This window comes from Symphalangus syndactylus, chromosome X (assembly GCF_028878055.3).
Source record: "Symphalangus syndactylus isolate Jambi chromosome X, NHGRI_mSymSyn1-v2.1_pri, whole genome shotgun sequence".
NCBI classification, from domain to species: Eukaryota; Metazoa; Chordata; class Mammalia; order Primates; family Hylobatidae; genus Symphalangus; species Symphalangus syndactylus.
In genome coordinates, this window is record NC_072447.2 from 62939479 (window position 1) to 63075824 (window position 136346).

Consider the following 136346-nt stretch of genomic DNA (forward strand, 5'->3'; position numbering starts at 1 on the left):
TTCTTGCTCAGGCCACTTCTCCCTCGTGTGCTCTGGGTCCCAGTTTCTGCTACTTGCTCTAGAATCTGACATCATCAGTCACCTCTTCTCTCCTGGCAGGTTTTCTGCTGCCCTCCTTGCTTGATCCTCTGTTCACTTTTACCTGTGCCAGCATCCCTTCTGTCTCCACTGACCCCACCTTCTCTCCCTCCTGCTTCTGGCCAGCACCTCATCACCCTCCCCTTCACTGCCGACCCCTGCAAAGAGTTGCCTGCACTTGCCTTCTGCACTTGCTCACCTCACGTAAGTGTTAGCCCCTGGTATCCGCCAGATTCTGCAGGTGGTTTTTTAGTTTTCCTCTTGAAGTGGTTGACCACTCCTACTTAAAACACTTTGTCTTCCCTTGCTTTGAGACCACACTGCTGATTTTCCTCTTAACTCTCTGGCCCTTCTCTTTCTCCTGGCTCTTCCCTTAGCTTCATGTATCCAAACTCAGCGTCTCTACTTGACTGATGGCCCAAATAATTCCTCAAACTCACCTTGTTGGGGACTGCATTCATCACCTCTCCCACAGTGTTCCCAAGCAGCCTCTCACTCCCCTACCTCCCCACTTGCTCATTTTGCTTTTCAGCATCCTTAAGCCCTGCCTGACCCTGCAGTTTGGGCCAGGGACCCTTATTCTAGGGCATTCTTTCCTTTTCTAAAGGCACTGACCACAGTTTGTAGTTATACCTTTATTAGGGGGTTGCTGGATGACTCTCTCTGCCCTGCTAGACTGTAAGCTCCGTGAGGGGTAGGGACATGGTCTGCTTTCATTCACCACTGTATTCCTGCAGGCCTGCCACAGTGCCTGGCACTTAGCAGGTGCTCAATAAATGTTTGTTGAAATAATGAGTTTGAGTATTTTTTTAATGTCTTCCTCCATACTGAACTGTAAGCTTCCTAGTTGGGTTTGCTCACCATGGTGTCTCCAGGGTCCTTCACTGGGGCTGATGCACAGGAAGGCCCACTGTCTTTCAGTGCACCTATAACTGAAGGGATGGGGATCCAACATGCTATCCGAGTTGGCAGCCTCAGGGGAAACCAGAATAACAAGAGTTGAACGGGACAAGTCAGGGGGCATCTTAGTTGTCTGTAGAGTGAGGAATTAATGTGAACGTGATCCTCTTTTATGCCACAGAAAACTTGGTAGGGCATTATGGTTAAGGACATAGGCCTGAGGCCATGTGCTGAGAAAGTGGCAGAGCTGGGATCTGAGCCTGTGTGGTCCTGCTCTAGTGCTCCAGCTCTTAGCTACTGTACCAGGCTGGGTGATGCATTTTACCAGCAGGGCAACACTGGGCAAGTTGCTTTCCTTTCAGAGCTTCAGTTTCCCTCAATGGAAATTTGGAGGGGGTTACTGTTAAGCGCTTTATAGGTACTTTTCAAATATTTCTTTGATCTGCTGAACAACTCACCGATGTAGGTATTATTATCCCCTCCTTAGAGATGAGGTAACTGAGGCACAGAGAGGTTGAGTATCTTGCCCCAGGTCACACAGCTGATAGGTGGCAGAGCCGGAATTGTTCAAAATTGCATATCCTAACCCTTTATTGAGTTGTGAAGTCAATTTACTGGGTTTCAACAAGCATTATAAAGAAAAAGGAAATAGCATAAGAAACGCCAGTGTATCACCACATGCAGTAAAGGTAAGTATTGTTTCACTCAAAGAACAACCGTTTTTCAGTTATTTATATGTCTATTTACACATGTGTGGGTGTGCTGGGTTATAATGTAGAATGGATTTCTTACTATGGGTCGTGGCCAAAGAATGAAGTCATGGCTGTTGAAGAAGCTCATGGCACGAGAAACTGCTCTTCTCCCTCTACCCCACTGGATCACCGGCAAGTCCCAGAGTTGAGGCTGACACACTTGTTGGGGAAGGCAAAGCAGTGCCCCACATAACTTGGTGGCTTTCACAGCCACCTTCAAACCCTATTCTTTTCAGAAAGCAGATGGCTCAGGGTAACTGCAATTCTGAGTATCGTGGGGCAGGTTTCTGAAGCCACTCATCCCCCCGGAAAGTCAGCGTTATCTTCAGGTTGACTACATGGGAGCCGGGGTCTGCTGAGTTTCCCTTTGGGTTTCAGTGCCTGACCCACTTTGGGCTGGCAAAATTCTTTGAAAACATGAATGCTGGGGGTGCTCCAGAGGACTTGGGTGGTGGTGGCAATGGCAGTCTGTGACTGCTCTGAAAGTCTGCTTTGCGTTTCTCCACAGGGCTTGTCAGCCCTCACCCGCGCGCTCACTCTGTGACTGGCGAATCACCTTTCTGTTCTTCCTCGGCTGGCCTAGGCCGGGGCCAACACCACCTCTTTCCAAATCCTCCCCCTCTGGTCTCCTTGGGGACTATCAGCTTGGCAGCCATTGTGTTTCCTGATGGCTGGAGGAATTTGCACGCCCAGGAGACTGGCGTGCAGGCCTGAGATGGCCCCTTTTAGGCGACACCAGCTTGACTAGTGCTCACTAGCACCCAAATGATGCATGTCCAAGATTTTCCAGATCTGTGTGCCCTGGCCCCTACGGCTCACTGCCCTTGAGGGGATGCCACGTGGTACTTGTGGGGCTGGTGCCAAAAGAACAGGTTTCCTTCTTGAAAACGAGCAGGCATACTGCAGGTACAGTTTTGTTCTTAATCTTCTCCCTCTCCATTTTTCTAAGAACCCCTCTTCTCTGTTACCGATCAGTGAGTCAGTATACATTTGTACTTGATTTCTCTTACTATCCTCATGTTGATTGAAGTCATAGCTGCCCTTGAGTTTTTACTGTGAAAGACGGTTCAAAGATACTTTTTTCTTTTTAAGTCCACAATTTCAAACTCTTCAAAGTGGAGCCCTCCTGGGATGTTTGTTGCCAGCGTGGTTGTGTAGTCAGTGAGTGCGGAGACGCAGTTCCTTGAGTTTTAGTTTTTGCATTTGTGAAAAGGAAGGGTGTTGTTTTGAAGGATAGATGTGAAGGTTTTCAAATGCCTTGGTGTGTCAATGAGAGGGGCCCATGGTGGAGGAGGTGAACAATACATGCTTGTGCTTTCTGCTTTCATATCTGACTTTGGAGAACGACTTGTTTGCTTCTGCCGATGTTGTGGATCTTGGGATTGGCTCAATGGCGTGACCTGCTTTTTTGGATGTTCTCGCCCTCCTCAGCCATGGAAAGGGTGCTCTGGGGGCTGAAGGATTGATTGTGTATTTGTTTTTCTTTCTCCTTTCTCCAACTGAATTGTGGAGTCCTTTTCCTGCTGGCTGGCTGCTTCCTGAGTGTTCTCCTTTTTCTCTCTCACATCTATGACTCTGTAGTGGCTTTTAGAAGCCTGTTTGTAATATATGTCCGGACTAGGCCAGATGGAGAAGGCTTGCCTGCTACTGCGCACAGGTGGGAGGGCTGGCTTTCTGTCTGTCTGTGGGCCTTCTTGAAGAGGCTTGGTTTAGAAGATCCTAGGAGGAGGATGTTTTCTGTCATGAAGGACTATGGTAGCAAAAAGAAGTAAGTCAGTGCAGCCTGGCAGAAATCGTGTTGAGACAAAAGTCCAAAGACCTGTATTTTAGGACCACGGAGGGGATTGGTGTGGGACCAAGCTGGTTTGCTCTAAATATCTGTTTCTCATCTGTGATGTGTGGGAGGTGGCAGCTGGGCTCCCAGAGTCACCCACCCTAGGCCCTGTAGTACTCTGATTCAAGTACCTCTGGTGGGATTTGTGAGTCCTAGACAGTAGAGAAAGATAGACGGTCCCTTCTAGACTCTAGATCCATATATATGGTTCAAGGGTTCTCCCCGAGGGTGTTTATAGAAAGCAGTTCTTGCAGCCACTCTGTGTCTAGTGGCCTAGCCACACATGTCCCAGGCCCATGGAGGTAGGGAAATGGGGAATGAATATGTGGGCAAAGGCAGGTCCAAAGAAAAGCCTGCATGAAGGAGGAGGGAGGGATCTTGTCTAGTATTGATGCCTCCCTCTACCTACTTCTAGAAAGGATGGAGATGGGTTGGGTAAGACCCCAGTCTCCCTCATCCAAGAAGCAGCAGCTGACTGGGTAAGAGCCAAAAGGCCTGGGTTGTGATGTGAAGTGTATGACCTTGAGCCATTTACTCAGCCTCTGTTTTATCTTCTGTAAAATGGAGACAATAGTACTGCCTGCTTCAGAGGATTACAAGTACCTGTCTCATAGGGTGATTGTGAGGATTGAATTAACACATGTTGCCCAGGCACTGTGGCTCATGCCTGTAGTCCTAGGACTTTGGGAGGCTGAGATGGGAGGATCGCTTGAGTCCAGGAGTTCAGGACCAGCCTGGTCAACATAGCAAGATCCCATCTCTAAAAAAACAAAAAACAAAAAAACAAAAACAAAAACCAAAAAACCCCAAAAACTTCTTTAAAAAAATGTGAAGCACTTAGAACAGTGTGTAATGCCATAGTAGGTACTATGTATGGGTCAGATGGTGATACTCTGTTTCTGTGAAGGTAATTGGTTATGGATTTTCAAAAAGTTTCAACCAGGCCGGGCACAGTGGCTCATGCCTGTAATCCCAGCACATTGGGAGGCCGAGGAGGGCGGATCACCTGAGGTCAGGAGTTCGAGACCAGCCTGGCCAACATGGCAAAACCCTGTCTCTATTAAAAATACAAAAATCAGCTGGCTGTGATGGTGGGTACCTGTAATCCCTGCTACTTGAGAGGCTGAGGCAGGAGAATCACTTGAACCTGGGAGGCGGAGGTTGCAGTGAGCCGAGATCATGCCATTGCACTCCAGCCTGGCGACAGAACAAGACTCCATCTCAAAAAAAAAAAAAAAAAAAAAAAAAAAAATTCAACCATTGCCAGAAGTATCAAGAATGTCACATTGCCTCTTAGGAAGAAAAAAGGTGTTGGGCAGTCGCCCTAGCTCCTCTCAGGTTTTAGTCAATGCTTCCCTCATTTGCCTTAATCTGTAGACGCTTGATACTCATTTTCAGAATAAGAACAGTGACTTCTCCATGATGAGATCCCACCCCTGGGAGTACCCACCTGAAATGCACTTGGCTTATGCCACTCAGGGATCTGACTGGCCTGGTGAAGGAGGAGCAAGACCCATAAATATCTACAGTTGATTCAATCCCAGCTGTGTGTCAGGCCCTGATTTCTGGCTGTCCATCCTCATTCCTCTTGACTGCCCTGTGCTTAGTGCACATCCTGACTCCCTGCGGCTTAGTTTTATGAGTGAGGAGGTGAAGCGACCTGCCAGGCTGATATGGGGACGAGAGGGCTAGCATAGGGACCCAGGCCTCTGTGACCTCCCTCCCAGTCTCCATTTGCGTTCCTTCCTCTGCCTCACAGTCTTGTCTGCCTGTCCTTTCTTAGAAAAGGTGTTTTTTTTGTTTGTTTGTTTGTTGTTTGTTTTTGTGAGACAATCTCTCACTCTGTCGCCCAGGCTGGAGTGCAGTGGTGTGATCTCGGCTCACTGCAATCTCTACCTCTCGGGTTCAAGCTATTCTCCTGCCTCAGCCTCCCAGGTAGTTGGGATTACAGGTGCCCACCACTACACCCAGCTAATTTTTATATTTTTAGTAGAGACGGAGTTTCACCATGTTGGCCAAGCTGGTCTTGAATTCCTGACCTCAGGTGATCCACCTGCCTCGGCCTCCCAAAGTGTTGGGATTACAAATGTGAGCCACCGCATCTGGCCTTGTTTTTTTTTTTTTTTTTTTTTTGAGACTGAGTTTCACTCTTGTTCCCCAGGCTGGAGTGCAATGGCGTGATCTTGACTCACTGCAACCTCCGCCTCCCGGGTTCAAATGATTCTCCTGCCTCGGCCTCCCAAGTAGTTGGGACTATGGGCATGCACCGCCATGCCTGGATAATTTTTTGTATTTTTAGTAGAGACAGGGTTTCATCATGTTGCCCAGGCTGGTCTTGAACTCCTAACCTCAAGTGGTCTCCCTGCCTCGGCCTCCCAAAGTGCTGGAATTACAGGTGTAAGCTACCACGCCCAGCCAAAAAGATGGGTTCTTCTATCTCTTCTCTTTCCACAGCCAGGAATATATTGTAAAGAAATGATACAAGTGTCGATAAAACTATGCCCCATGCTGTTTGCTGGTTTGATTTGCAACCTCTAAATTAAAGAACCTAGCTGCTCAGTAGGAAGGGAATGGTATGATATGAGTATTAAGCAGCTATTTGAAATGTTTGCAAAAGTATATAATGATGTTTCTTACTGTTAAATGGACAAAGCTAGCTGTGAAATTATGTCTGTAGAATCTAGATGATTTCATAGAATATCTGGAAGGAAATTTTCCAGAATGGTAACAGTAGTTGTCTCTGGCTGATGTGTGATTGTTTTTCTTGCTTCTTTAGACTTTCCTGTATTTTGTGAATTTTCTATAATGAGGCTGTAGGACTTCTAGGATGAGGGGATAAACAAAGGCAGCAGAAGAGAAAACAGCAGCTGTCAGGTGAAGGTGGGCTAGCACAGAGGCTCAGAAGGTGCCAGTGGGTGGCAGAAGTGACCTCTCAGGGTATTAGATCCATGTACTCTCTCCTCTGCCCTGCAGGCCTGCCGAGGAGGAACTGAAGACGAAGAACATGGATGATAACACCCCTGCCGTGGGTAAGCAATTGGCAAGCTTCGCAAGTTTTAGCTTGTATTTCCCATGTCTTTCTTCCTACTGTTTTTCTTTCTATAAAAATGGAAAAGGCTGGGCTCAGTGGCTCATGCCTATAATCCCAGCACTTTGGGAGGCTGAGGCAGGAGGATTGCTTGAGGCCAGGAGTTCGAGATGAGCCTGGGCAACATAGTGAGACCTCATCTCTTTAAAAAAAAAAAAAAAAGACGGGCATGCTGGCATGCACCCGTAGTCCCTGCTACTCAGGAGGCTGAGGTGGGAGGATCATTTGAGCCCGGGAGGTCGACGCTGCAGTGAGTCATGATTGTGCCACTGCACCCCAGCCTTGGTGACACATCGAGACCCTATCTCAAAAAAAAAAAAAATGAAGGGGCACCCTCTGCTTTAGATTGTCACAGAAAGCTTCAGAGGCAAAACTGCCGGTTGGCTAGGATGGCAGATTTTCTTAACAAAACCATACCTACTTGTATGCCTGTCTTGCCCAATGCTGCCTTTCTCTTCCCTCTAGCAGAGCATCCTGATGTCCAGGAGTCAGTGGGTCCACTGGTAGCCCCCACCCCTCTCCGTCCGTGGCCCCAGATGACACTTCAGGTAAGTGGGTCTTTGCAGCCTTGGAGTAGACAGCCCAATAGGAGGCTCACAGTGTGACTATTGCTGGGCTGGGTGGTGGGGCCCTCTAGCTCTGGGTCCTCCCTGGGTTGGAGGGAGGGCACAAAACTCAGAATCTGATGGGGGATGGGGAGAATGCAGTTACTCACCTGGGCTTGTAGAAATGTCATTTGTTAATTTAGCAAAAATTTATGGAGTGCTTGTTCTGTGCCAAGCACTGTTACAAACATGAAAAAACGCTCTTTGAGGGGGCTTATGTGTTAGTAGGGTGAGACATGATAAAATAATAGAATATATGGTACTTTAGGTGATGATGAGTGATAAGGAAAAATATAAAGGAGTAGGGAGTGGGTGAGAGACTCTGTGTGTGAGTGTGTGTGTGTGTGTGTTGTGGGCGGGGGGCGGTTGCAACTTTAGATTGGATGGCCTGGGAAGGCTTTAGTGATTAGTGAGATCTGAGGGAAGATCTGAGGAAGGTGAGAGAGTGAGCCACGTGGATAACTAAGGGAAGAACATCCCAGGCGAGTGAGAAGTTCCTAAGGTGAGGCCATGACTAATGTGTGTGAGGGACAGTGTAGAAGCCAGCGCAGCAGGGGCAGAACGAGGGAGGGGGAGAGTGGTGCGGGGTGAGGGCAGAGAGGTGGCTGAGGACAGATTGGGTGGTGCCTCACAGGCCATGGTGAAGACTGTGGCCTTTACTCCGAGTGAGGGGGAGCCGCAAGAGCACTGTGGACGGAGGAGGGATGTGATCTGATTTAGGATTTAACAGGCTCCCTCTGGCTGCTGCTTGGAAAATAGACTGTCAGAGCAAGGGTGGAAACAGGTGACCCATGAAGGGGAGGCCACTGCAGTGGTCCAGGCGAGTGTGATGGTAGTTAGGGGAGGTAGAGACATTTTGGAGGGCTGTGTGTGTGTGTGTGTGTGTGAACTTTTTAATTACAAAAAGTTTCAAACATATATAAAAGTAAAATAGTATAACAAACCTACATAAACCATCCCCCAGCTTCAGTAAATATCAACACATGCCCATTCTTATTTTATCTGTACCTCGTCTCCTCCCTCCCATTCCCTCTGGAATTATTTTGGAAGACATCCAGACATCATCCCATCCATACATACTTCTGTTTGTATCAGAAAATTAAGAACTCTTTTTTTTTTTGTTTTTGTTTTGAGACAGAGTCTCACTCTGTCACCTAGGCTGGAGTGCAGTGGTGTGATCTCGGCTTACTGCAACCTCTGCCTCCTGGGTTCAAGCGAGCACATCCAGCTAATTTTTGTATTTTTAGTAGAGACAGGATCTGTTGCCTTGGCCTCCCAAAGTGCTGGGATTACAGGTGTGAGCCATCACGTCTGGCCAGAAAATTAAGAGTTCTTAACCCCACAATACTATCATCACACCTTAGAAAATAAACGGTAATTCCTTAGTATCATCAAGTATTTGGTCGGTGTTCAAGTTTCCTTCTCTCATAAGTGTTTAGGATCCAAACAAGGTTGACATGTTGCATTTGATTGATGTGTCTCTTTAGATTTTTAAAATCTCCCCCACTTTGTTTCTTTGCAATTTGTTGGTTGAAGAAACTTTGCTTGTCCTGTAGAATTTTCCAGTCTGGGTCTGGCTGATTACATCCAGGTGGAAATACATTTCTTACCCCATTTTAATTAATTTATTAATTCTATTAATTAATGTAATCTTATTAAATGTAATTTAATTTATCAAATTGTATTAAACTAATGTATTTAATCTTTTATTATTAAATTAACTAGAATTAACTCTATTTAATTCTATTATTCCCACTTCCTTTATTAGCTAGAATTCTTCTCTAAAGAAAAACTGTCCCACACCAGCTATTTGGCTTCTTTGAGATATAGTTTGTGCAGAAAAAGCAGTGTAAATATTTAATTTTTTCCATTTTATTTACCAGTTTTCAGAGAAGTACTACTACAAAGGTGACCAATAAAAGGATTTTTGGTTTTGTGTCATTATGAACTCATGAATTCTAAACATATTTGATGAGTTTTAATCCATTGCACTTATTTGTTTGTTTTTTTGATGCTTAAATTGAACTATCCCTGGCTAATAGGAGCTTATTGAGATGGGCTCCTCTGTCCTTTTGACACGCCCTCATCATTCTGTGAGCCTTTCTCACATCTTCCATGACAATATGTGCTAGGCTTATGCTGTACTCTCCCTGCCCCAAGCCTGGAAATAGCCATTTCTTTCTTGCTTTTCTTTTCTTCATTTTCTTTTTCTTTCTTTTCTTTCCTTTCCTTTATTTCCTTACCTTTCCTTTCTTTCTTTTCCTTTCTCTCTCTTTCTTTCTTTTTCTTTTACTTTATGTTTTTTCTTTTACTTTATTTTTCTTTCCTTTCTTTCCTCTCTCTCTCTCTCTTTCTTTCTTTTTTTTTTTTTTTTGAGTCAGAGTCTTTCTCTGTCACCCAGGCTGGAGTGCAATGGCACAATCTCGGCTCACTGCAACCTCTGCCTTCTGGGTTCAAGTGATTCTCCTGTCTCAGCCTCTTGAATAGCTGGGATTGCAGGCATGTGCCACCACACCTGGCTGATTTTTGTATTTTTGCAGAGATGGGGTTTCACCATGTTGGCCAGGCTGGTCTCGAACTCCTGACCTGCCTGGTGATCCACCTGCCTTGGCCTCCCAAAGTGCTAGGATTACAGGCGTGAGCCACCGAACCTGGCCAGAAACAGCTATTTCTTTAAGGAGCACTGATTCCTTTCAGTAGAGAGTGGCATTCAAAGGCCAAGATTTAGGGGCTCAGCATGCTTGCTGCTACTAGATTGGTCATTGTTTCTAGGCCCTTTCAAAAGATGGAGCTAGGAAATAATTTTTTTTTAAAGAGAAGATGATACATCATGGGTTCATATGGACATCCTGGCTATGTTTTGGGATTTTTTTTTGCATTTTATTTTTATTTTTTTTAAATTTTTTTATTTTTAATTTTTGAGGGGGCGTAGTAAGTGTATATATTTATGGAGATGTTTTGATATAGGCATGCATTGCGTAATAATCACATTATGGAGAATGAGGTATGCGTCTCCTCAAGCATTTATCCTTTGTGTTACAAACAATCCACTTACACTCTTTTTTTTTTTGAGACAGAGTCTCTCTCTGTCACCCAGGCTGCAGTGCAGTGGCACCGTCTCGGCTCATTGCAATCTCTGCCCTCTGGGTTCAAGTGATTCTCTTGCCTCAGCCTCTTGAGATTACAGGCGCGCAACACCACGCCCAGCTAATTTTTGTATTTTTGGTAGAGACGGGGTTTCACCATGTTGGCCAGGCTGGTCTCGAACTCCTAGCTTCATGTGATCCACCGCCTTGGCTTCCTAAAGTGCTTGGATTACAGGTGAGAGCCACTGTGCCTGGCTACTTACACTTTTAGTTATTTTAACTGGCTCTGTTTTGAAGGTAAGCCAGCAGTATTTAGTGACGATCATTCACCAAATATTCACACCCACCGAATTCCTCAGCTTTATAATCTGCAAGAAGCCCCGTTTTACTGCATCCAATTGTGTTATTTTACCATAGATGACAGTCTTTGGAGTCTAGACAGTGACAGAGGGCGCTTTAAGGCGGTTTTATATAGAAACCCCTGTGGGGCTGGCTGTGGGCTGTCACACTTCTTATTGTCTCTGCTTGTTCCATCCCCTCCTCTGCTTCATTCCCTTGCTTTTTCTCTGCCCCCTCGCCCCGGCCATGGCTCTAGGTTTCTGACGTTCCGATGACTGGCAACCCCGCAGAAGAAGGTGATGTCCCCAGAAGCAGTCCACCTGTGGCTTTTACAGAGGTCCTCCAGGCACCGGCCATCAGGATTCCCCCCTCCTCCCCTCTCTGTGGCCTGGGTGGCTCCCCCAGAGACCAGGCCTCAGGGCCCGATGCGAGTGAGGGGGCCACCGGGCCTTTCCTGGAGCCCAGCCAGCAGCAGGCAGAGGCCACATGGGGAGTATCGAGCGAGAATGGAGGGGGGCTGGAGGCTGTGAGTGGGTCAGAGGAGCTGCTCGGTGAGGACACCATCGACCAGGAGCTGGAGCAGCTCTACCTGTCTCACCTGAGCCGCCTACGGGCTGCTGTGGCTGCGGGTGGGGCAGGGGGTGGTGGAGAGGGCTCCACAGATGGAGGGATGTACCCCAGCCATCCCCTGGGCATACTGACGGACCGCGACCTGATCTTGAAGTGGCCTGGCCCTGAGCGGGCCCTGAACAGCGCCCTGGCTGAGGAGATCACGCTGCACTATGCCCGACTGGGGCGTGGCGTGGAGCTCATCAAGGACACCGAAGACCCTGATGATGAAGGGGAGGGTGAAGAGGGGCTCTCTGTTACACCCTCCAGCCCGGAAGGGGACAGCCCCAAGGAATCGCCTCCGGAAATCCTCTCCGGGGCCCGTTCTGTGGTAGCCACTATGGGAGATGTGTGGCTCCCATGGGCAGAGGGCTCAGGATGTGACGGCCCTGTGGTTCTGGGTGCAGAGGGTCAGTTCACTGGGGATCCTGAGAAAGGGATGGGCAAGGACATCAGCTCTTTGCACATGAATAGGGTGATAGCTGGGGTGACTGAGTCCCTGGGGGAGGCTGGGACAGAAGCCCAGATAGAGGTCACCAGTGAGTGGGCAGGTAGCTTGGATTCCATATCTGGCAAGGAGCCAGCCTCTCCTGTCCTTTTGCAGGGGCAAAATCCCACCCTCCTCAGTCCCTTGGGGGCCGAAGTCTGTCTCTCTAGTGTAGCCAGGCCTCATGTGAGTTCCCAGGATGAAAAGGATGCAGGCCCAAGCCTTGAACCCCCAAAGAGGTCTCCCACCCTAGCAGTCCCTGCAGAATGTGTGTGTGCACTGCCTCCTCAGCTCCGGGGGCCCTTGACCCAGACTCTGGGGGTCCTGGCCGGGCTAGTGGTGGTCCCTGTGGCTCTGAACAGTGGTGTGTCCCTCCTGGTGCTTGCGCTGTGCCTCTCTCTGGCTTGGTTCTCGTAGGCTCTGCTTGTGGGATCAGCAGAGGCTTAAGATGGGATACATGGTCTGTGCAGTGAGGGGACCTGGGTCCTTTGCTTCTGAGAATGCTCAACTGAAAGGCCTTCCCATCCCCAAGCTCTCCAGTCAACACAGGGCTCCCTGTAGTGACACCAGTGGAGACGAGGGAATGGGTAGATGGTGTGAGTGAGGGGAACTTTTAGAGTGGAACTGGGCATGTCCTCCCCCTATCCCCCGAGCCTGTATTTATTTTTGTATAATTCTCTGGATGAGGGAGAGTGGTCGTGAGCTGGTCTTGGGGCACAATTACCCAGAGATATATTTATTAACAGCCAACCTGTGCAACCTGCTGGAGCTTTATTTTTAATTTAATTTATATAGAGTACCTATTATTATATGCCACAATAGAGCTCTATGAGAAACAGTGTCTTGCGGTGTAGTGTTCTCCTGTTTGGGCATGAGTGTGCAGGGTGGTCACTTTCTGTGGGAGGATCACAGTGGGGAGTTAGGGGTGGGACGTGGTCGCCTGCTGCTGCTTCAACATGTCTGTCCTTGAAGATCTGTGTCTCCTCACCTCGTGGTCCTAATCCATATGGTTCTTTGTCTTTTCCACATTCTGCCTGTGAGACCCTACAGGTGTGTATTTGGATGGTGGTGGTGGGAGCCAGGGAGGAAGAGTGGCAGCCACATGAGGGTTTGGTGTCAGTCACATGGTTGCAGTGGTAGCTGTGGTCTCCTGTGGATGTGGGGACATCAGTTGTGAATCAGCCACAAGGTTTTGAGGTTACTGAAAAAACAGCCTTTGACACCAGCAGGGAGACCCCTTAGTCCCCTAGATAAGGAAAGCCTCAGAAAGGAAAGAGGAGTTAATGTACTGCAGTACTTTGTAGCACAGTTGCTGTCCACAGACATCACATTTCTACTAAAAACAGGAAGCCCAGAAGCTTTGAAAGAAAGATATATATTTATTGCATGCAAATAAAAAACTGCTCAACAAAATAAAACACCACATATTTATTTACTTCCCTTTACAGCAAAACCTATTGGAAGAAATATTTATACGAGCTTTCTTCAGTTCTTCTATGATGCCTTTCTGAAATAGCCCCAATCAGATCTTTTTTGCCCAACCGTTTCAGCAAAACTGCTGAAGATATTCACATTGTTATAGCCGTGGTTAAGTCTCAGACGTCATCTTACTTGGGATATTGGCAGCATTTGACATAGTTGATCATCTCTACCTTGCAACTCTTTCTTCATTTGGTTTCCAAGACACCACACTCGCCTCATTTCCCTTCCTCACTGGCCACTGTGCAAAGCTGTCAGTTCTCTTGAAACTGCTTTGTGGGTTCAATGCAAATCCAACCACAATTCCAATAGAGTTTTGCCTTTGTGTAGATCATGACACATTAATTCTTAAATTTATGTAGAAGTGCCAAGACTAGCTAGGACACTGATACTTATTGTAATGGTATATTCAGATGGCACGATATTTTTGCAAGAGTAGACAAATAGACCAATAAAAGAGTAGTGATCTCAGAAACAGTGTAGACACACTCATGTGTAGACACAGAACTGGTGACCAAGGAAGTGTGTTAGACCAGTGGGGAAATGATTGGATTTTGAATAAATAGAACAATTGGTTGCCCGCATTGAAAAATATGAACTTGGATCCCTACTTTACAACACAAATAAAAATAAATTCTAGGTGGGTTTAAAGCCTAAATGCGAAGGGCAAAACCAAAGCGCTTTAAGAATACAATGAGGCAGGGCCGGGTGCCGTGGCTCACTCTTGTAATCCCAGCACTTTGGGAGGTCGAGATGGGCGGATCAGGAGTTTGAGACCACCAGCCTGGCCAACATGGTGAAACCCCGTCTCTACTAAAAATACAAAAATTAGCTGGGCATCCACCTGTAGTCCCAGCTGCTTGGGAGGCTGAGGTGGGACAATCGCTTGAACTCGGGAGGCAGAGGTTGCAGTGAGCCGAGATGGCACCACTGCACTCCAGCCTGGGCCACAGTTTGAGACTCCATCTCAAAAACAAAGCAAAACAAAACAAACAAAAAACAATAAGGCAAAATACCTTCATATACTCATGGTAGCAAAGTTTTTCTTCATCATGACACAGAAACATTAACCCTAAATGAAAATTACGAAACATTCAGTGACCTTAAAATTAGGAATGTCCATTGATCAAAAGACACCATAAAGAGAGTGAAAACCTTATGTAGTAGGTTGCTATGAATAAAAGCAGAACAAACAAAAAGGAGTGAAAACACAAGTGAAAAATTGGGAGGAGATAATGGAATCACATATAACTGATGAAGGGCTCAAACCTTAGATGCCAATAAGCATCTAAATAAATTGTGGTATATTCGCAGAATAGAATATTATATAATGAGAATGGAAGATCCATAACTGCATGAAAGCATACAGATGAATCACAAAAAGCCAAACAAAAGCTTCCACACTGACCCATTTATGCAAAGTTCACAAGCAGGCAAAACTCATGAATTACCACCTAAGTGGTGACATTGTAAAGAAAAGCGAGGGGCTGATTACCAGAGTCAGGATAGTGTTCACCTCTGGCAGAGGGAGGGATGTGGCTGAGAAGGGGCCCGGAGGACTTCTGGGATGTCAATAGTGGTTCACTGCTTGACCTGGGAGACTGTTCATGGATGTGCGATTTATTCATCGTCATTAAAACAGACTTATGGGCCGGGCGTGGTGGCTCACACCTGTAATCCCAGCACATTGGGAGGCTGAGGCAGGCATATCACTTGAGGTCAGGAGTTCGAGACCAGACTGGCCAACGTGGGGAAACCCCGTCTGTACTAAAAGTATAAAAATTAGCCGGGCGTGGTGGTGGGCGCCTGTAATCCCAGCTACTTGGGAGGCTGAGATGGGAGAATCACTAGAACCCAGGAGGTGGAGGTTGCAGTGGGCCGAGATCACACTACTTCACTCCAGTCTGGGCAACAGAGCGAGACTCTTGTGTCAAAAAAACAAAACAACCCCCTCTATACATTTAGGTTTTATACACTCTTATGCACAGACTTCACAAGTGAAGCAGAGTGCAGTGGGAAGTGGGAGTAGCGTGAGTGTCCGAGACTCCTGCACACAGGCTTGCAGAGACTCCAGCCTCCTGGTGTGAACCACACAGTGTAGGCGGCCTCCTTCCTGCAGAACAATCCCTGGGCTCTGGGTCTTGCCTTCTGTTTGTGGAGATCACCTGGTGGGGAATCCTCTATCGTGTGCCCCCGACACCAGCCATAGAGCAGGGCCTCTCGGGATGGACAGGACCTGCCCATTTTGTCCTCAGATGTTGTGGTCCATCTCCCTTCAGGCCTCATTCACACCCACAGTAGCCCAGGACACATGGGCTTTGGGGCCTGGTGGGCCTCATAAAAGCCTGGAACCCCGAGCCCTGGTGGTGTGACCTTGGGCAAGTCACCTGTCCTAGATCAGCCTCAGTTCCCCATTCATAAAGGGGGCTAATGCCCATCAAGCAGGGTAGGTGCAGGCTTTGGGGAAAACGTGTGTACTGCCCTCCTCCTGAGCCCACGTTAGACAGGTCTTATAGTCAAGGCAGGGTAGGAGGGTGGACAGGAGCAGGGGCTGGAGCAACACAGGTTGGGACTAAATTGCCCAGGGTCACAACAGTGGGCAAGTGGCTTCAGCCCTCTGTGCCTCCCTTTGCTCGTCTGTCATCAGGGTAATAACTTTTCCTCCTCACAGGATTAAGTGAGGAAGAGGTGAGATGACTCTTCAGTCACTGAGCAGTGCCAGGCACAGGGCAAGACTGAGTACATGCCTGTTGTCATCCTCCCTGGCTGGAGCTCTTGCAATCACTGTTACGCCCCCACCCTGCCCTCTCCCATTAATCTGTTAATGTGGTGAATTACATTGATAAGTTTGTACATCTATCTTTTAAAATTGAGATGCAATCTTGTTCTGTCACCCAAGCTGGAGTGCAGTGGCACAATCACGGCTCACTGTAGCCTCAACCTCCTGGGTTCAAGTGATCCTCTGACCTCAGCCTCCCAAGTAGCTGGGACTATAGGCGCATGCCACCATGCCCAGCTAATTTTTATATTTTTACTAGAGACAGGGTTTTGCCATGTTGCCCAGGCTGGTCTCGAGCTCCTGAGCTCAAGCAATCCATCTGCCTCAGCCTCCCAAAGCTTTGGAATTACAGGCATGAGCACATCCAGCCTACTTTTCTCTCTCTCTCTCTCTCTCTCTCTCTCATCTGTCTCTCTCCTTTCTTTCTTGACGGAGTCTCGCTCTTTCTCCCAGGCTGGAGTGAAGTGGCGCATTCTCAGCTCACTATAACCTCTGAAGTGGCTCATTCTCAGCTCACTGTAACCTCTGCCCCCTGGGTTCAAGAGATTCTCTTGCCTCAGCCTTCCGAGTAGCTAGGATTACAGGCATGGGCCACCATGCCCGGCTAATTTTTGTGTTTTTAGTAGAGACAGGGTTTCGCCACGTTGGCCAGGCTGGTCTCGAACTCCTGACCTCAGGTGATCCACCCACCTCAGCCTCCCAAAGTGCTAGGATTACAGGTATGAGCCACCGCGCCTGGTCCTACTTTTCTTTTTTAAAATTTTAGTGGCCAGTTACTAGATAAACTCTTTCTATCACCCATTTACAGGTGAGGGCCTTCCATGTTCTTAACGGCCCTGAGCTCAGCCCTTTGCCGAGGCCTTCCTGGTCTGCCTCTCCCTCCTCCTTGTGACTGGGGCCAGCATCTTAGTCTCACAGTGGCCCCTTCTCTCTCTGTCCTCAGCCTTCAGCCCTGCTATCACCCACCCGCATCCTACAACCCCTCTGCTTCCCCTCTTCAGTGTTTTTTTGTCCAGGGTGAGACCAAGTCCAAACCCGAGCTTCCTGCTAAGTCAAAGTGACTTTTTCCTTTCAGTCAGGGAAGCCTGACTGAAGCCTCTGGTCCCAGGGTGAGGTCTTGGTGTCTCCAGGAACAGCGCAGCCATGGACGGCCACCCTACAGCGATACCTTCCTTTGGCAGCAGGGGGCATCTTATCTCCAAGACAGGGAAAGCCTCAGAGAAGACAGGAACAGTCTTAAACATTAACTGCTTGTAGGGTCACAGGCTTCAGGGTGCATGAGCTCCAGGCTGGGTGTCCCTTGGAGCCTCCCTCTCTGCATGTGGACAGGTAGGGGCAGCCAAAGGCCTGGCTTTTACTGTTGTTCGGGGTCTTCTACAGATGACTCTCCTCCTCCTCCTCTTCCTCTTTTTCCTTCTACCAGGAACTCATTTCCATCACTAAAAAGAGGTTCTCATATTTTTAATCCTCTTTATCTCACTTAAAGGGTCCATTATAGGATTTTTCCACAAGATGCACTAGCTCTGAGGCCTGTGCTCAGGGCAGGTCAGGCTATAGGTTGGCCAGGTTGGCCAGGTTGGCTGAGGGCACCAGCCTGGATCCTGAAGACACTGGAGACAGCCCCAACAGAGCCTGGGGCTCAGGAAAAGGCCACCAACCCCCCAGCCAGATCCTGGCCAGCTTCCAGCTCCGCCTCCACCCAGTCCTCTCCCAGGGCCTGAACACCGGGTCTAGAAGCTCCAGGCCTGGTGGTCTGGGGCAGACACGGGCTGGGAGGATCCCTCGAAAGAGGAGGCAGGAGACAATCTCTGTACGGCTTGAGGGGGTGCACAGCTGTGGGGTGAGGCACGCCCCACCTAGAACAGGCCCACTGACCTGCTGTGCAGCTGCAGGCCCAGTTGCTTCCCTCTACAGGGCTCAGTCTCCTCACCTGTGCAATGGGCATCAGTACACCCCTAACGTGCAGGGGATGCTCGTGAATGGAGGGGAGCCGAGGCGTTGAGAAAGTAGATTTTGGCTCGAGAGGAGGAGGAGCAGGTCAGGATTGGTGGGGAAGGACGGATGCGGCCACCTCAGGCATGGCCAGGGGCTGCCTTCCTCAAAGTGCTCAGGACAGTCAGGCGGGGGAAGTTCTGAGTCTGTGAGCAGAACCGTGGGCTGGGGACCAGGTGAGGTTGTCTCTGTAGTGTTCTGGGGTGGCCAGCCACTGTGCCACTGTTCCTTCCTGTTTGTCCTCATCTCTGCCCACGGGGAGCCCCAAGATGCTCCAAGAGCTCACAGTGAGCTCATGTGAGTTACTGCGACCCACATGCAGTCATTAGAGCCATGTGTCATCATCACAACAGCCACCAGGTTAACACTTGGATAATTTATCCAAATAACAACTCACCTGTTCTGATGTGATTTGCATGATATGCCATCATTTATTATTATACTCCTATTGGATGTTTAGGTAGTGTTCGATTTACTTTTTTGCCACTATAAACTATCTGTGGTGAGCATTGTTTCCCATACATGTAAACTTGGGAGAGACACAGGAATGTTTATATAGTAAAACTATTTGTAATAGCAAAATACTGGAAACAACCCAATTATACATCATCAGGAAATGCATAAGTAAATGCATAAGACGTCATGGAATACTACACAGCTATGAGATGGAGTGAACTAAGGTACACAAAGACACAATGTTAAGTGAAAGAAGGCAGATGCAAAAGAGGAGACGATATATGCTTTTCATATATGGCTCAAAACCAAACAAAACTAGTATTTAGGCATACATACACCTGTGTTAAAACAGTTTTACAGAAAACAAGGATTCTGGCCAGTCGTGGTGACTCACGTCTGAAACCCCAGCACTTTGGGAGGCCGAGGTGGGAGGATCACTTGAGTCCAGGAGTTTGAGACCAGCCTGAGCAACATGGCGAACCCCATCTCTACAAAAAATACAAAAATTAGCTGGGCATGGTGGCATGCGCCCATAGTCCCAGCTACTCAGAGGCAGAGGAGGGAGGATCACTTGAGCCTGGGAGGCAGAGGTTGCAGTGAGCCAAGATCGGGCCACTGCACTCCAGCCTGGGTGAAAGTACGAGACCCTGTCTCAAAACAACAACAACAAACAACCAAACAAGCAAAATCCCACACAAGGATTTTCAACTGCTTGATTGATACCATTTAAAAAATTTATTTAAAAAATTGTCACAGTAGAATTGACTTTGGGGGAGTTTCTATGAATTTTAATATGTGTAGATTCATGTAACCACCACTTTAATTAGTATTCAGAACAGTTCTATCACCCTAAGGAACTCCATTGTGCCTCCCCTTATAGTCACTCCCTCTCCTTACCCCCTCACCCACGCAACACTCCATCACTACATTTTTTTTTTTTTTTTTTTTTTTTGACATAGCGGCTCACTGCAGCCTTGACCTCCTGGGCTCAAGTGATTCTCCCACCTCAGCCTCCCGAGTAGATGGGCCTACAGACACATGTGCCACCACACCCAGCTAAATTTTGTATTTTTTGTAGAGATGGGGTTTCGCCTTGTTGCCCAGGGGTCTCGAACTCCTGAGCTCAAGTGATCCGCCAACTTCGGCCTCTCAAAGTGTCGAGAGTACAGGCGTGAGCCACTGCAGCTGGTCAGGCCTTTCAATTTCAATGTTGAATAGCAGGAGTGAGAGTGGACATTCTTGCCTCATTTCTGATCTTAGGGAGAAAGCATTTAGTTTTTCTCTATTAAGTATGATCTAAGCCAGGCAGGGTGGCTCACGCCTGTAATCCCAGCACTTTGGGAGGGGGTGGGTGGATCACGAGGTCAGGAGATCGAGACCATCCTGGCTAACACAGTGAAACCCCATCTCTACTAAAAATACAAAAAAATTAGCCGGGCGTGATGGCAGCCACCTGTAGTCCCAGCTACTCGAGAGGCTGAGGCTGAGAATGGCATGAACCCGGGAGGTGGAGCTTGCAGTGAGCTGAGATCACGCCACTGCACTCCAGCCTGGGCAACAGAGCGAGAATATGTCTCAAAAAAAAAAAAAATATATGATCTAAGCTTGCAGTGAGCTGAGATCGCGCCACTGCACTCCAGCCTGGGCAACAGAGCGAGAATACGTCTCAAAAAAAAAAAAAAAATATGATCTAAGCTGTAGGCTTTTTTTTTTTTTTGGTGGAGGCTTTATATCAGGTTAAGAAAGTTATTTTCTTGTTTGCTAAGAGTGTTTTTCAGGATCATGAATCAACGCTGAATTTTGTCAGAAGCTTTTTCTGCATGACATGATATGATTATGTGGTTCAGTTACTTTCGATTATCAATATGGTAGATTGCATTTATTGATTTTTATTTTATTTTATTTTAATTTGTTTTATTTTTTTGAGACAGAGTCTCTCTGTCACCCAGGCCGGAGTGTAGTCGTGCTATATCAGCTCATTGCAACTGCCTCCCGGGTTCAAGCAATTCTCGTGTCTCAGCCTCCCAAGTAGCTGGGACTACAGGTGGGTGTCACCACACCTGACTAATTTTTGTATTTTTAGTAGAGATGGGGTTTCCCCATGTTGGCTAGCCTCATCTCAAACTCCTGGGCTCAAGCGATCCCCCTACCTCAGCCTCCCAAAGTGCTGGGATTACAGGTATGAGCCACTGCACCCGGTCACATTGATTGATTTTTGAATATTGTGTCAGTTTTGCATCGCCAGGATAAGCCTCACTTGGTCATGGTGTCTTATTTTTGTACATTGGATTTGAATTGGTAATATTATGTTGAGGATTTTTTTTTGCATCTATGTTCATGAAGGAAGTTGGGCTGTACTTTTCCAATACTTTCTTTTTTTCTGGTTTTGGTATCAGGGTAATGCTATTTGAGAAGTGTTCCTGTCTTTTATTTTTTGAAGAGAGTTTGTAGAATTGGTATTATTTCTTCTTAGATGTTTGACACAATTTGCCAGTGAAACCATCTGGACCTGGCAACTTTATCTTCTTCTTCTTTTTAAAAAAGACTTTTTTTTTTTTTTTTTTAAAGAGCAGTTTTAGGTTTACAGTAAATCTGAGAGGAAGGTACAGACATATCCCATATACCCCTCACCTCCACACATGTACAGCCTCCCCATTATCAGCAACCCTCACCAGCGTGGTGCATTCGTTACAATTGATTGTTATCACCCCAAGTCCACGGTTTACATGAGGGTTCACTCTTAGTGTTGTACATTTTATGGATTGGCTTAACTGTATAATGACATGTTTTCACCATTATAGTATAATACAGAGTAATTTCACGGCCCTGAAATCCTCTGTGTTCTGCCTATTCATCCCTCCCTCCCCTCTAACTCCCAGCGACCGCTGATCTTTTGACTGTCTCCATAGTTTTGCCTTTTCCAGAATGTCATATATAGTTGGAATGATATAGTATGTATCTTTCACTTAGTAATATGCATTTCAGTTTCCTCTATGTCTTTTCATGGCTTGATAGCTCATTTTTACTTAGTGCTGAATAATATTCCATTCTCTGGATGTACCATATCTTACTTATCCATTCCCCTACTGAAGGTCATCTTGATTGCTTCCCAGTTTTGGCAATTATGAATAAAGTTACTTCAAACATCTGTATGTTTGCAAAGGTATAGACTAGAAGATGAAACATAAATAAACAAACATCCATGTGCAGGCTTTTGTGTGGAAGTAAGTTTTCAGCTCTCTCAGTAGATACCAAGGAGCATGATTCCTGTATGGTATGGTAAGACTATGTTTAGTTTTTAAAGAAAACACCGAACTGTCTCCCAAAGTGACTGTACTATTTTGCATTTTGCCAACAGTGAATGAGTGTTCCTGTTGCTCCACATCCTCGCCAGCATTTGGTGTTGTCAGTGTTCTGGATTTTGGCTATTCTACTAGGTGTATAGTGGTATCTCATTGCTGCAAATTCTTTTTTTTTTTCTTTTTCTGTTTAAACTTTTCTTTCTGGGGCCAGCAACATTCAGCAACTTCTCTCTTTTTAAAAAAAGGTTTCCAAGTATGAATTCAGTTTTTACTAGATACAAATCTATTCAGACTATCTGTTTCTTCTGCTTTCTTGCTTTCCTTTGGGTTATTTGAACATTTTTTTCTTTTCTTTTTAAAAATTTTAATAAAAATATCTACAATTGCGCACTTTTTTTTTTTGAGAGAAGGTCTAGTTCTGTTGCCCAGGTTGGAGTGCAGTGGCATGATCAGGGCTCACTGCAACCTCAACTTCCCAGGCTCAAGCAATCCTCCGCCTCAGCCTCCCAAAGTGCTGGGATTAGAGGTGTGAGCCACCACACCTGGCCTGAACATTTTGAAGTATTTCTTTTTATTTTATCTATTGTGTTTTGATGCTATCTTTTTGTATACTTTTTAATGTGATTCATCATCTAGGAATTAAAATATACATACTTAACTCTTTATTGACTACTTAGAATAAATCTTTTACTATTTCACATGGAAGGTAGAAACCTTACCATCATATAGGTCCCTTTAGTCTTCCTGCCTTTATATTTTTATATATATATATATAAAATTATATTATAATTATCTTATACATTATACCCACATACCTTGAAATCCCATCACACAGTGCTTTAATGAATGAATACACACACACACACACACACACACACACACACACACACACACATATATATATATATTTTTGAGATGGAGTCTCACTCTGTCACCCAGGCTGGAGTGCAGTGGCACAATCTCTGTTCACTGCAACCTCCACCTCCCTGGTTCAGGCAATTCCCCTGCCTCAGCCTCCCGCCTGAGTAGCTGGGATTATAGGCATGAGCCACTGCACCTGGCCAATTTTTATATTCTTGTAAAGATGGGGGTCTCATTGTATTCCTCAGGCTGGTCGTGAACTCCTGGCCTCAAGCAATCCATCCAACTCGGCGTCCCAAAGCACTGGGATTACAAGTATGAGCCACTGTGCCTGGTCTGTGTTTTAATTTTTAATTTTTCCTTTCAAACCTTAAGTATGTTTTAATTAATTCGAAAGCAGAATAATAGTCTATTACATTTAGCCAAATATTTACCATTTCTGTTGCTCTTTCTTCATTCATGAAGTTCCAAGTTTCCTTCTCATATCATTTTCCTTCTGTCTGAAGAACTTCCATTGCAATTCTTTTAGGTCTGCTAACAACACATTCTGTTTGTTTGCCTTTATCTGTGACTATCTTATTTATACCTTCATTCCTGAAGGATACTTTGCTGGATCTAGGCTGACAGTTCTTTTCTTTCAGCACTTAAACAGTGTTGAGATAGGGTGGACATGGTGGCTTAGGCCTGTAATCCCAGCACTTTGGGAGGCCAAGGCGGGAGCATCGCTTGAACCCAGGAGTTTGAGACCAGCCTGGGCAACATAGTGAGACCTCAGCTCTACAAAAAAAAAAAAAAAAAAAAAAAAAAAAAAAAAAAAAAAAAATTAGCCTGGCATGCTGGCACGCACTTATAGTCCCAGCTACTTGGGTGGCTCAGGTGGGAGGATCGCTTGAACCCAGTTTGAGGCTGCAGTGAGCTAAGATTACACCCACTGCACTCCAGACTGGACAACAGAATAAGACCATATCTCAGAAAAAAAAATGCCAAGACACTTCCTACTCACGTCCATGGTTCCTGATGAAAATTCTACAGCGATTTCACTCATGGTTTTCCCAAAAGTAAGGCATCCTTTTTCTCTGGATGCTTTCAAGATTTGTTTTCTTTGTCTTTAGTTTTCAGCAGTTTGATCATGGTATGTCTGGGCATGGATTTCTTTGGGTCTACTCTAGCTGGGGTTTGCTGAGCCTGTTGAATCTGTAGGTTTATGTTCTTATCAACTTTATGGTATTTCTACCAATTATTACATCAAATATACATATGTGTATACATGTGTATATATATGTATATATGTGCATATGTGTGTGTGTGTATATATTGTGATCTTGGCTCACTGCAACCTCTGCCTCCCGGGTTCAAGCGATTCTCCTGCCTCAATCTCCTGAGTAGCTGGGACTACAGGTGCACACCACCATGCCCGGCTAATTTTTGTATTTTTAGTAGAGATGGGGTTTCACCATGTTGGCCAGGATGGTCTCGATCTCCTGACCTCGTGATCTGCCCGCTTCAACCTCCCGAAGTGCTGGGTTTACAGGCGTGAGCCACTGCGCCCGGTCAATTTTTTCTTTTATAGAAATGGGATCTCATTTTATTGTCAAGTCTGATCTTGAACTCCTGGGCTCAAGTAACCATCCTGCCTCAGCCTCCCAAAGTGCTTGGATTAAAAGTGTGAGCCACATGCCTGGCCAAATATATGTATGTTTAACCAAATACTTGCATTACCGGAAAAAGTGGTCCTGGTCCAGACCCCAAGAGAGAATTCTTGGAGTTTGAACAGGAAGGGATTCGAGGAGAGTCACAGACTACAGTGAAGGAAGAGATAGTTGGCCAGGCGTGGCGGCTCACGCCTGTAATCCCAGCACTTTGGGAGGACGAGGGGAGTGGATCACCTGAGGTCAGGAGTTTGAGACAAGCCTGGCCAACATGGTGAAATTCCATCTCTACTAAAAATACAAAAACATTAGCTGGGCGTGGTGGCAGGTGCCTGTAATCCCAGCTACTTGGGAGGCTGAGGCAGGAGAATCGCTTGAACCCGGGAGGTGGAGGTTGCAGTGAGCCGAGATCGTGCCATTGTTTTCCAGCCTGGGCAACAAAAGCCAAATTCCTTTAAAAAAAAAAAAAAAAAAAAGAAGAGATAACTTATTGAAAGCTAGTCCATTACAGAGGAGGGTGTCCCCAGGAAGGAAGCAGAGGAATGCACTATCTTTGCTTTAAGTTTTTATTTTCTTTTTGAGACAGGGTCTTGCTTTGTCCCCAAGGCTGAAGTTCAGTGTGCGATCTTGGCTCACTGCAGCCTTGACCTCCTGGGCTCCAGTGATCCCCCCACCTCAGCCTCCTGAGTAGCTGGGACTATAGGTGCATGCCACCATGCCCAGCTAATTTTTCTATTTTTTTTGTAGAGATGAGATTTTGTCATGTTGCCCAGGCTGGTCTTGAACTCCTGAGCTCAGGCGATCTGCCCACCTCAGCCTCCCAAAGTGCTAGGATTACAGGCGTGAGCCTTGGCCTAGTGTGTTTCTTATATAGGGGTCTTGTCTATGTAAAGACTAAAATTATCTGTACCTTTGTGCAGTGGGCTAACAGCATTTATCATTCTATTGATTTAAAGAAAACCATCCTTGACTTTCTAGTGTGTAAGTACATCAAAGCATAACTATAATTATTTTGAAAGTGTATATTGTTATGGATGTTGGGAACCCTGGACTTTCCGCTGCTGTGGGAGTATGTCTTTGTAGATATCTTTAGTCTGTTTTCTCAACTACAAACATCTTAGGACCATGTGTTGTGACTGGCCAGGAATGTGCCTTGCTAGTTTCATGATGGAGTTGATTTTAAATTGGTGTCACTCTGGCTGTCCTAGGCTCCTGGTTACGTAACACTTTCACTTCTCCTGCGATTCTGATGCTACAAATGATAGATGTTTTAGTATTTTCTTACAGGTCCTTGAGGTTGTATTCATTTTTCTGTCAGTCTCTTTCTCTGACTTGTTTATATTGAACAATTTCTTTTTGTTTTGTTTTAGAGACAGAGTTTCACTCTGTTGCCCACATTGGAGTGTAGTGGTGTAATCATAGCTCACTGCAGCCTTGAACTCCTGGGCTCAAGGGATCCTCCATTCTCAGCATTCACAATAGCTAGGACTACAGGCATGTATCATCACACTCAGCTATTTTTAAGGTTTTTTTTTTTTTTTTTTTTTTTTGACAGAGTCTTGCTCCTTTCGCCCAGGCTGGAGTATAGTGGCATGATCTCAGCTCACTGCAACCTCCGCCTCCCTGGTTCAAGCAATTCTCCTGCCTCATTCACCCAAGTAGCTGGGATTACAGGTGCCCACCACCATGCCTGGCTAAATTTTTGTAATTTTTGTTGAGATGGGGTTTCACCATGTTGGCCAGGCTGGTTTCGAACTCCTGACCTCAGGTGATATATCCGCTTTGGCCTCCCAAAGTGTTGGGATTACAGCCGTGAGCCACTGGGCCTGGGCTGTTGTTATTTTTCTAGTTTTATTTTTTTTGTAGAGACGAGTCTCACTATGTTGCCCAGGCTGGTCTCAGATGCCTAGCCTCAAGCCATCTATCTTCTTACTTCAGCCTGCAAAAGTACTAAGATTACTGGTATAAGTCACTGCCCTTGGCCAGATAGAACAATTTCTATTTATCTCTTTGAGTTCACAAACTCTTTTCTTGCCTCCATTCTGCTATTGAATCCATTCAGTGAGAATTTATTTCCTTGGTTATTATATTTTCCACTTCTAAAATTTCCATTTGTTTCTTCTTTAAATATTCTTTTTTTGTGCCAGGACTTTCTGTTTTTACTTGTTTCAAAAGTGTTCATAATTGCTTGTTTAAGCATTTTTAAAATAGCATCTTTAAAGGCTTTGCCAGATAATCCCAACATTTCTGTCTTAGCATTGGTGTCGGTGGATTGTCTTTCCCCATTTGAGTTCCCCTATCTTCCTGGTTTTTCATATTCTGAGTAATTTCAATTTACATGCTGGACATTTTGAATATCAGGTTATGAGACTCTTGATCTTGTGTAAATGCTATGGGGTAAGTTGGTATTTCTGTTTTAGCAGCCACTATGGTCCTTATCACCATGGTGGGGCCGGGGCAAGAGAGAGCCCTGGAGGGGAAGGGGATTCAGTTGAAGATGGAGTGAGTTTTGAGGGGAGCACTATCTGAGGTATTTGAGTCCCAGAGGCATAGGAAACAGCAGGGGGAGGTCAGATTCCATTATCCTCAATGGGGATGGGAATTGGGGGTTTCGGGTGTGGGGTTGGGAACTGCTGCCCGCTTCACCCCCGTAGCCACGCATGCTCCTTGGGCACCTGTCTCAGTGCCCATGTTCACTGGGCGTCTTTCCATCTGCCCCTTAGCCCACGTGGAGAACGCCAGGGAGCTGTGAGGGTGTGCCATCATGTTTCTGACTTCTGGACACTTTTTCCTCTACTGAGATTCATCTGGTAGGTCCACAGGCCAGTCCTCCCAAGAGTTGAGGTGTGAGTGAGGGAGAGGAGGAGCCAGTGAGCTTTGGGCAGGTCCAGTGGGTCCTGCGGCGTGATGGTCCGTGGCTTTTGAGGGAGAAGGGCCTCATGGCCTCTGAGGGAGAAGGGCCTCAAGGTCATCCTCCTCCTCCTCCTCACAGGCTGCGACCAGACCATCAGCTTTGTGGTCGTGAAGGGGCCAGGTCAGGGAGTAACGTAGGCCACGGAGGGGGGGTTGTCAGGGGCTCAGGTGAAGATGGGGTGAGTACTGGGGGTGCTGTTGGAGGGATGGAAGTCCCGAGGTGCCGGGAACCCCCGACACAGGGGAGATCCCTGAATGAGGTCCCGGACAGGTGCGAGGTGGGCCGCAAAGAAGGGTCCTAGAACCTGGGAACGCTGCAGGCTGGTGAGTGCCCCCGAGCTTTGTGGAGTGAGGAGTGCCCAAGTGAGAAGCATTGCAAGGTCTCACTTCCGCCATGGATGGTCCAGAAACAATGGGAAGGACTGGGCGAGGCTGTGTGGTTCAACCAAACTTGATTTAAGGGGGCGAATGGCTCTAGTAAGTGGGAGTGTGCCAAAAGCAGCAGTCACAGGAGTTGTGATTCACTAGTGTTTTCTTTTTTTTTTTTTTTTTCTTTCTTCACCAATGTCTTTTTTTTTTTTTTAAATGTTCCACCGTCTTCTGACCATCATGGTTTGTTTATTTATTTATTTATTTATTTATTTTAATTAATTTTTGCATACAAAAACAATAAACATTTTCTAAAAATACATACAAACAAAAAGATGCGTATCAAGCATATTAGGAAGGTTGCACATGGGAAGTCGGGGAATAGAAATGGGGGGTGGGAGTTAAAATAAATGAGAGAGGGACTTTATATGGATCAGTGATAATAACTCAATCCTCTATTTGACAAAGAAGAGGGAGAAGGAGGAGGAAGAAAAAGAAAGTGGGATAAAGGATCAGAAAGGGAAGAAAATAGAAAAAATTAGAGTATGACTCCAGGGTAGACCTGTTTTGTTGTCACTGAGTTGGTTGGTTGGTTTGTCTGTTGTATTCTTCATGTTTCGCCAAGTTGGCCAGACTGGTCTCGAACTCCTAGCCCGAAGTGATCAACCCGCCTCGTCCCCCAGAGTGCCGGGACCACAGGCGTGAGCCACCACGTCCAGCCCCCACATTGCTTCTGGCCTCCGTGGTAGACCTCCCAGACGGAGCGGCCAGGCAGAGGAGCTCCTCACTTCCCAGACGGAGCGGCCAGGCAGAGACGCTCCTCACTTCTTCCCAGACGACAGGTGGCCGGGCAGAGGCGCTCCTCACTTCCCAGACGATGGGTGGCCGGGCAGAGGCGCTCCTCACCTCCCAGACGATGGGTGGCCGGGCAGAGGCACTCCTCACTTCCCAGATGGGGCAGCCGGGCAGAGGCGCTCCTCACCTCCCAGACGATGGGTGGCCGGGCAGAGGCGCTCCTCAATTCTTCCCGGACGGGGCGGCCGGGCAGAGGCGCTCCTCACTTCTTCCCGGACGGGGCGGCCGGGCAGAGGCGCTCCTCACTTCTTCCCGGACGGGGCGGCCGGGCAGGGGCGCTCCTCACTTCTTCCCGGACGGGGCGGCCGGGCAGGGGCGCTCCTCACTTCTTCCCGGACGGGGCGGCCGGGCAGGGGCGCTCCTCACTTCTTCCCGGACGGGGCGGCCGGGCAGGGGCGCTCCTCACTTCTTCCCGGACGGGGCGCCCGGGCAGGGGCGCTCCTCACTTCTTCCCGGACGGGGCGCCCGGGCAGAGGCGCTCCTCACTTCTTCCCGGACGGGGCGGCCGGGCAGAGGCGCTCCTCACCTCCCAGACGATGGGTGGCCGGGCAGAGGCGCTGCTCACCTCCCAGACGATGGGTGGCCGGGCAGAGGCACTCCTCACTTCCCAGACGGGGCGGCCGGGCAGAGACGCTCCTCACTTCCCAGACGGGGCAGCCGGGCAGAGGCGCTCCTCACTTCCCAGACGGTGGGCGGCCGGGCAGAGGCGCTCCTCACTTCCCAGACGATTCACTAGTGTTTTCATGTGGAGTCCACTTGTGAAACTAAACCTTATCAGAAATGTCCTCTGTCAGCGGGGCACCGTGGCCTGCGCCTGTAGTCCCAGTTACTCAGGACGCTGAGGTGGGAGGATCCCTTGAGCGGGAGGTCGAGGCTGCAGTGAGCTGTGATCGCGCCGCCGCGCTGCCAGAGCAACACAGGGAGACTGCCGGACCAAAAGAAATTTAGAAAAAAAATGTCCTCTGCGTTTTGTCACACGCCTTAAGATGATTGCTCTGCCAGCTTGGCCAGCATAAGTGGCTTTGTAGGCACTCAGAAAACGTACACACATATGCTTAACTCTGGGACTTATTTTGAAAGTATTTTCAAAATTAAAACGGCAAGTTAACATTTATCCATGGAGGTGATCGAATATAGCAGCCCTTTCGAGGGCATGTTCCCAATCACGGTTGTCTGTTTTCAGTGTGAAATATGAGTTGGCAAGGAAGATCGACCTATCGGCCTAGACCAAGACGCTATGTAGAGCCTCCTGAAATGAATGGGCCTATGCTGGTGAGTGCTTAAACGTTAATTCGATGTTTTCTATTAGCAGAAATTAATTTTTGTGATAGCGTTGTTGCATTAGTATGGAAATGCTGATAAAGGTGTTTCCTGCTCATAAAAAATGATAATGGCATCTCATGAAGGAAACATTGATTCTGGAGGATATTTTTTCCCTCTCGTGTTCTTCAGCTTTTGCCCATGACTTCTTTCTCATGCTTTGTTTGTTAATGACAGATTGTACACATCTATTCCAACACAGAGTATAATAGCTTCCAAAGTCCTCGTGCGTCACTTTTCTCACAGTAACCTCCCTGTGGGTGGAGTAACCTTATTGGGCATAGAAAATAGAGTTGGAGAAATGTCTTTAGACTTAGTTATGATCAGAAATAGCTATGTATTCTGTGCATATATATATATAAAACCATGTATTAGTAACAAAACTTTTTTTTATTTGCGCACCCACACATATTCCCCAGCCTGAGCAGTTCAGTGATGAAGTGGAACGACCAAAACCTGAAGAAGGGGAACCAGCAACTCAAAGTCAGGATCCTGCACCTGCTCAGCAGGGAGAGGATGACGGAGCATCTGCAGGTCAAGGTGAGGGAAAGGGAAGAAGAATGTCTGCTGGTGTGCGTGTGTGTGTGTGTGTGTGTGCATGTGTGTGTGTGTGTTATGCATTGTTACATAGCAGGAACAGGAGGAAAGAAAACAATGGAAAAAATGCCTGAAATTGACTGGAAAAGCGAGGAGGCTATGTAGTTTGCGGCTTAGCTTAGGCAAATCCCTCACTATGATAAAATTTCTCATTTTTATGAATGAAAGAATGGAGGCGCGGGGATTGTGTTTTATCCAAGAACTCTTGACTGTTGATTACAAAATTTGTATTTTGTTCCAAGGTTTGTGTCTTCCTACCATCTATGTTGCTGTAAAAAAGGAAATGATTTTGCTGAAAATGCTTAAAACTCAAAGGCTTTACTGTGGGGTAGCTTAGTACTGACCCAAGAATAGACCCAGTTCAGAGGAGCAGGAGCAGCTCCAAAAACCGAGTTGCTGAATGTTGGCCCCCGTTTCCTTTGATTGATATTTTTATATGGTACATTTGATAAAAGCTGGATAAATGAGGATACTGCCATACAGGTAGCTGGTTTAGTGATTTTTCTAAGTGGCTTTTAGGAGGTGATTAAATCCTTTTATGGTTAGAAAAAGCAAAAAAGGAATTATCCTGAGATTAACATTGAGATAGAAATAATTTCTCCGAGCTAAAATATTTTCAAACAAAACATTTATGTAACTGAGGTCCTGGATTTTTCCAGGGATGTACTTTGAAAAGTTTCTAGAATCTGACTGACAACAATGCCCATTAACTGCTGTCCGCCCACTCCCTTATTCTCAGTGCGGGACAGTATATTTTCTGTGATTCACAAACAACGTTATATTTGGTGCTTTGTTCTTCATGTGGTTCATTTATGGAATATTACATTTAGGACCTTTGGACCTAAATATAACTTTATTTGAACAAAATGAAGTTTCTCTTTACCCCAATAGGTAATGGGTGTCGTGACTGTAAGATTTTCCATAGTCCTCAAATCCATTCAGCTAATCAGTCCTTCAGAAATTGACATTGTAATTGTAACTGAAATCCTATCCATGTTGTAGACTTCAGGTTTCTCAGCTGACGCACACTGCTCTTGGTACTCTATGGCTGAATATAAGCATTATACATGTCCTGTGGTTTATCCTTAGATTGTCATTTAGGAGAAAGGTCTCAAGCTGGGCTGAATGCTGTGCACTCATAGTCCCAGCTACTTGGGAGGCTGAGGTGAGAGGATTGCTTGAGCCCTGGAGTTCAAGCCCAGCCTGGGAAACACAGCAAGAACTCATCACTAATAAATAAACAAACAAACAAACAGATAACTAAAGGTCTCATGGTATAGGAAAACACAGATGCAAAGTTTGTGCCCAGTTGCTAGTAATGTTGCAATCGTAACTCCTTAGTGAACTGTACCACTTAAAAATAGTTAAGATGGTAAATTTTAGGATATGTGTATTTTTTACCAAAATTAAAAAAAACCTCCTGTCTTCCTAAAGTTCAGTGTAATTGTCATATATTCTTTTAAATTTTTACTGTATCTATTTTCAAGGCATAACATTATGGAAAATTTGCAAGAATAGTACAATGAACTCATATACTTTTCACCTAGATTCACCAATTGTTAATAGCTTTCACTCCATAGGTTTCATATCTCTTCCCTCCCTCTTACCCTGCTGCCCACACACTCACACACACACACATACGGATATATGTTTACTGTTATTAATGCTGAATTGTTTTGATAAAGTTTCAGGTATTATGACCCTTTACACCAAGTACTTGAGGGTGTATATATCATCAGAACAAAAAGTAATTCCTTGGATCATCACTGCAGAAAAATCAAAATCAGGAAATGTAACAATGAGAAAATGCAGTCATTTATTACACAGTGTATACTCAAATTTTGCCAGTTCTCCAGACAATTTCTTTTTTCCTTTGTTGAGACGGAGTCTCTCTCTGTTGCCCAGGTTGGAGTGCAATAGTGCAATCTTGGCTCACTGCAACCTACACCTCCCAGGTTGAAAGGATTCTCATGCCTCAGCCTCCCATGTAGCTGGGACTACGGGGCCCGGCCACCATGCCTGAGTAATGTTTCCTTTTTTTTGTTTGTAGTTTTAGTAGAGATAGGGTTCGCCCTGTTGTCCAGGCTGGTCTTGAACTTCTGACCTCACCTGATCTGCCCACCTTGGCATCCCAAAATATTTGGATTACAGGTGTGATGGAACAGGAATTAAAAGAAATTAAAGAATGTGTAAGCAAAAACTCAGTTGTATGTAAGAAAACCCAATTTCCCCTGAGGAAGAGAAAGAGCTGAAGTCCTTAAAATTAACTGCCTGTTTTTCCTTCTGTGGCTAGTGAGTCTTATCTCTCCCTTTCCCAGGCATTGTGAAGAACCTGTTTCTCTAGTTGTGCGGCTGTAAGGTCACTAGACAGATAATCTCGAGTCGTAAAACATGTTGTTCCTTGAAAAGTAAGAAATCATGTAATGCATGTTTTAATTGAGTAACTGTATTTGTTTCTCACTTCTGTAATATGCTTCCCCTGCACAGATCTCCCCCTGCCCCACGAAATGCTTAAAAGATAGCTTGACTCTTTGTTTGGTGCTCAGTCCTTTGGATGTTAATCCGACTAGGTCGGTGCATCTAAATAATTAAATAATTCCTCCTCAACCCCTCGGTCTCTCTGATTCCTTAATTATCCTGCAGCATTTCTGGTGACCCGGATGGGGATTGGAGATGACAGATTTACTGTCTCCTTTGCCTGTGGGACTAGAGCCCCAGGGCCGGGGGAGACCTAATATCTAAGGCGTGCTGTAGGGGAGCTTCACCTGGATGGAGACTGGCTCTCCCCGCATCCCAGTGGCCTAGCTGGCTGCACAACGGAACTGGAGACAGGGCTGCAGCATGATACCAGCACTTCAGGAACCACATTAAGGAGAAAGGGCCCAAGGCAGGAAAGCCAGTCCCATAGGGATGAAGGAGAGCTTGATCACCTACCAGGGACTGACCACTAATCCAACCCAGAGTGACTGGGGGCAGCAGGAGTGGCCTGCCAATTTGGATGAACCTCATGTCCCCCTAACAAAGTGAAAGTGGTTCAGTGGTGGAGAAAATGGGCTGATAAAGTGGCAAGTGCAGCAAGGAAGAGCTTGCTGGCAGGGTGCAAGAGTGGCTTGCCACCCCAACTGGGAGTGTGTGGGTGTGTGTGTGAACCTACCCAGGACATGAGAGAGGCTCGTTTCGTCTGATGAGGAGTCCTGGGGTAGGAGTGGTGTGTATGTGTGTGAATGTGGGAGCCTAACTAGGCTCACCCAGGACACGGGAGAGGCCCGTTTCATCCGATGAGGAGTCCTGGGGCAGGGGACATGTGTGAAAGTGTGTGAAAGAGACGATCTCGGGAGAGGCCAATGCGGGGAGTGACGTGGGGAAGCACAGATCCCTTAGCGTGGGCTGTGTGCTCTGAGGCAAGTGCGGGGGAAATCAGACCTAGGACGTTGTGTACAGCTGATAGGACCAGCTCCATGGCCACAGCAGGCTGTGAGAGGGGAAGGCACGTTCCTGGCTAAGCAGCCTCTGAAACCCCCATAATAGGACCCAGTCTGGTGGACCCGAGAGTGAAAGTGTGCCACAAGGGAGGAAATGGGAGGAAAAGTGTTGAAACCAACTCCTTTGGAGTGCATGATGAAAAAATTTAAAAAAGGATTTAGAGGTGATTATGGGATGAAACTGGATGCTCAAAAGTTAAGGACATACTGTGAATTAGAATAGCCCTCTTTTAGTGTCGGATGGCTGGCTGAAGGCACTACAGAGAAATTGGCCATGTGTTTTAAGGTGGTGACTAGGGTCAGAGGACAGCCAGGGCATTTAGACCTAGTCTTTGAATTGATTTATGACTAAATGAATGCAGCCCTGCCTAGCAGTTTATTGTAGAATGCTCGCAGCTCACGCCAAGAGAAACCAGCTGCTCTGGTGGCTACAGAGTTAAAGGGAAAGTCACAGAGGCTTGTAACTCCAAAAGTAAAAAGTGAAAAGTAAAAGCCAAAAGTGAAAGTAAAAATCAGCTGCCCTGGCAGCTATGGAAACAAAAGAAAAGTCTGAGGAAGGAGAAAACCGGTTTTGCAAGAACCACAGAAGGGAATAGAGACCCCTCCTCCCTACATTCCAATCTACCCCCCTTTACCAGGGCTAACTGCCCCTAAGGAGTTAAGTTCAAAGAGATACAGGCTCCCAGTCTCACGGGAGAAGGAGAAATCAGAGCTCCAGGAAGTTAAAGTGAAAAGCTAGAAAAGTCAGGCAGGCCGTCTCAGGTCTGGCCGTGCCCAAGTTATGCTTATGCCTCTTAGGAGGACAAAAGGACCCCCACTAGGACCCAGATGATGCAGTCTGGCTTCAACACCTATGAAGGTGCCGAGAAACACTTCTGCAAAGGCTAAAGGATGGTAAAAGAAAAAGACAACCAATATAAAAAATCTCAGAGGTGCTCCAGGGTGCAGATAAAAGCACCAGCCAGTTTTAAGAAAGACTTTGTGAGGCATTTTGGGTGTACACTCCGTTTAACCCCGAGGCTGCTGAAAATCAGCGCATGGTGAATACAACATTTCTAAGTCAGGGCCAAGGAGATATTAGGCATAAATTGCAGAAGTTAGAAGCTCCGTAGGTGTGAATGCTACTCAGCTTATTAAAGTGGCTACCAAGATGTACATTAACTGAGATCGGGAGGCAAAGAAGAAAGCTGGTTGGAGGCTTAAGAAAGGCTAATTTACTAGCAGCAGCCCTTACAGGAAGAGAAGCTGGCTCTTTGCAAGGAGACATGGACGCGGGCGTGAACGCAGTCACGGAAAAGGCTAGTCTGGACAGGAGTTTGAAAGCCGGCCGAGGCTAGAGAGAGATTAATGTGCATGGTGCAAAAGGAAAGGACACTAGAAGGATAAATGTCAAAAGAATAAGGAGAATGGTCAATGGTCTAACACCCAAGAGCGGCGTTTGGTTGCTAGTTGTGGTGCTTCCAAGGCAGATCCTGATCTGATTGGCTTAGCAGGGGCTGAGAATTTAGCAGACGGAGACAGACGGGTCTCCATCCTTTTAGGCCCCGGGGAGCCTATGGTCTCTATGGAAGCAGGGGGCCGATTAATGGATTTTTTTGGTCGATATTGGTGCTGATTTCTTTGTGGTAACCCACCCAATTAGCCCCCCCACAAAGAACTGTGCTACTATCGTAGGGGGTACAGGGGCCAAAGAAAAGAGGCCTTTTTGCAAATCCAGATGTGTTATTAGGGGACAAGAAGTGCAGCATGAGTTTCTATATATGCCAAATTGTCGAGTGCCCTTGTTAGGAAGAGACTTACTCCAGAAACTGCAGGCACAAATTTCCTTTACACCTAAAGGGAATATGACACTGGAGTTTGGAAAGCCTAAGGTAATGGTATTGACTCTGTCACAAAGGCTGAGGAATGGCGGCTGTATGAACTGTGCCAGAAGGCTACCGGAGCCGGACCTACACAATAAGTGGGAAATGCTTTTCAAGGAACCAGGTGTATAGGCTGAGGACAACCCCCCCTGGACTTGCTGCAAACAGACCCCTGGTGGTAGTAGAGCTTAACCCTCATGCTGCCCTGGTACGAGTCCGTCAATACCCCTACCCAGAGAGGCAATTGATGGCATAACAAAACATTTAAACATTTAAATCGGCTCTATGAACATAGGATTATAGTGAAATGCAAGTCCTCCTGGAATACTCCTCTGCTGCCTGTGTGCAAGCCAAATGGTGAATACAGGCCAGTTTACAAAGTGTCCAGGGAAAAGGCAAAAGTCTGTTTTCGGGAGGTTGGATATCTAGGATTCATGGTATCCCAAGGCTAGCGCAGGCTTGGAAGTGCATGCAAGGAGGCTGTATGTGCATTGCCCACCCCAGTTTCAAGGAAGCAGGTCAAGAAATTTCTGGGTGCAGTGGGATTCTGCCGAATCTGGATTCCAAACTTCTCCCTTACAGCAAGGCCCTTATATGAGGCTACCAAAGGAAAAGAAAGAGAGCCCCTCGTATAGGAAAAGGAACAGCAAAAGGCCTTCAAAGATATAAAGGAAGCTCTCACCCAAGCCCCGGCGTTAGGGTTGCCAGATGTAAAAAAAAAACCCTTCTTTTTGTATGTGGATGAACGGAAGGGAATGGCAGTTGGAGTCTTCACTCAGTTGTTAGGCTCTTGACATCGGCCGGTAGCATACTTATCCAAGAGACTGGACTTGGTGGCCTTAGATTGGCCCCACTGCCTCAGGGCGCTGGCAGCTACTGCAATCCTTATAGAAGATGCCAACAAGCTAGCCCTAGGTCAGAAGATAATAGTCCGGGTGCCACATGCTGTAGTCACCTTAATGGAGCAAAGAGGACATCGTTGGCTGTCCAACTCTAGAATGCTAAAGTATCAAGGGCCTCTGTGTGAAAATCCCCAGATAACACTGGAAACTGTAAATACTGCCTGTGGAGAAACCCGACTGGAAGGATGGTGGGTTGCCTCACTGCTGGCAGGAACTTCCCCACTGTTGCATAAATACGGTGAACAAAGTGTTCTCGAGCCGGGAAGACCTCAGAGATACCCCCTTGAAGAGCCCAGATGTTGAATACTTCACTGATGGTAGCAGTTTCATAACAGATGAGGTGTGATATGCAGGGTATGCAGTAGTGACCCAATACTCGGTGGTTGAGGCTCAAGCCTTACCTTCTAGGACTTCTGCTCAGAAGGCTGAATTAATAGCATTAACCAGAGCACTGTTATTGGCCAAGGGGAAGAAAGTAAACATATATAATGATTCCAGATATGCTTTTGCAACCCTGCATGCCCATGGGGCAATATACAAAGAGAGAGGACTATTGGCTACTGAAGGAAAAGAAATAAAAAATAAAGAGGAAATTTTGCAATTATTAGAAGCCATATGGGCTGCAGAGAAGGTGGCTGTTATTCATTGCAAAGGACACCAAATCGGGAAAAGCTATGAGGTGCAGAGCAACAGAAAGGCAGACCAAGAGGTTAGGCAGGCAGCAATGAGCAAGGCTTTACCTGAAGAAAGAACTCTAGCAATGCCTCTCCTTATAGAGCCCTGTTTACTGGAGGTAACCAATTACTCTTCAAGGGAAAAAGCTTGGTTTGGTCAGGAAACAGGAAAATATATTAAAAATGGATGGTGGCTGTTCTCTGATGGGAGGCTAGCTGTCCCAGAAACAAAAGCCCCAAGGTTTGTGAAGCAGATCCATCAAGGAATACACATTGGAAGGACAACTAGAAACTTTGATAGGTCGGCATTTCTATGTGCCATGGCTCTCTGCCATCACCCGTGCTGTTTGTGAACAATGTCTATCCTGTGCCCGGAATAATCCAAAACAGGGACCTACTCAACCTCCCGGAATTCAGGAAGCAGGAACTGTTCCTTGTGAGAACCTGCTTGTAGACTTTACTGAGTTACCTCGAGCAGGAGGTTACCGGTATATGCTAATGTTTGTTTACACCTTCTCAGGGTAGGCTGAGGCCTTCCCCACCAGAACTGAAAAGGCACGAGAAGTGACAAAGGTGCTACTAAAAGACATCATACCAAGATTTGGGTTGCCTTTAACCCTAGGATCAGACAGTGGTCCTGCATTTGTGGCAGAAGTAGTACAACAGCCGACTCAACTTTTAAAGATCAAATGGAAACTGCACACAGCCTACTGACCACAGAGTTCAGGGAAGGTGGAACAGATGAACCAGACACTCAAACAGCTACTGAAAAATTTAGCCAGGAAACTCACTTACGATGGGATCAGATCTTGCCCATGGTCCTCCTCCAGGTCAGTTGTATACCTACAAAACAAACTGGGTATTCGCCCTATGAAATATTGTTCGGAAGGCCACCCCCAATCATTAATCAAATTAGAGGGGATTTAAAAGAGTTAGGAGAGTTAACCCTTAGGAGACAGATGCAGGCTTTAGGAGTGGCAATGTAGGAGGTGCAAAGCTGGGTAAGGGAAAGGATACCTATAAGTCTAACAGACCCAGTGCATCCACATAAGCCAGGGGACTGCCTGGGTTAAAAGGTGGAATCCAACAACCTTGGGGCCCTTATGGGATGGGCCCCATATTGTGATCATGTCTGCTTCCATTGCTGTTAAAGTTGCAGGTGTCACACCTTGGATTCACCATAGCCAGCTGAAACCAGTGGCAGCAGTGACTCCCGACAATGACCAGTGGATTAGCCAACAAGACCCAGATTGCCCCACCCAAATGGTCCTGCGGCGAAACCCAACCACTGCTAAGAAGGACGACTGCCCTGCTCTGACCACACCAGAGGCTGATCAGTCTACACACGGCTGAAGCTTGAGGATCCTACAAGCTCTGCTCTAGTCGCATCCTGGAAGCTGACTAGTCTATACACAGCCGAAGCTAAGAGGACCATCTCTGGATAATTAAATGTAAATACAATTTATAAGCCTAGTTATAATTCTGTCAATACTGATTGTTCTGTTGTTATTACTGCAAATGCTGCAAATGTCTATGCTCAGAAGAAGGTTTGCCATGCCCATGTGTAGTGTAAGCATGTTTCTATTACGTACACTGATGTTGTTACCATTTCTGCCTATACTAAAAGGGGAGAAATCTTGAGAAGGATGCCCACATTGTGTACACACTACCTGGGTAAAAAATACCATAGTTAAAATTCTACTGTACCATACCTACTATAAATGTACAGGAACCAAGTTAAGAACCTACACATACAACCAGAAACAGTCTGCAATGGTTTAACACAAGAGAGGCTTAGCAGGAGCAGCCCTAAACATCTGTACGGAGAACCACAAATCAGATGCCCTGACTGTAACATTCAGTGGTCTACACTAACACAGCTCCAACACTTACATTCAGGAAGGACTGCTCTGCTAAGGAGTATGTCAACCAAACCAAATTGTAAGACAAGGACACGCAATCCTTTAAATTTTACTATCTTAAAGCCAGAGCTACCTTTCTGGTCTACAGGACAGACAGCACTATTACAGGTAAACAGACAAGGAGCAGGCCTTGGAGTTCCACTACTAATTGTCAAAAAGACTAGAAGGACTCAAATGCGTCCAACCCCGCAATTTCGGGTCCATAAGTCATTGTATAAGCATTTTTATCAGTCAGTGCCTGAGCTTCCCCCATCAACCAAAAACTTATTTGCCCAACCGGCTGCAAACATAGCTGGCAGCTTAGGAATTTCCTCATGCTATGTATGTGGAGAAAATAATATTGGGGACCAATGGCCATGGGAGGCAAAGGAATTAATGCCACAAGATAACTTCACTTCGCCTAACCCTGCCAGTGAACCAACAGCCTCAGCCAGTGTTTGGTTGTTAAAAACCTCCATAATTGGAAAATACTGTATTGCCCGTTGGGGAAAGGCTTTCACAGAGGGAGTAGGAGAAACAGCCTGCCTAGGGCAACAGTATTATGATAAGACTAAAAACAAAACTCTATGGAGAAATGCCCAGAATGACTCCTACTTACCAGATCCAAACCCTTTCTCTCGGTTCTCTACTTTAGAGTAGAGTAGCCACTCTTGGCATCTCTAGAGGCTCCAAATGCTTGGAAAGCACCGTCTGGCCTATATTGGATCTGTGGAGCATGGGCATATCGGCAACTGCTGGCTAAATGGACAGGGGCGTGTGTGTTAGGAACAATCAAGCCATCCTTCTTTCTAATTCCTCTAAAGCAAAGGGAACTCTTAGGGTATCCAGTTTATGATGAAAATAAAAGAAGAACTAGAAGAAGCATAATCACAAAAATAGACACAAATGTCAAAAAGGATGTAGACATAGGAGACTGGAAGGATAATGAATGGCCTCGTGAAAGAATCACTAAATATTATGGGCCAGCTACCTGGGCACAAGATGGGTCATGGGGATATCATACCTCAATCTATATGCTCAACTGCATCATAAGGTTGCAGGCAGTCCTTGAAGTTATAACCAATGAAGCGTCAAGGGCACTAGATTTATTGGCAATACAAGCAACACAAATAAGAAATGCTATACATCAAAATAGATTGGCTTTAGATTACCTCTTAGCCTCAGAAGGAGTATGTGGAAAATTTAATTTAACCAACTGTTGCCTAGAAATCGATGATAATGGCTGAGCTGTCATGGAAATCACAGCTAGAATGTGCAAGTTGGCCCATGTTCCAGTTCAGACTTGGTCCGAATGGTCCTCGGATTCATTGTTTGGAGGACGGTTCTCAACCTCTGGAGGATTGAAAACTCTCATTGGTGGGTTTTTGTTTACTCTTGGCATCTGCCTCATCCTCCCTTTTATTTTACCCCTGTTTATTGGGAGTATTCAGTCAACTATAAAGGCAATAGTAACCCGACACACTACCGCACAGTTGATGGCATTAACCAAACATCAGCTGCTGCCAGTAGAAGAAGAAGCTCAGCTCTGCGAAGAGGTGGCAAATAGTGGTGCTTTCTATGAATACCTTTGTTATAAAAAGCACCAATGGGGGGAAATGAAACAGGAATTAGAAGAAATTAAAGAATGTGTAAGCAAAAACTCAGTTGTTTGTAAGAAAACCCAACTCCCCCTGAGGAAGAGAAAGAGCTGGAGTCCTTTAAAATTAACTGCCTGTTTTTCCTTCTGTGGCTAGTGAGCCTTATCTCTCCTAGTCCCAGGCATTGTGAAGACTCTGTTTCTCTAGCTGTGCAGCAGTAAGGTCACTAGACAGATAATCTCAGGTCGCAAAACGTGTTGTTCCTTGAAAAGTAAGAAATGATGTAATGCATGTCTTAATTGAATAACTGTCTTTGTTTCTCACTTCTGTAATACGCTTCCCCCTGCACAGATCTCCCCCCGCCCCATGAAACGCTTAAAAGGTAGATTGACTCTTTGTTTGGGGCTCACTCCTTTGGATGTTAATCTGACTAGGTCGGTGTACCTAAATAATTAAATAATTCCTCCTCAACCCCTCGGTCTCTCTGATTCCTTAATTATCCCGCAGAAGTGAGACCCCAGGCCCAACAGAGATAATTTTATTGATAGAATTTCTTTTTCTGATCCAGAGCCCAGTTCAGGATCACGTCTTGCATGTGATTTTCAGGTGTTTTTAGTTTCCTTTAATCTGGAATGTTTCCTTAATTTGTCTTTGTCATTCATGATACGGACATTTTTGAAGAGGATAGACCAGTTGGTTTGCAGAAGGTTCTGCAGTTTGGGCTTTTTCATGTATTTTTTAAAGAGTTTTTTCAACTCAGCATTTATTGGTGGCTACTCATGCCATATAAGAGTCTAAGTGCTAGGAGTGTTAGTGCTGTGAGAGACAGGCTTCCAGCCTTGAGTAATTTAATACGAGAAGGACAATCAGAAGTAGAATAACAGAGAAGTGCAAAGGAGGCAGCAAAGTTGTCTGAGGGCAGTCTTCGGAAAGGAAGACGGTAATATTTGGAACACATTGTTTTCCTGTTTTCTGCTAACAGATTCCTGAAATAATGTTCCTGGAATTCTTATCAACACATTTATTATTACACTAGCTAAAGCTTTTATATAATAACAGCGAGAGCAAGAATATGATTTTCTTATTCATATTTCATGTTTAACTGCTTAAATTGAGATGCATTTTTTATTTTTAAGGGCCGGAGCCTGAAGCTGATAGCCAGGAAGAGGTTCACCCAAAGACTGGGTGTGAGTGTGGACATGGTCCTGATGGCCAGGAGATGGGCCCGCCAAATCCAGAGGAGGTGAAAACGCCTGAAAAAGGTAGGCAATCCATTAGGCATGCACATTGTAGGGTGTCTGTTTCCACAGTATCGTATTATAATTCTTACTATTTTTTTTGAGATGGAGTCTCGCTCTGAAGACCAGGCTGGAGTGCAGTGGTGCCATCTGGGCTCACTGGAAATTCTGTCTCCAGGGTTCAGGTGATTCTCCTGCCTGAGCCTCTGGCGGAGCCGGGCTTACAGACATGCTCCACCACGCCCAGCTAACTTTTGTATTTTTAGTAGAGACAGGGTTTCATTACGTTGCACAGGTTCTTCCCGAACTCCTGACCTCAGGTGATCCACCTGCCTCGAGCATTGAAATTGCCGGGATTGCAGGCGAGAGCCACCGTGCCCGACCCAGCATTGTATTTTTAATAACAGAGAGGTAACAATACTGCCTCTTTAGTAAGAGAGTTCTTACATAAAGGTCATTTGAAACGTAGTTCAGGCCCCAGCACCCGACTGATAGACTGTCAGACACAGAAACAAACTGACTCCAAGCTATGTTGAATTAAATGTTTTGAGTATACGTCCTTAAACCAGTAGCTCATACTTTTTAGATGCTTTTGTAAAGGTCTGCTTTTAATCAATACATAACACATTTGTAACACCCATCACTTGGTGTGAAAAATGCTGAAGCACTCATGCGGGTTCTAATACCAGCTCTTACAGCCTTGGCGAGATTCTGAGTGCGTCCTTTCACTTCTAAACCTATCTTTGGTTCTTATGAAAATAGTGAGTTTAAGTCAGAGATTTTAAAACCATTTTCCATTCTGGTTCTTTCATACTCTGATCCTGCTGCATAGAATGCATGGGATACAGAGATCACCTGCTTCGCATGATTTGTTAATCACAAATCATGAAACCCTGGCCTGAGTCATCTGAAAATCTCTGAATTGAGATTTCATTGTCAGTAAGAAAGTGAGCGGGCACTCTGCTTCATCCTAGTTTTTCCGTGTGGAGAGCGGAATACGTAGTGTAAGATCTTGTGAAATTGTGAATTCTCCCTCTTCTTGGTTTGTTTGTTTGTTTGTTTGAGACACAGTCTCAGTCTGTCACCCAGGCTGGAGTGCAGTGGTGCAATTCCAGCTCACTGCAACCTCTGGCTCCCAGGCTAAAGCAGTCCTCCCACCTCAGCCTCCTGAGTGGCTGGAACTACATGCAGAAGCCACCGTGCCTGACTACATTTTTTTTTTTTCATTTTTGTAGAGATGAGGTGTCACTATGTTGCCCAGGCTGGGATTCTCTGGCTTTTAATGAACAATTGCTTCTTAAATCTTTCCCCACGGCAACCTTGAGTGACTGAAATATCAAATGGCGAGAGACCGTTTAGTTCCCATCACCTGTGGCATGTAGGTCAGTGATGCTCAGCATGGGTGTGAGTAAGATGCCTGTGCTATGCGTGCTCCCTGCCCCACCGTCAGTCTTCATGAGGCACTATTTCTAATAAGACTGTAGACACACATATGATAGAATCATCTCTAATCATATCAAATGTTACATGTAAGTTTCAGCTTTAGAGAGATGAATTGATAAGATTTAAAGTTGAAAGACCATGACTCTAGTACTTCCTGAGTAATCAACTGAAGTATGTTTTACACATGTGTTTTCCAAATTGCTGACTGTTAATTGTAAGTGCTTCTGCCTCTGCCCGGCCGCCCCGTCCGGGAAGAAGTGAGGAGCGCCTCTGCCCCCGCCGCCCCGTCCGGGAAGAAGTGAGGAGCGCCTCTGCCCGGGCGCCCCGTCCGGGAAGAAGTGAGGAGCGCCTCTGCCCGGCCGCCCCGTCCGGGAAGAAGTGAGGAGCGCCTGTGCCCGGGCGCCCCGTCCGGGAAGAAGTGAGGAGCGCCTCTGCCCGGCCACCCATCGTCTGGGAAGTGAGGAGCGCCTCTGCCCGGCACCCATCGTCTGGGAAGTGAGGAGCGCCTCTGCCCCGCCACCCATCTTCTGGGAGGTGAGGAGCGCCTCTGCCCGGCCACCCATCGTCTGGGAAGTGAGGAGTGCCTCTGCCCGGCCGCCCCGTCTGGGAAGTGAGGAGTGCCTCTGCCCATCCACCCATCGTCTGGGAGGTGAGGAGCGCCTCTGCCCGGCCACCCATTGTCTGGGAAGTGAGGAGCGCCTCTGCCCGGCCGCCCCGTCTGGGAAGTGAGGAGCGCCTCTGCCCGGCCGCCTCGTCTGGGAAGTGAGGAGCGCCTCTGCCCAGCCACCCATCGTCTGGGAAGTGAGGAGCGCCTCTGCCCAGCCACCTATCGTCTGGGAAGAAGTGAGGAGCGTCTCTGCTTGGCCGCCCCGTCTGGGAAGTGAGGAGCACCTCTGCCCGGCCGCCCTGTGTCTGGGTAGAAGTGAGGAGCGCCTCTGCCCGGCCGCTCCATCTGGGAGGTCTACCACGGAGGCCAGAAGCAATGTGGGAGCTGGATGTGGAGGCTCACACCTGTGGTCCCGCACTCTGGGGGGCGAGGCAGGTTGATCACTTCGGGCTAGGAGTTCGAGACCAGTCTGGCCAACTTGGCGAAACATGAAGATTACAACAGACAAACCAACCAACCAACTCAGTGACAACAAAACAGGTCTACCCTGGAGTCATACTCTAATTTTTTCTATTTTCCTCCCTTTCTGATCCTTTATCCCACTTTCTTTTTCTTCCTCTTCCTTCTCCCTCTCCTTTGTCAAATAGAGGATTGAGTTATTATCACTGATCCATATAAAGTCCCTCTCTCATTTATTTTAACTCCCACCCCCCATTTCTATTCCCCGACTTCCCATGTGCAACCTTCCTAATATGTTTGATACGCACCTTTTTGTTTGTATGTATTTTTAGAAAATGTTTATTGTTTTTGTATGCAAAAAAAATTAATAAAAAAATAAAAATAAAATAAAAGAAAAATAATTGTAAGTGCTTCTGAATTGAAAGGAGGCAGTTGATGTTCAGGGAGGAAATTACTTTTAAATTCTGCAGGTCTACGCTCAAAGTTTACGCAGAGGTTCAATTGTGTGTAAGACACAGGATCACCCATAGGGTTCCGTTTTTAGTCCATTTAATAAAACCCAAACTGTAGTGTGCTTTGTATGCCTTTAGGGTCATCTGAATAATCTGTTGCTAAGTCATGTTCCCAATTATTACGTTTTCTGTTACAGGTGAAAAGCAATCACAGTGTGAAAAGAAGACACGCTGAAATGATGCAGGCTGCTCCTATGTTGGAAATTTGTTCATTAAAATTCTCCCAATAAAGCTTTACAGCCTTCTGCAAAGAAGTCTTGTGCATCTTTTGTGAATTTTATTTCTAGCTTTTTGATGCCGCGAAATATGTATCATTCTCTGAAATCGTATATTGTAACTCTTTGAGCTGGTATGTAGAGACATCATTCTTTCTTTTTTCTTTCTTTCTGTTTTCTCTTTTGAGACGGAGTCTTGCTCTGTCGCTCAGGCTGGAGTGCAGTGGCGCGATCTCTGCTCACTGCAACCTCGCCTCCCGGATTCAAGCAGTTCTCTGCCTCAGCCTCCCGAGTAGCTGGGATTATAGGCACCCACCAGCACGCCTGGCTGAGTTTTGTGTTTTTAGGAGAGATGGGCTTTCGCCATCTTGGCCAGGGTGCTCTTGAACTCCTGACCTCATGATTGACCCGCCTCGGCCTCCCAGAGTGCTGGGATTACAGGCCTGAGCCACCATGCCTGGCGGAGACATAATTCTTACTTATTGGTTTTCTATCCAGCAGCCTTGTGAAATATGCTTATGAATTCTAAAGATTACTTCTAGATCGTTTTGAGTCTTCAACATACAGAAACGTATCATCCTTGAATAAGAACAATTTTGTTTCTGCCATTTTTTTTCTTTTTCCTTCTGTAATTTTTGTAGAGATGGGGTTTTGCCATGTTTCCCAGGCTGTTCTTGAACTTTTGAGTGCAAGTGATGCACCCGCCTCCCCTCCCACAATGCTGGGAATAACTGGCGTGGGCCACCATGCCAGGCTTGTTGTTGCCATTGTAAAGAGTTTTATTTCCTTTTCTGATTTTATGGCATTGCTTAGACCCACCTGTTACAAGGGTGACAGTGGACGTCCTTGTCTTATCCCTGATGAGAAACCGAAAAATTTCAACATTTCCCCATCCTATTTGCTGTCCTTTTTCTGCAGACGGACTTTAGCAGAGTAAGTCATTCCATTCTGTTGTAAATTTGCTGAGAATATTCATTTGAATATATGTTGATTTTCATCAAACGGTGCATCTATTTCGATTACCACAGCATTTTTTCCCGTTCATGTTTTAATATAGTGAATTCGATTGATAAATTTGTACGTTTTTAGGTTCAATTATTAAGACTTGAGACAGGGTCTCACTCTGTCACCCAGGCTGGAGTTCGGTGGTGTTATCAGAGCTCGCTGCAGCCTTGACCTCCTGGGCTCAAGCGGTCCTCCCCCCTCAGCCTCCTGAGTAGCTGTCACTATAGGTACATGCCACCATGCCCAGCTAATTTTTTGATATTTTTTTGTTTTTTTGTAGTGATGAGATTTTTCTGATGTTGCTTAGGCTGGTCTCGAAGTCCTGAGCTCAGGTGATCTGGCCAGCTCAGCCGCCCAAAATACTAGGATTACAGGCGTGAGCCTTGGCCTGGTCTGGTTTTTCTTATATAGGGGTCTTATCTGTATAAAGACTAAACTTAATCTGTGCCTTTGTGCGGGTGGGCTAAGAGCATGATGACTTTTATCATTCTATTGATTTAAAGAAAACTCTCCTTGACTTACCAGTGTGTAAGTCCATGAAAGCATAATTCTGTTGAAAGCATATATTGTTAATGGGTGTTGGGAACCCTGCACTTTCCGCTGCTGTGGGAGCATGTCCTTGGAGGTACCTTTCATCTGTTTTCTCAACTCGAAACATCTTAGGACCTTGGGTTGTGACTGGTGGGACTATGTATCTTGCTATTTTCAAGACGGAGTTTATTTTCACATGGTGTCACTCTGGCTGTCCTGTTTCCCTGATACTGTCACTTCTCCTTCTGTGATTCTGATGCTACAAACGATAGATATCGTTTTAGTATTTTCTCACGGGTCCTAGCGATTGTATTCATTTTTCTTTCAGTCTGTTTCTCTGACTTGTTCACATTGAACAATTTCCTTTTGGGGTAGGTTGCTAGTTCTGTTTTCGCAGGTGGTTTACCTGTCTTCCCAGCCAGTCACAGTGGTCCTTGTCCCCATGGTGGGGCCAGGGCAAGAAAGGGCCCTGGGTTGGGGGTGGGGTTCAGTTAAAGATGGGGTGAGTTTTGAGGGGAGAACTACTTGAGTCCCAGAGGCATAGGAAACAGCAGAGGGAGGTGGGATTCTCTCATCCTCAGTGAGGACGGGAATCTCGGGTTTGGGGCGTGGCACTGGGAACAGCAGCCCTCCCCAGCCCACAGCCGCGCATGCTCCCTGGGCTCCCGCCTCAGTGCGCATGTTCACTGGGCATCTTCTGCCCCGCCCCTTCGCCCACGTGAAGAACGCCAGGGAGCTGTGAGGCAGTGCGGTCTGGTTCCTGACGTGGGGACTCTTTTTCCTCTACTGAGATTCATCTGGTAGGTGTGCGGGCCAGTCATCCCGGGGGCTGAAGTGTGAGTGAGGGTGGAGAGGGCCTCGGGTGGGTCAGGCGGGTCCCGCTTCCTGGTCTGTGGCCTCTGAGGGAGAAGGGCCACGAGGTCGTCCTCCTTCCCTTCACAGGGTGTGAGGCCACCAGCGGCTTCGTGGTCGTGAAGGGGCCTGGACAGGGAGGAAGGAGGAAGGTGGGCCGCGGAGGGGAGGCGGTCAGGGGCTCAGGTGAAGATGGGGTGAGTGCTGTTGGGGGGATGGAAGTCCCGAGGTGCCGGGAACCCCCGACGCCACAGGGCAGATTTCCTGAATGGGGCCCCCGGCGGGGGCGAGGCGGGCGGTAAAGAAGGGACCTGGCACCTGGGAAGGCTGCGGCCTGGTGAGCGCCCCCCAGCTGTGTGGAGTGCGGAGCCACCGAGCGAGAAGCACTGCAAGGTCTCACCTCCGCCATGGAAGGTCCGAAAACAGTGGGAAGGAGTGGGCGAGGCAGTGCGGTCCAACCAAACTTGTTGTGAGGAGGGGTGAATGGCCCTAGGAAGTGGGAGTGTGCCCAAAGCAGCAATCACGAGAATTGTGATTCACTAGTGTTTTCGTGGGGAGTCCACTTGTGAAACTAAACCTCATCAGAAATGACCTCTGTCTGCGGGGCGGAGTGGCGCTCGCCTGTAGTCCCGGTTACTCAGGACGCGGAGGTCGGAGGATCCCTTGAGCGGGAGGTCGAGGCTGCAGTGAGCTGTGATCACGCCGCTGCACTCCAGCCTGAGCAACACAGCGAGGAGACCGCGTGTCCAAAAGAAATTTAGAAAAAAATGTCCTCTGCCTTTTGCCACACGCCTTAAGATGATTGCTCTGCCAGCTTGGCCAGCAGAAATGGCTTTGTAGGCACTCAGACAGCGTACACACGTATGCTGAACTCTGGAGCTTATTTTGAGAGTATTTTCAAAATTAAAACGGCAAGTTAACATTTATCCATGGAAGTGATCGAATATAGCAGCCCTCTCGAGCGCATGTTCCCAATCACGGTTGTCTGTTTTCAGTGTGAAATATGAGTTGGCGAGGAAGATCGACCTATCGGCCTAGACCAAGACGCTATGTAGAGCCTCCTGAAGTGACTGGGCCTATGCTGGTGAGTGCTTAAACGTTAATTCGATGTTTTCTATGAGCAGAAATTAATTTTTGTGACAGTGTTGTTGCATTCGTGTGGAAATGCTGATAAAGGTGTTTCCTGCTCATAAAAAATGATGATGGCATCTCATGAAGGAAACGTGGATTCTGGAGGATTGTTTTTTCCCTCGTGTTCTTCAGCTTTTGCCCATGACTTCTCTCTCATGCTTTGTTTGTTAATGACAGATTGTACACATCTATTCCAACACAGAGTATAATAGCTTCCAAAGTCCTCGTGCGTCACTTTTCTCACAGTAACCTCCCTGTGGGTGGAGTAACCTTATTGGGCATAGAGCATAGAGGTGGAGAAATGTCTTTAGGCTTCGTTATGACCAGAAATAGCTATGTATTCTGTGTATAGATGTAAAATTTTGCATCAATAACAAAACTTTTTTTTTTATCTGCGCACCCACACATATTCCCCAGCCCGAGCAGTTCAGTGATGAAGTGGAATCACCAGAACCTGAAGAAGGGGAACCAGCAACTCAATGTGAGGATCCTGCAGCTGCTCAGGAGGGAGAGGATGAGGGAGCAGCTGCTCAGGAGGGAGAGGATGAGGGAGCATCTGCAGGTCAAGGTGAGGGAAAGGGAAGAAGAACATCTGCTGGTGTGTGCGTGTGTGTGTGTTTGTGTGTGTGTGTGTGTGCATGTGTGTGTGTGTTAGGCATTGTCACATAGCAGGAACAGGAGGAAAGAAAACAATGGAAAGAATGCCTGAAATGGACTGGAAAAGCGAGGAGGCTATGTAGTTTGCAGCTTAGCTTAGGCAAATCCCTCACTATGATAAAATTTCTCGACTTTATGAATGAGAGAATGGAGGTGCCAGGATTGTGTGTTATCCAAGAACCCTTGACTGGTGAATACAAAATTTGTACTGTGTTCCAAGGTTTGTGTCTTCCTATCATCTATGTTGCTGTAAAGAAGGAAGTGATTTTGCTGAAAATGCTTAAAACTCAAAGGCTTTACTGTGGGGTAGCTTAGTACTGACCCAAGAATAGACCCAGTTCAGAGGAGCAGGAGCAGCTCCAAAAACCGAGTCGCTGAATGTTGGCCCCCGTTTCCTTTGATTGATATCTTCATATGGTACGTTTGATAAAAGCTGGATAAATGAGGATACTGCCATACAGGTAGCTGGTTTAGTGATTTTTCTAAGTGGCTTTTAGGAGGTGATTAAATCCTTTTATGGTTAGAAAAGGAATTATCCTGAGATTAATATGAGATGGAAATAATTTCTCCGAGCTAAAATATTTGAAAGGAAACATTTATGTAACTGAGGTCATGGATTATTCCAGGGATGTACTTTGAAAAGTTTCTAGAATCTGACTGACAACAATGCCCATTAACTGCTGTCCGCCCACTCCCTTATTCTCAGTGCGGGACAGTATATTTTCTGTGATTCACAAACAACTTTATATTTGGTGCTTTGTTCTGCGTGGGGTTCATTTATGGAATATTACATTTAGGACCTTCGGACCTAAATATAACTTTATTGGAACAAAGTGAAGTTTCTCTTTACCCCAATAGGTAATGGGTGTCGTGACTGTAAGATTTTCCATAGTCCTCAAATCCATCCAGCGAATCAGTCCTTCAGAAACTGACATTGTAATTGTAACCGAAATCCTATCCATGTTGTAGACTTCAGATTTCTCAGCTGACGCACACTGCTGTTGGTACTCTATGGCTGAATATAAGCATTATACATGTCCTGTGGTTTATCCTTAGATTGTCATTTAGGAGAAAGGTCTCAAGCTGGGCTGATTGCCATGCACTCATAGTCCCAGCTACTTGGGAGGCTGAGGTGAGAGGATTGCTTGAGCCCTGGAGTTCAAGCTCAGCCTGGGAAACACAGCGAGACCTCATCGCTAATAAATAAATAAATGAACAAATAAATAAATAAATGAATAAATAAATAAGTAAATAAGTAAATAAAGGTCTCATGGTATAGGAAAACACAGATGCAAAGTTTGTGCCTAGCAGCTGGTAATGTTGCAAACATAACTCCTTAGTGAACTGTACCATTTCAAAATAGTTAAGATGGTAAATTTTAGGATATGTGTATTTTTTACCACAATTAAAAATTCCTTTCTTCCTAAAGTTCAGTGTAATTGTCATATATTCTTTTAAATTTTTACTGTATGTATTTTCAAGACACAACATTTATAGAAAATTTGCAAGAATAGTACAATGAACTCATATACTTTTCACCTAGATTCACCAATTGTTAATAGCTTTCGCTCCATAGGTTTCGTATCTCTTCCCTCCCTCTCTTACCCTGCTGCCCACACACTCACACACATACACATACGGATATATGTTTGCTGTTATTAATGCTGAATTGTTTCGATAAAGTTTCAGGTATTATGGTCCTTTACCCTATGTACTTGAGGGTGTGTATATCGTCGGAAGAAAGAGAAAGTTATTTCTTGGATCATCACTGCAAAAAGATCAAAATCAGGAAATTTAACAATGAGAAAATGGAGTCAGTTAATACACAGTGCATACTCAAATTTTGCCAGTTCCCCAGAAAATTTCTTTTTTTTTTTTTTTTTTTTTTTTGAGACGGAGTCTCGCTCTGTCGCCCAGGCTGGAGTGCAGTGGTGCAATCTCGGCTCACTGCAAGCTCCGCCTCCCGGGTTCATGCCATTCTCCTGCCTCAGCCTCTCCGAGTAGCTGGGACTACAGGCGCCCGCCACCACGCCCTGCTAATTTTTTTGTATTTTTTAGTAGAGACGGGGTTTCACTGTGTTAGCCAGGATGGCCTCGATCTCCTAACCTTGTGATCCGCCCACCTCGGCCTCCCAAAGTGCTGGGATTACAAGCGTGAGCCACCACGCCCGGCCTGAAAATTTCTTTTTTCCTTTTTTTTTTTCTTCTTTCTTGAGACGGAGTCTCTCTCTGTGGGCCAGGTTGGAGTGCAGTAGTGCGATCTCGGCTCACTGCAACCTACGCCTCGCAGGTTCTAGGGATTCTCATGCCTCAGCCTCCCGTGTAGCTGGGACTACAAGCGCCGGCCACTGCGGTCTTGAACTTCTGACCTCACCTGCTCTGCCCACCATGGCATCCCAAAATGTTTGGATCGCAGGCGTGAGACCCCACGCCCGGCCCAGATAATTTTATTGATAGGATTTCTTTTTCTGATCCAGAGTCCAGTTCAGAATCGCGCCTTGCATGTGCTTTTCAGGTGTTTTTAGTTTCCTTTAATCTGGAAGGTTTCCTTAATTTTTCTTGTCATTCATGATACGGACATTTTTGAAGAGGACAGACCAGTTGGCTTGCAGAATATTCTGCAGTTTGGGCTTTTTCATGTATTTTTTAAAGAGTTTTTTTCACTCAGCGTTTATTGGTGGCTGCTCATGCCATATAAGAGTCTAAGCGCTAGGAGTGTAAGTGCTGTGAGAGACAGGCTTTCAGCCTTGAGTCATTTAATACGAGAAGGACAATCAGAAGTAGAATAACAGAGAAGTGCAAAGGAGGCAGCAAAGTTGTGTGAGGGCAGTCTTTGGAAAGGAAGACGGTAATATTTGGAACACCTTGTTTTCCTGTTTTCTGCTAACAGACTCCTGAAATAATGTTCCTGGAATTCTTATCAACACATTTATTATTACACTAGCTAAAGCTTTTATATAATAACAGCGAGAGCAAGAATATGATTTTCTTATTCATATTTCATGTTTTACTGCTGAAATTGAGATGCATTTTTTATTTTTAAGGGCCGGAGCCTGAAGCTGATAGCCAGGAAGAGGTTCACCCAACGACTGGGTGTGAGTGTGGAGATGGTCCTGATGGCCAGGAGATGGGCCCGCCAAATCCAGAGGAGGTGAAAACGCCTGAAGAAGGTAGGCAGTCCATTAGGCATTCATATTGTAGGGTGTCTGTTTCCACAGTATCGTATTATAATTCTTACTATTTTTTTTGAGATGGAGTCTCGCTCTGAAGACCAGGCTGGAGTGCAGTGGTGCCATCTGGGCTCACTGGAAATTCTGTCTCCAGGGTTCAGGTGATTCTCCTGCCTGAGCCTCTGGCGGAGCCGGGCTTACAGACATGCTCCACCACGCCCAGCTAACTTTTGTATTTTTAGTAGAGACAGGGTTTCATTACGTTGCACAGGTTCTTCCCGAACTCCTGACCTCAGGTGATCCACCTGCCTCGAGCACTGAAATTGCCGGGATTGCAGGCGAGAGCCACCGTGCCCGACCCAGCATTGTATTTTTAATAACAGAGAGGTAACAATACTGCCTCTTTAGTAAGAGAGTTCTTATATAAAGGTCATTTGAAACGTAGTTCAGGCCCCAGCACCCGACTGATAGACTGTCAGACACAGAAACAAACTGACTCCAAGCTATGTTGAATTAAATGTTTTGAGTATACGTCCTTAAACCAGTAGCTCATACTTTTTAGATGCTTTTGTAAAGGTCTGCTTTTAATCAATACATAACACATTTGTAACACCCATCACTTGGTGTGAAAAATGCTGAAGCACTCATGCGGGTTCTAATACCAGCTCTTACAGCCTTGGCGAGATTCTGAGTGCGTCCTTTCACTTCTAAACCTATCTTTGGTTCTTATGAAAATAGTGAGTTTAAGTCAGAGATTTTAAAACCATTTTCCATTCTGGTTCTTTCATACTCTGATCCTGCTGCATAGAATGCATGGGATACAGAGATCACCTGCTTCGCATGAGTTGTTAATCACAAATCATGAAACCCTGGCCTGAGTCATCTGAAAATCTCTGAATTGAGATTTCATTGTCAGTAAGGAGGTGAGCGGGCACTCTGCGTCATCCTAGTTTTTCCGTGTGGAGAGGGGAATACGTAGTGTAAGAGCTTGTGAAATTGTGAATTCTCCCTCTTCTTGGTTTGTTTGTTTGTTTGAGACACAGTCTCAGTCTGTCACCCAGGCTGGAGTGCAGTGGTGCAATTCCAGCTCACTGCAACCTCTGGCTCCTAGGCTGAAGCAGTCCTCCCACCTCAGCCTCCTGAGTGGCTGGAACTACATGCACAAGCCACCGTGCCTGACTACATTTTTTTTCTTCATTTTTGTAGAGATGAGGTCTCACTATGTTGCCCAGGCTGGGATTCTCTGGCTTTTAATGAACAATTGCTTCTTAAATCTTTCCCCACAGAAACCTTGAGTGACTGTAATATCAAATGGCGAGAGACCGTTTAGTTCCCATCACCTGTGGCATGTAGGTCAGTGATGCTCAGCATGGGTGTGAGTAAGATGCCTGTGCTATGCGTGCTCCCTGCCCCACCGTCAGTCTTCATGAGGCACTATTTCTAGTAAGACTGTAGACACACATATGATAGAATCATCTCTAATCATATCAAATGTTACATGTAAGTTTCAGCTTTAGAGAGATGAATTGATAAGATTTAAAGTTGAAAGACCATGACTCTAGTACTTCCTGAGTAATCAACTGAAGTATGTTTTACACATGTGTTTTCCAAACTGCTGACTGTTAATTGTAAGTGCTTCTGAATTGAAAGGAGGCAGTTGATGTTCAGGGAGGAAATTGCTTTTAAATTCTGCAGGTCTACGCTCAAAGTTTACGCAGAGGTTCAATTGCGTGTAAGACACAGGATCACCCATAGGGTTCTGTTTTTAGTCCATTTAATAAAACCCAAACTGTAGTGTGCTTTGTATGCCTTTAGGGTCATCTGAATAATCTGTTGCTAAGTCATGTTCCCAATTGTTACGTTTTCTGTTACAGGTGAGAAGCAATCACAGTGTTAAAAGAAGACACGCTGCAATGATGCAGGCTGCTCCTATGTTGGAAATTTGTTCATTAAAATTCTCCCAATAAAGCTTTACAGCGTTCTGCAAAGAAGTCTTGCGCATCTTTTGTGAATTTTATTTCTAGCTTTTTGATGCCGCGAAATATGTATCATTCTCTGAAGTCGTATATTGTAACTCTTTGAGCTGGTATGTAGAGACATCATTCTTTTTTTTTTTTCTTTCTTTCTGTTTTCTCTTTTGAGACAGAGTTTTGCTCTGTCACCCAGGCTGGAGTGCAGTGGCGCGATCTCTGCTCACTGTAACTCCGCCTCCCGGATTCAAGCAGTTCTCTGCCTCAGAGTCCCGAGTAGCTGGGATTATAGGCACCCACCAGCACGCCTGGCTGAGTTTTGTGTTTTTAGGAGAGATGGGCTTTCGCCATCTTGGCCAGGGTGCTCTTGAACTCCTGACCTCATGATTGACCCGCCTCGGCCTCCCAGAGTGCCGGGATTACAGGCGTGAGTCACCGCGCCCAGCGGAGACATAATTCTTACATATTGGTTTTCTATCCAGCAGCCTTGTGAAATATGCTTATGAATTCTAAAGTTTACTTCTAGATCGTTTTGAGTCTTCAACATACAGAAACGTATCATCCTTGAATAAGAACAATTTTGTTTCTGCCATTTTTTTTCTTTTTCCTTCTGTAATTTTGTAGAGACGCGCTTTTGCCGTTTCCCAGGCTGTTCTTGAACTTTGAGTGCAAGTGATGCACCCGCCTCCCCTCCCACAATGCTGGGATTAACTGGTGTGGGCCACCGTGCCCGGCCTGTTGTTGCCATTGTAAAGAGTTTTATTTCCTTTTCTGATTTTATGGCATTGCTTAGACCCACCTGTTACAAGGGTGACAGTGGACGTCCTTGTCTTATCCCTGATGAGAAACCGAAAAATTTCAACATTTCCCCATCCTATTTGCTGTCCTTTTTCTGCAGACGGACTTTAGCAGAGTAAGTCATTCCATTCTGTTGTAAATTTGCTGTGAGTATTCATTTGAATATATGTTGATTTTCATCAAACAGTGCATGTATTTCGATTACCACAGCATTTTTTCCCGTTCATGTGTTAATATAGTGAATTTGATCGATAAATTTGTACGTTTTTAGGTTCAATTATTAAAACTTGATACGGGGTCTCACTCTGTCACCCAGGCTGTAGTTCGGTGGTGTTATCAGAGCTCGCTGCAGCCTTGACCTCCTGGGCTCAAGCGGTCCTCCCCCCTCAGCCTCCTGAGTAGCTGTGACTATAGGTACATGCCACCATGCCCAGCTAATTTTTCGATGTTTTTTTGTTTTTTTGTAGTGATGAGATTTTTCTGATGTTGCTTAGGCTGGTCTCGAAGTCCTGAGCTCAGGTGATCTGGCCAGCTCAGCCTCCCAAAATACTAGGATTACAGGCGTGAGCCTTGGCCTGGTCTGGTTTTTCTTATATAGGGGTTTTATCTGTATAAAGACTAAACTTAATCTGTGCCTTTGTGCGGGTGGGCTAAGAGCATGATGACTTTTATCATACTATTGATTTAAAGAAAACTCTCCTTGACTTAGCAGTGTGTAAGTCCATGAAAGCATAATTCTGTTGAAAGCATATACTGTTAATGGGTGTTGGGAACCCTGCACTTTCCGCTGCTGTGGGAGCATGTCCTTGGAGGTACCTTTCATCTGTTTTCTCAACTCGAAACATCTTAGGACCATGGGTTGTTACTGGTGGGACTATGTATCTTGCTATTTTCAAGACGGAGTTTATTTTCACATGGTGTCACTCTGGCTGTCCTGTTTCCCTGATACTGTCACTTCTCCTTCTGTGATTCTGATGCTACAAACGATAGATATCGTTTTAGTATTTTCTCACGGGTCCTAGCGATTGTATTCATTTTTCTTTCAGTCTGTTTCTCTGACTTGTTCACATTGAACAATTTCCTTTTGGGGTAGGTTGCTAGTTCTGTTTTCGCAGGTGGTTTACCTGTCTTCCCAGCCAGTCACAGTGGTCCTTGTCCCCATGGTGGGGCCAGGGCAAGAGAGGGCCCTGGGTTGGGGGTGGGGTTCAGTTAAAGATGGGGTGAGTTTTGAGGGGAGCACTACTTGAGTCCCAGAGGCATAGGAAACAGCAGAGGGAGGTGGGATTCCCTCATCCTCAGTGAGGACAGGAATCGAGGGTTTGGGGCGTGGCACTGGGAACGGCAGCCCTCCCCAGCCCACAGCCGCGCATGCTCCCTGGGCTCCCGTCTCAGTGCGCATGTTCACTGGGCATCTTCTGCCCCGCCCCTTCGCCCACGTGAAGAACGCCAGGGAGCTGTGAGGCAGTGCGGTCTGGTTCCTGACGTGGGGACTCTTTTTCCTCTACTGAGATTCATCTGGTAGGTGTGCGGGCCAGTCATCCCGGGGGCTGAAGTGTGAGTGAGGGTGGAGAGGGCCTCGGGTGGGTCAGGCGGGTCCCGCTTCCTGGTCTGTGGCCTCTGAGGGAGAAGGGCCACGAGGTCGTCCTCCTTCCCTTCACAGGCTGCGAGGCCACCAGCGGCTTCGTGGTCGTGAAGGGGCCTGGACAGGGAGGAAGGAGGAAGGTGGGCCGCGGAGGGGAGGCGGTCAGGGGCTCAGGTGAAGATGGGGTGAGTGCTGTTGGGGGGATGGAAGTCCCGAGGTGCCGGGAACCCCCGACGCCACAGGGCAGATTTCCTGAATGGGGCCCCCGGCGGGGGCGAGGCGGGCGGTAAAGAAGGGACCTGGCACCTGGGAAGGCTGCGGCCTGGTGAGCGCCCCCCAGCTGTGTGGAGTGCGGAGCCACCGAGTGAGAAGCACTGCAAGGTCTCACCTCCGCCATGGAAGGTCCGAAAACAGTGGGAAGGAGTGGGCGAGGCAGTGCGGTCCAACCAAACTTGTTGTGAGGAGGGGTGAATGGCCCTAGGAAGTGGGAGTGTGCCCAAAGCAGCAATCACGAGAATTGTGATTCACTAGTGTTTTCGTGGGGAGTCCACTTGTGAAACTAAACCTCATCAGAAATGACCTCTGTCTGCGGGGCGCAGTGGTGCTCGCCTGTAGTCCCGGTTACTCAGGACGCGGAGGTCGGAGGATCCCTTGAGCGGGAGGTCGAGGCTGCAGTGAGCTGTGATCACGCCGCTGCACTCCAGCCTGAGCAACACAGCGAGGAGACCGCGTGTCCAAAAGAAATTTAGAAAAAAATGTCCTCTGCCTTTTGCCACACGCCTTAAGATGATTGCTCTGCCAGCTTGGCCAGCAGAAATGGCTTTGTAGGCACTCAGACAGCGTACACACGTATGCTTAACTCTGGAGCTTATTTTGAGAGTATTTTCAAAATTAAAACGGCAAGTTAACATTTATCCATGGAAGTGATCGAATATAGCAGCCCTCTCGAGCGCATGTTCCCAATCACGGTTGTCTGTTTTCAGTGTGAAATATGAGTTGGCGAGGAAGATCGACCTATCGGCCTAGACCAAGACGCTATGTAGAGCCTCCTGAAGTGATTGGGCCTATGCTGGTGAGTGCTTAAACGTTAATTCGATGTTTTCTATGAGCAGAAATTAATTTTTGTGACAGTGTTGTTGCATTCGTGTGGAAATGCTGATAAAGGTGTTTCCTGCTCATAAAAAATGATGATGGCATCTCATGAAGGAAACATGGATTCTGGAGGATTGTTTTTTCCCTCGTGTTCTTCAGCTTTTGCCCATGACTTCTCTCTCATGCTTTGTTTGTTAATGACAGATTGTACACATCTATTCCAACACAGAGTATAATAGCTTCCAAAGTCCTCGTGCGTCACTTTTCTCACAGTAACCTCCCTGTGGGTGGAGTAACCTTATTGGGCATAGAGCATAGAGGTGGAGAAATGTCTTTAGGCTTCGTTATGACCAGAAATAGCTATGTATTCTGTGTATAGATGTAAAATTTTGCATCAATAACAAAACTTTTTTTTTATCTGCGCACCCACACATATTCCCCAGCCCGAGCAGTTCAGTGATGAAGTGGAATCACCAGAACCTGAAGAAGGGGAACCAGCAACTCAATGTGAGGATCCTGCAGCTGCTCAGGAGGGAGAGGATGAGGGAGCAGCTGCTCAGGAGGGAGAGGATGAGGGAGCATCTGCAGGTCAAGGTGAGGGAAAGGGAAGAAGAACATCTGCTGGTGTGTGCGTGTGTGTGTGTTTGTGTGTGTGTGTGTGTGCATGTGTGTGTGTGTTAGGCATTGTCACATAGCAGGAACAGGAGGAAAGAAAACAATGGAAAGAATGCCTGAAATGGACTGGAAAAGCGAGGAGGCTATGTAGTTTGCAGCTTAGCTTAGGCAAATCCCTCACTATGATAAAATTTCTCGACTTTATGAATGAGAGAATGGAGGTGCCAGGATTGTGTGTTATCCAAGAACCCTTGACTGGTGAATACAAAATTTGTACTGTGTTCCAAGGTTTGTGTCTTCCTATCATCTATGTTGCTGTAAAGAAGGAAGTGATTTTGCTGAAAATGCTTAAAACTCAAAGGCTTTACTGTGGGGTAGCTTAGTACTGACCCAAGAATAGACCCAGTTCAGAGGAGCAGGAGCAGCTCCAAAAACCGAGTCGCTGAATGTTGGCCCCCGTTTCCTTTGATTGATATCTTCATATGGTACGTTTGATAAAAGCTGGATAAATGAGGATACTGCCATACAGGTAGCTGGTTTAGTGATTTTTCTAAGTGGCTTTTAGGAGGTGATTAAATCCTTTTATGGTTAGAAAAGGAATTATCCTGAGATTAATATGAGATGGAAATAATTTCTCCGAGCTAAAATATTTGAAAGGAAACATTTATGTAACTGAGGTCATGGATTATTCCAGGGATGTACTTTGAAAAGTTTCTAGAATCTGACTGACAACAATGCCCATTAACTGCTGTCCGCCCACTCCCTTATTCTCAGTGCGGGACAGTATATTTTCTGTGATTCACAAACAACTTTATATTTGGTGCTTTGTTCTGCGTGGGGTTCATTTATGGAATATTACATTTAGGACCTTCGGACCTAAATATAACTTTGTTGGAACAAAGTGAAGTTTCTCTTTACCCCAATAGGTAATGGGTGTCGTGACTGTAAGATTTTCCATAGTCCTCAAATCCATCCAGCTAATCAGTCCTTCAGAAACTGACATTGTAATTGTAACCGAAATCCTATCCATGTTGTAGACTTCAGATTTCTCAGCTGATGCACACTGCTGTTGGTACTCTATGGCTGAATATAAGCATTATACGTGTCCTGTGGTTTATCCTTAGATTGTCATTTAGGAGAAAGGTCTAAAGCTGGGCTGATTGCCATGCACTCATAGTCCCAGCTACTTGGGAGGCTGAGGTGAGAGGATTGCTTGAGCCCTGGAGTTCAAGCTCAGCCTGGGAAACACAGCGAGACCTCATCGCTAATAAATAAATAAATGAACAAATAAATAAATAAATAAATAAATAAGTAAATAAGTAAATAAAGGTCTCATGGTATAGGAAAACACAGATGCAAAGTTTGTGCCTAGCGGCTGGTAATGTTGCAAACATAACTCCTTAGTGAACTGTACCATTTCAAAATAGTTAAGATGGTAAATTTTAGGATATGTGTATTTTTTACCACAATTAAAAATTCCTTTCTTCCTAAAGTTCAGTGTAATTGTCATATATTCTTTTAAATTTTTACTGTATGTATTTTCAAGACACAACATTTATAGAAAATTTGCAAGAATAGTACAATGAACTCATATACTTTTCACCTAGATTCACCAATTGTTAATAGCTTTCGCTCCATAGGTTTCATATCTCTTCCCTCCCTCTCTTACCCTGCTGCCCACACACTCACACACATACACATACGGATATATGTTTGCTGTTATTAATGCTGAATTGTTTCGATAAAGTTTCAGGTATTATGGTCCTTTACCCTATGTACTTGAGGGTGTGTATATCGTCGGAAGAAAGAGAAAGTTATTTCTTGGATCATCACTGCACAAAGATCAAAATCAGGAAATTTAACAATGAGAAAATGGAGTCAGTTAATACACAGTGCATACTCAAATTTTGCCAGTTCCCCAGAAAATTTCTTTTTTTTTTTTTTTTTTTTTTTTTTTTTTGAGACGGAGTCTCGCTCTGTCGCCCAGGCTGGAGTGCAGTGGTGCAATCTCGGCTCACTGCAAGCTCCGCCTCCCGGGTTCATGCCATTCTCCTGCCTCAGCCTCTCCGAGTAGCTGGGACTACAGGCGCCCGCCACCACGCCCTGCTAATTTTTTTGTATTTTTTAGTAGAGACGGGGTTTCACTGTGTTAGCCAGGATGGCCTCGATCTCCTAACCTTGTGATCCGCCCACCTCGGCCTCCCAAAGTGCTGGGATTACAAGCGTGAGCCACCACGCCCGGCCTGAAAATTTCTTTTTTCCTTTTTTTTTTTCTTCTTTCTTGAGACGGAGTCTCTCTCTGTGGGCCAGGTTGGAGTGCAGTAGTGCGATCTCGGCTCACTGCAACCTACGCCTCGCAGGTTCTAGGGATTCTCATGCCTCAGCCTCCCGTGTAGCTGGGACTACAAGCGCCGGCCACTGCGGTCTTGAACTTCTGACCTCACCTGCTCTGCCCACCATGGCATCCCAAAATGTTTGGATCGCAGGCGTGAGACCCCACGCCCGGCCCAGATAATTTTATTGATAGGATTTCTTTTTCTGATCCAGAGTCCAGTTCAGAATCGCGCCTTGCATGTGCTTTTCAGGTGTTTTTAGTTTCCTTTAATCTGGAACGTTTCCTTAATTTTTCTTGTCATTCATGATACGGACATTTTTGAAGAGGACAGACCAGTTGGCTTGCAGAATATTCTGCAGTTTGGGCTTTTTCATGTATTTTTTAAAGAGTTTTTTTCACTCAGCGTTTATTGGTGGCTGCTCATGCCATATAAGAGTCTAAGCGCTAGGAGTGTAAGTGCTGTGAGAGACAGGCTTTCAGCCTTGAGTCATTTAATACGAGAAGGACAATCAGAAGTAGAATAACAGAGAAGTGCAAAGGAGGCAGCAAAGTTGTGTGAGGGCAGTCTTTGGAAAGGAAGACGGTAATATTTGGAACACCTTGTTTTCCTGTTTTCTGCTAACAGACTCCTGAAATAATGTTCCTGGAATTCTTATCAACACATTTATTATTACACTAGCTAAAGCTTTTATATAATAACAGCGAGAGCAAGAATATGATTTTCTTATTCATATTTCATGTTTTACTGCTGAAATTGAGATGCATTTTTTATTTTTAAGGGCCGGAGCCTGAAGCTGATAGCCAGGAAGAGGTTCACCCAACGACTGGGTGTGAGTGTGGAGATGGTCCTGATGGCCAGGAGATGGGCCCGCCAAATCCAGAGGAGGTGAAAACGCCTGAAGAAGGTAGGCAGTCCATTAGGCATGCACATTGTAGGGTGTCTGTTTCCACAGTATCGTATTATAATTCTTACTATTTTTTTTGAGATGGAGTCTCGCTCTGAAGACCAGGCTGGAGTGCAGTGGTGCCATCTGGGCTCACTGGAAATTCTGTCTCCAGGGTTCAGGTGATTCTCCTGCCTGAGCCTCTGGTGGAGCCGGGCTTACAGACATGCTCCACCGCGCCCAGCTAACTTTTGTATTTTTAGTAGAGACAGGGTTTCATTACGTTGCACAGGTTCTTCCCGAACTCCTGACCTCAGGTGATCCACCTGCCTCGAGCATTGAAACTGCCGGGATTACAGGCGAGAGCCACCGTGCCCGACCCAGCATTGTATTTTTAATAACAGAGAGGTAACAATACTGCCTCTTCAGTAAGAGAGTTCTTATATAAAGGTCATTTGAAACGTAGTTCAGGCCCCAGCACCCGACTGATAGACTGTCAGACACAGAAACAAACTGAGTCAAAGCTATGTTGAATTAAATGTTTTGAGTATACGTCCTTAAACCAGTAGCTCATACTTTTTAGATGCTTTTGTAAAGGTCTGCTTTTAATCAATACATAACACATTTGTAACACCCATCACTTGGTGTGAAAAATGCTGAAGCACTCATGCGGGTTCTAATACCAGCTCTTACAGCCTTGGCGAGATTCTGAGTGAGTCCTTTCACTCCTAAAGCTATCTTTGGTTCTTATGAAAATAGTGAGTTTAAGTCAGAGATTTTAAAACCATTTTCCATTCTGGTTCTTTCATACTCTGATCCTGCTGCATAGAATGCATGGGATACAGAGATCACCTGCTTCGCATGATTTGTTAATCACAAATCATGAAACCCTGGCCTGAGCCATCTGAAAATCTCTGAATTGAGATTTCATTGTCAGTAAGAAAGTGAGCGGGCACTCTGCTTCATCCTAGTTTTTCCGTGTGGAGATGGGAATACGTAGTGTAAGATCTTTGTGAAATTGTGAATTCTCCCTCTTCTTGGTTTGTTTGTTTGAGACACAGTCTCAGTCTGTCACCCAGGCTGGAGTGCAGTGGTGCAATTCCAGCTCACTGCAACCTCTGGCTCCCAGGCTGAAGCAGTCCTCCCACCTCAGCCTCCTGAGTGGCTGGAACTACATGCACAAGCCACCGTGCCTGACTACATTTTTTTTTTTCATTTTTGTAGAGATGAGGTCTCACTATGTTGCCCAGGCTGGGATTCTCTGGCTTTTAATGAACAATTGCTTCTTAAATCTTTCCTCACGGAAACCTTGAGTGACTGAAATATCAAATGGCGAGAGACCGTTTAGTTCCCATCACCTGTGGCATGTAGGTCAGTGATGCTCAGCATGGGTGTGAGTAAGATGCCTGTGCTGTGCATGCTCCCTGCCCCACCGTCAGTCTTCATGAGCCACTATTTCTAATAAGACTGTAGACACAGATAGGATAGAATCATCTCTAATCATATCAAATGTTACATGTATGTTTCAGCTTTAGAGACATGAATTGATAAGATTTAAAGTTGAAAGACCATGACTCTAGTACTTCCTGAGTAATCAACTGAAGTATGTTTTACACATGTGTTTTCCAAACTGCTGACTGTTAATTGTAAGTGCTTCTGAATTGAAAGGAGGCAGTTGATGTTCAGGGAGGAAATTGCTTTTAAATTCTGCAGGTCTACGCTCAAAGTTTACGCAGAGGTTCAATTGCGTGTAAGACACAGGATCACCCATAGGGTTCCGTTTTTAGTCCATTTAATAAAACCCAAACTGTAGTGTGCTTTGTATGCCTTTAGGGTCATCTGCATAATCTGTTGCTAAGTCATGTTCCCATTGTTACGTTTTCTGTTACAGGTGAAAAGCAATCACAGTGTGAAAAGAAGACACGCTGAAATGATGCAGGCTGCTCCTATGTTGGAAATTTGTTTTTTAAAATTCTCCCAATAAAGCTTTACAGCGTTCTGCAAAGAAGTCTTGTGCATCTTTTGTGAATTTTATTTCTAGCTTTTTGATGCTGGGAAATATGTATCATTCTCTGAAATCGTATATTGTAACTCTTTGAGCTGGTATGTAGAGACATCATTCTTTTTTCTTTCTTTCTTTCTTTCTGTTTTCTCTTTTGAGACGGAGTCTTGCTCTGTGGCGCAGGCTGGAGTGCAGTGGCGCGATGTCTGCTCACTGCAACCCCGCCTCCCGGGTTCAAGCAGTTCTCTGCCTCAGCCTCCCGAGTAGCTGGGATTATAGGCACCCACCAGCACGCCTGGCTGAGTTTTGTGTTATTAGGAGAGATGGGCTTTAGCCATCTTGGCCAGGGTGCTCTTGAACTCCTGACCTCATGATTGACCCGCCTCGGCCTCCCAGAGTGCTGGGATTACAGGCGTGAGCCACCGCACCCGGCGGAGACATAATTCTTACATATTGGTTTTCTGTCCAGCAGCCTTGTGAAATATGCTTATGAATTCTAAAGTTTACTTCTAGATCGTTTTCAGTCTTCAACATACAGAAACGTATCATCCTTGAATAAGAACAATTTTGTTTCTGCCATTTTTTTTCTTTTTCCTTCTGTAATTTTTGTAGAGACGGGGTTTTGCCATGTTTCCCAGGCTGTTCTTGAACTTTTGAGTGCAAGTGATGCACCCGCCTCCCCTCCCACAATGCTGGGATGAACTGGCGTGGGCCACCGTGCCGGGCCTGTTGTTGCCATTGTAAAGAGTTTTATTTCCTTTTCTGATTTTATGGCATTGCTTAGACCCACCTGTTACAAGGGTGACAGTGGACGTCCTTGTCTTATCCCTGATGAGAAACCGAAAACTTTCAACATTTCCCCATCCTATTTGCTGTCCTTTTTCTGCAGACGGACTTTATCAGAGTAAGTCATTCCACTCTGTTGTAAATTTGCTGAGAGTATTCATTTGAATATATGTTGATTTTCATCAAACGGTGCATCTATTTCGATTACCACAGCATTTTTTCCCGTTCATGTGTTAATATAGTGAATTCGATGGATAAATTTGTACATTTTTAGGTTCAATTATTAAAACTTGATACGGGGTCTCTCTCACTCTGTCACCCAGGCTGGAGTTCGGTGGTGTTATCAGAGCTCGCTGCAGCCTTGACCTCCTGGGCTCAAGCGGTCCTCCCCCCTCAGCCTCCTGAGTAGCTGTCACTATAGGTACATGCCACCATGCTCAGCTAATTTTTCGATGTTTTTTTGTTTTTTTTGTAGTGATGAGATTTTTCTGATGTTGCTTAGGCTGGTCTCGAAGTCCTGAGCTCAGGTGATCTGGCCAGCTCAGCCTCCCAAAATACTAGGATTACAGGCGTGAGCCTTGGCCTGGTCTGGTTTTTCTTATATAGGGGTCTTATCTGTATAAAGACTAAACTTAATCTGTGCCTTTGTGCAGGTGGGCTAAGAGCATGATGACTTTTATCATTCTATTGATTTAAAGAAAACTCTCCTTGACTTACCAGTGTGTAAGTCCATGAAAGCATAATTCTGTTGAAAGCATATATTGTTAATGGGTGTTGGGAACCCTGCACTTTCCGCTGCTGTGGGAGCATGTCCTTGGAGGTACCTTTCATCTGTTTTCTCAACTCCAAACATCTTAGGACCATGGGTTGTGACTGGTGGGACTATGTATCTTGCTATTTTCAAGACAGAGTTTATTTTCACATGGTGTCACTCTGGCTGTCCTGTTTCCCTGATACTGTCACTTCTCCTTCTGTGATTCTGATGCTACAAACGATAGATATCGTTTTAGTATTTTCTCACGGGTCCTAGCGATTGTATTCATTTTTCTTTCAGTCTGTTTCTCTGACTTGTTCACATTGAACAATTTCCTTTTGGGGTAGGTTGCTAGTTCTGTTTTCGCAGGTGGTTTACCTGTCTTCCCAGCCAGTCACAGTGGTCCTTGTCCCCATGGTGGGGCCAGGGCAAGAGAGGGCCCTGGGTTGGGGGTGGGGTTCAGTTAAAGATGGGGTGAGTTTTGAGGGGAGCACTACTTGAGTCCCAGAGGCATAGGAAACAGCAGAGGGAGGTGGGATTCCCTCATCCTCAGTGAGGACAGGAATCGAGGGTTTGGGGCGTGGCACTGGGAACGGCAGCCCTCCCCAGCCCACAGCTGCGCATGCTCCTTCGGCTCCCGGCTCAGTGCGCATGTTCACTGGGCGTCTTCTGCCCCGCCCCTTCGCCCACGTGAAGAACGCCAGGGAGCTGTGAGGCAGTGCGGTCTGGTTCCTGACGTGGGGACTCTTTTTCCTCTACTGAGATTCATCTGGTAGGTGTGCGGGCCAGTCATCCCGGGGGCTGAAGTGTGAGTGAGGGTGGAGAGGGCCTCGGGTGGGTCAGGCGGGTCCCGCTTCCTGGTCTGTGGCCTCTGAGGGAGAAGGGCCACGAGGTCGTCCTCCTTCCCTTCACAGGCTGCGAGGCCACCAGCGGCTTCGTGGTCGTGAAGGGGCCTGGACAGGGAGGAAGGAGGAAGGTGGGCCGCGGAGGGGAGGCGGTCAGGGGCTCAGGTGAAGATGGGGTGAGTGCTGGTGGGGGGATGGAAGTCCCGAGGTGCCGGGAACCCCCGACGCCACAGGGCAGATTTCCTGAATGGGGCCCCCGGCGGGGGCGAGGCGGGCGGTAAAGAAGGGACCTGGCACCTGGGAAGGCTGCGGCCTGGTGAGCGCCCCCCAGCTGTGTGGAGTGCGGAGCCACCGAGCGAGAAGCACTGCAAGGTCTCACCTCCGCCATGGAAGGTCCGAAAACAGTGGGAAGGAGTGGGCGAGGCAGTGCGGTCCAACCAAACTTGTTGTGAGGAGGGGTGAATGGCCCTAGGAAGTGGGAGTGTGCCCAAAGCAGCAATCACGAGAATTGTGATTCACTAGTGTTTTCGTGGGGAGTCCACTTGTGAAACTAAACCTCATCAGAAATGACCTCTGTCTGCGGGGCGCAGTGGCGCTCGCCTGTAGTCCCGGTTACTCAGGACGCGGAGGTCGGAGGATCCCTTGAGCGGGAGGTCGAGGCTGCAGTGAGCTGTGATCACGCCGCTGCACTCCAGCCTGAGCAACACAGCGAGGAGACCGCGTGTCCAAAAGAAATTTAGAAAAAAATGTCCTCTGCCTTTTGCCACACGCCTTAAGATGATTGCTCTGCCAGCTTGGCCAGCAGAAATGGCTTTGTAGGCACTCAGACAGCGTACACACGTATGCTTAACTCTGGAGCTTATTTTGAGAGTATTTTCAAAATTAAAACGGCAAGTTAACATTTATCCATGGAAGTGATCGAATATAGCAGCCCTCTCGAGCACATGTTCCCAATCACGGTTGTCTGTTTTCAGTGTGAAATATGAGTTGGCGAGGAAGATCGACCTATCGGCCTAGACCAAGACGCTATGTAGAGCCTCCTGAAGTGACTGGGCCTATGCTGGTGAGTGCTTAAACGTTAATTCGATGTTTTCTATGAGCAGAAATTAATTTTTGTGACAGTGTTGTTGCATTCGTGTGGAAATGCTGATAAAGGTGTTTCCTGCTCATAAAAAATGATGATGGCATCTCATGAAGGAAACATGGATTCTGGAGGATTGTTTTTTCCCTCGTGTTCTTCAGCTTTTGCCCATGACTTCTCTCTCATGCTTTGTTTGTTAATGACAGATTGTACACATCCATTCCAACACAGAGTATAATAGCTTCCAAAGTCCTCGTGCGTCACTTTTCTCACAGTAACCTCCCTGTGGGTGGAGTAACCTTATTGGGCATAGAGCATAGAGGTGGAGAAATGTCTTTAGGCTTCGTTATGACCAGAAATAGCTATGTATTCTGTGTATAGATGTAAAATTTTGCATCAATAACAAAACTTTTTTTTTATCTGCGCACCCACACATATTCCCCAGCCCGAGCAGTTCAGTGATGAAGTGGAATCACCAGAACCTGAAGAAGGGGAACCAGCAACTCAATGTGAGGATCCTGCAGCTGCTCAGGAGGGAGAGGATGAGGGAGCAGCTGCTCAGGAGGGAGAGGATGAGGGAGCATCTGCAGGTCAAGGTGAGGGAAAGGGAAGAAGAACATCTGCTGGTGTGTGCGTGTGTGTGTGTTTGTGTGTGTGTGTGTGTGCATGTGTGTGTGTGTTAGGCATTGTCACATAGCAGGAACAGGAGGAAAGAAAACAATGGAAAGAATGCCTGAAATGGACTGGAAAAGCGAGGAGGCTATGTAGTTTGCAGCTTAGCTTAGGCAAATCCCTCACTATGATAAAATTTCTCGACTTTATGAATGAGAGAATGGAGGTGCCAGGATTGTGTGTTATCCAAGAACCCTTGACTGGTGAATACAAAATTTGTACTGTGTTCCAAGGTTCGTGTCTTCCTATCATCTATGTTGCTGTAAAGAAGGAAGTGATTTTGCTGAAAATGCTTAAAACTCAAAGGCTTTACTGTGGGGTAGCTTAGTACTGACCCAAGAATAGACCCAGTTCAGAGGAGCAGGAGCAGCTCCAAAAACCGAGTCGCTGAATGTTGGCCCCCGTTTCCTTTGATTGATATCTTCATATGGTACGTTTGATAAAAGCTGGATAAATGAGGATACTGCCATACAGGTAGCTGGTTTAGTGATTTTTCTAAGTGGCTTTTAGGAGGTGATTAAATCCTTTTATGGTTAGAAAAAGCAAAAAAGGAATTATCCTGAGATTAACATTGAGATAGAAATAATTTCTCCGAGCTAAAATATTTTCAAACAAAACATTTATGTAACTGAGGTCCTGGATTTTTCCAGGGATGTACTTTGAAAAGTTTCTAGAATCTGACTGACAACAATGCCCATTAACTGCTGTCCGCCCACTCCCTTATTCTCAGTGCGGGACAGTATATTTTCTGTGATTCACAAACAACTTTATATTTGGTGCTTTGTTCTGCGTGGGGTTCATTTATGGAATATTACATTTAGGACCTTCGGACCTAAATATAACTTTATTGGAACAAAGTGAAGTTTCTCTTTACCCCAATAGGTAATGGGTGTCGTGACTGTAAGATTTTCCATAGTCCTCAAATCCATCCAGCTAATCAGTCCTTCAGAAACTGACATTGTAATTGTAACCGAAATCCTATCCATGTTGTAGACTTCAGATTTCTCAGCTGACGCACACTGCTGTTGGTACTCTATGGCTGAATATAAGCATTATACATGTCCTGTGGTTTATCCTTAGATTGTCATTTAGGAGAAAGGTCTAAAGCTGGGCTGATTGCCATGCACTCATAGTCCCAGCTACTTGGGAGGCTGAGGTGAGAGGATTGCTTGAGCCCTGGAGTTCAAGCTCAGCCTGGGAAACACAGCGAGACCTCATCGCTAATAAATAAATAAATGAACAAATAAATAAATAAATGAATAAATAAATAAGTAAATAAGTAAATAAAGGTCTCATGGTATAGGAAAACACAGATGCAAAGTTTGTGCCTAGCGGCTGGTAATGTTGCAAACATAACTCCTTAGTGAACTGTACCATTTCAAAATAGTTAAGATGGTAAATTTTAGGATATGTGTATTTTTTACCACAATTAAAAATTCCTTTCTTCCTAAAGTTCAGTGTAATTGTCATATATTCTTTTAAATTTTTACTGTATGTATTTTCAAGACACAACATTTATAGAAAATTTGCAAGAATAGTACAATGAACTCATATACTTTTCACCTAGATTCACCAATTGTTAATAGCTTTCGCTCCATAGGTTTCATATCTCTTCCCTCCCTCTCTTACCCTGCTGCCCACACACTCACACACATACACATACGGATATATGTTTGCTGTTATTAATGCTGAATTGTTTCGATAAAGTTTCAGGTATTATGGTCCTTTACCCTATGTACTTGAGGGTGTGTATATCGTCGGAAGAAAGAGAAAGTTATTTCTTGGATCATCACTGCACAAAGATCAAAATCAGGAAATTTAACAATGAGAAAATGGAGTCAGTTAATACACAGTGCATACTCAAATTTTGCCAGTTCCCCAGAAAATTTCTTTTTTTTTTTTTTTTTTTTTTTTTTTTGAGACGGAGTCTCGCTCTGTCGCCCAGGCTGGAGTGCAGTGGTGCAATCTCGGCTCACTGCAAGCTCCGCCTCCCGGGTTCATGCCATTCTCCTGCCTCAGCCTCTCCGAGTAGCTGGGACTACAGGCGCCCGCCACCACGCCCTGCTAATTTTTTTGTATTTTTTAGTAGAGACGGGGTTTCACTGTGTTAGCCAGGATGGCCTCGATCTCCTAACCTTGTGATCCGCCCACCTCGGCCTCCCAAAGTGCTGGGATTACAAGCGTGAGCCACCACGCCCGGCCTGAAAATTTCTTTTTTCCTTTTTTTTTTTCTTCTTTCTTGAGACGGAGTCTCTCTCTGTGGGCCAGGTTGGAGTGCAGTAGTGCGATCTCGGCTCACTGCAACCTACGCCTCGCAGGTTCTAGGGATTCTCATGCCTCAGCCTCCCGTGTAGCTGGGACTACAAGCGCCGGCCACTGCGGTCTTGAACTTCTGACCTCACCTGCTCTGCCCACCATGGCATCCCAAAATGTTTGGATCGCAGGCGTGAGACCCCACGCCCGGCCCAGATAATTTTATTGATAGGATTTCTTTTTCTGATCCAGAGTCCAGTTCAGAATCGCGCCTTGCATGTGCTTTTCAGGTGTTTTTAGTTTCCTTTAATCTGGAACGTTTCCTTAATTTTTCTTGTCATTCATGATACGGACATTTTTGAAGAGGACAGACCAGTTGGCTTGCAGAATATTCTGCAGTTTGGGCTTTTTCATGTATTTTTTAAAGAGTTTTTTTCACTCAGCGTTTATTGGTGGCTGCTCATGCCATATAAGAGTCTAAGCGCTAGGAGTGTAAGTGCTGTGAGAGACAGGCTTTCAGCCTTGAGTCATTTAATACGAGAAGGACAATCAGAAGTAGAATAACAGAGAAGTGCAAAGGAGGCAGCAAAGTTGTGTGAGGGCAGTCTTTGGAAAGGAAGACGGTAATATTTGGAACACCTTGTTTTCCTGTTTTCTGCTAACAGACTCCTGAAATAATGTTCCTGGAATTCTTATCAACACATTTATTATTACACTAGCTAAAGCTTTTATATAATAACAGCGAGAGCAAGAATATGATTTTCTTATTCATATTTCATGTTTTACTGCTGAAATTGAGATGCATTTTTTATTTTTAAGGGCCGGAGCCTGAAGCTGATAGCCAGGAAGAGGTTCACCCAACGACTGGGTGTGAGTGTGGAGATGGTCCTGATGGCCAGGAGATGGGCCCGCCAAATCCAGAGGAGGTGAAAACGCCTGAAGAAGGTAGGCAGTCCATTAGGCATTCATATTGTAGGGTGTCTGTTTCCACAGTATCGTATTATAATTCTTACTATTTTTTTTGAGATGGAGTCTCGCTCTGAAGACCAGGCTGGAGTGCAGTGGTGCCATCTGGGCTCACTGGAAATTCTGTCTCCAGGGTTCAGGTGATTCTCCTGCCTGAGCCTCTGGCGGAGCCGGGCTTACAGACATGCTCCACCACGCCCAGCTAACTTTTGTATTTTTAGTAGAGACAGGGTTTCATTACGTTGCACAGGTTCTTCCCGAACTCCTGACCTCAGGTGATCCACCTGCCTCGAGCATTGAAATTGCCGGGATTGCAGGCGAGAGCCACCGTGCCCGACCCAGCATTGTATTTTTAATAACAGAGAGGTAACAATACTGCCTCTTTAGTAAGAGAGTTCTTATATAAAGGTCATTTGAAACGTAGTTCAGGCCCCAGCACCCGACTGATAGACTGTCAGACACAGAAACAAACTGACTCCAAGCTATGTTGAATTAAATGTTTTGAGTATACGTCCTTAAACCAGTAGCTCATACTTTTTAGATGCTTTTGTAAAGGTCTGCTTTTAATCAATACATAACACATTTGTAACACCCATCACTTGGTGTGAAAAATGCTGAAGCACTCATGCGGGTTCTAATACCAGCTCTTACAGCCTTGGCGAGATTCTGAGTGAGTCCTTTCACTCCTAAAGCTATCTTTGGTTCTTATGAAAATAGTGAGTTTAAGTCAGAGATTTTAAAACCATTTTCCATTCTGGTTCTTTCATACTCTGATCCTGCTGCATAGAATGCATGGGATACAGAGATCACCTGCTTCGCATGATTTGTTAATCACAAGTCATGAAACCCTGGCCTGAGTCATCTGAAAATCTCTGAATTGAGATTTCATTGTCAGTAAGGAGGTGAGCGGGCACTCTGCGTCATCCTAGTTTTTCCGTGTGGAGAGGGGAATACGTAGTGTAAGAGCTTGTGAAATTGTGAATTCTCCCTCTTCTTGGTTTGTTTGTTTGTTTGAGACACAGTCTCAGTCTGTCACCCAGGCTGGAGTGCAGTGGTGCAATTCCAGCTCACTGCAACCTCTGGCTCCTAGGCTGAAGCAGTCCTCCCACCTCAGCCTCCTGAGTGGCTGGAACTACGCGCACAAGCCACCGTGCCTGACTACATTTTTTTTCTTCATTTTTGTAGAGATGAGGTCTCACTATGTTGCCCAGGCTGGGATTCTCTGGCTTTTAATGAACAATTGCTTCTTAAATCTTTCCCCACGGAAACCTTGAGTGACTGTAATATCAAATGGCGAGAGACCGTTTAGTTCCCATCACCTGTGGCATGTAGGTCAGTGATGCTCAGCATGGGTGTGAGTAAGATGCCTGTGCTATGCGTGCTCCCTGCCCCACCGTCAGTCTTCATGAGGCACTATTTCTAGTAAGACTGTAGACACACATATGATAGAATCATCTCTAATCATATCAAATGTTACATGTAAGTTTCAGCTTTAGAGAGATGAATTGATAAGATTTAAAGTTGAAAGACCATGACTCTAGTACTTCCTGAGTAATCAACTGAAGTATGTTTTACACATGTGTTTTCCAAACTGCTGACTGTTAATTGTAAGTGCTTCTGAATTGAAAGGAGGCAGTTGATGTTCAGGGAGGAAATTGCTTTTAAATTCTGCAGGTCTACGCTCAAAGTTTACGCAGAGGTTCAATTGCGTGTAAGACACAGGATCACCCATAGGGTTCTGTTTTTAGTCCATTTAATAAAACCCAAACTGTAGTGTGCTTTGTATGCCTTTAGGGTCATCTGAATAATCTGTTGCTAAGTCATGTTCCCAATTGTTACGTTTTCTGTTACAGGTGAGAAGCAATCACAGTGTTAAAAGAAGACACGCTGCAATGATGCAGGCTGCTCCTGTGTTGGAAATTTGTTCATTAAAATTCTCCCAATAAAGCTTTACAGCCTTCTGCAAAGAAGTCTTGCGCATCTTTTGTGAATTTTATTTCTAGCTTTTTGATGCCGCGAAATATGTATCATTCTCTGAAGTCGTATATTGTAACTCTTTGAGCTGGTATGTAGAGACATCATTCTTTTTTTTTTTTCTTTCTTTCTGTTTTCTCTTTTGAGACGGAGTTTTGCTCTGTCACCCAGGCTGGAGTGCAGTGGCGCGATCTCTGCTCACTGTAACTCCGCCTCCCGGATTCAAGCAGTTCTCTGCCTCAGAGTCCCGAGTAGCTGGGATTATAGGCACCCACCAGCACGCCTGGCTGAGTTTTGTGTTTTTAGGAGAGATGGGCTTTCGCCATCTTGGCCAGGGTGCTCTTGAACTCCTGACCTCATGATTGACCCGCCTCGGCCTCCCAGAGTGCCGGGATTACAGGCGTGAGTCACCGCGCCCAGCGGAGACATAATTCTTACATATTGGTTTTCTATCCAGCAGCCTTGTGAAATATGCTTATGAATTCTAAAGTTTACTTCTAGATCGTTTTGAGTCTTCAACATACAGAAACGTATCATCCTTGAATAAGAACAATTTTGTTTCTGCCATTTTTTTTCTTTTTCCTTCTGTAATTTTGTAGAGACGCGCTTTTGCCGTGTTTCCCAGGCTGTTCTTGAACTTTTGAGTGCAAGTGATGCACCCGCCTCCCCTCCCACAATGCTGGGATTAACTGGTGTGGGCCACCGTGCCCGGCCTGTTGTTGCCATTGTAAAGAGTTTTATTTCCTTTTCTGATTTTATGGCATTGCTTAGACCCACCTGTTACAAGGGTGACAGTGGACGTCCTTGTCTTATCCCTGATGAGAAACCGAAAAATTTCAACATTTCCCCATCCTATTTGCTGTCCTTTTTCTGCAGACGGACTTTAGCAGAGTAAGTCATTCCATTCTGTTGTAAATTTGCTGAGAGTATTCATTTGAATATATGTTGATTTTCATCAAACAGTGCATGTATTTCGATTACCACAGCATTTTTTCCCGTTCATGTGTTAATATAGTGAATTTGATCGATAAATTTGTACGTTTTTAGGTTCAATTATTAAAACTTGATACGGGGTCTCACTCTGTCACCCAGGCTGTAGTTCGGTGGTGTTATCAGAGCTCGCTGCAGCCTTGACCTCCTGGGCTCAAGCGGTCCTCCCCCCTCAGCCTCCTGAGTAGCTGTGACTATAGGTACATGCCACCATGCCCAGCTAATTTTTCGATGTTTTTTTGTTTTTTTGTAGTGATGAGATTTTTCTGATGTTGCTTAGGCTGGTCTCGAAGTCCTGAGCTCAGGTGATCTGGCCAGCTCAGCCTCCCAAAATACTAGGATTACAGGCGTGAGCCTTGGCCTGGTCTGGTTTTTCTTATATAGGGGTCTTATCTGTATAAAGACTAAACTTAATCTGTGCCTTTGTGCGGGTGGGCTAAGAGCATGATGACTTTTATCATACTATTGATTTAAAGAAAACTCTCCTTGACTTACCAGTGTGTAAGTCCATGAAAGCATAATTCTGTTGAAAGCATATATTGTTAATGGGTGTTGGGAACCCTGCACTTTCCGCTGCTGTGGGAGCATGTCCTTGGAGGTACCTTTCATCTGTTTTCTCAACTCCAAACATCTTAGGACCATGGGTTGTGACTGGTGGGACTATGTATCTTGCTATTTTCAAGACGGAGTTTATTTTCACATGGTGTCACTCTGGCTGTCCTGTTTCCCTGATACTGTCACTTCTCCTTCTGTGATTCTGATGCTACAAACGATAGATATCGTTTTAGTATTTTCTCACGGGTCCTAGCGATTGTATTCATTTTTCTTTCAGTCTGTTTCTCTGACTTGTTCACATTGAACAATTTCCTTTTGGGGTAGGTTGCTAGTTCTGTTTTCGCAGGTGGTTTACCTGTCTTCCCAGCCAGTCACAGTGGTCCTTGTCCCCATGGTGGGGCCAGGGCAAGAGAGGGCCCTGGGTTGGGGGTGGGGTTCAGTTAAAGATGGGGTGAGTTTTGAGGGGAGCACTACTTGAGTCCCAGAGGCATAGGAAACAGCAGAGGGAGGTGGGATTCCCTCATCCTCAGTGAGGACAGGAATCGAGGGTTTGGGGCGTGGCACTGGGAACGGCAGCCCTCCCCAGCCCACAGCTGCGCATGCTCCTTCGGCTCCCGGCTCAGTGCGCATGTTCACTGGGCGTCTTCTGCCCCGCCCCTTCGCCCACGTGAAGAACGCCAGGGAGCTGTGAGGCAGTGCGGTCTGGTTCCTGACGTGGGGACTCTTTTTCCTCTACTGAGATTCATCTGGTAGGTGTGCGGGCCAGTCATCCCGGGGGCTGAAGTGTGAGTGAGGGTGGAGAGGGCCTCGGGTGGGTCAGGCGGGTCCCGCTTCCTGGTCTGTGGCCTCTGAGGGAGAAGGGCCACGAGGTCGTCCTCCTTCCCTTCACAGGCTGCGAGGCCACCAGCGGCTTCGTGGTCGTGAAGGGGCCTGGACAGGGAGGAAGGAGGAAGGTGGGCCGCGGAGGGGAGGCGGTCAGGGGCTCAGGTGAAGATGGGGTGAGTGCTGGTGGGGGGATGGAAGTCCCGAGGTGCCGGGAACCCCCGACGCCACAGGGCAGATTTCCTGAATGGGGCCCCCGGCGGGGGCGAGGCGGGCGGTAAAGAAGGGACCTGGCACCTGGGAAGGCTGCGGCCTGGTGAGCGCCCCCCAGCTGTGTGGAGTGCGGAGCCACCGAGCGAGAAGCACTGCAAGGTCTCACCTCCGCCATGGAAGGTCCGAAAACAGTGGGAAGGAGTGGGCGAGGCAGTGCGGTCCAACCAAACTTGTTGTGAGGAGGGGTGAATGGCCCTAGGAAGTGGGAGTGTGCCCAAAGCAGCAATCACGAGAATTGTGATTCACTAGTGTTTTCGTGGGGAGTCCACTTGTGAAACTAAACCTCATCAGAAATGACCTCTGTCTGCGGGGCGCAGTGGCGCTCGCCTGTAGTCCCGGTTACTCAGGACGCGGAGGTCGGAGGATCCCTTGAGCGGGAGGTCGAGGCTGCAGTGAGCTGTGATCACGCCGCTGCACTCCAGCCTGAGCAACACAGCGAGGAGACCGCGTGTCCAAAAGAAATTTAGAAAAAAATGTCCTCTGCCTTTTGCCACACGCCTTAAGATGATTGCTCTGCCAGCTTGGCCAGCAGAAATGGCTTTGTAGGCACTCAGACAGCGTACACACGTATGCTTAACTCTGGAGCTTATTTTGAGAGTATTTTCAAAATTAAAACGGCAAGTTAACATTTATCCATGGAAGTGATCGAATATAGCAGCCCTCTCGAGCACATGTTCCCAATCACGGTTGTCTGTTTTCAGTGTGAAATATGAGTTGGCGAGGAAGATCGACCTATCGGCCTAGACCAAGACGCTATGTAGAGCCTCCTGAAGTGACTGGGCCTATGCTGGTGAGTGCTTAAACGTTAATTCGATGTTTTCTATGAGCAGAAATTAATTTTTGTGACAGTGTTGTTGCATTCGTGTGGAAATGCTGATAAAGGTGTTTCCTGCTCATAAAAAATGATGATGGCATCTCATGAAGGAAACATGGATTCTGGAGGATTGTTTTTTCCCTCGTGTTCTTCAGCTTTTGCCCATGACTTCTCTCTCATGCTTTGTTTGTTAATGACAGATTGTACACATCCATTCCAACACAGAGTATAATAGCTTCCAAAGTCCTCGTGCGTCACTTTTCTCACAGTAACCTCCCTGTGGGTGGAGTAACCTTATTGGGCATAGAGCATAGAGGTGGAGAAATGTCTTTAGGCTTCGTTATGACCAGAAATAGCTATGTATTCTGTGTATAGATGTAAAATTTTGCATCAATAACAAAACTTTTTTTTTATCTGCGCACCCACACATATTCCCCAGCCCGAGCAGTTCAGTGATGAAGTGGAATCACCAGAACCTGAAGAAGGGGAACCAGCAACTCAATGTGAGGATCCTGCAGCTGCTCAGGAGGGAGAGGATGAGGGAGCAGCTGCTCAGGAGGGAGAGGATGAGGGAGCATCTGCAGGTCAAGGTGAGGGAAAGGGAAGAAGAACATCTGCTGGTGTGTGCGTGTGTGTGTGTGTGTGTGTGTGTGTGTGTGCATGTGTGTGTGTGTTAGGCATTGTCACATAGCAGGAACAGGAGGAAAGAAAACAATGGAAAGAATGCCTGAAATGGACTGGAAAAGCGAGGAGGCTATGTAGTTTGCAGCTTAGCTTAGGCAAATCCCTCACTATGATAAAATTTCTCGACTTTATGAATGAGAGAATGGAGGTGCCAGGATTGTGTGTTATCCAAGAACCCTTGACTGGTGAATACAAAATTTGTACTGTGTTCCAAGGTTCGTGTCTTCCTATCATCTATGTTGCTGTAAAGAAGGAAGTGATTTTGCTGAAAATGCTTAAAACTCAAAGGCTTTACTGTGGGGTAGCTTAGTACTGACCCAAGAATAGACCCAGTTCAGAGGAGCAGGAGCAGCTCCAAAAACCGAGTCGCTGAATGTTGGCCCCCGTTTCCTTTGATTGATATCTTCATATGGTACGTTTGATAAAAGCTGGATAAATGAGGATACTGCCATACAGGTAGCTGGTTTAGTGATTTTTCTAAGTGGCTTTTAGGAGGTGATTAAATCCTTTTATGGTTAGAAAAAGCAAAAAAGGAATTATCCTGAGATTAACATTGAGATAGAAATAATTTCTCCAAGCTAAAATATTTTCAAACAAAACATTTATGTAACTGAGGTCCTGGATTTTTCCAGGGATGTACTTTGAAAAGTTTCTAGAATCTGACTGACAACAATGCCCATTAACTGCTGTCCGCCCACTCCCTTATTCTCAGTGCGGGACAGTATATTTTCTGTGATTCACAAACAACGTTATATTTGGTGCTTTGTTCTGCGTGGGGTTCATTTATGGAATATTACATTTAGGACCTTCGGACCTAAATATAACTTTATTGGAACAAAGTGAAGTTTCTCTTTACCCCAATAGGTAATGGGTGTCGTGACTGTAAGATTTTCCATAGTCCTCAAATCCATCCAGCTAATCAGTCCTTCAGAAACTGACATTGTAATTGTAACCGAAATCCTATCCATGTTGTAGACTTCAGATTTCTCAGCTGACGCACACTGCTGTTGGTACTCTATGGCTGAATATAAGCATTATACATGTCCTGTGGTTTATCCTTAGATTGTCATTTAGGAGAAAGGTCTAAAGCTGGGCTGATTGCCATGCACTCATAGTCCCAGCTACTTGGGAGGCTGAGGTGAGAGTATTGCTTGAGCCCTGGAGTTCAAGCTCAGCCTGGGAAACACAGCGAGACCTCATCGCTAATAAATAAATAAATGAACAAATAAATAAATAAATGAATAAATAAATAAGTAAATAAGTAAATAAAGGTCTCATGGTATAGGAAAACACAGATGCAAAGTTTGTGCCTAGCGGCTGGTAATGTTGCAAACATAACTCCTTAGTGAACTGTACCATTTCAAAATAGTTAAGATGGTAAATTTTAGGATATGTGTATTTTTTACCACAATTAAAAATTCCTTTCTTCCTAAAGTTCAGTGTAATTGTCATATATTCTTTTAAATTTTTACTGTATGTATTTTCAAGACACAACATTTATAGAAAATTTGCAAGAATAGTACAATGAACTCATATACTTTTCACCTAGATTCACCAATTGTTAATAGCTTTTGCTCCATAGGTTTCATATCTCTTCCCTCCCTCTCTTACCCTGCTGCCCACACACTCACACACATACACATACGGATATATGTTTGCTGTTATTAATGCTGAATTGTTTCGATAAAGTTTCAGGTATTATGGTCCTTTACCCTATGTACTTGAGGGTGTGTATATCGTCGGAAGAAAGAGAAAGTTATTTCTTGGATCATCACTGCACAAAGATCAAAATCAGGAAATTTAACAATGAGAAAATGGAGTCAGTTAATACACAGTGCATACTCAAATTTTGCCAGTTCCCCAGAAAATTTCTTTTTTTTTTTTTTTTTTTTTTTTGAGACGGAGTCTCGCTCTGTCGCCCAGGCTGGAGTGCAGTGGTGCAGTCTCGGCTCACTGCAAGCTCCGCCTCCCGGGTTCATGCCATTCTCCTGCCTCAGCCTCTCCGAGTAGCTGGGACTACAGGCGCCCGCCACCACGCCCTGCTAATTTTTTTGTATTTTTTAGTAGAGACGGGGTTTCACTGTGTTAGCCAGGATGGCCTCGATCTCCTAACCTTGTGATCCGCCCACCTCGGCCTCCCAAAGTGCTGGGATTACAAGCGTGAGCCACCACGCCCGGCCTGAAAATTTCTTTTTTCCTTTTTTTTTTTCTTCTTTCTTGAGACGGAGTCTCTCTCTGTGGGCCAGGTTGGAGTGCAGTAGTGCGATCTCGGCTCACTGCAACCTACGCCTCGCAGGTTCTAGGGATTCTCATGCCTCAGCCTCCCGTGTAGCTGGGACTACAAGCGCCGGCCACTGCGGTCTTGAACTTCTGACCTCACCTGCTCTGCCCACCATGGCATCCCAAAATGTTTGGATCGCAGGCGTGAGACCCCACGCCCGGCCCAGATAATTTTATTGATAGGATTTCTTTTTCTGATCCAGAGTCCAGTTCAGAATCGCGCCTTGCATGTGCTTTTCAGGTGTTTTTAGTTTCCTTTAATCTGGAACGTTTCCTTAATTTTTCTTGTCATTCATGATACGGACATTTTTGAAGAGGACAGACCAGTTGGCTTGCAGAATATTCTGCAGTTTGGGCTTTTTCATGTATTTTTTAAAGAGTTTTTTTCACTCAGCGTTTATTGGTGGCTGCTCATGCCATATAAGAGTCTAAGCGCTAGGAGTGTAAGTGCTGTGAGAGACAGGCTTTCAGCCTTGAGTCATTTAATACGAGAAGGACAATCAGAAGTAGAATAACAGAGAAGTGCAAAGGAGGCAGCAAAGTTGTGTGAGGGCAGTCTTTGGAAAGGAAGACGGTAATATTTGGAACACCTTGTTTTCCTGTTTTCTGCTAACAGACTCCTGAAATAATGTTCCTGGAATTCTTATCAACACATTTATTATTACACTAGCTAAAGCTTTTATATAATAACAGCGAGAGCAAGAATATGATTTTCTTATTCATATTTCATGTTTTACTGCTGAAATTGAGATGCATTTTTTATTTTTAAGGGCCGGAGCCTGAAGCTGATAGCCAGGAAGAGGTTCACCCAACGACTGGGTGTGAGTGTGGAGATGGTCCTGATGGCCAGGAGATGGGCCCGCCAAATCCAGAGGAGGTGAAAACGCCTGAAGAAGGTAGGCAGTCCATTAGGCATTCATATTGTAGGGTGTCTGTTTCCACAGTATCGTATTATAATTCTTACTATTTTTTTTGAGATGGAGTCTCGCTCTGAAGACCAGGCTGGAGTGCAGTGGTGCCATCTGGGCTCACTGGAAATTCTGTCTCCAGGGTTCAGGTGATTCTCCTGCCTGAGCCTCTGGCGGAGCCGGGCTTACAGACATGCTCCACCGTGCCCAGCTAACTTTTGTATTTTTAGTAGAGACAGGGTTTCATTACGTTGCACAGGTTCTTCCCGAACTCCTGACCTCAGGTGATCCACCTGCCTCGAGCATTGAAATTGCCGGGATTGCAGGCGAGAGCCACCGTGCCCGACCCAGCATTGTATTTTTAATAACAGAGAGGTAACAATACTGCCTCTTTAGTAAGAGAGTTCTTACATAAAGGTCATTTGAAACGTAGTTCAGGCCCCAGCACCCGACTGATAGACTGTCAGACACAGAAACAAACTGACTCCAAGCTATGTTGAATTAAATGTTTTGAGTATACGTCCTTAAACCAGTAGCTCATACTTTTTAGATGCTTTTGTAAAGGTCTGCTTTTAATCAATACATAACACATTTGTAACACCCATCACTTGGTGTGAAAAATGCTGAAGCACTCATGCGGGTTCTAATACCAGCTCTTACAGCCTTGGCGAGATTCTGAGTGAGTCCTTTCACTCCTAAAGCTATCTTTGGTTCTTATGAAAATAGTGAGTTTAAGTCAGAGATTTTAAAACCATTTTCCATTCTGGTTCTTTCATACTCTGATCCTGCTGCATAGAATGCATGGGATACAGAGATCACCTGCTTCGCATGATTTGTTAATCACAAATCATGAAACCCTGGCCTGAGCCATCTGAAAATCTCTGAATTGAGATTTCATTGTCAGTAAGAAAGTGAGCGGGCACTCTGCTTCATCCTAGTTTTTCCGTGTGGAGATGGGAATACGTAGTGTAAGAGCTTGTGAAATTGTGAATTCTCCCTCTTCTTGGTTTGTTTGTTTGTTTGAGACACAGTCTCAGTCTGTCACCCAGGCTGGAGTGCAGTGGTGCAATTCCAGCTCACTGCAACCTCTGGCTCCTAGGCTGAAGCAGTCCTCCCACCTCAGCCTCCTGAGTGGCTGGAACTACACGCACAAGCCACCGTGCCTGACTACATTTTTTTTCTTCATTTTTGTAGAGATGAGGTCTCACTATGTTGCCCAGGCTGGGATTCTCTGGCTTTTAATGAACAATTGCTTCTTAAATCTTTCCCCACGGAAACCTTGAGTGACTGTAATATCAAATGGCGAGAGACCGTTTAGTTCCCATCACCTGTGGCATGTAGGTCAGTGATGCTCAGCATGGGTGTGAGTAAGATGCCTGTGCTATGCGTGCTCCCTGCCCCACCGTCAGTCTTCATGAGGCACTATTTCTAGTAAGACTGTAGACACACATATGATAGAATCATCTCTAATCATATCAAATGTTACATGTAAGTTTCAGCTTTAGAGAGATGAATTGATAAGATTTAAAGTTGAAAGACCATGACTCTAGTACTTCCTGAGTAATCAACTGAAGTATGTTTTACACATGTGTTTTCCAAACTGCTGACTGTTAATTGTAAGTGCTTCTGAATTGAAAGGAGGCAGTTGATGTTCAGGGAGGAAATTGCTTTTAAATTCTGCAGGTCTACGCTCAAAGTTTACGCAGAGGTTCAATTGCGTGTAAGACACAGGATCACCCATAGGGTTCTGTTTTTAGTCCATTTAATAAAACCCAAACTGTAGTGTGCTTTGTATGCCTTTAGGGTCATCTGAATAATCTGTTGCTAAGTCATGTTCCCAATTGTTACGTTTTCTGTTACAGGTGAGAAGCAATCACAGTGTTAAAAGAAGACACGCTGCAATGATGCAGGCTGCTCCTGTGTTGGAAATTTGTTCATTAAAATTCTCCCAATAAAGCTTTACAGCCTTCTGCAAAGAAGTCTTGCGCATCTTTTGTGAATTTTATTTCTAGCTTTTTGATGCCGCGAAATATGTATCATTCTCTGAAGTCGTATATTGTAACTCTTTGAGCTGGTATGTAGAGACATCATTCTTTTTTTTTTTTCTTTCTTTCTGTTTTCTCTTTTGAGACGGAGTTTTGCTCTGTCACCCAGGCTGGAGTGCAGTGGCGCGATCTCTGCTCACTGTAACTCCGCCTCCCGGATTCAAGCAGTTCTCTGCCTCAGAGTCCCGAGTAGCTGGGATTATAGGCACCCACCAGCACGCCTGGCTGAGTTTTGTGTTTTTAGGAGAGATGGGCTTTCGCCATCTTGGCCAGGGTGCTCTTGAACTCCTGACCTCATGATTGACCCGCCTCGGCCTCCCAGAGTGCCGGGATTACAGGCGTGAGTCACCGCGCCCAGCGGAGACATAATTCTTACATATTGGTTTTCTATCCAGCAGCCTTGTGAAATATGCTTATGAATTCTAAAGTTTACTTCTAGATCGTTTTGAGTCTTCAACATACAGAAACGTATCATCCTTGAATAAGAACAATTTTGTTTCTGCCATTTTTTTTCTTTTTCCTTCTGTAATTTTGTAGAGACGCGCTTTTGCCGTGTTTCCCAGGCTGTTCTTGAACTTTTGAGTGCAAGTGATGCACCCGCCTCCCCTCCCACAACGCTGGGATTAACTGGTGTGGGCCACCGTGCCCGGCCTGTTGTTGCCATTGTAAAGAGTTTTATTTCCTTTTCTGATTTTATGGCATTGCTTAGACCCACCTGTTACAAGGGTGACAGTGGACGTCCTTGTCTTATCCCTGATGAGAAACCGAAAAATTTCAACATTTCCCCATCCTATTTGCTGTCCTTTTTCTGCAGACGGACTTTAGCAGAGTAAGTCATTCCATTCTGTTGTAAATTTGCTGAGAGTATTCATTTGAATATATGTTGATTTTCATCAAACAGTGCATGTATTTCGATTACCACAGCATTTTTTCCCGTTCATGTGTTAATATAGTGAATTTGATCGATAAATTTGTACGTTTTTAGGTTCAATTATTAAAACTTGATACGGGGTCTCACTCTGTCACCCAGGCTGTAGTTCGGTGGTGTTATCAGAGCTCGCTGCAGCCTTGACCTCCTGGGCTCAAGCGGTCCTCCCCCCTCAGCCTCCTGAGTAGCTGTGACTATAGGTACATGCCACCATGCCCAGCTAATTTTTCGATGTTTTTTTGTTTTTTTGTAGTGATGAGATTTTTCTGATGTTGCTTAGGCTGGTCTCGAAGTCCTGAGCTCAGGTGATCTGGCCAGCTCAGCCTCCCAAAATACTAGGATTACAGGCGTGAGCCTTGGCCTGGTCTGGTTTTTCTTATATAGGGGTCTTATCTGTATAAAGACTAAACTTAATCTGTGCCTTTGTGCGGGTGGGCTAAGAGCATGATGACTTTTATCATACTATTGATTTAAAGAAAACTCTCCTTGACTTACCAGTGTGTAAGTCCATGAAAGCATAATTCTGTTGAAAGCATATATTGTTAATGGGTGTTGGGAACCCTGCACTTTCCGCTGCTGTGGGAGCATGTCCTTGGAGGTACCTTTCATCTGTTTTCTCAACTCGAAACATCTTAGGACCATGGGTTGTGACTGGTGGGACTATGTATCTTGCTATTTTCAAGACGGAGTTTATTTTCACATGGTGTCACTCTGGCTGTCCTGTTTCCCTGATACTGTCACTTCTCCTTCTGTGATTCTGATGCTACAAACGATAGATATCGTTTTAGTATTTTCTCACGGGTCCTAGCGATTGTATTCATTTTTCTTTCAGTCTGTTTCTCTGACTTGTTCACATTGAACAATTTCCTTTTGGGGTAGGTTGCTAGTTCTGTTTTCGCAGGTGGTTTACCTGTCTTCCCAGCCAGTCACAGTGGTCCTTGTCCCCATGGTGGGGCCAGGGCAAGAGAGGGCCCTGGGTTGGGGGTGGGGTTCAGTTAAAGATGGGGTGAGTTTTGAGGGGAGCACTACTTGAGTCCCAGAGGCATAGGAAACAGCAGAGGGAGGTGGGATTCCCTCATCCTCAGTGAGGACAGGAATCGAGGGTTTGGGGCGTGGCACTGGGAACGGCAGCCCTCCCCAGCCCACAGCTGCGCATGCTCCTTCGGCTCCCGGCTCAGTGCGCATGTTCACTGGGCGTCTTCTGCCCCGCCCCTTCGCCCACGTGAAGAACGCCAGGGAGCTGTGAGGCAGTGCGGTCTGGTTCCTGACGTGGGGACTCTTTTTCCTCTACTGAGATTCATCTGGTAGGTGTGCGGGCCAGTCATCCCGGGGGCTGAAGTGTGAGTGAGGGTGGAGAGGGCCTCGGGTGGGTCAGGCGGGTCCCGCTTCCTGGTCTGTGGCCTCTGAGGGAGAAGGGCCACGAGGTCGTCCTCCTTCCCTTCACAGGCTGCGAGGCCACCAGCGGCTTCGTGGTCGTGAAGGGGCCTGGACAGGGAGGAAGGAGGAAGGTGGGCCGCGGAGGGGAGGCGGTCAGGGGCTCAGGTGAAGATGGGGTGAGTGCTGGTGGGGGGATGGAAGTCCCGAGGTGCCGGGAACCCCCGACGCCACAGGGCAGATTTCCTGAATGGGGCCCCCGGCGGGGGCGAGGCGGGCGGTAAAGAAGGGACCTGGCACCTGGGAAGGCTGCGGCCTGGTGAGCGCCCCCCAGCTGTGTGGAGTGCGGAGCCACCGAGCGAGAAGCACTGCAAGGTCTCACCTCCGCCATGGAAGGTCCGAAAACAGTGGGAAGGAGTGGGCGAGGCAGTGCGGTCCAACCAAACTTGTTGTGAGGAGGGGTGAATGGCCCTAGGAAGTGGGAGTGTGCCCAAAGCAGCAATCACGAGAATTGTGATTCACTAGTGTTTTCGTGGGGAGTCCACTTGTGAAACTAAACCTCATCAGAAATGACCTCTGTCTGCGGGGCGCAGTGGCGCTCGCCTGTAGTCCCGGTTACTCAGGACGCGGAGGTCGGAGGATCCCTTGAGCGGGAGGTCGAGGCTGCAGTGAGCTGTGATCACGCCGCTGCACTCCAGCCTGAGCAACACAGCGAGGAGACCGCGTGTCCAAAAGAAATTTAGAAAAAAATGTCCTCTGCCTTTTGCCACACGCCTTAAGATGATTGCTCTGCCAGCTTGGCCAGCAGAAATGGCTTTGTAGGCACTCAGACAGCGTACACACGTATGCTTAACTCTGGAGCTTATTTTGAGAGTATTTTCAAAATTAAAACGGCAAGTTAACATTTATCCATGGAAGTGATCGAATATAGCAGCCCTCTCGAGCACATGTTCCCAATCACGGTTGTCTGTTTTCAGTGTGAAATATGAGTTGGCGAGGAAGATCGACCTATCGGCCTAGACCAAGACGCTATGTAGAGCCTCCTGAAGTGACTGGGCCTATGCTGGTGAGTGCTTAAACGTTAATTCGATGTTTTCTATGAGCAGAAATTAATTTTTGTGACAGTGTTGTTGCATTCGTGTGGAAATGCTGATAAAGGTGTTTCCTGCTCATAAAAAATGATGATGGCATCTCATGAAGGAAACATGGATTCTGGAGGATTGTTTTTTCCCTCGTGTTCTTCAGCTTTTGCCCATGACTTCTCTCTCATGCTTTGTTTGTTAATGACAGATTGTACACATCTATTCCAACACAGAGTATAATAGCTTCCAAAGTCCTCGTGCGTCACTTTTCTCACAGTAACCTCCCTGTGGGTGGAGTAACCTTATTGGGCATAGAGCATAGAGGTGGAGAAATGTCTTTAGGCTTCGTTATGACCAGAAATAGCTATGTATTCTGTGTATAGATGTAAAATTTTGCATCAATAACAAAACTTTTTTTTATCTGCGCACCCACACATATTCCCCAGCCCGAGCAGTTCAGTGATGAAGTGGAATCACCAGAACCTGAAGAAGGGGAACCAGCAACTCAATGTGAGGATCCTGCAGCTGCTCAGGAGGGAGAGGATGAGGGAGCAGCTGCTCAGGAGGGAGAGGATGAGGGAGCATCTGCAGGTCAAGGTGAGGGAAAGGGAAGAAGAACATCTGCTGGTGTGTGTGTTTGTGTGTGTGTGTGTGTGTGCATGTGTGTGTGTGTTAGGCATTGTCACATAGCAGGAACAGGAGGAAAGAAAACAATGGAAAGAATGCCTGAAATGGACTGGAAAAGCGAGGAGGCTATGTAGTTTGCAGCTTAGCTTAGGCAAATCCCTCACTATGATAAAATTTCTCGACTTTATGAATGAGAGAATGGAGGTGCCAGGATTGTGTGTTATCCAAGAACCCTTGACTGGTGAATACAAAATTTGTACTGTGTTCCAAGGTTCGTGTCTTCCTATCATCTATGTTGCTGTAAAGAAGGAAGTGATTTTGCTGAAAATGCTTAAAACTCAAAGGCTTTACTGTGGGGTAGCTTAGTACTGACCCAAGAATAGACCCAGTTCAGAGGAGCAGGAGCAGCTCCAAAAACCGAGTCGCTGAATGTTGGCCCCCGTTTCCTTTGATTGATATCTTCATATGGTACGTTTGATAAAAGCTGGATAAATGAGGATACTGCCATACAGGTAGCTGGTTTAGTGATTTTTCTAAGTGGCTTTTAGGAGGTGATTAAATCCTTTTATGGTTAGAAAAAGCAAAAAAGGAATTATCCTGAGATTAACATTGAGATAGAAATAATTTCTCCGAGCTAAAATATTTTCAAACAAAACATTTATGTAACTGAGGTCCTGGATTTTTCCAGGGATGTACTTTGAAAAGTTTCTAGAATCTGACTGACAACAATGCCCATTAACTGCTGTCCGCCCACTCCCTTATTCTCAGTGCGGGACAGTATATTTTCTGTGATTCACAAACAACGTTATATTTGGTGCTTTGTTCTGCGTGGGGTTCATTTATGGAATATTACATTTAGGACCTTCGGACCTAAATATAACTTTATTGGAACAAAGTGAAGTTTCTCTTTACCCCAATAGGTAATGGGTGTCGTGACTGTAAGATTTTCCATAGTCCTCAAATCCATCCAGCTAATCAGTCCTTCAGAAACTGACATTGTAATTGTAACCGAAATCCTATCCATGTTGTAGACTTCAGATTTCTCAGCTGACGCACACTGCTGTTGGTACTCTATGGCTGAATATAAGCATTATACATGTCCTGTGGTTTATCCTTAGATTGTCATTTAGGAGAAAGGTCTAAAGCTGGGCTGATTGCCATGCACTCATAGTCCCAGCTACTTGGGAGGCTGAGGTGAGAGGATTGCTTGAGCCCTGGAGTTCAAGCTCAGCCTGGGAAACACAGCGAGACCTCATCGCTAATAAATAAATAAATGAACAAATAAATAAATAAATGAATAAATAAATAAGTAAATAAGTAAATAAAGGTCTCATGGTATAGGAAAACACAGATGCAAAGTTTGTGCCTAGCGGCTGGTAATGTTGCAAACATAACTCCTTAGTGAACTGTACCATTTCAAAATAGTTAAGATGGTAAATTTTAGGATATGTGTATTTTTTACCACAATTAAAAATTCCTTTCTTCCTAAAGTTCAGTGTAATTGTCATATATTCTTTTAAATTTTTACTGTATGTATTTTCAAGACACAACATTTATAGAAAATTTGCAAGAATAGTACAATGAACTCATATACTTTTCACCTAGATTCACCAATTGTTAATAGCTTTTGCTCCATAGGTTTCATATCTCTTCCCTCCCTCTCTTACCCTGCTGCCCACACACTCACACACATACACATACGGATATATGTTTGCTGTTATTAATGCTGAATTGTTTCGATAAAGTTTCAGGTATTATGGTCCTTTACCCTATGTACTTGAGGGTGTGTATATCGTCGGAAGAAAGAGAAAGTTATTTCTTGGATCATCACTGCACAAAGATCAAAATCAGGAAATTTAACAATGAGAAAATGGAGTCAGTTAATACACAGTGCATACTCAAATTTTGCCAGTTCCCCAGAAAATTTCTTTTTTTTTTTTTTTTTTTTTTTTGAGACGGAGTCTCGCTCTGTCGCCCAGGCTGGAGTGCAGTGGTGCAGTCTCGGCTCACTGCAAGCTCCGCCTCCCGGGTTCATGCCATTCTCCTGCCTCAGCCTCTCCGAGTAGCTGGGACTACAGGCGCCCGCCACCACGCCCTGCTAATTTTTTTGTATTTTTTAGTAGAGACGGGGTTTCACTGTGTTAGCCAGGATGGCCTCGATCTCCTAACCTTGTGATCCGCCCACCTCGGCCTCCCAAAGTGCTGGGATTACAAGCGTGAGCCACCACGCCCGGCCTGAAAATTTCTTTTTTCCTTTTTTTTTTTCTTCTTTCTTGAGACGGAGTCTCTCTCTGTGGGCCAGGTTGGAGTGCAGTAGTGCGATCTCGGCTCACTGCAACCTACGCCTCGCAGGTTCTAGGGATTCTCATGCCTCAGCCTCCCGTGTAGCTGGGACTACAAGCGCCGGCCACTGCGGTCTTGAACTTCTGACCTCACCTGCTCTGCCCACCATGGCATCCCAAAATGTTTGGATCGCAGGCGTGAGACCCCACGCCCGGCCCAGATAATTTTATTGATAGGATTTCTTTTTCTGATCCAGAGTCCAGTTCAGAATCGCGCCTTGCATGTGCTTTTCAGGTGTTTTTAGTTTCCTTTAATCTGGAACGTTTCCTTAATTTTTCTTGTCATTCATGATACGGACATTTTTGAAGAGGACAGACCAGTTGGCTTGCAGAATATTCTGCAGTTTGGGCTTTTTCATGTATTTTTTAAAGAGTTTTTTTCACTCAGCGTTTATTGGTGGCTGCTCATGCCATATAAGAGTCTAAGCGCTAGGAGTGTAAGTGCTGTGAGAGACAGGCTTTCAGCCTTGAGTCATTTAATACGAGAAGGACAATCAGAAGTAGAATAACAGAGAAGTGCAAAGGAGGCAGCAAAGTTGTGTGAGGGCAGTCTTTGGAAAGGAAGACGGTAATATTTGGAACACCTTGTTTTCCTGTTTTCTGCTAACAGACTCCTGAAATAATGTTCCTGGAATTCTTATCAACACATTTATTATTACACTAGCTAAAGCTTTTATATAATAACAGCGAGAGCAAGAATATGATTTTCTTATTCATATTTCATGTTTTACTGCTGAAATTGAGATGCATTTTTTATTTTTAAGGGCCGGAGCCTGAAGCTGATAGCCAGGAAGAGGTTCACCCAACGACTGGGTGTGAGTGTGGAGATGGTCCTGATGGCCAGGAGATGGGCCCGCCAAATCCAGAGGAGGTGAAAACGCCTGAAGAAGGTAGGCAGTCCATTAGGCATTCATATTGTAGGGTGTCTGTTTCCACAGTATCGTATTATAATTCTTACTATTTTTTTTGAGATGGAGTCTCGCTCTGAAGACCAGGCTGGAGTGCAGTGGTGCCATCTGGGCTCACTGGAAATTCTGTCTCCAGGGTTCAGGTGATTCTCCTGCCTGAGCCTCTGGCGGAGCCGGGCTTACAGACATGCTCCACCGTGCCCAGCTAACTTTTGTATTTTTAGTAGAGACAGGGTTTCATTACGTTGCACAGGTTCTTCCCGAACTCCTGACCTCAGGTGATCCACCTGCCTCGAGCATTGAAATTGCCGGGATTGCAGGCGAGAGCCACCGTGCCCGACCCAGCATTGTATTTTTAATAACAGAGAGGTAACAATACTGCCTCTTTAGTAAGAGAGTTCTTACATAAAGGTCATTTGAAACGTAGTTCAGGCCCCAGCACCCGACTGATAGACTGTCAGACACAGAAACAAACTGACTCCAAGCTATGTTGAATTAAATGTTTTGAGTATACGTCCTTAAACCAGTAGCTCATACTTTTTAGATGCTTTTGTAAAGGTCTGCTTTTAATCAATACATAACACATTTGTAACACCCATCACTTGGTGTGAAAAATGCTGAAGCACTCATGCGGGTTCTAATACCAGCTCTTACAGCCTTGGCGAGATTCTGAGTGAGTCCTTTCACTCCTAAAGCTATCTTTGGTTCTTATGAAAATAGTGAGTTTAAGTCAGAGATTTTAAAACCATTTTCCATTCTGGTTCTTTCATACTCTGATCCTGCTGCATAGAATGCATGGGATACAGAGATCACCTGCTTCGCATGATTTGTTAATCACAAATCATGAAACCCTGGCCTGAGCCATCTGAAAATCTCTGAATTGAGATTTCATTGTCAGTAAGAAAGTGAGCGGGCACTCTGCTTCATCCTAGTTTTTCCGTGTGGAGATGGGAATACGTAGTGTAAGAGCTTGTGAAATTGTGAATTCTCCCTCTTCTTGGTTTGTTTGTTTGTTTGAGACACAGTCTCAGTCTGTCACCCAGGCTGGAGTGCAGTGGTGCAATTCCAGCTCACTGCAACCTCTGGCTCCTAGGCTGAAGCAGTCCTCCCACCTCAGCCTCCTGAGTGGCTGGAACTACACGCACAAGCCACCGTGCCTGACTACATTTTTTTTCTTCATTTTTGTAGAGATGAGGTCTCACTATGTTGCCCAGGCTGGGATTCTCTGGCTTTTAATGAACAATTGCTTCTTAAATCTTTCCCCACGGAAACCTTGAGTGACTGTAATATCAAATGGCGAGAGACCGTTTAGTTCCCATCACCTGTGGCATGTAGGTCAGTGATGCTCAGCATGGGTGTGAGTAAGATGCCTGTGCTATGCGTGCTCCCTGCCCCACCGTCAGTCTTCATGAGGCACTATTTCTAGTAAGACTGTAGACACACATATGATAGAATCATCTCTAATCATATCAAATGTTACATGTAAGTTTCAGCTTTAGAGAGATGAATTGATAAGATTTAAAGTTGAAAGACCATGACTCTAGTACTTCCTGAGTAATCAACTGAAGTATGTTTTACACATGTGTTTTCCAAACTGCTGACTGTTAATTGTAAGTGCTTCTGAATTGAAAGGAGGCAGTTGATGTTCAGGGAGGAAATTGCTTTTAAATTCTGCAGGTCTACGCTCAAAGTTTACGCAGAGGTTCAATTGCGTGTAAGACACAGGATCACCCATAGGGTTCTGTTTTTAGTCCATTTAATAAAACCCAAACTGTAGTGTGCTTTGTATGCCTTTAGGGTCATCTGAATAATCTGTTGCTAAGTCATGTTCCCAATTGTTACGTTTTCTGTTACAGGTGAGAAGCAATCACAGTGTTAAAAGAAGACACGCTGCAATGATGCAGGCTGCTCCTGTGTTGGAAATTTGTTCATTAAAATTCTCCCAATAAAGCTTTACAGCCTTCTGCAAAGAAGTCTTGCGCATCTTTTGTGAATTTTATTTCTAGCTTTTTGATGCCGCGAAATATGTATCATTCTCTGAAGTCGTATATTGTAACTCTTTGAGCTGGTATGTAGAGACATCATTCTTTTTTTTTTTTCTTTCTTTCTGTTTTCTCTTTTGAGACGGAGTTTTGCTCTGTCACCCAGGCTGGAGTGCAGTGGCGCGATCTCTGCTCACTGTAACTCCGCCTCCCGGATTCAAGCAGTTCTCTGCCTCAGAGTCCCGAGTAGCTGGGATTATAGGCACCCACCAGCACGCCTGGCTGAGTTTTGTGTTTTTAGGAGAGATGGGCTTTCGCCATCTTGGCCAGGGTGCTCTTGAACTCCTGACCTCATGATTGACCCGCCTCGGCCTCCCAGAGTGCCGGGATTACAGGCGTGAGTCACCGCGCCCAGCGGAGACATAATTCTTACATATTGGTTTTCTATCCAGCAGCCTTGTGAAATATGCTTATGAATTCTAAAGTTTACTTCTAGATCGTTTTGAGTCTTCAACATACAGAAACGTATCATCCTTGAATAAGAACAATTTTGTTTCTGCCATTTTTTTTCTTTTTCCTTCTGTAATTTTGTAGAGACGCGCTTTTGCCGTGTTTCCCAGGCTGTTCTTGAACTTTTGAGTGCAAGTGATGCACCCGCCTCCCCTCCCACAACGCTGGGATTAACTGGTGTGGGCCACCGTGCCCGGCCTGTTGTTGCCATTGTAAAGAGTTTTATTTCCTTTTCTGATTTTATGGCATTGCTTAGACCCACCTGTTACAAGGGTGACAGTGGACGTCCTTGTCTTATCCCTGATGAGAAACCGAAAAATTTCAACATTTCCCCATCCTATTTGCTGTCCTTTTTCTGCAGACGGACTTTAGCAGAGTAAGTCATTCCATTCTGTTGTAAATTTGCTGAGAGTATTCATTTGAATATATGTTGATTTTCATCAAACAGTGCATGTATTTCGATTACCACAGCATTTTTTCCCGTTCATGTGTTAATATAGTGAATTTGATCGATAAATTTGTACGTTTTTAGGTTCAATTATTAAAACTTGATACGGGGTCTCACTCTGTCACCCAGGCTGTAGTTCGGTGGTGTTATCAGAGCTCGCTGCAGCCTTGACCTCCTGGGCTCAAGCGGTCCTCCCCCCTCAGCCTCCTGAGTAGCTGTGACTATAGGTACATGCCACCATGCCCAGCTAATTTTTCGATGTTTTTTTGTTTTTTTGTAGTGATGAGATTTTTCTGATGTTGCTTAGGCTGGTCTCGAAGTCCTGAGCTCAGGTGATCTGGCCAGCTCAGCCTCCCAAAATACTAGGATTACAGGCGTGAGCCTTGGCCTGGTCTGGTTTTTCTTATATAGGGGTCTTATCTGTATAAAGACTAAACTTAATCTGTGCCTTTGTGCGGGTGGGCTAAGAGCATGATGACTTTTATCATACTATTGATTTAAAGAAAACTCTCCTTGACTTACCAGTGTGTAAGTCCATGAAAGCATAATTCTGTTGAAAGCATATATTGTTAATGGGTGTTGGGAACCCTGCACTTTCCGCTGCTGTGGGAGCATGTCCTTGGAGGTACCTTTCATCTGTTTTCTCAACTCGAAACATCTTAGGACCATGGGTTGTGACTGGTGGGACTATGTATCTTGCTATTTTCAAGACGGAGTTTATTTTCACATGGTGTCACTCTGGCTGTCCTGTTTCCCTGATACTGTCACTTCTCCTTCTGTGATTCTGATGCTACAAACGATAGATATCGTTTTAGTATTTTCTCACGGGTCCTAGCGATTGTATTCATTTTTCTTTCAGTCTGTTTCTCTGACTTGTTCACATTGAACAATTTCCTTTTGGGGTAGGTTGCTAGTTCTGTTTTCGCAGGTGGTTTACCTGTCTTCCCAGCCAGTCACAGTGGTCCTTGTCCCCATGGTGGGGCCAGGGCAAGAGAGGGCCCTGGGTTGGGGGTGGGGTTCAGTTAAAGATGGGGTGAGTTTTGAGGGGAGCACTACTTGAGTCCCAGAGGCATAGGAAACAGCAGAGGGAGGTGGGATTCCCTCATCCTCAGTGAGGACAGGAATCGAGGGTTTGGGGCGTGGCACTGGGAACGGCAGCCCTCCCCAGCCCACAGCTGCGCATGCTCCTTCGGCTCCCGGCTCAGTGCGCATGTTCACTGGGCGTCTTCTGCCCCGCCCCTTCGCCCACGTGAAGAACGCCAGGGAGCTGTGAGGCAGTGCGGTCTGGTTCCTGACGTGGGGACTCTTTTTCCTCTACTGAGATTCATCTGGTAGGTGTGCGGGCCAGTCATCCCGGGGGCTGAAGTGTGAGTGAGGGTGGAGAGGGCCTCGGGTGGGTCAGGCGGGTCCCGCTTCCTGGTCTGTGGCCTCTGAGGGAGAAGGGCCACGAGGTCGTCCTCCTTCCCTTCACAGGCTGCGAGGCCACCAGCGGCTTCGTGGTCGTGAAGGGGCCTGGACAGGGAGGAAGGAGGAAGGTGGGCCGCGGAGGGGAGGCGGTCAGGGGCTCAGGTGAAGATGGGGTGAGTGCTGGTGGGGGGATGGAAGTCCCGAGGTGCCGGGAACCCCCGACGCCACAGGGCAGATTTCCTGAATGGGGCCCCCGGCGGGGGCGAGGCGGGCGGTAAAGAAGGGACCTGGCACCTGGGAAGGCTGCGGCCTGGTGAGCGCCCCCCAGCTGTGTGGAGTGCGGAGCCACCGAGCGAGAAGCACTGCAAGGTCTCACCTCCGCCATGGAAGGTCCGAAAACAGTGGGAAGGAGTGGGCGAGGCAGTGCGGTCCAACCAAACTTGTTGTGAGGAGGGGTGAATGGCCCTAGGAAGTGGGAGTGTGCCCAAAGCAGCAATCACGAGAATTGTGATTCACTAGTGTTTTCGTGGGGAGTCCACTTGTGAAACTAAACCTCATCAGAAATGACCTCTGTCTGCGGGGCGCAGTGGCGCTCGCCTGTAGTCCCGGTTACTCAGGACGCGGAGGTCGGAGGATCCCTTGAGCGGGAGGTCGAGGCTGCAGTGAGCTGTGATCACGCCGCTGCACTCCAGCCTGAGCAACACAGCGAGGAGACCGCGTGTCCAAAAGAAATTTAGAAAAAAATGTCCTCTGCCTTTTGCCACACGCCTTAAGATGATTGCTCTGCCAGCTTGGCCAGCAGAAATGGCTTTGTAGGCACTCAGACAGCGTACACACGTATGCTTAACTCTGGAGCTTATTTTGAGAGTATTTTCAAAATTAAAACGGCAAGTTAACATTTATCCATGGAAGTGATCGAATATAGCAGCCCTCTCGAGCACATGTTCCCAATCACGGTTGTCTGTTTTCAGTGTGAAATATGAGTTGGCGAGGAAGATCGACCTATCGGCCTAGACCAAGACGCTATGTAGAGCCTCCTGAAGTGACTGGGCCTATGCTGGTGAGTGCTTAAACGTTAATTCGATGTTTTCTATGAGCAGAAATTAATTTTTGTGACAGTGTTGTTGCATTCGTGTGGAAATGCTGATAAAGGTGTTTCCTGCTCATAAAAAATGATGATGGCATCTCATGAAGGAAACATGGATTCTGGAGGATTGTTTTTTCCCTCGTGTTCTTCAGCTTTTGCCCATGACTTCTCTCTCATGCTTTGTTTGTTAATGACAGATTGTACACATCTATTCCAACACAGAGTATAATAGCTTCCAAAGTCCTCGTGCGTCACTTTTCTCACAGTAACCTCCCTGTGGGTGGAGTAACCTTATTGGGCATAGAGCATAGAGGTGGAGAAATGTCTTTAGGCTTCGTTATGACCAGAAATAGCTATGTATTCTGTGTATAGATGTAAAATTTTGCATCAATAACAAAACTTTTTTTTTATCTGCGCACCCACACATATTCCCCAGCCCGAGCAGTTCAGTGATGAAGTGGAATCACCAGAACCTGAAGAAGGGGAACCAGCAACTCAATGTGAGGATCCTGCAGCTGCTCAGGAGGGAGAGGATGAGGGAGCAGCTGCTCAGGAGGGAGAGGATGAGGGAGCATCTGCAGGTCAAGGTGAGGGAAAGGGAAGAAGAACATCTGCTGGTGTGTGCGTGTGTGTGTGTTTGTGTGTGTGTGTGTGTGTGTGTGCATGTGTGTGTGTGTTAGGCATTGTCACATAGCAGGAACAGGAGGAAAGAAAACAATGGAAAGAATGCCTGAAATGGACTGGAAAAGCGAGGAGGCTATGTAGTTTGCAGCTTAGCTTAGGCAAATCCCTCACTATGATAAAATTTCTCGACTTTATGAATGAGAGAATGGAGGTGCCAGGATTGTGTGTTATCCAAGAACCCTTGACTGGTGAATACAAAATTTGTACTGTGTTCCAAGGTTCGTGTCTTCCTATCATCTATGTTGCTGTAAAGAAGGAAGTGATTTTGCTGAAAATGCTTAAAACTCAAAGGCTTTACTGTGGGGTAGCTTAGTACTGACCCAAGAATAGACCCAGTTCAGAGGAGCAGGAGCAGCTCCAAAAACCGAGTCGCTGAATGTTGGCCCCCGTTTCCTTTGATTGATATCTTCATATGGTACGTTTGATAAAAGCTGGATAAATGAGGATACTGCCATACAGGTAGCTGGTTTAGTGATTTTTCTAAGTGGCTTTTAGGAGGTGATTAAATCCTTTTATGGTTAGAAAAAGCAAAAAAGGAATTATCCTGAGATTAACATTGAGATAGAAATAATTTCTCCGAGCTAAAATATTTTCAAACAAAACATTTATGTAACTGAGGTCCTGGATTTTTCCAGGGATGTACTTTGAAAAGTTTCTAGAATCTGACTGACAACAATGCCCATTAACTGCTGTCCGCCCACTCCCTTATTCTCAGTGCGGGACAGTATATTTTCTGTGATTCACAAACAACTTTATATTTGGTGCTTTGTTCTGCGTGGGGTTCATTTATGGAATATTACATTTAGGACCTTCGGACCTAAATATAACTTTATTGGAACAAAGTGAAGTTTCTCTTTACCCCAATAGGTAATGGGTGTCGTGACTGTAAGATTTTCCATAGTCCTCAAATCCATCCAGCGAATCAGTCCTTCAGAAACTGACATTGTAATTGTAACCGAAATCCTATCCATGTTGTAGACTTCAGATTTCTCAGCTGACGCACACTGCTGTTGGTACTCTATGGCTGAATATAAGCATTATACATGTCCTGTGGTTTATCCTTAGATTGTCATTTAGGAGAAAGGTCTAAAGCTGGGCTGATTGCCATGCACTCATAGTCCCAGCTACTTGGGAGGCTGAGGTGAGAGGATTGCTTGAGCCCTGGAGTTCAAGCTCAGCCTGGGAAACACAGCGAGACCTCATCGCTAATAAATAAATAAATGAACAAATAAATAAATAAATGAATAAATAAATAAGTAAATAAGTAAATAAAGGTCTCATGGTATAGGAAAACACAGATGCAAAGTTTGTGCCTAGCGGCTGGTAATGTTGCAAACATAACTCCTTAGTGAACTGTACCATTTCAAAATAGTTAAGATGGTAAATTTTAGGATATGTGTATTTTTTACCACAATTAAAAATTCCTTTCTTCCTAAAGTTCAGTGTAATTGTCATATATTCTTTTAAATTTTTACTGTATGTATTTTCAAGACACAACATTTATAGAAAATTTGCAAGAATAGTACAATGAACTCATATACTTTTCACCTAGATTCACCAATTGTTAATAGCTTTCGCTCCATAGGTTTCATATCTCTTCCCTCCCTCTCTTACCCTGCTGCCCACACACTCACACACATACACATACGGATATATGTTTGCTGTTATTAATGCTGAATTGTTTCGATAAAGTTTCAGGTATTATGGTCCTTTACCCTATGTACTTGAGGGTGTGTATATCGTCGGAAGAAAGAGAAAGTTATTTCTTGGATCATCACTGCACAAAGATCAAAATCAGGAAATTTAACAATGAGAAAATGGAGTCAGTTAATACACAGTGCATACTCAAATTTTGCCAGTTCCCCAGAAAATTTCTTTTTTTTTTTTTTTTTTGAGACGGAGTCTCGCTCTGTCGCCCAGGCTGGAGTGCAGTGGTGCAATCTCGGCTCACTGCAAGCTCCGCCTCCCGGGTTCATGCCATTCTCCTGCCTCAGCCTCTCCGAGTAGCTGGGACTACAGGCGCCCGCCACCACGCCCTGCTAATTTTTTTGTATTTTTTAGTAGAGACGGGGTTTCACTGTGTTAGCCAGGATGGCCTCGATCTCCTAACCTTGTGATCCGCCCACCTCGGCCTCCCAAAGTGCTGGGATTACAAGCGTGAGCCACCACGCCCGGCCTGAAAATTTCTTTTTTCCTTTTTTTTTTTCTTCTTTCTTGAGACGGAGTCTCTCTCTGTGGGCCAGGTTGGAGTGCAGTAGTGCGATCTCGGCTCACTGCAACCTACGCCTCGCAGGTTCTAGGGATTCTCATGCCTCAGCCTCCCGTGTAGCTGGGACTACAAGCGCCGGCCACTGCGGTCTTGAACTTCTGACCTCACCTGCTCTGCCCACCATGGCATCCCAAAATGTTTGGATCGCAGGCGTGAGACCCCACGCCCGGCCCAGATAATTTTATTGATAGGATTTCTTTTTCTGATCCAGAGTCCAGTTCAGAATCGCGCCTTGCATGTGCTTTTCAGGTGTTTTTAGTTTCCTTTAATCTGGAACGTTTCCTTAATTTTTCTTGTCATTCATGATACGGACATTTTTGAAGAGGACAGACCAGTTGGCTTGCAGAATATTCTGCAGTTTGGGCTTTTTCATGTATTTTTTAAAGAGTTTTTTTCACTCAGCGTTTATTGGTGGCTGCTCATGCCATATAAGAGTCTAAGCGCTAGGAGTGTAAGTGCTGTGAGAGACAGGCTTTCAGCCTTGAGTCATTTAATACGAGAAGGACAATCAGAAGTAGAATAACAGAGAAGTGCAAAGGAGGCAGCAAAGTTGTGTGAGGGCAGTCTTTGGAAAGGAAGACGGTAATATTTGGAACACCTTGTTTTCCTGTTTTCTGCTAACAGACTCCTGAAATAATGTTCCTGGAATTCTTATCAACACATTTATTATTACACTAGCTAAAGCTTTTATATAATAACAGCGAGAGCAAGAATATGATTTTCTTATTCATATTTCATGTTTTACTGCTGAAATTGAGATGCATTTTTTATTTTTAAGGGCCGGAGCCTGAAGCTGATAGCCAGGAAGAGGTTCACCCAACGACTGGGTGTGAGTGTGGAGATGGTCCTGATGGCCAGGAGATGGGCCCGCCAAATCCAGAGGAGGTGAAAACGCCTGAAGAAGGTAGGCAGTCCATTAGGCATTCATATTGTAGGGTGTCTGTTTCCACAGTATCGTATTATAATTCTTACTATTTTTTTTGAGATGGAGTCTCGCTCTGAAGACCAGGCTGGAGTGCAGTGGTGCCATCTGGGCTCACTGGAAATTCTGTCTCCAGGGTTCAGGTGATTCTCCTGCCTGAGCCTCTGGCGGAGCCGGGCTTACAGACATGCTCCACCACGCCCAGCTAACTTTTGTATTTTTAGTAGAGACAGGGTTTCATTACGTTGCACAGGTTCTTCCCGAACTCCTGACCTCAGGTGATCCACCGGCCTCGAGCATTGAAATTGCCGGGATTGCAGGCGAGAGCCACCGTGCCCGACCCAGCATTGTATTTTTAATAACAGAGAGGTAACAATACTGCCTCTTTAGTAAGAGAGTTCTTATATAAAGGTCATTTGAAACGTAGTTCAGGCCCCAGCACCCGACTGATAGACTGTCAGACACAGAAACAAACTGACTCCAAGCTATGTTGAATTAAATGTTTTGAGTATACGTCCTTAAACCAGTAGCTCATACTTTTTAGATGCTTTTGTAAAGGTCTGCTTTTAATCAATACATAACACATTTGTAACACCCATCACTTGGTGTCAAAAAATGCTGAAGCACTCATGCGGGTTCTAATACCAGCTCTTACAGCCTTGGCGAGATTCTGAGTGAGTCCTTTCACTCCTAAAGCTATCTTTGGTTCTTATGAAAATAGTGAGTTTAAGTCAGAGATTTTAAAACCATTTTCCATTCTGGTTCTTTCATACTCTGATCCTGCTGCATAGAATGCATGGGATACAGAGATCACCTGCTTCGCATGATTTGTTAATCACAAGTCATGAAACCCTGGCCTGAGTCATCTGAAAATCTCTGAATTGAGATTTCATTGTCAGTAAGGAGGTGAGCGGGCACTCTGCGTCATCCTAGTTTTTCCGTGTGGAGAGGGGAATACGTAGTGTAAGAGCTTGTGAAATTGTGAATTCTCCCTCTTCTTGGTTTGTTTGTTTGTTTGAGACACAGTCTCAGTCTGTCACCCAGGCTGGAGTGCAGTGGTGCAATTCCAGCTCACTGCAACCTCTGGCTCCTAGGCTGAAGCAGTCCTCCCACCTCAGCCTCCTGAGTGGCTGGAACTACACGCACAAGCCACCGTGCCTGACTACATTTTTTTTCTTCATTTTTGTAGAGATGAGGTCTCACTATGTTGCCCAGGCTGGGATTCTCTGGCTTTTAATGAACAATTGCTTCTTAAATCTTTCCCCACGGAAACCTTGAGTGACTGTAATATCAAATGGCGAGAGACCGTTTAGTTCCCATCACCTGTGGCATGTAGGTCAGTGATGCTCAGCATGGGTGTGAGTAAGATGCCTGTGCTATGCGTGCTCCCTGCCCCACCGTCAGTCTTCATGAGGCACTATTTCTAGTAAGACTGTAGACACACATATGATAGAATCATCTCTAATCATATCAAATGTTACATGTAAGTTTCAGCTTTAGAGAGATGAATTGATAAGATTTAAAGTTGAAAGACCATGACTCTAGTACTTCCTGAGTAATCAACTGAAGTATGTTTTACACATGTGTTTTCCAAACTGCTGACTGTTAATTGTAAGTGCTTCTGAATTGAAAGGAGGCAGTTGATGTTCAGGGAGGAAATTGCTTTTAAATTCTGCAGGTCTACGCTCAAAGTTTACGCAGAGGTTCAATTGCGTGTAAGACACAGGATCACCCATAGGGTTCTGTTTTTAGTCCATTTAATAAAACCCAAACTGTAGTGTGCTTTGTATGCCTTTAGGGTCATCTGAATAATCTGTTGCTAAGTCATGTTTCCAATTGTTACGTTTTCTGTTACAGGTGAGAAGCAATCACAGTGTTAAAAGAAGACACGCTGCAATGATGCAGGCTGCTCCTGTGTTGGAAATTTGTTCATTAAAATTCTCCCAATAAAGCTTTACAGCCTTCTGCAAAGAAGTCTTGCGCATCTTTTGTGAATTTTATTTCTAGCTTTTTGATGCCGCGAAATATGTATCATTCTCTGAAGTCGTATATTGTAACTCTTTGAGCTGGTATGTAGAGACATCATTCTTTTTTTTTTTTCTTTCTTTCTGTTTTCTCTTTTGAGACGGAGTTTTGCTCTGTCACCCAGGCTGGAGTGCAGTGGCGCGATCTCTGCTCACTGTAACTCCGCCTCCCGGATTCAAGCAGTTCTCTGCCTCAGAGTCCCGAGTAGCTGGGATTATAGGCACCCACCAGCACGCCTGGCTGAGTTTTGTGTTTTTAGGAGAGATGGGCTTTCGCCATCTTGGCCAGGGTGCTCTTGAACTCCTGACCTCATGATTGACCCGCCTCGGCCTCCCAGAGTGCCGGGATTACAGGCGTGAGTCACCGCGCCCAGCGGAGACATAATTCTTACATATTGGTTTTCTATCCAGCAGCCTTGTGAAATATGCTTATGAATTCTAAAGTTTACTTCTAGATCGTTTTGAGTCTTCAACATACAGAAACGTATCATCCTTGAATAAGAACAATTTTGTTTCTGCCATTTTTTTTCTTTTTCCTTCTGTAATTTTGTAGAGACGCGCTTTTGCCGTGTTTCCCAGGCTGTTCTTGAACTTTTGAGTGCAAGTGATGCACCCGCCTCCCCTCCCACAACGCTGGGATTAACTGGTGTGGGCCACCGTGCCCGGCCTGTTGTTGCCATTGTAAAGAGTTTTATTTCCTTTTCTGATTTTATGGCATTGCTTAGACCCACCTGTTACAAGGGTGACAGTGGACGTCCTTGTCTTATCCCTGATGAGAAACCGAAAAATTTCAACATTTCCCCATCCTATTTGCTGTCCTTTTTCTGCAGACGGACTTTAGCAGAGTAAGTCATTCCATTCTGTTGTAAATTTGCTGAGAGTATTCATTTGAATATATGTTGATTTTCATCAAACAGTGCATGTATTTCGATTACCACAGCATTTTTTCCCGTTCATGTGTTAATATAGTGAATTTGATCGATAAATTTGTACGTTTTTAGGTTCAATTATTAAAACTTGATACGGGGTCTCACTCTGTCACCCAGGCTGTAGTTCGGTGGTGTTATCAGAGCTCGCTGCAGCCTTGACCTCCTGGGCTCAAGCGGTCCTCCCCCCTCAGCCTCCTGAGTAGCTGTGACTATAGGTACATGCCACCATGCCCAGCTAATTTTTCGATGTTTTTTTGTTTTTTTGTAGTGATGAGATTTTTCTGATGTTGCTTAGGCTGGTCTCGAAGTCCTGAGCTCAGGTGATCTGGCCAGCTCAGCCTCCCAAAATACTAGGATTACAGGCGTGAGCCTTGGCCTGGTCTGGTTTTTCTTATATAGGGGTCTTATCTGTATAAAGACTAAACTTAATCTGTGCCTTTGTGCGGGTGGGCTAAGAGCATGATGACTTTTATCATACTATTGATTTAAAGAAAACTCTCCTTGACTTACCAGTGTGTAAGTCCATGAAAGCATAATTCTGTTGAAAGCATATATTGTTAATGGGTGTTGGGAACCCTGCACTTTCCGCTGCTGTGGGAGCATGTCCTTGGAGGTACCTTTCATCTGTTTTCTCAACTCGAAACATCTTAGGACCATGGGTTGTGACTGGTGGGACTATGTATCTTGCTATTTTCAAGACGGAGTTTATTTTCACATGGTGTCACTCTGGCTGTCCTGTTTCCCTGATACTGTCACTTCTCCTTCTGTGATTCTGATGCTACAAACGATAGATATCGTTTTAGTATTTTCTCACGGGTCCTAGCGATTGTATTCATTTTTCTTTCAGTCTGTTTCTCTGACTTGTTCACATTGAACAATTTCCTTTTGGGGTAGGTTGCTAGTTCTGTTTTCGCAGGTGGTTTACCTGTCTTCCCAGCCAGTCACAGTGGTCCTTGTCCCCATGGTGGGGCCAGGGCAAGAGAGGGCCCTGGGTTGGGGGTGGGGTTCAGTTAAAGATGGGGTGAGTTTTGAGGGGAGCACTACTTGAGTCCCAGAGGCATAGGAAACAGCAGAGGGAGGTGGGATTCCCTCATCCTCAGTGAGGACAGGAATCGAGGGTTTGGGGCGTGGCACTGGGAACGGCAGCCCTCCCCAGCCCACAGCTGCGCATGCTCCTTCGGCTCCCGGCTCAGTGCGCATGTTCACTGGGCGTCTTCTGCCCCGCCCCTTCGCCCACGTGAAGAACGCCAGGGAGCTGTGAGGCAGTGCGGTCTGGTTCCTGACGTGGGGACTCTTTTTCCTCTACTGAGATTCATCTGGTAGGTGTGCGGGCCAGTCATCCCGGGGGCTGAAGTGTGAGTGAGGGTGGAGAGGGCCTCGGGTGGGTCAGGCGGGTCCCGCTTCCTGGTCTGTGGCCTCTGAGGGAGAAGGGCCACGAGGTCGTCCTCCTTCCCTTCACAGGCTGCGAGGCCACCAGCGGCTTCGTGGTCGTGAAGGGGCCTGGACAGGGAGGAAGGAGGAAGGTGGGCCGCGGAGGGGAGGCGGTCAGGGGCTCAGGTGAAGATGGGGTGAGTGCTGGTGGGGGGATGGAAGTCCCGAGGTGCCGGGAACCCCCGACGCCACAGGGCAGATTTCCTGAATGGGGCCCCCGGCGGGGGCGAGGCGGGCGGTAAAGAAGGGACCTGGCACCTGGGAAGGCTGCGGCCTGGTGAGCGCCCCCCAGCTGTGTGGAGTGCGGAGCCACCGAGCGAGAAGCACTGCAAGGTCTCACCTCCGCCATGGAAGGTCCGAAAACAGTGGGAAGGAGTGGGCGAGGCAGTGCGGTCCAACCAAACTTGTTGTGAGGAGGGGTGAATGGCCCTAGGAAGTGGGAGTGTGCCCAAAGCAGCAATCACGAGAATTGTGATTCACTAGTGTTTTCGTGGGGAGTCCACTTGTGAAACTAAACCTCATCAGAAATGACCTCTGTCTGCGGGGCGCAGTGGCGCTCGCCTGTAGTCCCGGTTACTCAGGACGCGGAGGTCGGAGGATCCCTTGAGCGGGAGGTCGAGGCTGCAGTGAGCTGTGATCACGCCGCTGCACTCCAGCCTGAGCAACACAGCGAGGAGACCGCGTGTCCAAAAGAAATTTAGAAAAAAATGTCCTCTGCCTTTTGCCACACGCCTTAAGATGATTGCTCTGCCAGCTTGGCCAGCAGAAATGGCTTTGTAGGCACTCAGACAGCGTACACACGTATGCTTAACTCTGGAGCTTATTTTGAGAGTATTTTCAAAATTAAAACGGCAAGTTAACATTTATCCATGGAAGTGATCGAATATAGCAGCCCTCTCGAGCACATGTTCCCAATCACGGTTGTCTGTTTTCAGTGTGAAATATGAGTTGGCGAGGAAGATCGACCTATCGGCCTAGACCAAGACGCTATGTAGAGCCTCCTGAAGTGACTGGGCCTATGCTGGTGAGTGCTTAAACGTTAATTCGATGTTTTCTATGAGCAGAAATTAATTTTTGTGACAGTGTTGTTGCATTCGTGTGGAAATGCTGATAAAGGTGTTTCCTGCTCATAAAAAATGATGATGGCATCTCATGAAGGAAACATGGATTCTGGAGGATTGTTTTTTCCCTCGTGTTCTTCAGCTTTTGCCCATGACTTCTCTCTCATGCTTTGTTTGTTAATGACAGATTGTACACATCTATTCCAACACAGAGTATAATAGCTTCCAAAGTCCTCGTGCGTCACTTTTCTCACAGTAACCTCCCTGTGGGTGGAGTAACCTTATTGGGCATAGAGCATAGAGGTGGAGAAATGTCTTTAGGCTTCGTTATGACCAGAAATAGCTATGTATTCTGTGTATAGATGTAAAATTTTGCATCAATAACAAAACTTTTTTTTTATCTGCGCACCCACACATATTCCCCAGCCCGAGCAGTTCAGTGATGAAGTGGAATCACCAGAACCTGAAGAAGGGGAACCAGCAACTCAATGTGAGGATCCTGCAGCTGCTCAGGAGGGAGAGGATGAGGGAGCAGCTGCTCAGGAGGGAGAGGATGAGGGAGCATCTGCAGGTCAAGGTGAGGGAAAGGGAAGAAGAACATCTGCTGGTGTGTGCGTGTGTGTGTGTTTGTGTGTGTGTGTGTGTGTGTGCATGTGTGTGTGTGTTAGGCATTGTCACATAGCAGGAACAGGAGGAAAGAAAACAATGGAAAGAATGCCTGAAATGGACTGGAAAAGCGAGGAGGCTATGTAGTTTGCAGCTTAGCTTAGGCAAATCCCTCACTATGATAAAATTTCTCGACTTTATGAATGAGAGAATGGAGGTGCCAGGATTGTGTGTTATCCAAGAACCCTTGACTGGTGAATACAAAATTTGTACTGTGTTCCAAGGTTCGTGTCTTCCTATCATCTATGTTGCTGTAAAGAAGGAAGTGATTTTGCTGAAAATGCTTAAAACTCAAAGGCTTTACTGTGGGGTAGCTTAGTACTGACCCAAGAATAGACCCAGTTCAGAGGAGCAGGAGCAGCTCCAAAAACCGAGTCGCTGAATGTTGGCCCCCGTTTCCTTTGATTGATATCTTCATATGGTACGTTTGATAAAAGCTGGATAAATGAGGATACTGCCATACAGGTAGCTGGTTTAGTGATTTTTCTAAGTGGCTTTTAGGAGGTGATTAAATCCTTTTATGGTTAGAAAAAGCAAAAAAGGAATTATCCTGAGATTAACATTGAGATAGAAATAATTTCTCCGAGCTAAAATATTTTCAAACAAAACATTTATGTAACTGAGGTCCTGGATTTTTCCAGGGATGTACTTTGAAAAGTTTCTAGAATCTGACTGACAACAATGCCCATTAACTGCTGTCCGCCCACTCCCTTATTCTCAGTGCGGGACAGTATATTTTCTGTGATTCACAAACAACTTTATATTTGGTGCTTTGTTCTGCGTGGGGTTCATTTATGGAATATTACATTTAGGACCTTCGGACCTAAATATAACTTTATTGGAACAAAGTGAAGTTTCTCTTTACCCCAATAGGTAATGGGTGTCGTGACTGTAAGATTTTCCATAGTCCTCAAATCCATCCAGCGAATCAGTCCTTCAGAAACTGACATTGTAATTGTAACCGAAATCCTATCCATGTTGTAGACTTCAGATTTCTCAGCTGACGCACACTGCTGTTGGTACTCTATGGCTGAATATAAGCATTATACATGTCCTGTGGTTTATCCTTAGATTGTCATTTAGGAGAAAGGTCTAAAGCTGGGCTGATTGCCATGCACTCATAGTCCCAGCTACTTGGGAGGCTGAGGTGAGAGGATTGCTTGAGCCCTGGAGTTCAAGCTCAGCCTGGGAAACACAGCGAGACCTCATCGCTAATAAATAAATAAATGAACAAATAAATAAATAAATGAATAAATAAATAAGTAAATAAGTAAATAAAGGTCTCATGGTATAGGAAAACACAGATGCAAAGTTTGTGCCTAGCGGCTGGTAATGTTGCAAACATAACTCCTTAGTGAACTGTACCATTTCAAAATAGTTAAGATGGTAAATTTTAGGATATGTGTATTTTTTACCACAATTAAAAATTCCTTTCTTCCTAAAGTTCAGTGTAATTGTCATATATTCTTTTAAATTTTTACTGTATGTATTTTCAAGACACAACATTTATAGAAAATTTGCAAGAATAGTACAATGAACTCATATACTTTTCACCTAGATTCACCAATTGTTAATAGCTTTCGCTCCATAGGTTTCATATCTCTTCCCTCCCTCTCTTACCCTGCTGCCCACACACTCACACACATACACATACGGATATATGTTTGCTGTTATTAATGCTGAATTGTTTCGATAAAGTTTCAGGTATTATGGTCCTTTACCCTATGTACTTGAGGGTGTGTATATCGTCGGAAGAAAGAGAAAGTTATTTCTTGGATCATCACTGCACAAAGATCAAAATCAGGAAATTTAACAATGAGAAAATGGAGTCAGTTAATACACAGTGCATACTCAAATTTTGCCAGTTCCCCAGAAAATTTCTTTTTTTTTTTTTTTTTTGAGACGGAGTCTCGCTCTGTCGCCCAGGCTGGAGTGCAGTGGTGCAATCTCGGCTCACTGCAAGCTCCGCCTCCCGGGTTCATGCCATTCTCCTGCCTCAGCCTCTCCGAGTAGCTGGGACTACAGGCGCCCGCCACCACGCCCTGCTAATTTTTTTGTATTTTTTAGTAGAGACGGGGTTTCACTGTGTTAGCCAGGATGGCCTCGATCTCCTAACCTTGTGATCCGCCCACCTCGGCCTCCCAAAGTGCTGGGATTACAAGCGTGAGCCACCACGCCCGGCCTGAAAATTTCTTTTTTCCTTTTTTTTTTTCTTCTTTCTTGAGACGGAGTCTCTCTCTGTGGGCCAGGTTGGAGTGCAGTAGTGCGATCTCGGCTCACTGCAACCTACGCCTCGCAGGTTCTAGGGATTCTCATGCCTCAGCCTCCCGTGTAGCTGGGACTACAAGCGCCGGCCACTGCGGTCTTGAACTTCTGACCTCACCTGCTCTGCCCACCATGGCATCCCAAAATGTTTGGATCGCAGGCGTGAGACCCCACGCCCGGCCCAGATAATTTTATTGATAGGATTTCTTTTTCTGATCCAGAGTCCAGTTCAGAATCGCGCCTTGCATGTGCTTTTCAGGTGTTTTTAGTTTCCTTTAATCTGGAACGTTTCCTTAATTTTTCTTGTCATTCATGATACGGACATTTTTGAAGAGGACAGACCAGTTGGCTTGCAGAATATTCTGCAGTTTGGGCTTTTTCATGTATTTTTTAAAGAGTTTTTTTCACTCAGCGTTTATTGGTGGCTGCTCATGCCATATAAGAGTCTAAGCGCTAGGAGTGTAAGTGCTGTGAGAGACAGGCTTTCAGCCTTGAGTCATTTAATACGAGAAGGACAATCAGAAGTAGAATAACAGAGAAGTGCAAAGGAGGCAGCAAAGTTGTGTGAGGGCAGTCTTTGGAAAGGAAGACGGTAATATTTGGAACACCTTGTTTTCCTGTTTTCTGCTAACAGACTCCTGAAATAATGTTCCTGGAATTCTTATCAACACATTTATTATTACACTAGCTAAAGCTTTTATATAATAACAGCGAGAGCAAGAATATGATTTTCTTATTCATATTTCATGTTTTACTGCTGAAATTGAGATGCATTTTTTATTTTTAAGGGCCGGAGCCTGAAGCTGATAGCCAGGAAGAGGTTCACCCAACGACTGGGTGTGAGTGTGGAGATGGTCCTGATGGCCAGGAGATGGGCCCGCCAAATCCAGAGGAGGTGAAAACGCCTGAAGAAGGTAGGCAGTCCATTAGGCATTCATATTGTAGGGTGTCTGTTTCCACAGTATCGTATTATAATTCTTACTATTTTTTTTGAGATGGAGTCTCGCTCTGAAGACCAGGCTGGAGTGCAGTGGTGCCATCTGGGCTCACTGGAAATTCTGTCTCCAGGGTTCAGGTGATTCTCCTGCCTGAGCCTCTGGCGGAGCCGGGCTTACAGACATGCTCCACCACGCCCAGCTAACTTTTGTATTTTTAGTAGAGACAGGGTTTCATTACGTTGCACAGGTTCTTCCCGAACTCCTGACCTCAGGTGATCCACCGGCCTCGAGCATTGAAATTGCCGGGATTGCAGGCGAGAGCCACCGTGCCCGACCCAGCATTGTATTTTTAATAACAGAGAGGTAACAATACTGCCTCTTTAGTAAGAGAGTTCTTATATAAAGGTCATTTGAAACGTAGTTCAGGCCCCAGCACCCGACTGATAGACTGTCAGACACAGAAACAAACTGACTCCAAGCTATGTTGAATTAAATGTTTTGAGTATACGTCCTTAAACCAGTAGCTCATACTTTTTAGATGCTTTTGTAAAGGTCTGCTTTTAATCAATACATAACACATTTGTAACACCCATCACTTGGTGTCAAAAAATGCTGAAGCACTCATGCGGGTTCTAATACCAGCTCTTACAGCCTTGGCGAGATTCTGAGTGAGTCCTTTCACTCCTAAAGCTATCTTTGGTTCTTATGAAAATAGTGAGTTTAAGTCAGAGATTTTAAAACCATTTTCCATTCTGGTTCTTTCATACTCTGATCCTGCTGCATAGAATGCATGGGATACAGAGATCACCTGCTTCGCATGATTTGTTAATCACAAGTCATGAAACCCTGGCCTGAGTCATCTGAAAATCTCTGAATTGAGATTTCATTGTCAGTAAGGAGGTGAGCGGGCACTCTGCGTCATCCTAGTTTTTCCGTGTGGAGAGGGGAATACGTAGTGTAAGAGCTTGTGAAATTGTGAATTCTCCCTCTTCTTGGTTTGTTTGTTTGTTTGAGACACAGTCTCAGTCTGTCACCCAGGCTGGAGTGCAGTGGTGCAATTCCAGCTCACTGCAACCTCTGGCTCCTAGGCTGAAGCAGTCCTCCCACCTCAGCCTCCTGAGTGGCTGGAACTACACGCACAAGCCACCGTGCCTGACTACATTTTTTTTCTTCATTTTTGTAGAGATGAGGTCTCACTATGTTGCCCAGGCTGGGATTCTCTGGCTTTTAATGAACAATTGCTTCTTAAATCTTTCCCCACGGAAACCTTGAGTGACTGTAATATCAAATGGCGAGAGACCGTTTAGTTCCCATCACCTGTGGCATGTAGGTCAGTGATGCTCAGCATGGGTGTGAGTAAGATGCCTGTGCTATGCGTGCTCCCTGCCCCACCGTCAGTCTTCATGAGGCACTATTTCTAGTAAGACTGTAGACACACATATGATAGAATCATCTCTAATCATATCAAATGTTACATGTAAGTTTCAGCTTTAGAGAGATGAATTGATAAGATTTAAAGTTGAAAGACCATGACTCTAGTACTTCCTGAGTAATCAACTGAAGTATGTTTTACACATGTGTTTTCCAAACTGCTGACTGTTAATTGTAAGTGCTTCTGAATTGAAAGGAGGCAGTTGATGTTCAGGGAGGAAATTGCTTTTAAATTCTGCAGGTCTACGCTCAAAGTTTACGCAGAGGTTCAATTGCGTGTAAGACACAGGATCACCCATAGGGTTCTGTTTTTAGTCCATTTAATAAAACCCAAACTGTAGTGTGCTTTGTATGCCTTTAGGGTCATCTGAATAATCTGTTGCTAAGTCATGTTCCCAATTGTTACGTTTTCTGTTACAGGTGAGAAGCAATCACAGTGTTAAAAGAAGACACGCTGCAATGATGCAGGCTGCTCCTGTGTTGGAAATTTGTTCATTAAAATTCTCCCAATAAAGCTTTACAGCCTTCTGCAAAGAAGTCTTGCGCATCTTTTGTGAATTTTATTTCTAGCTTTTTGATGCCGCGAAATATGTATCATTCTCTGAAGTCGTATATTGTAACTCTTTGAGCTGGTATGTAGAGACATCATTCTTTTTTTTTTTTCTTTCTTTCTGTTTTCTCTTTTGAGACGGAGTTTTGCTCTGTCACCCAGGCTGGAGTGCAGTGGCGCGATCTCTGCTCACTGTAACTCCGCCTCCCGGATTCAAGCAGTTCTCTGCCTCAGAGTCCCGAGTAGCTGGGATTATAGGCACCCACCAGCACGCCTGGCTGAGTTTTGTGTTTTTAGGAGAGATGGGCTTTCGCCATCTTGGCCAGGGTGCTCTTGAACTCCTGACCTCATGATTGACCCGCCTCGGCCTCCCAGAGTGCCGGGATTACAGGCGTGAGTCACCGCGCCCAGCGGAGACATAATTCTTACATATTGGTTTTCTATCCAGCAGCCTTGTGAAATATGCTTATGAATTCTAAAGTTTACTTCTAGATCGTTTTGAGTCTTCAACATACAGAAACGTATCATCCTTGAATAAGAACAATTTTGTTTCTGCCATTTTTTTTCTTTTTCCTTCTGTAATTTTGTAGAGACGCGCTTTTGCCGTGTTTCCCAGGCTGTTCTTGAACTTTTGAGTGCAAGTGATGCACCCGCCTCCCCTCCCACAATGCTGGGATTAACTGGTGTGGGCCACCGTGCCCGGCCTGTTGTTGCCATTGTAAAGAGTTTTATTTCCTTTTCTGATTTTATGGCATTGCTTAGACCCACCTGTTACAAGGGTGACAGTGGACGTCCTTGTCTTATCCCTGATGAGAAACCGAAAAATTTCAACATTTCCCCATCCTATTTGCTGTCCTTTTTCTGCAGACGGACTTTAGCAGAGTAAGTCATTCCATTCTGTTGTAAATTTGCTGAGAGTATTCATTTGAATATATGTTGATTTTCATCAAACAGTGCATGTATTTCGATTACCACAGCATTTTTTCCCGTTCATGTGTTAATATAGTGAATTTGATCGATAAATTTGTACGTTTTTAGGTTCAATTATTAAAACTTGATACGGGGTCTCACTCTGTCACCCAGGCTGTAGTTCGGTGGTGTTATCAGAGCTCGCTGCAGCCTTGACCTCCTGGGCTCAAGCGGTCCTCCCCCCTCAGCCTCCTGAGTAGCTGTGACTATAGGTACATGCCACCATGCCCAGCTAATTTTTCGATGTTTTTTTGTTTTTTTGTAGTGATGAGATTTTTCTGATGTTGCTTAGGCTGGTCTCGAAGTCCTGAGCTCAGGTGATCTGGCCAGCTCAGCCTCCCAAAATACTAGGATTACAGGCGTGAGCCTTGGCCTGGTCTGGTTTTTCTTATATAGGGGTCTTATCTGTATAAAGACTAAACTTAATCTGTGCCTTTGTGCGGGTGGGCTAAGAGCATGATGACTTTTATCATACTATTGATTTAAAGAAAACTCTCCTTGACTTACCAGTGTGTAAGTCCATGAAAGCATAATTCTGTTGAAAGCATATATTGTTAATGGGTGTTGGGAACCCTGCACTTTCCGCTGCTGTGGGAGCATGTCCTTGGAGGTACCTTTCATCTGTTTTCTCAACTCCAAACATCTTAGGACCATGGGTTGTGACTGGTGGGACTATGTATCTTGCTATTTTCAAGACGGAGTTTATTTTCACATGGTGTCACTCTGGCTGTCCTGTTTCCCTGATACTGTCACTTCTCCTTCTGTGATTCTGATGCTACAAACGATAGATATCGTTTTAGTATTTTCTCACGGGTCCTAGCGATTGTATTCATTTTTCTTTCAGTCTGTTTCTCTGACTTGTTCACATTGAACAATTTCCTTTTGGGGTAGGTTGCTAGTTCTGTTTTCGCAGGTGGTTTACCTGTCTTCCCAGCCAGTCACAGTGGTCCTTGTCCCCATGGTGGGGCCAGGGCAAGAGAGGGCCCTGGGTTGGGGGTGGGGTTCAGTTAAAGATGGGGTGAGTTTTGAGGGGAGCACTACTTGAGTCCCAGAGGCATAGGAAACAGCAGAGGGAGGTGGGATTCCCTCATCCTCAGTGAGGACAGGAATCGAGGGTTTGGGGCGTGGCACTGGGAACGGCAGCCCTCCCCAGCCCACAGCTGCGCATGCTCCTTCGGCTCCCGGCTCAGTGCGCATGTTCACTGGGCGTCTTCTGCCCCGCCCCTTCGCCCACGTGAAGAACGCCAGGGAGCTGTGAGGCAGTGCGGTCTGGTTCCTGACGTGGGGACTCTTTTTCCTCTACTGAGATTCATCTGGTAGGTGTGCGGGCCAGTCATCCCGGGGGCTGAAGTGTGAGTGAGGGTGGAGAGGGCCTCGGGTGGGTCAGGCGGGTCCCGCTTCCTGGTCTGTGGCCTCTGAGGGAGAAGGGCCACGAGGTCGTCCTCCTTCCCTTCACAGGCTGCGAGGCCACCAGCGGCTTCGTGGTCGTGAAGGGGCCTGGACAGGGAGGAAGGAGGAAGGTGGGCCGCGGAGGGGAGGCGGTCAGGGGCTCAGGTGAAGATGGGGTGAGTGCTGGTGGGGGGATGGAAGTCCCGAGGTGCCGGGAACCCCCGACGCCACAGGGCAGATTTCCTGAATGGGGCCCCTGGCGGGGGCGAGGCGGGCGGTAAAGAAGGGACCTGGCACCTGGGAAGGCTGCGGCCTGGTGAGCGCCCCCCAGCTGTGTGGAGTGCGGAGCCACCGAGCGAGAAGCACTGCAAGGTCTCGCCTCCGCCATGGAAGGTCCGAAAACAGTGGGAAGGAGTGGGCGAGGCAGTGCGGTCCAACCAAACTTGTTGTGAGGAGGGGTGAATGGCCCTAGGAAGTGGGAGTGTGCCCAAAGCAGCAATCACGAGAATTGTGATTCACTAGTGTTTTCGTGGGGAGTCCACTTGTGAAACTAAACCTCATCAGAAATGACCTCTGTCTGCGGGGCGCAGTGGCGCTCGCCTGTAGTCCCGGTTACTCAGGACGCGGAGGTCGGAGGATCCCTTGAGCGGGAGGTCGAGGCTGCAGTGAGCTGTGATCACGCCGCTGCACTCCAGCCTGAGCAACACAGCGAGGAGACCGCGTGTCCAAAAGAAATTTAGAAAAAAATGTCCTCTGCCTTTTGCCACACGCCTTAAGATGATTGCTCTGCCAGCTTGGCCAGCAGAAATGGCTTTGTAGGCACTCAGACAGCGTACACACGTATGCTTAACTCTGGAGCTTATTTTGAGAGTATTTTCAAAATTAAAACGGCAAGTTAACATTTATCCATGGAAGTGATCGAATATAGCAGCCCTCTCGAGCACATGTTCCCAATCACGGTTGTCTGTTTTCAGTGTGAAATATGAGTTGGCGAGGAAGATCGACCTATCGGCCTAGACCAAGACGCTATGTAGAGCCTCCTGAAGTGACTGGGCCTATGCTGGTGAGTGCTTAAACGTTAATTCGATGTTTTCTATGAGCAGAAATTAATTTTTGTGACAGTGTTGTTGCATTCGTGTGGAAATGCTGATAAAGGTGTTTCCTGCTCATAAAAAATGATGATGGCATCTCATGAAGGAAACATGGATTCTGGAGGATTGTTTTTTCCCTCGTGTTCTTCAGCTTTTGCCCATGACTTCTCTCTCATGCTTTGTTTGTTAATGACAGATTGTACACATCCATTCCAACACAGAGTATAATAGCTTCCAAAGTCCTCGTGCGTCACTTTTCTCACAGTAACCTCCCTGTGGGTGGAGTAACCTTATTGGGCATAGAGCATAGAGGTGGAGAAATGTCTTTAGGCTTCGTTATGACCAGAAATAGCTATGTATTCTGTGTATAGATGTAAAATTTTGCATCAATAACAAAACTTTTTTTTTATCTGCGCACCCACACATATTCCCCAGCCCGAGCAGTTCAGTGATGAAGTGGAATCACCAGAACCTGAAGAAGGGGAACCAGCAACTCAATGTGAGGATCCTGCAGCTGCTCAGGAGGGAGAGGATGAGGGAGCAGCTGCTCAGGAGGGAGAGGATGAGGGAGCATCTGCAGGTCAAGGTGAGGGAAAGGGAAGAAGAACATCTGCTGGTGTGTGCGTGTGTGTGTGTTTGTGTGTGTGTGTGTGTGCATGTGTGTGTGTGTTAGGCATTGTCACATAGCAGGAACAGGAGGAAAGAAAACAATGGAAAGAATGCCTGAAATGGACTGGAAAAGCGAGGAGGCTATGTAGTTTGCAGCTTAGCTTAGGCAAATCCCTCACTATGATAAAATTTCTCGACTTTATGAATGAGAGAATGGAGGTGCCAGGATTGTGTGTTATCCAAGAACCCTTGACTGGTGAATACAAAATTTGTACTGTGTTCCAAGGTTCGTGTCTTCCTATCATCTATGTTGCTGTAAAGAAGGAAGTGATTTTGCTGAAAATGCTTAAAACTCAAAGGCTTTACTGTGGGGTAGCTTAGTACTGACCCAAGAATAGACCCAGTTCAGAGGAGCAGGAGCAGCTCCAAAAACCGAGTCGCTGAATGTTGGCCCCCGTTTCCTTTGATTGATATCTTCATATGGTACGTTTGATAAAAGCTGGATAAATGAGGATACTGCCATACAGGTAGCTGGTTTAGTGATTTTTCTAAGTGGCTTTTAGGAGGTGATTAAATCCTTTTATGGTTAGAAAAAGCAAAAAAGGAATTATCCTGAGATTAACATTGAGATAGAAATAATTTCTCCAAGCTAAAATATTTTCAAACAAAACATTTATGTAACTGAGGTCCTGGATTTTTCCAGGGATGTACTTTGAAAAGTTTCTAGAATCTGACTGACAACAATGCCCATTAACTGCTGTCCGCCCACTCCCTTATTCTCAGTGCGGGACAGTATATTTTCTGTGATTCACAAACAACTTTATATTTGGTGCTTTGTTCTGCGTGGGGTTCATTTATGGAATATTACATTTAGGACCTTCGGACCTAAATATAACTTTATTGGAACAAAGTGAAGTTTCTCTTTACCCCAATAGGTAATGGGTGTCGTGACTGTAAGATTTTCCATAGTCCTCAAATCCATCCAGCTAATCAGTCCTTCAGAAACTGACATTGTAATTGTAACCGAAATCCTATCCATGTTGTAGACTTCAGATTTCTCAGCTGACGCACACTGCTGTTGGTACTCTATGGCTGAATATAAGCATTATACATGTCCTGTGGTTTATCCTTAGATTGTCATTTAGGAGAAAGGTCTAAAGCTGGGCTGATTGCCATGCACTCATAGTCCCAGCTACTTGGGAGGCTGAGGTGAGAGGATTGCTTGAGCCCTGGAGTTCAAGCTCAGCCTGGGAAACACAGCGAGACCTCATCGCTAATAAATAAATAAATGAACAAATAAATAAATAAATGAATAAATAAATAAGTAAATAAGTAAATAAAGGTCTCATGGTATAGGAAAACACAGATGCAAAGTTTGTGCCTAGCGGCTGGTAATGTTGCAAACATAACTCCTTAGTGAACTGTACCATTTCAAAATAGTTAAGATGGTAAATTTTAGGATATGTGTATTTTTTACCACAATTAAAAATTCCTTTCTTCCTAAAGTTCAGTGTAATTGTCATATATTCTTTTAAATTTTTACTGTATGTATTTTCAAGACACAACATTTATAGAAAATTTGCAAGAATAGTACAATGAACTCATATACTTTTCACCTAGATTCACCAATTGTTAATAGCTTTCGCTCCATAGGTTTCATATCTCTTCCCTCCCTCTCTTACCCTGCTGCCCACACACTCACACACATACACATACGGATATATGTTTGCTGTTATTAATGCTGAATTGTTTCGATAAAGTTTCAGGTATTATGGTCCTTTACCCTATGTACTTGAGGGTGTGTATATCGTCGGAAGAAAGAGAAAGTTATTTCTTGGATCATCACTGCACAAAGATCAAAATCAGGAAATTTAACAATGAGAAAATGGAGTCAGTTAATACACAGTGCATACTCAAATTTTGCCAGTTCCCCAGAAAATTTCTTTTTTTTTTTTTTTTTTGAGACGGAGTCTCGCTCTGTCGCCCAGGCTGGAGTGCAGTGGTGCAATCTCGGCTCACTGCAAGCTCCGCCTCCCGGGTTCATGCCATTCTCCTGCCTCAGCCTCTCCGAGTAGCTGGGACTACAGGCGCCCGCCACCACGCCCTGCTAATTTTTTTGTATTTTTTAGTAGAGACGGGGTTTCACTGTGTTAGCCAGGATGGCCTCGATCTCCTAACCTTGTGATCCGCCCACCTCGGCCTCCCAAAGTGCTGGGATTACAAGCGTGAGCCACCACGCCCGGCCTGAAAATTTCTTTTTTCCTTTTTTTTTTTCTTCTTTCTTGAGACGGAGTCTCTCTCTGTGGGCCAGGTTGGAGTGCAGTAGTGCGATCTCGGCTCACTGCAACCTACGCCTCGCAGGTTCTAGGGATTCTCATGCCTCAGCCTCCCGTGTAGCTGGGACTACAAGCGCCGGCCACTGCGGTCTTGAACTTCTGACCTCACCTGCTCTGCCCACCATGGCATCCCAAAATGTTTGGATCGCAGGCGTGAGACCCCACGCCCGGCCCAGATAATTTTATTGATAGGATTTCTTTTTCTGATCCAGAGTCCAGTTCAGAATCGCGCCTTGCATGTGCTTTTCAGGTGTTTTTAGTTTCCTTTAATCTGGAACGTTTCCTTAATTTTTCTTGTCATTCATGATATGGACATTTTTGAAGAGGACAGACCAGTTGGCTTGCAGAATATTCTGCAGTTTGGGCTTTTTCATGTATTTTTTAAAGAGTTTTTTTCACTCAGCGTTTATTGGTGGCTGCTCATGCCATATAAGAGTCTAAGCGCTAGGAGTGTAAGTGCTGTGAGAGACAGGCTTTCAGCCTTGAGTCATTTAATACGAGAAGGACAATCAGAAGTAGAATAACAGAGAAGTGCAAAGGAGGCAGCAAAGTTGTGTGAGGGCAGTCTTTGGAAAGGAAGACGGTAATATTTGGAACACCTTGTTTTCCTGTTTTCTGCTAACAGACTCCTGAAATAATGTTCCTGGAATTCTTATCAACACATTTATTATTACACTAGCTAAAGCTTTTATATAATAACAGCGAGAGCAAGAATATGATTTTCTTATTCATATTTCATGTTTTACTGCTGAAATTGAGATGCATTTTTTATTTTTAAGGGCCGGAGCCTGAAGCTGATAGCCAGGAAGAGGTTCACCCAACGACTGGGTGTGAGTGTGGAGATGGTCCTGATGGCCAGGAGATGGGCCCGCCAAATCCAGAGGAGGTGAAAACGCCTGAAGAAGGTAGGCAGTCCATTAGGCATTCATATTGTAGGGTGTCTGTTTCCACAGTATCGTATTATAATTCTTACTATTTTTTTTGAGATGGAGTCTCGCTCTGAAGACCAGGCTGGAGTGCAGTGGTGCCATCTGGGCTCACTGGAAATTCTGTCTCCAGGGTTCAGGTGATTCTCCTGCCTGAGCCTCTGGCGGAGCCGGGCTTACAGACATGCTCCACCGTGCCCAGCTAACTTTTGTATTTTTAGTAGAGACAGGGTTTCATTATGTTGCACAGGTTCTTCCCGAACTCCTGACCTCAGGTGATCCACCTGCCTCGAGCATTGAAATTGCCGGGATTGCAGGCGAGAGCCACCGTGCCCGACCCAGCATTGTATTTTTAATAACAGAGAGGTAACAATACTGCCTCTTTAGTAAGAGAGTTCTTACATAAAGGTCATTTGAAACGTAGTTCAGGCCCCAGCACCCGACTGATAGACTGTCAGACACAGAAACAAACTGACTCCAAGCTATGTTGAATTAAATGTTTTGAGTATACGTCCTTAAACCAGTAGCTCATACTTTTTAGATGCTTTTGTAAAGGTCTGCTTTTAATCAATACATAACACATTTGTAACACCCATCACTTGGTGTGAAAAATGCTGAAGCACTCATGCGGGTTCTAATACCAGCTCTTACAGCCTTGGCGAGATTCTGAGTGAGTCCTTTCACTCCTAAAGCTATCTTTGGTTCTTATGAAAATAGTGAGTTTAAGTCAGAGATTTTAAAACCATTTTCCATTCTGGTTCTTTCATACTCTGATCCTGCTGCATAGAATGCATGGGATACAGAGATCACCTGCTTCGCATGATTTGTTAATCACAAGTCATGAAACCCTGGCCTGAGTCATCTGAAAATCTCTGAATTGAGATTTCATTGTCAGTAAGGAGGTGAGCGGGCACTCTGCGTCATCCTAGTTTTTCCGTGTGGAGAGGGGAATACGTAGTGTAAGAGCTTGTGAAATTGTGAATTCTCCCTCTTCTTGGTTTGTTTGTTTGTTTGAGACACAGTCTCAGTCTGTCACCCAGGCTGGAGTGCAGTGGTGCAATTCCAGCTCACTGCAACCTCTGGCTCCTAGGCTGAAGCAGTCCTCCCACCTCAGCCTCCTGAGTGGCTGGAACTACACGCACAAGCCACCGTGCCTGACTACATTTTTTTTCTTCATTTTTGTAGAGATGAGGTCTCACTATGTTGCCCAGGCTGGGATTCTCTGGCTTTTAATGAACAATTGCTTCTTAAATCTTTCCCCACGGAAACCTTGAGTGACTGTAATATCAAATGGCGAGAGACCGTTTAGTTCCCATCACCTGTGGCATGTAGGTCAGTGATGCTCAGCATGGGTGTGAGTAAGATGCCTGTGCTATGCGTGCTCCCTGCCCCACCGTCAGTCTTCATGAGGCACTATTTCTAGTAAGACTGTAGACACACATATGATAGAATCATCTCTAATCATATCAAATGTTACATGTAAGTTTCAGCTTTAGAGAGATGAATTGATAAGATTTAAAGTTGAAAGACCATGACTCTAGTACTTCCTGAGTAATCAACTGAAGTATGTTTTACACATGTGTTTTCCAAACTGCTGACTGTTAATTGTAAGTGCTTCTGAATTGAAAGGAGGCAGTTGATGTTCAGGGAGGAAATTGCTTTTAAATTCTGCAGGTCTACGCTCAAAGTTTACGCAGAGGTTCAATTGCGTGTAAGACACAGGATCACCCATAGGGTTCTGTTTTTAGTCCATTTAATAAAACCCAAACTGTAGTGTGCTTTGTATGCCTTTAGGGTCATCTGAATAATCTGTTGCTAAGTCATGTTCCCAATTGTTACGTTTTCTGTTACAGGTGAGAAGCAATCACAGTGTTAAAAGAAGACACGCTGCAATGATGCAGGCTGCTCCTGTGTTGGAAATTTGTTCATTAAAATTCTCCCAATAAAGCTTTACAGCCTTCTGCAAAGAAGTCTTGCGCATCTTTTGTGAATTTTATTTCTAGCTTTTTGATGCCGCGAAATATGTATCATTCTCTGAAGTCGTATATTGTAACTCTTTGAGCTGGTATGTAGAGACATCATTCTTTTTTTTTTTTCTTTCTTTCTGTTTTCTCTTTTGAGACGGAGTTTTGCTCTGTCACCCAGGCTGGAGTGCAGTGGCGCGATCTCTGCTCACTGTAACTCCGCCTCCCGGATTCAAGCAGTTCTCTGCCTCAGAGTCCCGAGTAGCTGGGATTATAGGCACCCACCAGCACGCCTGGCTGAGTTTTGTGTTTTTAGGAGAGATGGGCTTTCGCCATCTTGGCCAGGGTGCTCTTGAACTCCTGACCTCATGATTGACCCGCCTCGGCCTCCCAGAGTGCCGGGATTACAGGCGTGAGTCACCGCGCCCAGCGGAGACATAATTCTTACATATTGGTTTTCTATCCAGCAGCCTTGTGAAATATGCTTATGAATTCTAAAGTTTACTTCTAGATCGTTTTGAGTCTTCAACATACAGAAACGTATCATCCTTGAATAAGAACAATTTTGTTTCTGCCATTTTTTTTCTTTTTCCTTCTGTAATTTTGTAGAGACGCGCTTTTGCCGTGTTTCCCAGGCTGTTCTTGAACTTTTGAGTGCAAGTGATGCACCCGCCTCCCCTCCCACAACGCTGGGATTAACTGGTGTGGGCCACCGTGCCCGGCCTGTTGTTGCCATTGTAAAGAGTTTTATTTCCTTTTCTGATTTTATGGCATTGCTTAGACCCACCTGTTACAAGGGTGACAGTGGACGTCCTTGTCTTATCCCTGATGAGAAACCGAAAAATTTCAACATTTCCCCATCCTATTTGCTGTCCTTTTTCTGCAGACGGACTTTAGCAGAGTAAGTCATTCCATTCTGTTGTAAATTTGCTGAGAGTATTCATTTGAATATATGTTGATTTTCATCAAACAGTGCATGTATTTCGATTACCACAGCATTTTTTCCCGTTCATGTGTTAATATAGTGAATTTGATCGATAAATTTGTACGTTTTTAGGTTCAATTATTAAAACTTGATACGGGGTCTCACTCTGTCACCCAGGCTGTAGTTCGGTGGTGTTATCAGAGCTCGCTGCAGCCTTGACCTCCTGGGCTCAAGCGGTCCTCCCCCCTCAGCCTCCTGAGTAGCTGTGACTATAGGTACATGCCACCATGCCCAGCTAATTTTTCGATGTTTTTTTGTTTTTTTGTAGTGATGAGATTTTTCTGATGTTGCTTAGGCTGGTCTCGAAGTCCTGAGCTCAGGTGATCTGGCCAGCTCAGCCTCCCAAAATACTAGGATTACAGGCGTGAGCCTTGGCCTGGTCTGGTTTTTCTTATATAGGGGTCTTATCTGTATAAAGACTAAACTTAATCTGTGCCTTTGTGCGGGTGGGCTAAGAGCATGATGACTTTTATCATACTATTGATTTAAAGAAAACTCTCCTTGACTTACCAGTGTGTAAGTCCATGAAAGCATAATTCTGTTGAAAGCATATATTGTTAATGGGTGTTGGGAACCCTGCACTTTCCGCTGCTGTGGGAGCATGTCCTTGGAGGTACCTTTCATCTGTTTTCTCAACTCGAAACATCTTAGGACCATGGGTTGTGACTGGTGGGACTATGTATCTTGCTATTTTCAAGACGGAGTTTATTTTCACATGGTGTCACTCTGGCTGTCCTGTTTCCCTGATACTGTCACTTCTCCTTCTGTGATTCTGATGCTACAAACGATAGATATCGTTTTAGTATTTTCTCACGGGTCCTAGCGATTGTATTCATTTTTCTTTCAGTCTGTTTCTCTGACTTGTTCACATTGAACAATTTCCTTTTGGGGTAGGTTGCTAGTTCTGTTTTCGCAGGTGGTTTACCTGTCTTCCCAGCCAGTCACAGTGGTCCTTGTCCCCATGGTGGGGCCAGGGCAAGAGAGGGCCCTGGGTTGGGGGTGGGGTTCAGTTAAAGATGGGGTGAGTTTTGAGGGGAGCACTACTTGAGTCCCAGAGGCATAGGAAACAGCAGAGGGAGGTGGGATTCCCTCATCCTCAGTGAGGACAGGAATCGAGGGTTTGGGGCGTGGCACTGGGAACGGCAGCCCTCCCCAGCCCACAGCTGCGCATGCTCCTTCGGCTCCCGGCTCAGTGCGCATGTTCACTGGGCGTCTTCTGCCCCGCCCCTTCGCCCACGTGAAGAACGCCAGGGAGCTGTGAGGCAGTGCGGTCTGGTTCCTGACGTGGGGACTCTTTTTCCTCTACTGAGATTCATCTGGTAGGTGTGCGGGCCAGTCATCCCGGGGGCTGAAGTGTGAGTGAGGGTGGAGAGGGCCTCGGGTGGGTCAGGCGGGTCCCGCTTCCTGGTCTGTGGCCTCTGAGGGAGAAGGGCCACGAGGTCGTCCTCCTTCCCTTCACAGGCTGCGAGGCCACCAGCGGCTTCGTGGTCGTGAAGGGGCCTGGACAGGGAGGAAGGAGGAAGGTGGGCCGCGGAGGGGAGGCGGTCAGGGGCTCAGGTGAAGATGGGGTGAGTGCTGGTGGGGGGATGGAAGTCCCGAGGTGCCGGGAACCCCCGACGCCACAGGGCAGATTTCCTGAATGGGGCCCCCGGCGGGGGCGAGGCGGGCGGTAAAGAAGGGACCTGGCACCTGGGAAGGCTGCGGCCTGGTGAGCGCCCCCCAGCTGTGTGGAGTGCGGAGCCACCGAGCGAGAAGCACTGCAAGGTCTCACCTCCGCCATGGAAGGTCCGAAAACAGTGGGAAGGAGTGGGCGAGGCAGTGCAGTCCAACCAAACTTGTTGTGAGGAGGGGTGAATGGCCCTAGGAAGTGGGAGTGTGCCCAAAGCAGCAATCACGAGAATTGTGATTCACTAGTGTTTTCGTGGGGAGTCCACTTGTGAAACTAAACCTCATCAGAAATGACCTCTGTCTGCGGGGCGCAGTGGCGCTCGCCTGTAGTCCCGGTTACTCAGGACGCGGAGGTCGGAGGATCCCTTGAGCGGGAGGTCGAGGCTGCAGTGAGCTGTGATCACGCCGCTGCACTCCAGCCTGAGCAACACAGCGAGGAGACCGCGTGTCCAAAAGAAATTTAGAAAAAAATGTCCTCTGCCTTTTGCCACACGCCTTAAGATGATTGCTCTGCCAGCTTGGCCAGCAGAAATGGCTTTGTAGGCACTCAGACAGCGTACACACGTATGCTTAACTCTGGAGCTTATTTTGAGAGTATTTTCAAAATTAAAACGGCAAGTTAACATTTATCCATGGAAGTGATCGAATATAGCAGCCCTCTCGAGCACATGTTCCCAATCACGGTTGTCTGTTTTCAGTGTGAAATATGAGTTGGCGAGGAAGATCGACCTATCGGCCTAGACCAAGACGCTATGTAGAGCCTCCTGAAGTGACTGGGCCTATGCTGGTGAGTGCTTAAACGTTAATTCGATGTTTTCTATGAGCAGAAATTAATTTTTGTGACAGTGTTGTTGCATTCGTGTGGAAATGCTGATAAAGGTGTTTCCTGCTCATAAAAAATGATGATGGCATCTCATGAAGGAAACATGGATTCTGGAGGATTGTTTTTTCCCTCGTGTTCTTCAGCTTTTGCCCATGACTTCTCTCTCATGCTTTGTTTGTTAATGACAGATTGTACACATCTATTCCAACACAGAGTATAATAGCTTCCAAAGTCCTCGTGCGTCACTTTTCTCACAGTAACCTCCCTGTGGGTGGAGTAACCTTATTGGGCATAGAGCATAGAGGTGGAGAAATGTCTTTAGGCTTCGTTATGACCAGAAATAGCTATGTATTCTGTGTATAGATGTAAAATTTTGCATCAATAACAAAACTTTTTTTTATCTGCGCACCCACACATATTCCCCAGCCCGAGCAGTTCAGTGATGAAGTGGAATCACCAGAACCTGAAGAAGGGGAACCAGCAACTCAATGTGAGGATCCTGCAGCTGCTCAGGAGGGAGAGGATGAGGGAGCAGCTGCTCAGGAGGGAGAGGATGAGGGAGCATCTGCAGGTCAAGGTGAGGGAAAGGGAAGAAGAACATCTGCTGGTGTGTGTGTTTGTGTGTGTGTGTGTGTGTGCATGTGTGTGTGTGTTAGGCATTGTCACATAGCAGGAACAGGAGGAAAGAAAACAATGGAAAGAATGCCTGAAATGGACTGGAAAAGCGAGGAGGCTATGTAGTTTGCAGCTTAGCTTAGGCAAATCCCTCACTATGATAAAATTTCTCGACTTTATGAATGAGAGAATGGAGGTGCCAGGATTGTGTGTTATCCAAGAACCCTTGACTGGTGAATACAAAATTTGTACTGTGTTCCAAGGTTCGTGTCTTCCTATCATCTATGTTGCTGTAAAGAAGGAAGTGATTTTGCTGAAAATGCTTAAAACTCAAAGGCTTTACTGTGGGGTAGCTTAGTACTGACCCAAGAATAGACCCAGTTCAGAGGAGCAGGAGCAGCTCCAAAAACCGAGTCGCTGAATGTTGGCCCCCGTTTCCTTTGATTGATATGTTCATATGGTACGTTTGATAAAAGCTGGATAAATGAGGATACTGCCATACAGGTAGCTGGTTTAGTGATTTTTCTAAGTGGCTTTTAGGAGGTGATTAAATCCTTTTATGGTTAGAAAAAGCAAAAAAGGAATTATCCTGAGATTAACATTGAGATAGAAATAATTTCTCCGAGCTAAAGTATTTTCAAACAAAACATTTATGTAACTGAGGTCCTGGATTTTTCCAGGGATGTACTTTGAAAAGTTTCTAGAATCTGACTGACAACAATGCCCATTAACTGCTGTCCGCCCACTCCCTTATTCTCAGTGCGGGACAGTATATTTTCTGTGATTCACAAACAACTTTATATTTGGTGCTTTGTTCTGCGTGGGGTTCATTTATGGAATATTACATTTAGGACCTTCGGACCTAAATATAACTTTATTGGAACAAAGTGAAGTTTCTCTTTACCCCAATAGGTAATGGGTGTCGTGACTGTAAGATTTTCCATAGTCCTCAAATCCATCCAGCGAATCAGTCCTTCAGAAACTGACATTGTAATTGTAACCGAAATCCTATCCATGTTGTAGACTTCAGATTTCTCAGCTGACGCACACTGCTGTTGGTACTCTATGGCTGAATATAAGCATTATACATGTCCTGTGGTTTATCCTTAGATTGTCATTTAGGAGAAAGGTCTAAAGCTGGGCTGATTGCCATGCACTCATAGTCCCAGCTACTTGGGAGGCTGAGGTGAGAGGATTGCTTGAGCCCTGGAGTTCAAGCTCAGCCTGGGAAACACAGCGAGACCTCATCGCTAATAAATAAATAAATGAACAAATAAATAAATAAATGAATAAATAAATAAGTAAATAAGTAAATAAAGGTCTCATGGTATAGGAAAACACAGATGCAAAGTTTGTGCCTAGCGGCTGGTAATGTTGCAAACATAACTCCTTAGTGAACTGTACCATTTCAAAATAGTTAAGATGGTAAATTTTAGGATATGTGTATTTTTTACCACAATTAAAAATTCCTTTCTTCCTAAAGTTCAGTGTAATTGTCATATATTCTTTTAAATTTTTACTGTATGTATTTTCAAGACACAACATTTATAGAAAATTTGCAAGAATAGTACAATGAACTCATATACTTTTCACCTAGATTCACCAATTGTTAATAGCTTTCGCTCCATAGGTTTCATATCTCTTCCCTCCCTCTCTTACCCTGCTGCCCACACACTCACACACATACACATACGGATATATGTTTGCTGTTATTAATGCTGAATTGTTTCGATAAAGTTTCAGGTATTATGGTCCTTTACCCTATGTACTTGAGGGTGTGTATATCGTCAGAAGAAAGAGAAAGTTATTTCTTGGATCATCACTGCACAAAGATCAAAATCAGGAAATTTAACAATGAGAAAATGGAGTCAGTTAATACACAGTGCATACTCAAATTTTGCCAGTTCCCCAGAAAATTTCTTTTTTTTTTTTTTTTTTTTTTTTTGAGACGGAGTCTCGCTCTGTCGCCCAGGCTGGAGTGCAGTGGTGCAATCTCGGCTCACTGCAAGCTCCGCCTCCCGGGTTCATGCCATTCTCCTGCCTCAGCCTCTCCGAGTAGCTGGGACTACAGGCGCCCGCCACCACGCCCTGCTAATTTTTTTGTATTTTTTAGTAGAGACGGGGTTTCACTGTGTTAGCCAGGATGGCCTCGATCTCCTAACCTTGTGATCCGCCCACCTCGGCCTCCCAAAGTGCTGGGATTACAAGCGTGAGCCACCACGCCCGGCCTGAAAATTTCTTTTTTCCTTTTTTTTTTTCTTCTTTCTTGAGACGGAGTCTCTCTCTGTGGGCCAGGTTGGAGTGCAGTAGTGCGATCTCGGCTCACTGCAACCTACGCCTCGCAGGTTCTAGGGATTCTCATGCCTCAGCCTCCCGTGTAGCTGGGACTACAAGCGCCGGCCACTGCGGTCTTGAACTTCTGACCTCACCTGCTCTGCCCACCATGGCATCCCAAAATGTTTGGATCGCAGGCGTGAGACCCCACGCCCGGCCCAGATAATTTTATTGATAGGATTTCTTTTTCTGATCCAGAGTCCAGTTCAGAATCGCGCCTTGCATGTGCTTTTCAGGTGTTTTTAGTTTCCTTTAATCTGGAACGTTTCCTTAATTTTTCTTGTCATTCATGATACGGACATTTTTGAAGAGGACAGACCAGTTGGCTTGCAGAATATTCTGCAGTTTGGGCTTTTTCATGTATTTTTTAAAGAGTTTTTTTCACTCAGCGTTTATTGGTGGCTGCTCATGCCATATAAGAGTCTAAGCGCTAGGAGTGTAAGTGCTGTGAGAGACAGGCTTTCAGCCTTGAGTCATTTAATACGAGAAGGACAATCAGAAGTAGAATAACAGAGAAGTGCAAAGGAGGCAGCAAAGTTGTGTGAGGGCAGTCTTTGGAAAGGAAGACGGTAATATTTGGAACACCTTGTTTTCCTGTTTTCTGCTAACAGACTCCTGAAATAATGTTCCTGGAATTCTTATCAACACATTTATTATTACACTAGCTAAAGCTTTTATATAATAACAGCGAGAGCAAGAATATGATTTTCTTATTCATATTTCATGTTTTACTGCTGAAATTGAGATGCATTTTTTATTTTTAAGGGCCGGAGCCTGAAGCTGATAGCCAGGAAGAGGTTCACCCAACGACTGGGTGTGAGTGTGGAGATGGTCCTGATGGCCAGGAGATGGGCCCGCCAAATCCAGAGGAGGTGAAAACGCCTGAAGAAGGTAGGCAGTCCATTAGGCATTCATATTGTAGGGTGTCTGTTTCCACAGTATCGTATTATAATTCTTACTATTTTTTTTGAGATGGAGTCTCGCTCTGAAGACCAGGCTGGAGTGCAGTGGTGCCATCTGGGCTCACTGGAAATTCTGTCTCCAGGGTTCAGGTGATTCTCCTGCCTGAGCCTCTGGCGGAGCCGGGCTTACAGACATGCTCCACCACGCCCAGCTAACTTTTGTATTTTTAGTAGAGACAGGGTTTCATTACGTTGCACAGGTTCTTCCCGAACTCCTGACCTCAGGTGATCCACCGGCCTCGAGCATTGAAATTGCCGGGATTGCAGGCGAGAGCCACCGTGCCCGACCCAGCATTGTATTTTTAATAACAGAGAGGTAACAATACTGCCTCTTTAGTAAGAGAGTTCTTATATAAAGGTCATTTGAAACGTAGTTCAGGCCCCAGCACCCGACTGATAGACTGTCAGACACAGAAACAAACTGACTCCAAGCTATGTTGAATTAAATGTTTTGAGTATACGTCCTTAAACCAGTAGCTCATACTTTTTAGATGCTTTTGTAAAGGTCTGCTTTTAATCAATACATAACACATTTGTAACACCCATCACTTGGTGTCAAAAAATGCTGAAGCACTCATGCGGGTTCTAATACCAGCTCTTACAGCCTTGGCGAGATTCTGAGTGAGTCCTTTCACTCCTAAAGCTATCTTTGGTTCTTATGAAAATAGTGAGTTTAAGTCAGAGATTTTAAAACCATTTTCCATTCTGGTTCTTTCATACTCTGATCCTGCTGCATAGAATGCATGGGATACAGAGATCACCTGCTTCGCATGATTTGTTAATCACAAGTCATGAAACCCTGGCCTGAGTCATCTGAAAATCTCTGAATTGAGATTTCATTGTCAGTAAGGAGGTGAGCGGGCACTCTGCGTCATCCTAGTTTTTCCGTGTGGAGAGGGGAATACGTAGTGTAAGAGCTTGTGAAATTGTGAATTCTCCCTCTTCTTGGTTTGTTTGTTTGTTTGAGACACAGTCTCAGTCTGTCACCCAGGCTGGAGTGCAGTGGTGCAATTCCAGCTCACTGCAACCTCTGGCTCCTAGGCTGAAGCAGTCCTCCCACCTCAGCCTCCTGAGTGGCTGGAACTACACGCACAAGCCACCGTGCCTGACTACATTTTTTTTCTTCATTTTTGTAGAGATGAGGTCTCACTATGTTGCCCAGGCTGGGATTCTCTGGCTTTTAATGAACAATTGCTTCTTAAATCTTTCCCCACGGAAACCTTGAGTGACTGTAATATCAAATGGCGAGAGACCGTTTAGTTCCCATCACCTGTGGCATGTAGGTCAGTGATGCTCAGCATGGGTGTGAGTAAGATGCCTGTGCTATGCGTGCTCCCTGCCCCACCGTCAGTCTTCATGAGGCACTATTTCTAGTAAGACTGTAGACACACATATGATAGAATCATCTCTAATCATATCAAATGTTACATGTAAGTTTCAGCTTTAGAGAGATGAATTGATAAGATTTAAAGTTGAAAGACCATGACTCTAGTACTTCCTGAGTAATCAACTGAAGTATGTTTTACACATGTGTTTTCCAAACTGCTGACTGTTAATTGTAAGTGCTTCTGAATTGAAAGGAGGCAGTTGATGTTCAGGGAGGAAATTGCTTTTAAATTCTGCAGGTCTACGCTCAAAGTTTACGCAGAGGTTCAATTGCGTGTAAGACACAGGATCACCCATAGGGTTCTGTTTTTAGTCCATTTAATAAAACCCAAACTGTAGTGTGCTTTGTATGCCTTTAGGGTCATCTGAATAATCTGTTGCTAAGTCATGTTCCCAATTGTTACGTTTTCTGTTACAGGTGAGAAGCAATCACAGTGTTAAAAGAAGACACGCTGCAATGATGCAGGCTGCTCCTGTGTTGGAAATTTGTTCATTAAAATTCTCCCAATAAAGCTTTACAGCCTTCTGCAAAGAAGTCTTGCGCATCTTTTGTGAATTTTATTTCTAGCTTTTTGATGCCGCGAAATATGTATCATTCTCTGAAGTCGTATATTGTAACTCTTTGAGCTGGTATGTAGAGACATCATTCTTTTTTTTTTTTCTTTCTTTCTGTTTTCTCTTTTGAGACGGAGTTTTGCTCTGTCACCCAGGCTGGAGTGCAGTGGCGCGATCTCTGCTCACTGTAACTCCGCCTCCCGGATTCAAGCAGTTCTCTGCCTCAGAGTCCCGAGTAGCTGGGATTATAGGCACCCACCAGCACGCCTGGCTGAGTTTTGTGTTTTTAGGAGAGATGGGCTTTCGCCATCTTGGCCAGGGTGCTCTTGAACTCCTGACCTCATGATTGACCCGCCTCGGCCTCCCAGAGTGCCGGGATTACAGGCGTGAGTCACCGCGCCCAGCGGAGACATAATTCTTACATATTGGTTTTCTATCCAGCAGCCTTGTGAAATATGCTTATGAATTCTAAAGTTTACTTCTAGATCGTTTTGAGTCTTCAACATACAGAAACGTATCATCCTTGAATAAGAACAATTTTGTTTCTGCCATTTTTTTTCTTTTTCCTTCTGTAATTTTGTAGAGACGCGCTTTTGCCGTGTTTCCCAGGCTGTTCTTGAACTTTTGAGTGCAAGTGATGCACCCGCCTCCCCTCCCACAACGCTGGGATTAACTGGTGTGGGCCACCGTGCCCGGCCTGTTGTTGCCATTGTAAAGAGTTTTATTTCCTTTTCTGATTTTATGGCATTGCTTAGACCCACCTGTTACAAGGGTGACAGTGGACGTCCTTGTCTTATCCCTGATGAGAAACCGAAAAATTTCAACATTTCCCCATCCTATTTGCTGTCCTTTTTCTGCAGACGGACTTTAGCAGAGTAAGTCATTCCATTCTGTTGTAAATTTGCTGAGAGTATTCATTTGAATATATGTTGATTTTCATCAAACAGTGCATGTATTTCGATTACCACAGCATTTTTTCCCGTTCATGTGTTAATATAGTGAATTTGATCGATAAATTTGTACGTTTTTAGGTTCAATTATTAAAACTTGATACGGGGTCTCACTCTGTCACCCAGGCTGTAGTTCGGTGGTGTTATCAGAGCTCGCTGCAGCCTTGACCTCCTGGGCTCAAGCGGTCCTCCCCCCTCAGCCTCCTGAGTAGCTGTGACTATAGGTACATGCCACCATGCCCAGCTAATTTTTCGATGTTTTTTTGTTTTTTTGTAGTGATGAGATTTTTCTGATGTTGCTTAGGCTGGTCTCGAAGTCCTGAGCTCAGGTGATCTGGCCAGCTCAGCCTCCCAAAATACTAGGATTACAGGCGTGAGCCTTGGCCTGGTCTGGTTTTTCTTATATAGGGGTCTTATCTGTATAAAGACTAAACTTAATCTGTGCCTTTGTGCGGGTGGGCTAAGAGCATGATGACTTTTATCATACTATTGATTTAAAGAAAACTCTCCTTGACTTACCAGTGTGTAAGTCCATGAAAGCATAATTCTGTTGAAAGCATATATTGTTAATGGGTGTTGGGAACCCTGCACTTTCCGCTGCTGTGGGAGCATGTCCTTGGAGGTACCTTTCATCTGTTTTCTCAACTCCAAACATCTTAGGACCATGGGTTGTGACTGGTGGGACTATGTATCTTGCTATTTTCAAGACGGAGTTTATTTTCACATGGTGTCACTCTGGCTGTCCTGTTTCCCTGATACTGTCACTTCTCCTTCTGTGATTCTGATGCTACAAACGATAGATATCGTTTTAGTATTTTCTCACGGGTCCTAGCGATTGTATTCATTTTTCTTTCAGTCTGTTTCTCTGACTTGTTCACATTGAACAATTTCCTTTTGGGGTAGGTTGCTAGTTCTGTTTTCGCAGGTGGTTTACCTGTCTTCCCAGCCAGTCACAGTGGTCCTTGTCCCCATGGTGGGGCCAGGGCAAGAGAGGGCCCTGGGTTGGGGGTGGGGTTCAGTTAAAGATGGGGTGAGTTTTGAGGGGAGCACTACTTGAGTCCCAGAGGCATAGGAAACAGCAGAGGGAGGTGGGATTCCCTCATCCTCAGTGAGGACAGGAATCGAGGGTTTGGGGCGTGGCACTGGGAACGGCAGCCCTCCCCAGCCCACAGCTGCGCATGCTCCTTCGGCTCCCGGCTCAGTGCGCATGTTCACTGGGCGTCTTCTGCCCCGCCCCTTCGCCCACGTGAAGAACGCCAGGGAGCTGTGAGGCAGTGCGGTCTGGTTCCTGACGTGGGGACTCTTTTTCCTCTACTGAGATTCATCTGGTAGGTGTGCGGGCCAGTCATCCCGGGGGCTGAAGTGTGAGTGAGGGTGGAGAGGGCCTCGGGTGGGTCAGGCGGGTCCCGCTTCCTGGTCTGTGGCCTCTGAGGGAGAAGGGCCACGAGGTCGTCCTCCTTCCCTTCACAGGCTGCGAGGCCACCAGCGGCTTCGTGGTCGTGAAGGGGCCTGGACAGGGAGGAAGGAGGAAGGTGGGCCGCGGAGGGGAGGCGGTCAGGGGCTCAGGTGAAGATGGGGTGAGTGCTGGTGGGGGGATGGAAGTCCCGAGGTGCCGGGAACCCCCGACGCCACAGGGCAGATTTCCTGAATGGGGCCCCCGGCGGGGGCGAGGCGGGCGGTAAAGAAGGGACCTGGCACCTGGGAAGGCTGCGGCCTGGTGAGCGCCCCCCAGCTGTGTGGAGTGCGGAGCCACCGAGCGAGAAGCACTGCAAGGTCTCACCTCCGCCATGGAAGGTCCGAAAACAGTGGGAAGGAGTGGGCGAGGCAGTGCGGTCCAACCAAACTTGTTGTGAGGAGGGGTGAATGGCCCTAGGAAGTGGGAGTGTGCCCAAAGCAGCAATCACGAGAATTGTGATTCACTAGTGTTTTCGTGGGGAGTCCACTTGTGAAACTAAACCTCATCAGAAATGACCTCTGTCTGCGGGGCGCAGTGGCGCTCGCCTGTAGTCCCGGTTACTCAGGACGCGGAGGTCGGAGGATCCCTTGAGCGGGAGGTCGAGGCTGCAGTGAGCTGTGATCACGCCGCTGCACTCCAGCCTGAGCAACACAGCGAGGAGACCGCGTGTCCAAAAGAAATTTAGAAAAAAATGTCCTCTGCCTTTTGCCACACGCCTTAAGATGATTGCTCTGCCAGCTTGGCCAGCAGAAATGGCTTTGTAGGCACTCAGACAGCGTACACACGTATGCTTAACTCTGGAGCTTATTTTGAGAGTATTTTCAAAATTAAAACGGCAAGTTAACATTTATCCATGGAAGTGATCGAATATAGCAGCCCTCTCGAGCACATGTTCCCAATCACGGTTGTCTGTTTTCAGTGTGAAATATGAGTTGGCGAGGAAGATCGACCTATCGGCCTAGACCAAGACGCTATGTAGAGCCTCCTGAAGTGACTGGGCCTATGCTGGTGAGTGCTTAAACGTTAATTCGATGTTTTCTATGAGCAGAAATTAATTTTTGTGACAGTGTTGTTGCATTCGTGTGGAAATGCTGATAAAGGTGTTTCCTGCTCATAAAAAATGATGATGGCATCTCATGAAGGAAACATGGATTCTGGAGGATTGTTTTTTCCCTCGTGTTCTTCAGCTTTTGCCCATGACTTCTCTCTCATGCTTTGTTTGTTAATGACAGATTGTACACATCTATTCCAACACAGAGTATAATAGCTTCCAAAGTCCTCGTGCGTCACTTTTCTCACAGTAACCTCCCTGTGGGTGGAGTAACCTTATTGGGCATAGAGCATAGAGGTGGAGAAATGTCTTTAGGCTTCGTTATGACCAGAAATAGCTATGTATTCTGTGTATAGATGTAAAATTTTGCATCAATAACAAAACTTTTTTTTATCTGCGCACCCACACATATTCCCCAGCCCGAGCAGTTCAGTGATGAAGTGGAATCACCAGAACCTGAAGAAGGGGAACCAGCAACTCAATGTGAGGATCCTGCAGCTGCTCAGGAGGGAGAGGATGAGGGAGCAGCTGCTCAGGAGGGAGAGGATGAGGGAGCATCTGCAGGTCAAGGTGAGGGAAAGGGAAGAAGAACATCTGCTGGTGTGTGTGTTTGTGTGTGTGTGTGTGTGTGCATGTGTGTGTGTGTTAGGCATTGTCACATAGCAGGAACAGGAGGAAAGAAAACAATGGAAAGAATGCCTGAAATGGACTGGAAAAGCGAGGAGGCTATGTAGTTTGCAGCTTAGCTTAGGCAAATCCCTCACTATGATAAAATTTCTCGACTTTATGAATGAGAGAATGGAGGTGCCAGGATTGTGTGTTATCCAAGAACCCTTGACTGGTGAATACAAAATTTGTACTGTGTTCCAAGGTTCGTGTCTTCCTATCATCTATGTTGCTGTAAAGAAGGAAGTGATTTTGCTGAAAATGCTTAAAACTCAAAGGCTTTACTGTGGGGTAGCTTAGTACTGACCCAAGAATAGACCCAGTTCAGAGGAGCAGGAGCAGCTCCAAAAACCGAGTCGCTGAATGTTGGCCCCCGTTTCCTTTGATTGATATGTTCATATGGTACGTTTGATAAAAGCTGGATAAATGAGGATACTGCCATACAGGTAGCTGGTTTAGTGATTTTTCTAAGTGGCTTTTAGGAGGTGATTAAATCCTTTTATGGTTAGAAAAAGCAAAAAAGGAATTATCCTGAGATTAACATTGAGATAGAAATAATTTCTCCGAGCTAAAGTATTTTCAAACAAAACATTTATGTAACTGAGGTCCTGGATTTTTCCAGGGATGTACTTTGAAAAGTTTCTAGAATCTGACTGACAACAATGCCCATTAACTGCTGTCCGCCCACTCCCTTATTCTCAGTGCGGGACAGTATATTTTCTGTGATTCACAAACAACTTTATATTTGGTGCTTTGTTCTGCGTGGGGTTCATTTATGGAATATTACATTTAGGACCTTCGGACCTAAATATAACTTTATTGGAACAAAGTGAAGTTTCTCTTTACCCCAATAGGTAATGGGTGTCGTGACTGTAAGATTTTCCATAGTCCTCAAATCCATCCAGCTAATCAGTCCTTCAGAAACTGACATTGTAATTGTAACCGAAATCCTATCCATGTTGTAGACTTCAGATTTCTCAGCTGACGCACACTGCTGTTGGTACTCTATGGCTGAATATAAGCATTATACATGTCCTGTGGTTTATCCTTAGATTGTCATTTAGGAGAAAGGTCTAAAGCTGGGCTGATTGCCATGCACTCATAGTCCCAGCTACTTGGGAGGCTGAGGTGAGAGGATTGCTTGAGCCCTGGAGTTCAAGCTCAGCCTGGGAAACACAGCGAGACCTCATCGCTAATAAATAAATAAATGAACAAATAAATAAATAAATGAATAAATAAATAAGTAAATAAGTAAATAAAGGTCTCATGGTATAGGAAAACACAGATGCAAAGTTTGTGCCTAGCGGCTGGTAATGTTGCAAACATAACTCCTTAGTGAACTGTACCATTTCAAAATAGTTAAGATGGTAAATTTTAGGATATGTGTATTTTTTACCACAATTAAAAATTCCTTTCTTCCTAAAGTTCAGTGTAATTGTCATATATTCTTTTAAATTTTTACTGTATGTATTTTCAAGACACAACATTTATAGAAAATTTGCAAGAATAGTACAATGAACTCATATACTTTTCACCTAGATTCACCAATTGTTAATAGCTTTCGCTCCATAGGTTTCATATCTCTTCCCTCCCTCTCTTACCCTGCTGCCCACACACTCACACACATACACATACGGATATATGTTTGCTGTTATTAATGCTGAATTGTTTCGATAAAGTTTCAGGTATTATGGTCCTTTACCCTATGTACTTGAGGGTGTGTATATCGTCAGAAGAAAGAGAAAGTTATTTCTTGGATCATCACTGCACAAAGATCAAAATCAGGAAATTTAACAATGAGAAAATGGAGTCAGTTAATACACAGTGCATACTCAAATTTTGCCAGTTCCCCAGAAAATTTCTTTTTTTTTTTTTTTTTTTTTTTTTTGAGACGGAGTCTCGCTCTGTCGCCCAGGCTGGAGTGCAGTGGTGCAATCTCGGCTCACTGCAAGCTCCGCCTCCCGGGTTCATGCCATTCTCCTGCCTCAGCCTCTCCGAGTAGCTGGGACTACAGGCGCCCGCCACCACGCCCTGCTAATTTTTTTGTATTTTTTAGTAGAGACGGGGTTTCACTGTGTTAGCCAGGATGGCCTCGATCTCCTAACCTTGTGATCCGCCCACCTCGGCCTCCCAAAGTGCTGGGATTACAAGCGTGAGCCACCACGCCCGGCCTGAAAATTTCTTTTTTCCTTTTTTTTTTTCTTCTTTCTTGAGACGGAGTCTCTCTCTGTGGGCCAGGTTGGAGTGCAGTAGTGCGATCTCGGCTCACTGCAACCTACGCCTCGCAGGTTCTAGGGATTCTCATGCCTCAGCCTCCCGTGTAGCTGGGACTACAAGCGCCGGCCACTGCGGTCTTGAACTTCTGACCTCACCTGCTCTGCCCACCATGGCATCCCAAAATGTTTGGATCGCAAGCGTGAGACCCCACGCCCGGCCCAGATAATTTTATTGATAGGATTTCTTTTTCTGATCCAGAGTCCAGTTCAGAATCGCGCCTTGCATGTGCTTTTCAGGTGTTTTTAGTTTCCTTTAATCTGGAAGGTTTCCTTAATTTTTCTTGTCATTCATGATACGGACATTTTTGAAGAGGACAGACCAGTTGGCTTGCAGAATATTCTGCAGTTTGGGCTTTTTCATGTATTTTTTAAAGAGTTTTTTTCACTCAGCGTTTATTGGTGGCTGCTCATGCCATATAAGAGTCTAAGCGCTAGGAGTGTAAGTGCTGTGAGAGACAGGCTTTCAGCCTTGAGTCATTTAATACGAGAAGGACAATCAGAAGTAGAATAACAGAGAAGTGCAAAGGAGGCAGCAAAGTTGTGTGAGGGCAGTCTTTGGAAAGGAAGACGGTAATATTTGGAACACCTTGTTTTCCTGTTTTCTGCTAACAGACTCCTGAAATAATGTTCCTGGAATTCTTATCAACACATTTATTATTACACTAGCTAAAGCTTTTATATAATAACAGCGAGAGCAAGAATATGATTTTCTTATTCATATTTCATGTTTTACTGCTGAAATTGAGATGCATTTTTTATTTTTAAGGGCCGGAGCCTGAAGCTGATAGCCAGGAAGAGGTTCACCCAACGACTGGGTGTGAGTGTGGAGATGGTCCTGATGGCCAGGAGATGGGCCCGCCAAATCCAGAGGAGGTGAAAACGCCTGAAGAAGGTAGGCAGT

General features: G+C 45.6%; 12 protein-coding genes across 16 annotated transcripts in view; all 12 read left to right on the plus strand.

Annotated features, from left to right (window-relative positions):
- The window catches only part of PPP1R3F (protein phosphatase 1 regulatory subunit 3F), a 17621-nt gene extending 5002 nt beyond the window's left edge, over window positions 1-12619 (plus strand). The window contains exons 2-4 of one of the 2 annotated variants that reach the window (XM_055267987.2): window positions 6538-6593; window positions 7118-7200; window positions 10939-12619. In XM_055267987.2, the coding sequence (XP_055123962.1) occupies window positions 6538-6593; window positions 7118-7200; window positions 10939-12195 (1396 nt within the window). In that variant the 3' untranslated portion in view covers window positions 12196-12619. The remainder of the gene's footprint in view (window positions 1-6537; window positions 6594-7117; window positions 7201-10938) is intronic. The other variant, XM_055267988.2, reaches the window with a different exon arrangement.
- Window positions 12620-26721: 14102 nt separating this feature from the next.
- Window positions 26722-48684, plus strand: LOC129476127 (G antigen 10-like). Of its 4 annotated transcripts, none has more exons than XM_063635125.1 (5): window positions 26722-27106; window positions 29617-29705; window positions 30173-30293; window positions 41906-42031; window positions 48627-48684. In XM_063635125.1, the coding sequence occupies exons 2-5, from the start codon at window positions 29625-29627 to the stop codon at window positions 48629-48631; spliced, it is 333 nt and encodes a 110-aa protein (XP_063491195.1). In that variant the 5' UTR covers window positions 26722-27106; window positions 29617-29624; the 3' UTR covers window positions 48632-48684. The 4 variants fall into 4 exon arrangements, with proteins under 4 accessions (XP_063491195.1, XP_063491193.1, XP_063491192.1 ...); XM_063635123.1 differs by lacking the exons at window positions 41906-42031; window positions 48627-48684 and adding an exon at window positions 38424-38632 and having other exon boundaries at window positions 26722-26826; window positions 27020-27106; XM_063635122.1 differs by lacking the exons at window positions 41906-42031; window positions 48627-48684 and adding an exon at window positions 38424-38632.
- Window positions 47476-54547, plus strand: LOC129476126 (G antigen 10-like). The gene is made up of 5 exons (XM_055268747.1): window positions 47476-47579; window positions 48627-48715; window positions 49180-49330; window positions 52464-52589; window positions 54464-54547. Exons 2-5 carry the CDS (start codon window positions 48635-48637, stop codon window positions 54484-54486), a joined length of 381 nt encoding a protein of 126 aa, XP_055124722.1. The 5' UTR covers window positions 47476-47579; window positions 48627-48634; the 3' UTR covers window positions 54487-54547.
- A 2224-nt stretch (window positions 54548-56771) lies between these two features.
- On the plus strand, window positions 56772-63816 carry LOC129475735 (G antigen 10-like). Its single transcript, XM_055268011.1, has 5 exons — window positions 56772-56875; window positions 57923-58011; window positions 58475-58625; window positions 61761-61886; window positions 63757-63816. Exons 2-5 carry the CDS (start codon window positions 57931-57933, stop codon window positions 63792-63794), a joined length of 396 nt encoding a protein of 131 aa, XP_055123986.1. The 5' UTR covers window positions 56772-56875; window positions 57923-57930; the 3' UTR covers window positions 63795-63816.
- A 2259-nt stretch (window positions 63817-66075) lies between these two features.
- Window positions 66076-73178, plus strand: LOC129475736 (G antigen 10-like). The gene is made up of 5 exons (XM_063634840.1): window positions 66076-66179; window positions 67227-67315; window positions 67779-67929; window positions 71078-71203; window positions 73078-73178. Exons 2-5 carry the CDS (start codon window positions 67235-67237, stop codon window positions 73098-73100), a joined length of 381 nt encoding a protein of 126 aa, XP_063490910.1. The 5' UTR covers window positions 66076-66179; window positions 67227-67234; the 3' UTR covers window positions 73101-73178.
- A 2210-nt stretch (window positions 73179-75388) lies between these two features.
- On the plus strand, window positions 75389-82487 carry LOC129475737 (G antigen 10-like). Its single transcript, XM_063634839.1, has 5 exons — window positions 75389-75492; window positions 76540-76628; window positions 77092-77242; window positions 80387-80512; window positions 82387-82487. Exons 2-5 carry the CDS (start codon window positions 76548-76550, stop codon window positions 82407-82409), a joined length of 381 nt encoding a protein of 126 aa, XP_063490909.1. The 5' UTR covers window positions 75389-75492; window positions 76540-76547; the 3' UTR covers window positions 82410-82487.
- A 2210-nt stretch (window positions 82488-84697) lies between these two features.
- Window positions 84698-91787, plus strand: LOC129475738 (G antigen 10-like). Its single transcript, XM_063634838.1, has 5 exons — window positions 84698-84801; window positions 85849-85937; window positions 86400-86550; window positions 89687-89812; window positions 91687-91787. Exons 2-5 carry the CDS (start codon window positions 85857-85859, stop codon window positions 91707-91709), a joined length of 381 nt encoding a protein of 126 aa, XP_063490908.1. The 5' UTR covers window positions 84698-84801; window positions 85849-85856; the 3' UTR covers window positions 91710-91787.
- Window positions 91788-93997: 2210 nt separating this feature from the next.
- On the plus strand, window positions 93998-101097 carry LOC129475740 (G antigen 10-like). The gene is made up of 5 exons (XM_063634837.1): window positions 93998-94101; window positions 95149-95237; window positions 95701-95851; window positions 98996-99121; window positions 100997-101097. The coding sequence occupies exons 2-5, from the start codon at window positions 95157-95159 to the stop codon at window positions 101017-101019; spliced, it is 381 nt and encodes a 126-aa protein (XP_063490907.1). The 5' UTR covers window positions 93998-94101; window positions 95149-95156; the 3' UTR covers window positions 101020-101097.
- Window positions 101098-103307: 2210 nt separating this feature from the next.
- On the plus strand, window positions 103308-110405 carry LOC129475741 (G antigen 10-like). The gene is made up of 5 exons (XM_063634836.1): window positions 103308-103411; window positions 104459-104547; window positions 105011-105161; window positions 108304-108429; window positions 110305-110405. The coding sequence occupies exons 2-5, from the start codon at window positions 104467-104469 to the stop codon at window positions 110325-110327; spliced, it is 381 nt and encodes a 126-aa protein (XP_063490906.1). The 5' UTR covers window positions 103308-103411; window positions 104459-104466; the 3' UTR covers window positions 110328-110405.
- Window positions 110406-112615: 2210 nt separating this feature from the next.
- Window positions 112616-119708, plus strand: LOC129475742 (G antigen 10-like). The gene is made up of 5 exons (XM_063634835.1): window positions 112616-112719; window positions 113767-113855; window positions 114319-114469; window positions 117608-117733; window positions 119608-119708. The coding sequence occupies exons 2-5, from the start codon at window positions 113775-113777 to the stop codon at window positions 119628-119630; spliced, it is 381 nt and encodes a 126-aa protein (XP_063490905.1). The 5' UTR covers window positions 112616-112719; window positions 113767-113774; the 3' UTR covers window positions 119631-119708.
- A 2210-nt stretch (window positions 119709-121918) lies between these two features.
- Window positions 121919-129010, plus strand: LOC129475743 (G antigen 10-like). Its single transcript, XM_063634834.1, has 5 exons — window positions 121919-122022; window positions 123070-123158; window positions 123621-123771; window positions 126909-127034; window positions 128910-129010. Exons 2-5 carry the CDS (start codon window positions 123078-123080, stop codon window positions 128930-128932), a joined length of 381 nt encoding a protein of 126 aa, XP_063490904.1. The 5' UTR covers window positions 121919-122022; window positions 123070-123077; the 3' UTR covers window positions 128933-129010.
- Window positions 129011-131220: 2210 nt separating this feature from the next.
- The window catches only part of LOC129475744 (G antigen 10-like), a 7093-nt gene continuing 1967 nt past the window's right edge, over window positions 131221-136346 (plus strand). Inside the window, exons 1-4 of the mRNA XM_055268020.2 lie at window positions 131221-131324; window positions 132372-132460; window positions 132923-133073; window positions 136212-136337. Coding sequence (XP_055123995.1) covers window positions 132380-132460; window positions 132923-133073; window positions 136212-136337 — 358 coding nt within the window. The 5' untranslated portion in view covers window positions 131221-131324; window positions 132372-132379. The remainder of the gene's footprint in view (window positions 131325-132371; window positions 132461-132922; window positions 133074-136211; window positions 136338-136346) is intronic.

What these genes read in the sequence shown, in the direction of transcription:
- LOC129475737 (XM_063634839.1), top strand. Translation starts at nt 76,548, where the DNA reads ATGAGTTGGCGAGGAAGATCGACCTATCGGCCTAGACCAAGACGCTAT. An exon ending in AAGTGACTGGGCCTATGCTG is followed by an intron (nt 76,629 to 77,091) that starts GTGAGTGCTTAA and finishes CATATTCCCCAG; the next exon opens with CCCGAGCAGTTCAGTGATGA. An exon ending in GGTGAAAACGCCTGAAGAAG is followed by an intron (nt 80,513 to 82,386) that starts GTAGGCAGTCCA and finishes TTTCTGTTACAG; the next exon opens with GTGAGAAGCAATCACAGTGT.
- LOC129475742 (XM_063634835.1), top strand. Translation starts at nt 113,775, where the DNA reads ATGAGTTGGCGAGGAAGATCGACCTATCGGCCTAGACCAAGACGCTAT. An exon ending in GGGAGCATCTGCAGGTCAAG is followed by an intron (nt 114,470 to 117,607) that starts GTGAGGGAAAGG and finishes TTTATTTTTAAG; the next exon opens with GGCCGGAGCCTGAAGCTGAT. An exon ending in GGTGAAAACGCCTGAAGAAG is followed by an intron (nt 117,734 to 119,607) that starts GTAGGCAGTCCA and finishes TTTCTGTTACAG; the next exon opens with GTGAGAAGCAATCACAGTGT.
- LOC129475740 (XM_063634837.1), top strand. Translation starts at nt 95,157, where the DNA reads ATGAGTTGGCGAGGAAGATCGACCTATCGGCCTAGACCAAGACGCTAT. An exon ending in GGGAGCATCTGCAGGTCAAG is followed by an intron (nt 95,852 to 98,995) that starts GTGAGGGAAAGG and finishes TTTATTTTTAAG; the next exon opens with GGCCGGAGCCTGAAGCTGAT. An exon ending in GGTGAAAACGCCTGAAGAAG is followed by an intron (nt 99,122 to 100,996) that starts GTAGGCAGTCCA and finishes TTTCTGTTACAG; the next exon opens with GTGAGAAGCAATCACAGTGT.
- LOC129475736 (XM_063634840.1), top strand. Translation starts at nt 67,235, where the DNA reads ATGAGTTGGCGAGGAAGATCGACCTATCGGCCTAGACCAAGACGCTAT. An exon ending in AAGTGACTGGGCCTATGCTG is followed by an intron (nt 67,316 to 67,778) that starts GTGAGTGCTTAA and finishes CATATTCCCCAG; the next exon opens with CCCGAGCAGTTCAGTGATGA. An exon ending in GGTGAAAACGCCTGAAGAAG is followed by an intron (nt 71,204 to 73,077) that starts GTAGGCAGTCCA and finishes TTTCTGTTACAG; the next exon opens with GTGAGAAGCAATCACAGTGT.
- LOC129475743 (XM_063634834.1), top strand. Translation starts at nt 123,078, where the DNA reads ATGAGTTGGCGAGGAAGATCGACCTATCGGCCTAGACCAAGACGCTAT. An exon ending in GGGAGCATCTGCAGGTCAAG is followed by an intron (nt 123,772 to 126,908) that starts GTGAGGGAAAGG and finishes TTTATTTTTAAG; the next exon opens with GGCCGGAGCCTGAAGCTGAT. An exon ending in GGTGAAAACGCCTGAAGAAG is followed by an intron (nt 127,035 to 128,909) that starts GTAGGCAGTCCA and finishes TTTCTGTTACAG; the next exon opens with GTGAGAAGCAATCACAGTGT.
- LOC129475741 (XM_063634836.1), top strand. Translation starts at nt 104,467, where the DNA reads ATGAGTTGGCGAGGAAGATCGACCTATCGGCCTAGACCAAGACGCTAT. An exon ending in AAGTGACTGGGCCTATGCTG is followed by an intron (nt 104,548 to 105,010) that starts GTGAGTGCTTAA and finishes CATATTCCCCAG; the next exon opens with CCCGAGCAGTTCAGTGATGA. An exon ending in GGTGAAAACGCCTGAAGAAG is followed by an intron (nt 108,430 to 110,304) that starts GTAGGCAGTCCA and finishes TTTCTGTTACAG; the next exon opens with GTGAGAAGCAATCACAGTGT.
- LOC129476126 (XM_055268747.1), top strand. Translation starts at nt 48,635, where the DNA reads ATGAGTTGGCGAGGAAGATCGACCTATCGGCCTAGACCAAGACGCTAT. An exon ending in AAGTGACTGGGCCTATGCTG is followed by an intron (nt 48,716 to 49,179) that starts GTGAGTGCTTAA and finishes CATATTCCCCAG; the next exon opens with CCCGAGCAGTTCAGTGATGA. An exon ending in GGTGAAAACGCCTGAAGAAG is followed by an intron (nt 52,590 to 54,463) that starts GTAGGCAGTCCA and finishes TTTCTGTTACAG; the next exon opens with GTGAGAAGCAATCACAGTGT.
- LOC129475735 (XM_055268011.1), top strand. Translation starts at nt 57,931, where the DNA reads ATGAGTTGGCGAGGAAGATCGACCTATCGGCCTAGACCAAGACGCTAT. An exon ending in GGGAGCATCTGCAGGTCAAG is followed by an intron (nt 58,626 to 61,760) that starts GTGAGGGAAAGG and finishes TTTATTTTTAAG; the next exon opens with GGCCGGAGCCTGAAGCTGAT. An exon ending in GGTGAAAACGCCTGAAGAAG is followed by an intron (nt 61,887 to 63,756) that starts GTAGGCAGTCCA and finishes TTTCTGTTACAG; the next exon opens with GTGAAAAGCAATCACAGTGT.
- LOC129475738 (XM_063634838.1), top strand. Translation starts at nt 85,857, where the DNA reads ATGAGTTGGCGAGGAAGATCGACCTATCGGCCTAGACCAAGACGCTAT. An exon ending in GGGAGCATCTGCAGGTCAAG is followed by an intron (nt 86,551 to 89,686) that starts GTGAGGGAAAGG and finishes TTTATTTTTAAG; the next exon opens with GGCCGGAGCCTGAAGCTGAT. An exon ending in GGTGAAAACGCCTGAAGAAG is followed by an intron (nt 89,813 to 91,686) that starts GTAGGCAGTCCA and finishes TTTCTGTTACAG; the next exon opens with GTGAGAAGCAATCACAGTGT.
- LOC129476127 (XM_063635122.1), top strand. Translation starts at nt 29,625, where the DNA reads ATGAGTTGGCAAGGAAGATCGACCTATCGGCCTAGACCAAGACGCTAT. An exon ending in AAATGAATGGGCCTATGCTG is followed by an intron (nt 29,706 to 30,172) that starts GTGAGTGCTTAA and finishes CATATTCCCCAG; the next exon opens with CCTGAGCAGTTCAGTGATGA. An exon ending in CGGAGCATCTGCAGGTCAAG is followed by an intron (nt 30,294 to 38,423) that starts GTGAGGGAAAGG and finishes TTGCTGTTAAAG; the next exon opens with TTGCAGGTGTCACACCTTGG.